Raw genomic sequence first — 139019 nt, 5'->3', positions numbered from 1 at the left:
CACAGGCCTTGCTGACTGTAGGGAGTGGACCTACGCCCAGATGGACGTTCAGCCCTAAGCCCCTGTGCCTCCTCTACTGGAAGAGAAGGGCAAAGAAACCATAAAACTTACGGGACTTTTCCACTCCTAAGACCCCTATTGGCAAGGACTGATATAGGGCAAGGCCAGTGGGAGAAAACTCCATCTTTCTGGACCCCACGTGGGTAACCCCCCATCTTTAAGGGATGAAAACCCTTATAGGACAATGGAGACAGGGGGTGCTTCTCCCCCTCCCCCAGCTGGCCTGGGAGCTGTTTGCTTTCCTGTAATAAAGACCTTGCTTTCTTGCTGCCTGTGTGTTCTCGAAGTTCATTCTTCGGCTCCGAGGACAAGAACCGGGATTCCGGTATCATCTTTCCGGCATCACGGGGAAGGGCTTAGTTCAGACCAGATTAGCTACGCACACCCTTGAGGAGGAATTAGGATTCTCTTTTATCTCTGGATTTTTGTTTTGTTTCATTTTGTTTTGCCTTTTGTCTATTTAGGGCCACACCTGTGGCACGTGGAAGTTCCCAGGCTAGGGGTCAAGTTGGAGCTGCAGCTGCCGTCCTACACCACAGCCACAGCAATGCTGGATCCGAACCGCGTCTGCAAGCCATTCCACAGCTCACGCCAACGCTGGATCTTTAACCCACTGAGCAAGGCCAGGGGTCGAACCCGCATCCTCATGGATACTAGTTGGGTTCGTTAACCACTGAGCCCCGATGGGAACTCCTGAGCTATTATTTTTTGACTGCGTTTCCTTGGTTGCTAAATTCCCTCACGTCCCTTTCAGATCTGCGATCACTCTTTAAGAGCAAAGCACTGCAGCCAAGCTTAGATCACAAAATGGCTAGGGCCAAATATGGCTTCTCTTGTGTCATGAATGCCACACCTGCTTCTCTTTCTCTGGAGACCCCCGCCCCTATCGACTTACACCAATGTCCTTAGAAGAAGAAACCCCGGGAGCTCACGCTCTCTGGGCACGCAAGGCCAAGCCCTGAGAAGACGCAGGGAGCAGGGAGCCATCGACAAGCCAGGAAGAGCGTGGAAAGCAGAAACTGAGTCAGCGCTGCCTTGACCCCCCAACCTCCAGCCTCCAGAAAAATAAACGTCTATCATGTCGCAGCCGAGCTGACCAACGGTCACTAAAAACATTCATTTACCTTTTCTTCAAAGCCCTGGCACTCTTTTCCAACCCCACTGCGTGGTCCTGGCTGTGCCACATTCCACAGGGCCACTCCCTGCCCTGCTTTGGAGCAGTTTTGTTTTATTTGGCTGAGAGGCAGTAGCCGAGTGTTTTAAAATGTGGGTCGTATTATCATGATTCACATATGGGGGAGTCAACCAGTCCGAAGACACTTGTCACCAGAGGCAGATCGTCACGACAGTTGCTAAGAGGTGGGGGCAGGCTGGAAGCAGACAGGGTCAGGGGTCCCTGGAGGAAGAGGACATAAAATAAGCCATTTTGGGTCTAAGCCATGTTGTGACCTAAGCCTGGCCACAAGGCCAGCCTTGAACACGTCTCAGTAATTAACCATCTTAACAGAAGGAGGCAGGAACAAACGAGAGACGTAGGCAAGAGACGTACCAATAGCAGAGGTAACAGATCCGTTGGAAAGACTCCCGGGTGTTTCCACGGAAAGATCAGCCTGCAGGTCCACCACCAGCTCAGCTGAACCTGAAGGGGGTGACACTGGCCGCGCCTGGCTTTCCGACTTCATTTTTCCCCTTTTTCGCTCGCCCGTCAGCATATGGAGTTCCCGGGGCAGGGGTCAGATCAGAGCCACAGCCGCAGTCGTGACCTAAGCTGCAGCAACACCGGATCCTTTAACCCACTGCGCCGGGGCTGGGGACAGAACCTGCATCCTGGCACGTGGATGAGATGGAGACGCCGCCGATCCCGTTGTGCCACAGCAGGAACGCCGACCCTTCTGACGTGGGTCAACTACAGCCTGGATGCGGTCGCCCCCCCCCCATGAATACGCGTGCGCCCTTAGTTTGAAGCTCCCCCCTTTCTGCTGGTGGGAAGGATTCCGAGCTTCTCCTTACCTGCTGCAGTAACACCTCCTTCCTGCTCCTGAGCTTCGGCTTGGTTGTGGCTTTAGGTTCAAACCCACCAAGAGGCTAACCCAGCTCTTCGGGGTGACAATGCCACGCCAGGCAGGGGCCTGTGGGGAAGAAGGGGGTTCGGTCAGGAAGCACAGGGGCGGGGGCGGGGGAAGCTTTGGGGCGATCCTTTCTTGCTGTTTCCACGAGAAAGGGGAGGGCGAGGCAGCTAAGCAGGCTGCATATTGACGAGTCGGAATGACTTTGGCAGGCTCTGGGCAGAGGGGCTGTTCTCTAGCTGTGCCACCCCTGGCCCGGGGCAGTCAGGGCTGAGGGGCTGTGCCTCCCAGAGTGTAAGCCCCACGGAGGTCTGGTTTGGAGCCCGGGCTCTGGATTGGTGAATTCGCAGGGGAGAGGCACCTGTGCCAACACTAAGAATGGGCCCCCGTCCTCCGGAGGCCAGAGCGCTGAGCATGCGGGGAATGCAGTTAATGCAGGACCGTGAGCTCTGGACTCCGAGCCGCACCGCCCAGGCTGGAGTCAGCTCCTCCGCTCTCGCCACCTCCCCTCCCGTGGCAGGTTGGAGCAACACCGGGACTCAGTTATCCCATTGCCTCAAGCAGACAAGGAACCCCCAGGGCCTGTGTCAGGTGGCTTTAAGGAAATGCAGCCGATTGACCCATGAGGAGCTGAGAAGGGGACGGTGTAGGGAGAGTTCCACACTCCCCCAGGGTGTCCCTAGCCCTGCTGGAACAGAAGCTGGTGGAAAATGCTTTCTCTCGTGCCCAGTGGACTCCAGGTGCCATTTTCATAGAATGAAGATTCGGGTTTGAAATCCTTCCATGTTTAAGAAGTTGTTTCATCCTTTCCAGGATGTTTCCAAGTGTCAGAATGTCTTTCTTAAGAAGCAACAGCTGAGGAGTTCCCATCGTGGCTCAGTGGTTAACAAATCCGACTAGGAACCATGAGGTTGCAGGTTTGATCCCTGGCCTTGCTCAGTGGGTTAAGGATCTGTGTTTAAGGTCGCAGACGCGGCTCAGATTCCGAGTTGCTGTGGCTGTGGTGTAGGCCGGTGGCTACAGCTCCAATTGGACCCCTAGCCTGGGAACCTCCATATGCCACCGGAAGTGGCCCTAGAAAAGGCAAAGAGACAAAAATAAATAAATAAATAAAAATAAAAAGAAGCAACAGCTGAACCTGGAACCTGGAACCTGGATTACAGATTTTTTTTTTTTAATTAGGGTAGGTTTTTGTTTGTGTGTTTTGCTTAATCTTGGGAATAGCCAACGTTTTTTGAAACTTTGAAACACTTTGAGGAGTTTCCTGGTAGCCTAGGTTAAGGATCTGACTTTGTCACTGCTACGGTGTGGCTTTGACCCCTGAACTGGGAATCTCCCCATGCCGCAGGTGAGGCAAAAACAAAAAACAAAACCCACATTGGGTCCATGTCTTCAAAACACTAGAAAAGCCCCTGGATTCTGGGCTGTCTGGGTGTAGTTTGACTTTTTAGTCCTCGAACACACTTGTCTGGTTTGAAGCTCACCTTCCATCCTCGGGTCACTGAGCTGGCCACTGAGCTGGCCTCTGGGACAGCCTCTCAGGCTCCACCTGCAACAGCTCCAGGCCGCTGGCACAGTGTTCTCCCAAGTTCACGGACATTTCAGTGTGTCACCGCTCGGGGTGCCCCACCCCCATGGAAATAAACACAGCCCCACCCCCCGTCCTAACCAGCCTTCAGTGGAAGTGTCTCCTGTCTCTCCAAAGTGAGAGTCTACCTCAGGAAAGATTCAGAAGTTCATGGTGTGGCTCAGTGGAAACAAATCCAACTGGTATCCATGAGGTCGCAGGTTCGATCCCTGGCCTCGCTCCGTGGGTTAAGTATCCGGCATTGCCCTGAGCTGGGGTGTAGGTTGCAGATGCAGCTCGGATCCCACGTTGCTGTGGCTTTGGTGTAGGCTGGCAGCCACAGCTCTGATTCAACCCCTAGCCTGGGAACCTCCATATGCCACAGGTGCAGTCCCCCAAAAAAAGCAGGGGAAAAAAAAAAAAAAGAGAGAAAACAAATGATTCAAACTCTGGGTCAAGAGCCAGGAATTTTAGACGCTCAAGGGGCCTCCTGGGGTGAATTATTCACCAAGAAAGACAGAGAGAGATAACAAGGGGCTTTTCTTTCCTACTGTGAATTCTTCTAAGGTGCCTCTGAGCTTTCCTCCCAGGTGACGGGAAGCAAAGTCTGCCCTCCCAAAAGGTTTGGGATTAGCTTTGCAGCAAAGGCTTCTGTTTGTTTGTTTTTCTTTTTAGGGCCCCACCCGAGGCATATGGAGGTTCCCAGGCTAGGGGTCAAACAGGAGCTGTAGCCGCCGGCCTACACCACAGCCACAGCAACATGGGATCCAAGCCGTATCTGCAAACTACACCACAGCTCATGGCAACTCTGGATCCTTAACCCACTGAGTGAGGCCAGGGAGCAAACCTGCATCCTCATGGATACTAGTTGGGTTTGTTAACTGACGAGCCACCATGGGAACTCCTTTCTTTTAAATTGTTTTTGGCCAGTGGCACAAGGAAGTTCCCAGGGCCGGGGATCAAACCCGTGCCACCGCAGCAACGCGAGCTGCTGCAGTGACGGCGCTGCATCCTCAACCTGCTGTGACACAAGGCAATTCCTCTTGTGGTCTCCCATGACTGCATTATTTTCATCACGAGAAGTTACAAGAATTTCCCTACTCTTCTACTGTTTGATAGTCAGTTTGTCCAACTTTTGAGTGCTATAAATATTTCATTGGATTTGTAAAAAAATCTTGGTGTCATTTCCGGTTACTTTCTTAGCAGAGATTCCTTGAAGTGAATGACAGGTGCAAGGGAAGTTTATCCTTAGTTTCCCAGTAAGTATTGCCAAGCGCCACTCTGGGAATGTGTGTATGTGACACTCCAGTCAGCAGCCGATGAGAGTTTTAGCACAGACTTGTCAGGACGAGGTATCTGTATTTTTAAAGAATCCTTGAAAATTGGAAGATAAAAAGCACACAAGACATTTTTAGACAAGGATTTGTGTAACTTCTCCCTAGAGTTTTACAGACGCTTTACATGCGAATGGAAGGGATTGCTCTAATCATAGAAGCTGGAATTTTAGTGTAACCCAGAATTCCAAGAATGGAGTTCCCGTCATGGTGCAGTGGAAATGAATCCCGACTAGGAACCTTGAGGTTGCGGTTTGATCCCTGGCCTGGCTCAGTGGGTTAAGGATCTGGCATTGCCGTGAGGTCACAGATGCAGCTCGGATCCTACGTGGCTATGGCTGTGGTGTAGCCCGGCGGCTACAGCTCCGACTGGTCCCCTAGCCTGGGAACCTCCATATGCTGCCAGTGCAGCCCTAAAAGACAGAAAAAAAAAAAAAAAAAAAAAAAAAAAAAGAATTCCAAGAATGGAGATGTGGCTGAAATAAGGAGGCGTTTCCTTGGCGTTTGTTAGGACTGTAGCCCGGGAGACACAGATTCAAGAACCCCTTGCATTGTGTTCTGCCAGACTGCAGGATGGGGGAGGCTTATAAAGGTCAAAGAAGGCGAGGTTACAAAAACTGTTTGCCAAGAAGTTCCTCAGTGGTTCAGCAGGTTGAGTTGTCACAGCTATGGTTTGGGTCGCTGCTGTGGCACAGGTTCAATCCCTGACCCGAGAAGTGCTGCTGCCACAGGCATGGTGAGAAGATGGAGCAGCAGCAGCAGCAGGTGCTTGCCCAACACGGAGAGCTGGGCTTGGAGAGGATTAGTGTGGAGACGCTGAGGGACTTTGAAACTACAGGTTTGCAGCTGGCAGCTGCGAGTAGATAGATGCTGTTTTGGAAATGGTTTGCAGTGTCCTTGAGTTGATGCAGTTCAGAAAATTCGAGTGACGGAGGAATGCATCTGAGACCACAGCCTCGATGGCTTCCCAGCTCCCCTCTGGGGGCGTGAAGCATGTGAGCTCCATTTAGATTTTTAAATGAGCTTAAACACTTCATCGAGGGGCATATGATTGGATTTCTCGTTGAGCAGCAAAAAACGAATCCGTCTAGTATCCATGAGGATGCGAGTTTGACTCCTGGCCTGGCTCAGTGGGTTGAGGATCTGGCATTGCCCTGAGCTGTGGTGTAGGTCGCAGACAAGGCTTGGATCCAGTATTGCTGTGGCTGTGGTGCAGGCCGGCAGCTGTAGCTTTGATTTGACCCCTAGCCTGGGAACCTCCATATGCCGTGAGTGTGGCCCTAAAAAGACAAAGAAAAAGGAAAAAAAATGGTTAAAATGGTAAATCTGTGTATTGAATATTTTACTGCCATTAAAAAAAAAAAAGTTGAGTAAATTCCCAGCTCTAGGAGCTGACACATCAGATTTATGCAGAACAAATGCAGCGACAAGCCAAGGTGGTAAACACAGGGTTCTTTTAGAAGGAAACACAAGGCTGGAGGTGTGGCCGGAGGTTCTGGATCATTCCAGATGCTGGGGAGGCTTCAGCAGAAGCTGAGGGGGCTGGGCCTGTGGGCTGCCCGTGGACAGGGGCCTGGACACGGCGCCCCGACCCGAGGTCCCCAGTGGCTGGGGTGGCCTGGCGCTCGGACCTGAGCAAAGTGCTGCCTGCTCCTCTTGGGCCACCCTCCCAAGGGGTCTCCTCGGCTGTGAGTCATCCCAGGAAGTGGGGGGAACCACTGTGCTGACCTCTCCCCTCCCCTGTCTCCCCCACCCCTTCCCGGGGAGCTCCCCACTTTCTCAGACCCTCCAGGCCCACCCCCAGCCCCGCTTTCTGCCTCCCTCCTCTGACACGTGTGACTCTCCTGCTGTCCCCTCTGCCGGGGGCTGACACAGGGCCCTGGACAAGAGAGAGCCTCCGGGTGGGGTGTCCTCACCGGCAGGTGGGGTCCTTGATGCGAGACGGAACCACCTGGCAGTGGCCCCCCATGTCTGAGCCCAGGGCTCTCGGATCTGCCCAGGGGGACCCCCGAGCTCAAGCAAGGTTGCACCCCAAGCCTCCCTGTCTCCCCCAAACCCTGAGGCAGATGACTGGTCTCCCCTAAACCCTGAGGTCAGTCACAAAGGTCCCGGACCACGGGTTCCATTCCTCTGAATCGGCCAGAAAAGGCAGAGCTGGAATTCTCCGTACCTGAAAGCAGATGAGGGGCTGCTCATGGCTGGGAGTGGGGAGAGTGTGGCACTGAGAGCTAAATACCCACACCACTGTGGAGTTGTGCCGAAAATGATCTAAAATTCCGTTATTGCATAGATGCGCAATTCTGTGAATATACTAAAAATCATCGGAATGTACACTTCAGGGAGCTCCCGTCGTGGCGCAGTGGTTAACGAATCCGACTAGGAACCATGAGGTTGCGGGTTCGATCCCTGGCCTTGCTCCGCGGGTTAAGGATCCGGCGTTGCCGTGAGCTGTGGTGTAGGTTGCAGACGCGGCTCGGATCCCGCGCTGCTGTGGCTCTGGCGTAGGCCGGTGGCTACAGCTCCGATTCAACTCCTAGCCTGGGAACCTCCATATGCCGTGGGAGCGGCCCTAGAAATGGCAAAAAGACAAAAAAAAAAAAAAGAATGTACACTTCAAATGGGTTAACTTTGTGTCGTGTGAATTATAGTTCAGTAAAGCTATTTCAAAATATTTAAGGCCTTCAAAGCAAAACAAAAAGAAAAAATTGAGTTATCTTAGAGAAAAATCCACTCTTAAGAGGAGAGATGTACTGGGGAGGTGATCCTTTTAAAACTGTGTCTTTCCCTCCCTCCCTCCTTCCCCCCTTACCTCCCTCCCTCCTTCCCTCCTTCCTCCCTCCCTCCTCCTCTAAGTGGAAACGAACCCGATTAGCATCCATGAGGATGTGGGTTCGATCCTCGGCCTCGCTCAGTGGGTTAAGGATCTGGCGTTGCCCCAAGCTGCAGTGTAGGTAGGTCAGACGCGGCTTGGGGCTCGCGTGGCTGTGGCGGTGGCTGTGGCATAGACCGGCAGCTGCAGCTCTGATTCGACCCCTAGCCTGGGAACCTCCACATGCTGTGGGTGCAGCTCTTCTCGGGTTCTCTGCACACAGCCCCTCCCTCTGCACCTGCTCACACACGCATTTACTCGCGGTCCCCAAAGAACCGGGACCTAAACCCATCGCATACTTCAAGAAAGCTTGCTTCCCTTTGAAAAAGAGAACAAGTGAATGGAGCCACTGCCAGGAACCGTGACACCAGTGCCCTTTCCCCCGGGGCAGGGTGGCCACAGGGGCAGCCCTGGCTCATGGGTCCCCTCCCCGGGGCAGTTCGGCCCCGAGCGGATGCCTGCGGCCCTGAGGATGCAAAGCCGCACTCACCTGCTGTCATGTTCCTGCTCAACCCGAAGGTCACCTCCCTCCCTCCCTCCCTCCCCTCCCTCCTCCCTCCCTCCTCCCCTCCTTCCCTCCTTCCCTCCCTCCCTCCCTCCCTCCCTCTTTTCCTCCCTCCCCTCGCTCCCTCCCTCCCTCCTTCCCTCCCTCCCTCCCTCCCTCCCTCCCTCTTTCCCTCCCTCCCCTCGCTCCCTCCCTCCCTCCTTCCCTCCCTCCTCCCCTCCTTGCTTCCCTGTTTCTCTCTTCCTCTCCTTCCCTGAGCCTGCCTGACAGAAGGGGAGGGCAACCCCTCCAACTTGCTGTCTGAGGAGAGGAGAGAAAGAGAGACACAGAGACGCCTCTGCGTGGACACCTAGGGGATTTCTCATACCATTTCCTGGGAGGCAGGTCTACTCGCAAAAAAAAAAAAGAAAAAAAAAAGCCTTCCGTTGCGTTTGTTAGATTGTCTTTACTTCCCTTCCCCTGGATGTGGAAGCTTGGTGCTGTTTTCCTTTTTTTTTTTTTTTTTTTTTTTTTTGTCTTTTTTTGTTATTTCTAGGGCCGCTGCCACAGCACATGGAGGTTCCCAGGCTAGGGGTCGAATCGGAGCTGTAGCCGCCGGCCTACGCCAGAGCCACAGCAACGCAGGATCCGAGCCGCGTCTGCAACCCACACCACAGCTCACGGCAACGCCAGATCCTTAACTCACTGATCAAGGCTAGGGATCGAACTGGAAACCTAATGGTTCCCAGTCAGATTCGTTAACCGCTGTGCCATGATTGGAACTCTGTAACCCTTATTTTTGTGCCTCTTCTTGGTAAGGGGTTTTTTCCCTCTGACCTCATTAGTTTGTCTGTCTCTGACTTCCTGGGGTTGAAATGATATGCCTGGATGTAGAGTTTTTGGTGTTTCCGCTGTTGGGTGATGTCTTAGCTTCCTGAATCTGTGGCTTGGTGTCTGTTGCTGATTTGGGGAAATGATCAGCCGTGGTTGCTTCAGACATTTCTTCTGTTCCTTCTTCTCTCTTGTCTCCTCTGGTATCTCCAATATGCGCACTAAACTTTTTGTCTTGTCCCACAGTTCTTGGCTCTTCTGTTCACATTTTTTCATTCCTTTTTCTCTCTGCATTTGAGATACTGATGTATCTTCAAAGTCACTGGGTCCTTCTCTGATCATTGTCAGTCTTCTGATGCCCGCCCCCCAGTTTGGAGCTTGAGTAACGGAGTATTCTGCCATTCATCTGTCAGCATCACTGTACTGTGTCCTACCACGAAAGGAAACCTTTAAATCTTAGAAAACACTGATGAGAGACCCGTGTCCAAAATATCCAAAGAATTTGTGAAACTCAAAAATAAGGAAACAAATACTCCAATTAAAAATGGGCAGGAGTTCCCATTGTGGCTCAGCAGGTTAAGAACCCAACATAGTGTCTGTGAGACATGGGTTCAATCCCTGGCCTCACTCAGTGGGTTAAGGATCTAGCTTTGCTACAACCGGTGGTGTAGGTCACAGATGTGGCTTGGATCCCGCATTGCTGTGGCTGTGGCGCAGTTCTGCATGGGAAGCTCCACGTCTGCAGAGGGCACAGGACCGAGGGCATAGGACTGAGGGCGCCCTGTCATGATCTCTGGACCTCAGTTAATAACCCTGCTGTGTAGAGTTCCCATCATGGTGCAGCAGAAATGAATCTGACGAGGAACCATGAGGTTGTGGGTTCGATCCCTGGCCTTGCTCGGTGGGTTAAGGATCTGGTGTTGCTCTGGCTGTGCTGTAGGTGAGCAGCAATAGCTTCGATTGGACCCCTAGCCTGGGAACCTCCATATGCCGTGGGTGCGGCCCTAAAAAGACACAAAGACAAAAAAACCAAGAAACAAAAACCAAACAGAATACGCCTGCTATGATGCTGTGTCACTGTGGTGACAGCTGTTTTCCATGATTGCCAAGGGTGACGCACCTGGCGGCGGTGGGTATCCGCAGTTCTCTGCACCATTTTTCCATAAACTTAGAACTAGTCTTAAAAAATAAGATCTAGGAATTAAAACCATACAGGTTTATAAATAAGAATTGCATGTCTTTCTGTGACCCACGGGTAACATTTTGATGTAAATCTAGATTTTTTTTTTTTTTTTGGACTGCAGAGTGCAATGGCTTGAGGTGAGATCTCCGCTCCCAGACCAGGGGCTGAATCCAGGCGGCAGTGCTGACAGGGCCAAATCCTAACCGTCAGACCCCCAGGGAACTCCTTTGATGTCAATCTAGAATTTTAATGTTTTTTTTTTTTTAAAGAGTAAGAGTCAGGACTTCTTGGTGGCCTAGCAGTTAAGAATCTGGCATTGTCACTGCAGCGGCCTGGGTTGCTGCTGTGGCACAGGTTCCATCCCAGACCCTGGAACTTCCACATGTGGCCAAAAAAGAGTAAAACAGTCAGATCTCTAATGCCCTTTTTTTTTTTTCCCCTTTGGCTGTGCCTGTGGCATGAAATAGTTCCCAGGCCAGGGATCAAACCGGAGCCACAGCAGTGACAACACCGGCAACACTGGGTTCTTAACCTGCTGCACCACAAGGGAGCTCCAAACGCACCATTTTCGTTACCATGTGATGGTGGGTATCTTTCCATAGCAGTGGTTATTTTAGGAGTTCCCGTTGTGGCTTAGCTAGTTAAGATCCCAACACAGGGTCTGTGAGGATGTGGGTTCCACCCCCGGCCTTGCTCGGTGGGTTAAGGATCTGGCCTTGTCCTGAGCTGTGGCTTAGGCCTCAGCTACAATTTCAGTTTGACCCCTAGCCTGGGAACTTCCATGTGCCATGGGTGTGGCCCTAAAAATAAATACGTAAATAGGTAAATAAATTTTATGTGGTCATTTTTTGGTGACTGTCTTTTACTTTTTGAACTCCTGTGTTTTACTCTAATAGATGGATATTTAGTTTTTTTCCTCAACAAATCCTGGCTTCAGTTAATGGATATTTAGGTTGTTAATATTTTTTCACTAGAATCTCTTTTAACCTGCATGAATTTAACGCCAAGTGCTCAGACAAAAAAAACAAAAAAACAAAAAAAACACGTGAGGCGTTCCCGTCGTGGTGCAGTGGAAACGAATCCAACCAGTAAACATGAGGACATGGGTTTGATCCCTGGCCTCGCTCAGTGGGTTAAGGATCTGGCGCTGCTGTGGCTGTGGTGTAGGCTGGCAGCTGCAGCTCCGATTCAACCCCCAGCCTGGGAACCTCCATATGCCACACCTGAGGCCTAAAGAGACAAAAAGAAAAAAAGGGAAAGGCCGTGGGTGTGGCCAGGGCGGGGCTCAGGGTCCCCAGGAGAAGGGGGACCCCCCAGCTCCTCTCTCTTCCCTGCTTGTCTTGGGGGAGCAGAGGGAAGCTGAGCGAGTCTCTCACATCCAAAGACAGATTCTGAGCCATGTGGCCTGGAAAGAGACAGGCACCTCCTCTGGGGCTGGACCAGAGCCACAGGGATGGCCTGCAAGGGGTTCCCAGGCCCAACTCGGCGCCTGCACCCTGAAGGCTCTGGGGGGCAAACACCCCTGACGGCCTCTGCGGATCTCCTGCTGCCCAGTCCGAGCGGGGGGAGTTTTGGATTAAAAGGGGCGCATAGTTCTGAGAATCCAGATGCCAACCGCCAAACCGCGTGGTGTAGCTGCGTGCCCAGGACATGCCTGCCTGCTGTGCATGAGGACAACGGCCAAGGGGCAGCATCTGGAGTGCAGACGCCGGGGCGGACTCGCCCGGGGCTGGACACAGGCAGGATGAGGCAACCCGGGGCGGATGGACCGGAAACGTCCAACCCAGAGCACAAAGGAAACAGAACCTTTAAGAACCACACGTGGGAGGTAGTGAGGCTTGTGCGTGCAGCCGGCTTCTGTAATTGTTGGCAATGGCGCTTTGTGTCAGCGCAAGCGCGGTCCTCATTCCCGAATTTACACGTCGACATCAGTTGATCTAATTATAAATGTTTTTCCCCCTGATACTATAGTTGAGGCATAATATTGATCTTTTAAAAATATGTGAGGGGTTCCCATCGTGGCTCAGGGATTCCTGTTGTGGGTCCTGACTGGTATCCATGAGGTTGCAGGTTCGATCCCTGGCCTTATTCAGTAGGTTAAGGGTCCAGCATTGCCGTGAGCTGTGGTGTAGGTCAAAGATGAGGCTCGGATCCTGCCTTGCTGTGGCTGTGGTGTAGGCCGGTGGCTACAGCTCCGATTCCACCCCTGACTTGGGAACCTCCACATGCCTCGGGTGCAGCCCTAAAAAAAAAAAAAAAAAAAAAAAGGACGTGACTGTGAATGTGGCAGGTTCATTTCAGGCCAGAACATCCAGTTTCTGTTATCCTGGGGCCTTGGGTCTGAAAGGAAGACACATTTTATTCCGGGTTAACATCCTCCTCCTGAGACCCGTGGGCTTCTGATGGGATCCTAAGAAGCTCACCTTCTCAGTCCGACTCCATCCCCAAAGCAGTCCTACCTGTCGCCACGCATTTCAGCAAATCCTGGGTCAGAGCGACTGCAGACTGATGGTCAGCCACAGCCCGGGTTCAAAACCAGCCTCAGCACTTAGCCACTGATCCAGCCTTTCTCTGCCTCATTTTTTTTTTAAAGGCTTTATTTATTTATTTATTTATTTTGTCTTTTTGCTATTTCTTGGGCTGCTCCCACAGCATGTGGAGGTTCCCAGGCTAGGGGTCAAATCGGAGCTGTAGCCGCCAGAGCCACAGCAACGTGGGATCCGAGCCGCGTCTGCAACCTACACCGCAGCTCACGGCAACGCTGGATCGTTAACCCGCTGAGCAAGGGCAGGGATCGAACCCGTAACCTCATGGTTCCTAGTTGGATTCGTTAACCACTGCGCCACGATGGGAACGCCTCTGCCTCATTTTGAAACCATGGACAAGCCTCTGCGTCCTTGTGTTCAAAGTCAAAGGCTTTTCCTTCCGCCTCCCAGGCCTCCCCTTAGTCTCAAAAGGCTGCCTCAAGAGTTCATGACTTAGGCAACCTTGACCCAGCTAACAATGAGTTAAAAGAGTCGCCATTCTGTCCCGCCCTGTCCCGCTCCACTGACCCCCTGTAATCGGCTTTTCACAAATGATTTCTCCCTCGCATGACTGCTTTTTTTTTTTTTAACGAATGGTTACTTTCTGGTTGCAGTTATGTTGTACCTGGCGTCCTGGCGTTTTCTTTTCCTTCGAAAAAGAAGGAAACCCTCCCTGACGCCCCTTCCTTTCGTGAGAGAGAAGGCCAAGGTGTGACCACCAGAAACTGAAGCCCCCGACTCCAGCCTTGACGACTTTGAAATGACCCACGGAGGGAGACGAAGGCAGGCCCCCTCTCCTTGCCCACAGCCCTGTTCTTTCAAGCCACACCTCTACGACCCCGTGCTGTCCCTCTCAAGGGAGGACTGTTCTGACGGCCTGAGCCTGCTGTGGCCTCTGGCTCTTCTTTCTGCTTCACCCGAATCTCTGGGGTGCACAGAAGCTGGGGTTCGGCTATGGTTCCCCGACCCGTGAAAACGGCGTCTACAGTTTTGAGGGCTGTGTAACCAACGAGGGCCCGGCAGGTGCCTTCCGAAACCGAGACGTCTTCTCGCTCCGCTCTGGAGGCTGGGAGTCCAAGGTCAAGCTGTGCTCAGGGCTGCTGGTCCCTTCTGAGGCCGCGAGGGACTCTGTCCCCAGGCTCTTCCGTGCTGGCTGTCTTCAGGGTTCTTTGTTTTCTGGAAGCATCGCTCGGTCTCTGCCTTCATTTTTACGTGACGTTCTCCATGTGTGCATTGTCTGCATCCAAACTGCCCCCCGTCTTCTTTTGGCTTTTTAGGGCCTCCCCCGTGGCATGTGGGGGCTCCCAGGCTAGGGGTTGAATCAGAACTGCAGCCACCGGCCTACACTACAGCCACAGCAATGCCAGATCTGAGCCGCATCTGCAACCTACACCACAGCTCACGGCAATGCCGGATCGTTAACCCACTGAGCAAGGCCAGGGAGCGAACCTGCGTCCTCATGGATCCCAGTCGGGCTTGTGATCACTGAGCCACGACAGGAGCTCCTAAACTTCCCTGTTTTATAAGGACATGGTCACAGTGGATTCGGGTCCAGCCTAACGCCCCCCTCTTACCTTCATCACCTGCAAAGGTCCCATCTGTGTACCGGGGGACACCTGTGGCGTCATTTGGGGACGCAGTTCAGCGTGTCACGTGGGGTTAATAACAGGAGGGATGAGAGGGGGGATCCGTGTGCTGGATGCGCCCCCAGGTTAATTTCCTGCGCTCGGTGGGCTCTCAGACGTCATCTCAGGTGCACCTCTTCAAACAGTCTACAGATCCGGGGGGGGGGGAGTGGGGGGGGGGGAGTCTGCTCTCAGCTGGGAGGGGCCCACGGAGCTCGAGGCACACCGCCACGTGGTCTGCATCCCGCCACGTGGTCTGGGATGCAGGACTGGCCGGGGAACAGGTGGGTGTGTTCGGGGACGAATGATGAGCTGTGCGCTGCAACCGGGGTGGCTGAGGCTGCGGTTGGGGGAGGTCTGTGGCTCTGAAGGCCAAGAGGGGGGTCTGTTCAGCACTTCAGAAGAACATGTGGCAGAGCACACCTGAGTCCATCGGTCCTCGTCTCCAGTCCGCAGCCTTCTTCTTGGCAGATTTCAGCCCGCATGCACCCATCATCTAAGATAAAGTCTCGGGCTCGACTGTGTTAAAACCAGCAGCATGGCAGGACTTGCTCCTGCAGAAGGAGGAGCTGTCTCCTCTCACGGACAGGAAGCCAGGTATTGGGGGACGTAGGAGCGTGGACACTGCTGCGTTTTCAGCGTCGTCATGGTCAGCGTGGGCCTCGGGCCAGGATGCTGGCATGGTGGTGGCGTGCGTGGCGCTCCAGGGAAGGCGCCTAGAAAATGGGCCTTGAGAATTCCCACTGGGGCTCAGCTGGTTAAGAACCTGACTAGTAGTCATAAGGACATGGGTTTGATCCCTGGCTTCGCTCAGTTGGTTAAGGATCCAGCATTGCCGTGGCTGTGGTGTAGGCCGGCAGCTGCAGCTCCAATTTGACCCCTAGCCTGGGAACCTCCATATGCTGCGGGTGCGGCCCCCCAAAGACAAAAAAGATAAAAAATTAAAAAAAGACCAATGCACTAATGCTGGGAAGAGCTGCAGCCGTTCTCAGATCCGTTCAGAGGCCCGGAGTGCTGAGAATGGAAGCCCTGCCGAGGCGTCTGACACGCAAGGCTGGACTGAGTCAAGACGCAGGCTGAGCTTCGGGCTCCGTGTGGTCTGGTCCCCGAGAGGGAAAGGTGCCGTCATGACTCCAGGTAGCAGGTGCAGCTGAGTCACTGTCTCACTGGCAGGGCTGGGGGGCTCTCGGTGCACCCCAGGCAGCCAGGCCCATCCTCGGGGGCAGTGCAGAGTCCTCCTTGGGGTGGCTGTTCCCAGAGAAAGGTCATAGGGTGCCCAGGCATGTGAACCCACTGGCCCTGAAGCCCCGCCCGTCATTTCCCATCAAACCTGATCATGAGCAATTATCGGAGGAAGAAACGGAAACTTGCGTCTGAGCCCCGTTGGAGAGCATAACTGGGAAGAGCGTCTCAGAAAGCTCGCAGGACTCTTTCCCCAGCTGGAAATCAAGGCACAGTTGTCTGTCTTTGGAAGGCAAAGGCTGGCATCAAACGACGCATTATCGAGAGTTGACATAATCCAGATCTAAGCAGCGGGGACTGTTATCTTTCAGGAGCCGTCCAGTTGGAGCCGGGAGAACACTGCTCTTTGTGGTGGAACAGGTATTTCTGTCGCTGGGAGGCCTGGTCTGGTCTGGTGGACACACGGTGCTGGGGGCAGGGGAGGCGGGGAGAAGGTCAAAGGGCAGAGGACACTTTTTATGCTCAAATTTTTCTTATCTTGCTGTCACACATGAATTTTATCTCACAAGCCCCCTGGAAAGTAGCCTCAGGCCTGCTCCTCCTCCAGGCTGGGAGCCGAGGTGCCGATTGAAAAGCCCGCCCGTTTCCAGGAAAAGCGAGGGGCAGCCCGCTCTGGCTCTCTTGATGGAAGGGACAGGTGGCCTCCCCTTTGCCAGCCTCTGCGGGGCCCCTGCCGCACTCGGGGCTCCCATCTTCAGCCAGTGAGCCTGGGGGACCCCATGAGCTGCCTGCGGCTGTTACATGTGGCCAGGGGCAGGGGGTGGGATGGAGGCAGGGGTGGGGGTCACAGAGGCCGGGAGCTGGGCCTTCTCCCACTTTCCCGAATCCCCCAGCAGGGTCACCATGGAAGGTTCAGACCAGTGAGCAGAGCTGCTTCCAGCAGGCTCTGGAAAGATACGGAAAATTTTATTTGAGCCAGATTTGAGGATTATAACCTGCAGAAAACTCCCAGGACTGTGCTGCCTCTTAGAATTCGGGGCACAGTTACACAACTTTTTTGAGACATGGGACCAAAAAGCTGTCACTCTTCTGCCTTCACATGTGTTTTATTTATTTATTTATTTTTGTCTTTTATCTTTTAGGGCCGCATCCATGGCATATGGAGGTCCCCAGGTTAGGGGCTGAATCAGAGCTGTAGCTGCCGGCCTACACCACAGCCACAGCAATGCAGGATCTGAGCCATGTCTTTGACCTACACCACAGCTCATGGCGGACACAGGATCCTTAACCCACTAAGCAAGGCCAGGGATCGAACTTGCATCCTCATGGATGCTAGTTGGATTTGTTTCTGCTGAGCCATGGCAGGAACTCCCATTGTTTTTTTTTTTTTTTTTTTTTGCCTTTTCTAGGGCCGCTCCTGCGGCATATGGAGGTTCCCAGGCTAGGGGTCGAATCGGAGCTGAAGCCACCAGCCTACACCACAGCCACAGCCATGTGGGATCCGAGCTGCGTCTGCAACCTACACCACAGCTCACGGCAACTCCGGATCCTTAACTCACGGAGCAAGGCCAGGGATCTAACCTGCAACCTCATGGTTCCTAGTTGGATTTGTTAACCACTGAGCCACGACGGGAACTCTTCCCGATGTGTTTTTAAACAAAGCTTCGGCTTGGCTTCTGTTTCATTTATAGAGAAGTGACATTTGGGCAGGTGTTGGCGGAATAATGCATTTTATTTCAGGTCCCGTTGACCCCTTGTGCCCCGAGGTCACCTGCCATGTGGTGTGCTGCCCCACGTGCTAAGCCTGGACTTGATGGAGGTCCTGGGTGGACCCACGGCTGAGACAGAAGGCAGACAGTAACGGGCGTGTGGGGAGGCAGGACCCTCAGGCAAAGACGCTGTCTGTTTGTCCCTGTGGTGTCTGGCTCACACCTGGCCAGGTGAGCAATGGCCTTGGGCTGTTTCCCCAGAGACCCAGGACTGGGCCAGACCCTGTGCTGGGTTCTTGGGCTGCCCCAGGGCCCAGGTCTCAGAAGACGCCAGCCTGCCTTCTCGGGGGGCTGGGGAGCAGTCCTGACCCTGGTCCAGGGGGAACCCATCTCTTCCCGGAGTAGAAAATAAAGCCCCTCTGTGTACCAGCTTCCTGAGAAAGCTGAACACTCAGGCTGAAGGTTACGACAACCAGATCATCGATCTAAGGCTCAGCCTGGCCAGCAAGGCCGCCCACCCTGAGGGGCCGAGACAAAGGGGAAGGCACGACCCCTGCTAGACTGGCCCCAGGGCGATCGCGGTCCAGCTGGCGGATGGATGCTGGGTCCAGACTGGACACGCCTCCCAAGCGCAGTGTCAGGAGAGAAGGGGAGGAGAGGTTCTAGAACAGGAACCCGACGACCCAGGGAGTGAACGAGTGCGACCTTGGCGACTTCCTAGTTCGAAGAAGCGTGTTTGGGGACGACGGCGGCGGGGAGGCTGACATGGACCTGCGTGAGGGTGTGTAGACCTCCTCTGGTTTGGCGGGACCAGGGTGACGCGGGTACAGCCCGATGTCACTCGGGCAGAGCAGGCTGCGGTGTCCGGGGTCTGGGGGTGTCTGTGGGGCTCTGTGTTCTGCCCTCGTGTAGCTCAGAGACATAAAGGCTGAAAGGGGGCAGAGGCGGGGTCTCTGCAGCCCGGACCCGAGCACGTGGGGCAGCTGGGCTGGCTCGGTCCAGCGGCGGCTGAGGAAGCTCCTGCGCCAGGCGCCCTGGGCAGACACGGCTCTCTGTGCCAGCGCTCCTGTGTCCAGAGCCCTGCACAGGGTCTGGGGTCCACACGGTGGCCATGCAGATGGCGGAGCTGGGATCAGAGCCTGCTCTGGGGGCAACTCCAGCCTTGTGTCCTTGCCCACTGATGAGGACTGGACACGGTGACATCTGCGAGCACGGAGCCTGGCAGAAGGGAGGGCTCCAGGGGCAGGGGCCCCTCTGTAGGGGATTCAGAGGGTGGGACCTCAGAGCCCCTACACTGCCCCTCTGCTACCTCCTGCCTCCCTTGCGGCTGGGGTGGAGCTGTGGGCATGTGGGTGTGGCCTTTCCTCGGCGGGCCCCAGCCTGCGCTGTCCGGAGGGTCTCGTTGCATAGATGCTTCTCAGTCTGTCCTAAGCTTTGATCCATCTCCAGGGACTCTGAAGGGTCGTCTTTGCCTATCAGGTCCCTCCTGGGAGTGGCTTTCCTGAGCTACGCACCTGGCTACTCTCCAGGGCCTCTCTCCTGCTGCTCTTTGAATTCCTTGCAAGTGCACCTGCCCCAGGGCCTTTGTATATGCTGTTCCTCTGCTTGCGGTGCTTTTTCTTTTCTTTTTGTTTTTTAGGGCTGCACTCGAGGCAAATGGAGGTTCCCAGGCTAGGGGCTGAATAGGAGCTACAGCTGCTGGCCTGTCCCACAGCCATAGCAACACAGGACCTGAACCGTGTCTGCATCCTACATGCAGCTCACGGCAACACCGGATCCTTAACCCACTGAGCGAGGCCAGGGATCAAACCTGTGTCCTAATGGATGCTAGTTGGGTTCGTTAACCACTGAGCAATGACAGGAACTCCTTTTTTTTTCCTGCGACGCTTTCTTTTCAATTTCTGTCTCTGTTCAAACGTGACCTTCAGAGTTCCCGTTGTGACACAGTAGAAATGAAACATGGTTTCAGAGTTCCCTTCCTGGCACTGCGGAAACAAATCTGACTAGTAACCATGAGGTTGCGGGTTTGATCTCTGGCCTCGCTCAGTGGGTTAAGGATCTGGCATTGCCATGAGCTGTGGTGTAGGTTGAAGACGCAGCTCGGATCCTATGTTGCTGTGGCTGTGGTGTAGGCCGGCGGCTGTAGCTCCAATTAGACCCCTAGCCGGGGAACCTCCATATGCTGAGGGTGTGGCCCTAAAAACCAAAAAAATAAAAAAATAAAACATAGTTTCAATTTAATTCTCTTTCCAACACTTAACAAAAGTAGCACCTGCTTCGAGGGTGTCTTCCTAGTTCTCTGTGCTCTAAGTTCAGTAGAAAGGACGACACATCCGTCAAGCCTGATACTAATCTTTCCAAACTGGCCGGAGCGTGGTCAGGGTCACGGCCCTTCCCCGCAGCACAGGAGAGGGACTCAGCCAGCGGTGGCTGAAGGAACGCAAGGCCAGTCAAGGATACGCTATCCCTGCAGGAGGGAAAACTGACCATTCTGCAGCCTGTCTTCCAAGGAGCTGGGCTCCTGGCACCTGCATGGCTGTCGTCTGCCACAGGGGCGATGGGACGCCAGGGGGCTGGAAGGACAGACCAGACCCTTGACTGGTGGAAGCACAGGCACTGGCTGACAGCCCCAGGCGCAGAGCTCCAGGCTTGGAAATGGTGAGAAAGCCCCAGAAACCCCTCTGGAAGGCGTGTTTCGTATATGATTTTAGGTTGTGGTGGGAGTGGCATGACCCTGGCCCCACCCCAACATTTGGGAACAACTCGGCTCGCTGGGGCCGTCAGGATCTTGAAGGGTGGGCCAGGCCGAGGCCCCTGTCCCGTGTGCGGTGCAGGGACGGGAAACCAGACGGGGCGGAGGCAGACCGCCGAGTCTGCGGGTCCCCGAAGACACAGGTCCCTTGGGACTCTCCATGCACCTTGGGATGCCCCCTCCCCAACCAGGTGCTCCTGGAGACCCCGGCTGACATCTCGGCTCCAGCTGTAACGGCCACATGACAAGAGCCACGTGGTCCTGCCGCTGGGGGGGTGGGGGATCCCGCAGGGTCAGTGGAGGCGCCTGCCTGGCCCTTCAGGCGGTTTTCCACAGGTCAGGTGACCCTCTGGGATCTAAAACCCAATGTGGGGGTTGTTCCAGGAACACACTCAGGTCAAGGCCAAGAGCCTGGCGGCTGCGCTCTGCTCGCCTGACAGCCAGGCCATGCGGGCCCCGGCGGTTGGCCGCCTACCTCTGCCCTCGGGGGGAGAACCAACGGCGGCAGGCCCTTCCCTGGGGGGAGCTGCGTGTCCCCACTCAGGCTCTCTCGCCGAGGCTGGGCAGCTTCGGGGCGACAGGACGGGCCCAGCAGCCCCTTGCTGGCTCCGGGCAGCAGACGCACAACAGGACAGGGGCCCAAGGAGTTTCCAAAGCCTGCCCTGCACCGGACCCCTTCCAGCCCTGCCCGGTGGCGTCACAGGAGCTCCCAGAGCGGCGTTTTCACGAACACGGAGTCGAGTCTGAGGGCGAAGACCAGTTTTTATTGGACTTGGCTTTGAGGAGCCGTGACAAACCCGGAGACGCGAATACAAACGGAGTGTAAACAAAGTCCTGGCCAGCAGCGAGGAAAGTTCAGAGAAAACACACACACGCGTCAAAAGACGACTCAATTTCATGTCTTTCCAACACTAACAGCTGCTTCCCGCTGGTGTGCTTGTCTTTGTGCTCTGAGCTCAGCAAAAGTTAGAAAGAATAACACGCTGGCAAAGGGTGACACCAAATTGTACAAAATCGGGGCGCCTGTGGGGTCCGGGAGATGACGGTTTTACAAAACGCTACAGGATCGCCAGCATTAATTTAAATGACTTCCTTTTTTGGACGCGCAGGCCCCCTTGGCGACTTTACCTAGGAAAACATTGGGCACCCAACAGAAAACTGGCATGGGTTTTAAATACGCTTTTGTTATGGGACACGCTCTTGTGTGCGGAGTGAGTCTTCCAAAAAATTGTATTTTTTCTTCTGTGGTCAAGATTTAGGCAGTAAAAACAAGCCACAGGAACCCCCCTGAGCTCACCCACAAGACAGAGGAGGTCAGGACGGCTTTAGACAAGGACGCGTGGAACCCAGGACGCCCGGTCCCTCCGGCCCCCAGGGCACAGGCGGGACGTCCCCCTCGGGCACACCTACAGGACGGCCCACCGAGCAGAGGGAGCCCCCGCCCCCAAGTGGAGAACACACGGCCACTTTGCTGTCCCCCGTCTTGCTGAGGCCTTAGCACACGGCCCACCTGGCACGGGACCTGACGTTAAAGCCGAAATAGAAACTGTTGGGAAGACAGTCTGACCAAGGATAATGACACTTAACAGCAGCAGGATGTTGACAAGCTCTGAGTACTCACACCCCGCCTTCCACACCAGCAGGGTGGTCCGGCTGGACCGAGGCAGACGCAGCCCCCACGGCAAAGGTGGACGGCTCTCTCGTCCGTGGGACTTCTCGTGACAATGGCTGTTGTACACTCGATGCTAACGACTTGCTTCTTCGCGGCCTCGTTACGAGCAAACCACGGGGGGCAGGCAGAGGACCAAGCTCACACCTCCTCCTCCTCACGGGGCCCCTCCTGAGCACAGGCTCCAGGGAACCAAGCCAAAGCAGCCCTGCCACCCCTGGCAGGGCTCCCTCTTAGCCCAGTGGAGGCGGGGGCGCTGCACTGGGGCGGGGGGGCACTGATGGGGTTTTGCTGAGAAAGTTGTGCTTCTGCCTGGGGGAGTGGCGTGGGGAGGCCTGAGATGCCCTGAGCCCAGAGCTGAAATGATGTCCTCCCCAAATCCCGCAGCCCCCTTCGGGCTGCCAGGCCAGTGTGCACACTCGAGAGAGAGCCGGGCTCCTGGGGCTTCCCTGAGGTTTGGGAACCTGCATCTCGTCCACTGTTCAGGCTCTGGGGACAGACGCAACTTCCCCGGGCCAGGTCCGTCACCCGGCCCCGCTTCCCCACGCTGCAGTTCTGTTTCCCCAAAGCAAATTGAGCGCCTTCAGTCCCTGACTGTTCTAAGTAACTAAAATCAGAACTTTATATAAAACCCTGCAAGTGCAAGCTTCAATATTTGAAAAAAGGTATCTATGAACAAATAAATACGCATGGACAAGTTTCTGAAAGGCTGCTTCTGTCTGCCTTCCCGCAGGAACCCAGGTTTTCAGACACGGCTGTTGCGCCTCTGAAGACATGAGTTTGGCTCCAAGATGGGAAAGCTGCTTTGGGGCCACCAGCTCACATGTCTGCCATCAAGAGCAGCTGGAGCCCAAGGACCGGGAAGCAGGAGGGGAGGTGCTGGGTGCCTGGGGGGTGGGGCAGGGGCCAGGCCTGGGCAAGACCGAGGAGGGTGGCGGCTCTCGCCCGGGGGACACCCTAGGCCGGCCCGAGGTAGGCAGCAAAGCCAGGGCACGGGAAGGTGAGTGGGGGGCCCGCAGCAGAGGCTCCTGCGCAGGAAGAGCAGGCGTTGCTGCTGTGTCCCAGGTCATCAAACCCCACGAGCAGGGGACGGGGCCCCATAGGCCCTCACAAAGGAGAAGCACTCTCGGCCCCGCAGCCCCAGCAGGGTCACGGAGGTTGCCCACGGCGAGGAGTCCTGGAGACTCAAGTACAAACGACGTTTGCAGCAAAAGCTTCAGCCGGGAGGCCCGCAGTGCGGCCGCGAGGGCGGGAGGAGCAGGCCACGGCTCCTGCCCAGGCCCTCCCGTGCACGATTTATGGGAATTTATAAAACAGTCCAAAGCCCCATCTTTGAAACGTTATAATTTATGGGTTTTGCTGTACAAAAGCGGTCTTTAAAAGGACTCTGCTACTACCCTAGAAGAAGTCCATCGCCGTGGGCCTTCTCTTTGGCGTGGCTGTCAGCGGCTGCCTGGTCCCCAGGGGCGCGCCGGCCGGCGAGCTGGTGGGCGTCTTCAGCACCCCGTGCAGCGGCCTCTGCGCGGGGTTGAAGGCCACGCGGGAGGGGCCCGTGGGACTGACCAAGAGGCTCTTGTCGGTCTTCCTGAACTCTGCCCGGAGGAAGGCGAAGGCCCCACTCAACGGCTGGCGCTTCCGTCCTGCACCCGCCCGCCCCCGGTGCCGTCACGGGGCCTGCAGAGGGACCCGAACTCGGGAGGCGGCGGCGACGCCAGGGCGGCTGCCTCTCTGAGGGAAGGTGAGGGGCGCCAGGCGGGCCAGCGCCAGGGGCGGTCTGGACCTGGGATGAACCCTAGGTTCGAGCAGCTGGAGGAGGAGCCTTCCCGCCTGGAGGGTGTGCTCCCCCCATTCCCCCAGCTCCAAAGACAGAGCTTCTCAGGGAGCTCCCGGCGTGGCGCAGCGGAAACGAACCCGATTAGCATCCATGAGGATGTGGGTTCGATCCTCGGCCTCGCTCAGTGGGTTAAGGATCTGGCATTGCCCTGAGCTGCAGTGTAGGTAGGTCAGACGCGGCTTGGAGCTCGCGTGGCTGTGGCGGTGGCTGTGGCATAGACCGGCAGCTGCAGCTCTGATTCGACCCCTAGCCTGGGAACCTCCACATGCCGCGGGTGCAGCTCTTCTCGGGTTCTCTGCACACAGCCCCTCCCTCTGCACCTGCTCACACACGCATTTACTCGCGGTCCCCAAAGAACCGGGACCTAAACCCATCGCGTACTTCAAGAAAGCTTGCTTCCCTTTGAAAAAGAGAACAAGTGAATGGTGCCACTGCCAGGAACCGTGACACCAGTGCCCTTTCCCCCGGGGCAGGGTGGCCACAGGGGCAGCCCTGGCTCATGGGTCCCCTCCCCGGGGCAGGTCGGGCCCCGAGCGGACGCCAGCGGCCCTGAGGACGCAAAGCCGCACTCACCTGCCGTCATGTTCCTGCTCAACCCGAAGGTCACCTTCTTGGCGCTGGACGGTGTTCTGTTTGGCTGCAGGAGAAAAGTGACAACGAGAGGCGTCAAATGGCGGCTGGGGTGCTGTCTCCGCCTGGCGTGACATCCCGAGAACCCACAGGTGCCGCCAGGACCCAGCTCTGCAGAAGCTGCCACTGGAAAGCAGAGGAAAATAATGATGCCTGAAACTCCCAGGCACAAGAGGAAGCTCGCCGTGGAAAGAGAGCCAGGCGCCGCGTCCTGGAGCCACAGGGGCCCCGTGAGCGGCGCTGGCGGGCGCCCCCCGTGTGCTGGGCCCTGACCTCCACGCGCCATGGACACGCGCGTCCCAACTTTTCATGCACAAGGCCTCCCAACTGATGTGGAGATTCCAACAGTTGATCCGATTGAAGAAACCGTTTCCCATGTGGCGGGTTCCTAGACGGCAGACGCCTCTCGATCATGAAGCACCTCAAATTCCTTAAGATGCCAGGCTTCTGTGCAAATCCCTTCATCCTACCCCATGCCATTTCGCTTCAACGTCATAACGTTTTCTGAGAGGAGCTGGACTTGTATTAAGTCTTGGAATTATTTAATAAATATCCCTAAAATATTGTGAAATAAATATTAACACAGGCAGTGGCCGCTCTGCTGGTTTAAGCAGGCGTGTCCCCTGCAGCGCCAGCGTGGGCACGTCTGCCACTGCGGCTACCCCAGGACCCGTCTCATCAAGGCTGACTAGACGCAGCCCAGGGCACGGCCTGTAGCCACTCATCTCCCAGTGACACTTGGCAGAACTGCCCCCTGGGAAGTGACCGTCCCTCTCACTCCCCTGTGTCCTGGAAGAGCCAGAGATGCAGGCTCTCCCGGGTGCCCCGGCTGCCGGTCATTCCCAAGGATCTGAGGACACAGCGCCCAGTCCTGCTCATGTAGGAAGGTGTCCTCAATGCACCTTAGGTTCCCTGGCTGACCCCTTACTCTGCCCCAGCCACCCAGAGACAACCCCCGGTGCTGCCTGGGCTGAGGCTGTGAGCCTGGAGCCACTCCGGTTCCCTGCACTGGGGCCTGGGTGGGCGGGCAGAGACCTGCAGGGTCGGGCAGAGGACCTGCGAGGGTAGGGGTGGGGGCAGAGGACCTGCAGGGTCTGGAACAGAGGACCTGGGGGGGCGTTGGGGGTGGAGGACACAGTACCTACGGGGGTGGGGGTGGGGGAAGAGGACCTGCGGGGGGGTGCCCGGCGGGGCAGTGGTGCTGCTCTTGGCCTTCCTGAAGAACAGGGGCTTCGGGGAGAAGGCGGCTTCGAACTTCACAAAGTCCTTCTCCGTCCTCAGCTCCTTCCTCAGAGGGCGGAGGATCCCGGCGCCGCCCTGCGCAGGAGGAGGGCGAGACGGGGTCACAGCCACGCACACGGGACGCGAGCAGACACGACGGGGGGCCTGCTTACCAGCTCACCCCAAACCCGCTTCCTGTACCGGGTCTGCAAACACCTCGCCTCCCGAGCAGGCTTCACACTCAACGCCCACCCGCTTTCTGGCACCGGGGCCAAGGGTGTCTGCCCGTCAAAGACCCCTGTCCTCCTCCGAGGTCCGGTTCTGATCACCGCTGCCTTCTGCACAGAGGATGAGTGTGGTGCTGCCAGACCCGGTCGGTCCCTTACAGGCAGAGCCAGCTGCCCACGGCCAGGGTCCCCCATCCCAGGGCCTCAGGTCTGGGAAGCCCAAGGCAGGGGTGTCGCCAGGTGGTGCTGGCAGTGTGGTTCCCGGGGCCCCCACGGCAGGACCCAGGCCCCTCCAATCCTCTCCAGGACGGGCTGCCAGGGCCCCGAGAAGCAAGCCTCGAAGGAGGACACTGCCCTGATGCTTTGTGAAGAAAGGGCACCAATGCCCAGTGAGTGAAGGGCAGAGGCCTGCGTCAGGGGAGGTGACACGGGCAACGCGGCAGCCAGGGAGGGTCTGAGACAAGCAAGACTTTCTACCCGTCGGGGTCCCGCACTGCGGGGCCTGGAACCAGCGTTCAACCAAGTCCACATAAGGCCCCGCACACAAAGGCCTCGGTGTCACAACTGCTGCACAGCGGAGATGCACCTACGGCACTGAGCAGGGTCAGGCTCTGGAAGGGAGCAGGCGGCACACGCTTCCGCCTGCGCAGGCCCCAAGGTCTGTCACAACCAGGCAGCCGCCTGCCGTGAGCAGCAGCCGGGACAGCACGGGCACCGCCAGAGTGGCCGGGCATCGGCCGGACTGCCCGCCACAGTCTCAGGCACAAACGCGTTGAGACGTGTCCCGAGAGAGGGCGTCTCGTTCACAGCCGCCTTTATCTAGAGACCCCCGTGGAAATAAAGTCTCCTCCTTAACAAGTGATGCGATTCTGGGCCTCCTCTTCTGAAGGGGCCCAGGGCTGGCTATGAGTTGGAGAAGAAACGCAAGACAGCCGATGGAGACACACCCGTCTACACCACGGGGAGGCGGTGTCTGTTTTGGCCGTGGCAGTGACTGTCCCAGCTTCAAGTTGGCCCTTCCCTTCCGTAGCCTCTGAGGAGGGACCCGCCCTGGCTCACCCGCGGGCCAAGGAGGCAGGACCCTGAGGCTCCCGCCCCTGAACTCAGCGCCCCCCTGGCCCGGCCTCCTTACCAGAGCCTGGACGAGCTTGAGCCCTCTGTGCGCCGCCAAGGGGGACATCTGGCTCACTTTCTTCCTCTTTTTCAGTACGGCAGCTTTCCGAGCGCACGGGGGGCGGAGGTCAAGGCCGCCGGGCTCCCCCTTCTTTCTCCCCAGTTCCCCACTCTGGGGCACGGCGGCGGGGCAGCCCCCTCCATCTGCTGGCCTGGCTGGAGGGCCCTCCTGCGGGGGCCAGGCCCGCGTGGGCGGGCCACTGCCATTGACCAGAAGGGCCCCGAGTTTCCGCTGCTTCTTCAGGACTGGGGCGCCGCCGGCCAGGGCCACTCCCTGAGTGGGACCGCTGGCGGGGCCACCTGGAGCCGCATCCTCTGGAGGGGACGCTGCTGACTCTGGGCTCTGCACCTGGGCCCTCAGGCTCCTCTTCCTCAGGCGCTTCCTCCTGCTGAGCGAGGGCGCCGCCCCTGCCCCCAGCTCAGCCGCACTCGTCTGCTGGGCCTTTCCTGGACCAGCTTCTGGCTCGCGGCTCCCATTCTGCTCTGGGCACACAGCTTCGCCACCAGGCCCTAGATGTGCAGGCCGGAGGTGGTTCCTCTTCTTCCTCTTCCTCTTCCTCTTGCGCAGCCCGCCTTCGGCCTCCTCCTCCTCGGCAGGGAAGGACTTGGTTCCTAGAAGCAGGCAAACCAATGCACAAGCGCCCCCCTGCTGGCTGGGGGCCCGGGCAACGCCCGGGGCCTGCGCCCCATGCCTTTCTCCTCTGGTCCCCCGCCCTCCCCGCTGCGAGGGCGGCAGGAAACCTCCCCCAGGCCCAGCCGCTGGAACCAAGGCTCCAAAGGGCTGTGTCCACCCGGCATCCCCACGCCCACCCGCCTCCCGAGGGGCCGGTGCCAGCGGCGCTTCTCGTTTCGGGAAAACTGTAGCCCGGGCAGAGGCCTCTTCCAGCCCAGGCCCCGGGGCCAGGCTTCCAAGCAGCAGGGACCCGAGCCGCTGCGCGCCAGCGCCTCACCTTGCTCCCGTCCCACCTCCGCGTCCCCCCGGAGCTTCGAGGCCTTTCTCTTGCGCCTCCCCCGGCTGAGGGCTCGGTCGTCTGGGGCAGCAGGAGCGTCCTCCGCAAAACTGAGGCGAGGGATCCTGCCTGCTGGACGGCAGAGCCGCGGCCACTCAGTGTGCAGGGCCCTCCCCACCCTCCCCCCGACTGAGGGCCGCGTGCCGTCACGGTCCCACGCGGCCTGTGCTCCGCGGGCTTGCGGACAAGGGATCACCCGGCAAATGCAGGGACTCGGGGGTCGTTCCCTCTTTGTAAAGGATCCAACTGGACCCGTCCTGGACCCACAGAACCCTCCTGCTGACCGAGCCCTGCCGGGTATGCCCCCCCACCGCCCCCCCGCCATGGCACTGACAGCTGCATCCAGCCTGGCCCGGACGGGGAGCCGGGCTGGAAAAGGTCCAACACCGAGCTCCCGCCAGGCGTCCGCGCAGCAGCGCCGCAGGCCTTTCCAAGGTAAGAGCTCCGACTTCTTAGGCCTTCGGTCGATGGCTTTCAACCCCATTTTTCAGTATTTGGCATAAATGCCCTCAGTGGGGTCCACGTTCACCAGGAGTTCCTGCTGCGGTGCAGCGGGTTAAGAACCCGACTAGTACTACGAGGACACGGGTTCGATCCCTGGCCTCACTCAGTGCGTTACGGATCTGGCGTGGCTGTGGCGGAAGCCTAGCCTGGGAACTTCCATAAGGCCACATGTGTAGCCCTAAGAAGACAAACACAAAAACCCCCAAAATCACCAGTTACAGTCTTCTGATTTTCCTCACCTTCCGAGAGGTCCCGGAATCTGAAAAGGAAACAACAAAGGTTCCTAAGGAAACCTAGGCGCTTTGCTCTCCACACGCACCTGCGCTAAACCTGCAAAACCGAACGAGGCCTGGAGTGAGCTAACTGCTCTGCTCCTCTTCCAGAGGAGGCGAGGCGAAGGCCGAGAGGACGAAATCGGCCAGCACCATCGGCGCCTCAACGACGCGCTCGTCCTCGGGCTTTTATCAGGGCACAGCCTCCTCTACTTCTTTCTTTTTTTGCCACGTCCATGGCACGGAGACGTTCCCTGGCCACACCACACCACAGCAATGACCACGCCAGATCCTCAGCTGCTGTACCCCACGGGAGCTCCAAGGCCGTCCTTCTCAGGCTGGAGAAGCTGAGCTCTCTCCTCGCGTTCCGTTCCCCTCTCTGCTCACAAGCGCAGACTGGCCTAGCGGGGCTCTGCCCTGCGGACGGCGGCGCATCAGAAGGAAGCGGGGGCGGGGTGTGGGCAGAGGAGCAGAGCGCTCGGAGCAGACAGGCCTGAGTCCAGCTCCTCTCTGGGCGATGGGTCTCCTCCCCTCACCCGCCTGGTAAACGGGGCAATTAACAGAGGCCCCGTGGCAGCGCTCTTCTTAACGTGAAATCATGTCCCCCAAGGGCTCGGGAGCAGGCTGCTCCGAGCCTGGCCAAACTCGGCCTCACTTTACCCTCGGTCACAAGCAGCCTGGGGCTCTCTGGTGAATGGGCCACAGGGTCATTATGGCCGAGACACTGGGGGGTGACACCTAACCTGCCATCTCAACCGTGGGCGGAAGGATGACAGCCAGCCAGTGAGGTCAGGCTGCAATCTCGTCTACAGACGTTGCGTGCTGTGCAGACTCCCTTCTACCTTACGGAAGAGTCAAGAGTCGGTTGAACTGCATTTGCACAAGAGACCTTGAGGGGTGTGGGGGCAGCCGTTTTCAGGGAACCTCTCCATTTGTGTGAACTGCAAGGCTCTGACTAAAAACACTGAAGGAGCAAGAAAAAGCGGGAAGCATGGCGACAGCTCCTCTCCCACCTTCTGGGAGAAACAGAAGGGCTGGACGGGAGCACAGCGGGGAGCAGCTTCACCTTCCCGCTCACTTACTTCCTGATCAGCCTGGAGAGGCGCTTCCTGTTGAAGGGAGGGACGTCCTTGCTGGTGGCGACTTCCCGGAGCCGCTCGGCCACCGCCCGGTAGTCAAACTACAGAGAAGAAGAGCTGCGCGTCGGACTGCAGCTCGGCGCTGCCTGGCTCCGGGCTCGGCCGGAGCGCGGACACCCAGAGCTCGGGCTTCCGGGCGGGACGTCTGCCCAGGCCTGCGCCAGGCCTGCCAAGCAGACACCGGAGCACGATCTTCAAAAACTTCCTCCGATGGAGTTCCCGTCGTGGCACAGGGGCAACGACTCTGACTACGATCCACGGGGTGCAAGTCGGATCCCTGGCCTCGCTCAGTGGATTAAGGGTCGGGTGTTGCTGTGGCTGTGGTGGAGGCTGGTGGCTACAGCTCTGATTTGACCCCTAACCTGGGAACCTCCATGTCCCACGAGTGCAGCCCTAAAAAACAAAACAAAACCAAAACCAAAAAAAACCCCACACACAAAAAAAACCTGTGGGAAAACACACCAGAGAGAATTCGCCTGGATGTGCCTTTGCGGAAAGTGAACTGAGACGTTCAATTTGTACTTGGTAAGGTAGTAGAAAGCCTGGCAAAACGCCGTGAGCTGCCTTCGTTGTACAGAGCAGAACACATCTCAGTAATTGAAGCCCAAACAAAGACTGGTGTCTTCCAAAATTTCCTCATGTTGAAACTTCTTTGTCTCCAAGAGGCTCATTATAAGAAAAGCGACATCAGTGACTGAGGGATTAGAAAGCCCCTTACTCGCTAGGCCCAGGGTTTAATCAGCTCTGACCCCAATTCCCGATTAGCCAGGTGGCCCCATGGCAAATGTACGTTCTGCAGAAGCAACAACCGCTGCCAACCTGGAGAAGCGGCCCGGCGTCCTCCGAGCTCCCGGCGTCGTCCCGTCCGCCGTCCCCGACGCCCTCCTTTCTGGACTGAGGTCCGCCCGGCGCTACCAAAACAGCCACAGACAGAACCCTTCAGACAGACAGCGACGGCTGCTTCCCGAGGAGCCGTCAGGCACTGAGGTCTCTTAGTGAAAAACGACACGGCTTGACAGCGGAGACCCTGACAGCACAGTCATTAGCTCCCGGACACCCCCCGCTTTGCCCTTTAACGGCCCCACAGCCAAGCCCCACGCCGAGCGCCGTGGACACGGGCAGGATGCTCAGGCGGGGCTCAGGCCGCTGGGGGCACAGGGGACTCAGAGCCGCCCCCAGTCCCGGGACGTGCAGGCTGTGCTGAAATCCCTACAGGAGCACAGGACCCTCCCGGGGCCGCCCCGGGAAAGCACGGCCGGCTAATACCGATCTATTTTTAATTGTTTTATCTTTTGGCTGCATGCACAGCATGTACAAGTTCCTGGGCCCGGGACAGAACCCACACCGCAGCAGTGACAATGCTGAGTCCTTAAGCATTAGGCCACCAGGGAGCTCCACAAAAACTTACGACTTTTAACATTTAAAAAAATAATTCAAAGGACACGAAAGATCGTGGAGAAGCAGACACAAACTACCAGTAAAATCTCACAACTTTTCAAAGGAGTCCTGTTCCTGGAATCTGTCAGCTCCTCAGTGGTGGTGTGGGGGGGGTGCTCAGGGCAGAGCCTGGAGGACAGAGCGGCTCCCCCCACATCTGATAAAGGAACTGGCAGGGAATCTTCGAGGCGCCTCACGGGCAGGGGCACATCTCTCATTCAGACAGACACTCGGCGAGGAGAGGTCTGGGGACAGCTCACGATTGGCTCAAGGCCATTCAGTCACCCTGTCACCCACACCCAATCCGAACTGAGACGACTGGATCTGCTCTTGGGAAGCCCCGACTCTACTGACTACCGAAAAAATAGAAATCACCCGTGATGGAGCCACAGACGGCTCTCACCACCACGCGCCCACCTCCTTCCATGTACGTGTGTGTGTGTGTGCGCGCGCGCGTGCGTGCGTGCGCGCAGACGTGTCTTCACACGTGAATGTTTGAAACTCAAGTGCTTTGCGTAGAGTTCTGTGTCCTTCTCCGGCCACGGCTTTACTCTCCAAGGGCTACGCAACATTTCAAGACGCTTTTGCTGGGGTGCAATAGGATCGGCGGCATCTTGGGAGCGCTGGGTGCTGGTTCGAGCCCTAGCCTGGCACAGTGGGTTAAGGACCTGGTGTTGCCTAGGCTGCGGCGTAGCTCACAACTGTGGCTCCAGCTTGATCCCTGGCCTGGGAACTCCGTATGCCACATGGGGGCCCTGTGCCTTTTCCGAATGCTGTGGCACTGAGATGCCGTAAGCCAGAGGGTTCTGATGAGGCTGCCCTTTAAACACAAGCCCCACACGATTCCCGCAGATAGAAAGCAGCGTTAAACATGCCCTCTGCCCACGGTGGGTCCTCCCCGCCCCGAGAAAAAGAACCCCGAAGGAACCTGGAGCTAGAAGAGCCACAGAAACGTGTATGCATTCCTAACATGAGCGTAAATCGGGTCTCCCACTAGGGACCCTCCTACTGACGTTAAGATTTTTGTCTTCTTAAGGCTGCACCTGCAGCACATGGAAGCTCCCAGGCTAGGGGTCGAATCGGAGCTACAGGCGCTGGCCTATGCCACAGCCACACTGGATCCAAGCCGCATCTGTGATCTATGCTGCAGCTTGCAACAATGCTGGGTCCCTAACCCACTGAGCAAGGCCAGGGATTGAACCTGCATCCTCATGAATGCTAGGTGGGTTCTTAACCTGCTGAGCCACAGTGGGACTCCAGGATTTTTACTATTCATTATTTTATTTTTTGCTTCTGCCTTTTCGAGAGCTGCTTCCGCGGCATATGGAGGTTCCCAGGCTAGGGGTCACATCGGAGCTGTAGCCGCCGGCCTACACCACAGCCACAGCAACGCGGGATCTGAGCCGTGTCTGCGACCTACACCACAGCTCACGGCAATGCTGGATCCTTAACCCACTGAGCAAGGCCAGGGATCGAACCCGCAACCTTGTGGTTCCCAGTTGGATTTGTTAACCACTGAGCCACGATGGGAACTCCTTTATTATTCATTATTGACTGCACTCGTGGCTCGTGGAGGTTCCTGGGCCAGGACTCGAACCTGTGCCACAGCAGTGACAAAGCTAGATCCTTAACTGCTAGGCCACCAGGGAACTCTTCCCATTACGATTCTTAAAAACATCAAAAGAAAGCTAAAACAACAAAAACATACCATGGCAAGGAAAATGACAAAACCCCCAAGGGAAGCCCTGACCCTGGGAGCTGCAGAGCTGTGCAGAGGGCCGTGTGACCAGGGCCCTGCTGGGGTGGGGTGCAAAGCGGGGCCAGCTCTGTCAGTGCGATGCCCACCAACACGTTCCAAGCGCCCGGTGGGGGAACCTGCCCTCGGCAGGACCACCCAGGCCCAGTCTCTCACCTGGCGGCTTTTTGCCGGCGGCTCTCCTCCAGGCCATGTCACTCTCCGAGGTCTCCTCCTCAGAGAGGTCGCTGTCACCCTCTCTGGCTTTCTGTACCCCGAGCGTCCCTTCAGGCACGAGAGGAGACTGATCTACAATGACTTCAAAAACGCCCCTGGCTATGGTCTGCACCAGAGCGTGGCTGAGGGCGGAAGCAAGCAGAGAGCAGGTGAGTGACCGGGCGGCCTGGGCTTCGTCGCCTACAGAGAGGGGCGGGGGTGGGATGGGGGGTGGCCGCACTCCAGGCGCAGCCCGGTGGCACCTGCACGTCTGACCTCATTCTGTGATGACCACGGCAGCCGCGAGGCCAGCGAAGCGCGGCCTGACGCTGTGTGAAGGGCTCCGGGGGTGGGAGGGAGAGACCCTGGACCCGCGGGGCAACCACCAGGGGACTCAGGGCCGCACATCTTGCTGTGGGGAGTTCAGGACGGTCTAGGTGTCCTGCACCCTGTGTCACCCCCAACCCTACGGGCTCACCCACAGTGAGGGCCCACCGCCGCGCTCAAAACCAACGCGGGAGCCACTTACTCCTTGGCCCTGGCTGCGACCTTGCAGAATGGATCAATAAACTTGAGGTTCTGATCTGCCAAGAGCTGTGATTTAGAAGTAGGAAAAAAAAGTGAGGCGAAAGCCCCTCGGGCACCTTGGTGCCAAGACCAGAGAAAACCGCCTGCCAGCCAGTAGCCAGCCCCGCACTGCTCAGTCCTTGCACGGCCTCCCCCACGGCCTCCCCCGACCCCGAGGGGAGGGAACCAGGAACCTCTGATGCTCTCAGGCTTGCTTTTAACTAAAACACCCGTCCACTGCAGAACACCCACGAAAGAAGGTCAATGCCGTTCATAAGCCCAAACTCCGAGAGTCCCTCACATCCCAAAAATGTACACTCCCGGAGCTCCCACTGTAGTGCAGTGGAAACTAACCCAATTAGCATCCATGAGGATGCGGGTTTGATCCTGGCCTCGCTCATCGGGTTAAGGATCCCGCGTTGCCGTGGCTGTGCTGCAGGCTGGCAGCTGTAGCTCGGATTTGACCCCTAGCCCGGGAACCTCCATATGTCACGGGTGCGGCCCCCCAAAAGCAAAAGACAAAAACATGAAACAAGTACACTCCCCTGGCGGCCTCTGCGCACACATGCGCCATGCCGTTCGCACAGCTCGACCACTTTCTTTCCCTTTTTTTGGGGGGGTCGTTTTGTCTTTTTAGACACCACAGCTATAGCCACGTGGGATCCGAGCCGTGTCTTCGACTTACACCACAGCTCACAGCAACGCCGGAGCCTTAACCCACTGAGCGGGGCCAGGGATGGAACCCGAAACCTCATGGTTCCTAGTCGGGTTTGTTTCTGCTGCAACACGATGGGAACCCTTCTCCCTTCAGCTTTTTAAAAACTCAGCACGGGAGTTCCCGTCATGGCGGAGTGGTTAACGAATCCGACTAGGAACCATGAGGTTGCGGGTTCGGTCCCTGCCCTTGCTCAGTGGGTTAAGGATCTGGCGTTGCCGTGAGCTGTGGTGTAGGTTGCAGATGCGGCTCGGATCCCACGTTGCTGTGGCTCTGGCGTAGGCTGGTGGCTACAGCTCCGATTGGACCCCTAGCCTGGGAACCTCCATATGCCGCAGGAGCGGCCCAAGAAATAGCTGAAAAGACAAAAAACAAAACAAAACAAAACAAAACCCAAAAAAAAACCCTCAGCACCACAGGCGTCTTCCTCACGTCATGGGATTCTTTCCTGGACCGTGTAGGTCGTTTCAATTCTGCCTGAGGACTGCCGTGTGGCCGGGACACAGCCGTCTTTGCCCACATGGCTGGCACGTGCCGAGGACCCCCGCCCGCGCTGGCAGGGCGTGCTGAGGCCCCGCCCTCGGCCGAAGGGGGTGGCGGCTTCTTACCTCCTTCCCCCCCACCCTGGACAGCTCCTCCAGGTAGATAGCGACGAAGTGGAACTTCACGCCGCTCGGAGCCTGGCTCTCCGGGTGCAGGACCTCCTTCATCAGGACGTCTAGGAAAAGCTGGATTTGGCTGAGAGGACAACACACAGTCCTGTTAACCCCACACGGCAACGTCCTCTTCCGCCCAGAGCAAACGCGCGGTCAGCCTCGCGCCCACCGCCCAGCACCAGGCCAGGCTGGAGAGGCTTCACGAGGAGGGAGCGGGCGCTGGAGCCAGTGTAAAGGCGACGGTCGCGTGTGCCCAGCCCTGGGCCTTCGGATGTCTGGCTCTCCGCACTCAGAGCGGCAGGCATCCGCCAGGCCATCTCAACGAGTCCACCCATCATCGGAAGGCGTGCCAAGCACAGCAGTGCCTCAGACGCATCAAGGCCACCGAATTACCAACCTTTCTTCCCAGCCGCTTCGCTTCAGAACCTCAAAGGACTGCCTCAGGACCAGACGGGTCAGCTAGGGACAGACAGCTCCAGTTACGAGAGGGCAAGTGAGAAATGCCGCTGAGCTTAGCCGCACGCAGAGCCCGGGGACACCGGGAGAGCCGCGACGCCCGGCGTGAAAGGGTCTCCGCGGCGATCGTGCTTCACTTCTAGTTAACTGGGGGTCAGTTAACTACAGGCCCCCACGCATCCCCGGCAGCGGCAGCAGAAAAGGCGACACGGACACCCCTCGGCCCGTGTTCAGGTGCCACCTGCTGCTCCCGTGACGTGCACCACGTGGAGCCTGGAGCCTGCGCCGCGTGGGAACCGTACGGCCCGTCTCCCGCAGGACCGTCCTCCCCGCCCACTCCGCGCCGGGGCCGCTCACCATGCAGAGCTTGTCCAGGCGCCGCCGGTCGATGCCCGTCCACTCCCGGGTCACTGTCTGCCAGAAGGTCTGCAGGAACAGGTGCTCTGCGGAGAACAAGGGCTCTGAGGGCGCGGGGCTCGGGCGCCGTGGTCCCGCGGTGCGAGAGGGCGTCCGAGAGAAACCAGGACTGTGCACACACGCGACTCAACAGCTCTTGGGCCGCCAGAGAACTGGGTCAGCACGGACGCCCAGGGCCCTCTCCTACATGTCAGCCAAGCACGCGCCGCGAGCAGCAGGAAGGCTGGTTCGCTAGCACGCTCTCGGGAGCCGTTTTCCTCCCCACGGCAAAGCCCTGTGGCCGGCAAAAGCCAAGCATTTCCCGAAGCACAGCTCCGGGCCCCTCCCGCCCGCCTACGCCTGACAGTCAAGGCAAAGCCACTGAGCCTGATGAAGGCTTGGTGATCCATGTGGAAACCTGGCTTCTGTTTCATGGTTAGTGTCAGCTGGGAGAGCTCTAACAGATCACTCTCTTTTTCTCAGTTGTGAAATTAGCACTTTTCATCTAAAAAATAATCTTTGTTTGCCTTTTTGCTTTGCTTGTTTTTGCTTTGTTTGTTTTCTTGAAGTGTGAGAAGCTACGGCATAGCCCATGTGCATTCTGCTCCTCAGAGCCAGCTGGGACCCTGTTAAAGTCCAGAGGACCCTTGGGGGTTGAGAGGAGGCCACTGGGCAGTTTTGCTGAGGAGGCTCAGCCAAGGAAATTCTGCTTTCTCTTCCTTTGCTAGTTATCAGGGCCTGGATGTCTCAGAAATACTTCCTGTCTCTCTGCATTTATTTATTTTTTTTTTTAGGGCCGCACCTGCAGCATGTGGAAGTTCCCGGGCTCGGGGCTGAATCAGAGCTGCAGCTGCCGGCCTGCCCCACAGCCACAGCAACACGGGTTCCGAGCCACATCTGCAAACTACACCACAGCTCATGGCAACACCGGATCCTTAACCCACTGAGCGAGGCCAGGGATCAAACCCGCATCCTCACAGACACTTTGTCAGGTCCTGAACCTGCTGAGCCACAGCAGGAGCTCCTCCCTGTGTTTTTCCTGGTTGGTAGAAAGGGGACTACTGGACAGGTCACCCCCAAGGAGGACAACCTGGGACCCAGGTCACTGCCAACACTAGCGTGTTCACACAGCCTCTAAGAGCATTCCATCAGCTCCGAACTTGGAACTCCAGAGGACTTTCTGCAGTCTTGGAGGTGTCGAATGTAGTTTCCACCAGCCAGTGTCCTCGTTCGCCTCCTACAGAGCCCAGAGCTGAGAGCGGGGCAGTCTGCACGCAGGACGGTCCGTCGCCTGCACCTGTACACTTGCAGCCCCGGCTCACGGGAAGCCAGCCCACGGGCAACACCCGAAAAGGTGAAGGAAGGAGAGGGAGCAACCCCGACTAGACGTCTCAGGCAAGATACCCAGGCTGATGAACAAGGAAGTTTTGAAAGTCATGAAAACGTCGGGACTTACGAGCCTCTGAGTTGTTAACAACATGGACGAGCTGGGAAATGGCGCTCGCGAGCTCCTCCTGCAGAGGCGGGGGTGGGAGAGACATCGGGGTCACGCGGCGGAACCGCTGGGAGACGACGGCAGCGCGGCCGGCGCCTCCTGCCGTCCCTGCTGGGGGGGGACCTGTCCCGCCCGCCTTCGTGTCACCTCCACGGAGAAGAGTGAATCTGAACATCTGCGCTGTATCAAACGTCAGACTCCCAGTTTCAATGGACCGTTGCCTTTGAGAACCGTTAGGCTGCATGTTTAAACAGGCATCTCCAGTTATGAGCTCAAGCGCCCTACAGAAGCAGCACAGCAGCTGCCAACGATTCCTAACTTAAACTGTGATTCCCCCGAACCCCCACGTAATGGGAACCCGATGCCAGCGAGGGGGGATCGCCGGCAGTCAGGCACCTGGACGGCCACGCCACCAGTTCCGTGCGTGCAACCAGAACGTCCTCTGCTGGGCTTGCTCGGGACCGGCTGCAGAGACGGGGTGGGGGGAGCAGAGGCTACGGGCCTCCCAGCGCCACGTGACGGGCCTGTCCTGCTGAGGGGCGCAGGCCTGTCTGCTGGGAGAGTGCGGGGTCCGGGCCTGTGACAAAACCTGCCCTGGGCAGTGCAACCAGGGACTCTGCCTGGGAGTCCCCTAAGAACACAACAATCCAGGGACCTGCCTGGACTTGAGGCCTCCTTACTCTTTTTTTTGGCTTTGTAGGCCCGAACCTGCCCTAGGGAGGTTCCCACGCTAGGGGTTGGATAGGAGCTGCACCTGCGACCTACACCACAGCCCATGGCAACGCCGGATCCTTAACCTGCTGAGCCAGGCCAGGGATGGAACCCGCGTCCTCATGGATCCTAGTCTGGTTCATGACCGTTGAGCCGCAACGGAACTCCTTCCTCACCCGTTCACCCGTTCGAAGAGAACCCCCCGACTCGGAAATGAGGGTCCCGTTCCTTTGTTTTCTTCCTCCACTGAAGCTGTCGGTTGTCACTCTGAACCGCACGTAAAAATACTGTGCTCGGCTCTCCTACTCAAAACGTGTTCAGTGGAGCAGAAGCAACCAATCAAACCAGCCATGAGGGGCTCAGGGCAAGTGGCACAGTTGAACACGAAACCCAGACAAGTCAAGCCCACCTGGGCTGTTGTGCAGTCGGGAGCTCCCAGCAGGCGCCTCGGCGCTCACCCTCCACTGCCACGGGGCGCTCTGCCTCCACACACGGCAGAGCCAAGCTCTTCACAGAGCCCGGGCACTTTCCTCGGGAGTGTCGCCAGTGGGGCTCAGTGAGCTTGGGGCACCCGCGCCCTGGGACCATGTCTCCACCGACTCGAAGGCTGAGGCCATCGGGTCTGGGCTGCTGCTCACCGCATAGGCCCTGATCAGCCAGGTGGCTGCCCGGTCCTGGGCACCCAGTTAACTGTGGCAGGGGTGAGCCTGCAGCCTGGGTAGCTCACCGGATCTCAGGCTACAGTCACGCTATTTCGGACCATGAACAGAAACTTTCAAATTAGTCACGTCAAACCTACTGTGGAACCTATGAAACTGGGGCACAGAAGCAGTGAGTCTGATTCTGTGCACTCCTCACTCTTTGCAAAGACAATTCTCCTCATCACTTGCTCCCTTTCTGCAGGGAGGAGAGGAGAGAAAGGCACTCCTCGGGGGGTGGTTTTCGGTTTGTTTCTGTACACTCGGCACAGAGTCAGCACGAAATGGGCAGGCTCTATGGGCCTGTGGGCGACAAAGCTCCTGTAACGTGACAGAGGGCGGTGTGCGTTACCTGCAGAAGGGGTTCATCCTGCACCCACATGCAGTAGAAGAGCCCTTTCCATATTTTGAGAAGTTCTTCTTGACTGAAACCTCCTAGAGGGCAAAACAGCACAAAAACCTGATTTTAGAGCCCACGCATTTGCCTGCAGGGAGAAAATGAATGAATGAGGTGGTCAGTGACGAGCCCCGGTGGCCCTCTGTGCAGAGGCAGCACACACCCGCCACCCCAACATTTTCACTGGTCTCAAGGCTGCAAATCCTACGAAAGATGAAGGATTTGCTCAAGACCCATACAACTGGCCCAGGGACAATGGCAAAGCTTCCGGGTATTTCTGCAAAGACGACCTTTCAAAGGATCCTGGGGTGAGGTCAGACCTGGCTGTACCTCGGTCTCCTCTGCTGGTCACCGTCTCCATTTAAGGGGCCAAGCGCAGTCTTTGGCGGCATTGCCTGGGTCAGCCCTGCTCTCTCTCGTTACCCAAGGCCTCTGCCCTCCCTAAGCCACCTACGACCCAGCCACAGGCTGTGGAGACTTCTGTCTCCCGGGTTGACCCCAGGTGTCAGGGAGCGGGTGCGGAGAAACATAAGGAATCACAAAACCAGGCAAGTGAAACTCTCGGAGTTTCCACGCCTACAGGGAACAAAGAAAACCCTCAAGTCGGAAGCACGTCACAAACGGTTGTTATGAACACATCACCTGAAAGGTCCTGGGAAAGGGAGTTCCCATCGTGGCTCAGCGGAAACGAATCCGACTAGGATCCACGAGGATGCAGGTTTGATCTCTGGCCTTGCTCATCGGATTAAACATCCGGTGTTGCCATGAGTTGTGGTGCAGGTTGCAGATGTGGCTCGGATCCCGCCGCTGCAGCTCCAATTCGACCCCTAGCCTGGAAATCTCCACATGCCGTGGGTGCAGCCCTACAAAGCAAAAAAAGGTACTAGGAAGAATCTTCTGGAACAGCAAAGGATAAGCCAGGTGAATCCAAACAAGTATACATTCGGAACCAACATGATTTCAACATCTCAAAAGAGAAGTAAATGTAAAAGGGCCACACACGGGCCTTTGACAGCCGGAGGCTTACGCGGCGTGTGCCGAGCACACCTCACAGCTCTACGGGGGCAATTTCCAACCTGCCAACCGCCTTTCTCACACCAACAGCCTCAGTGGGATTCTCGGGAAGGCTCTCCCTGCCCTGAGACTACAGCAAACACGCTCCTTTGACTCCACCGACGGGCTCCTGGCCCTCCTGTTACAGAGAAGCCACACCCAGGGTCGCACCGCTGACACCCGCGATATGAGTGAACCGCCCTGGCTCTGGTCATGTGGCAGGACCCCTGTCACAGTCGCCTGTGTCTCCAGCCGATCTGTACGCCTCACGGACCAGTGGGTCTGGGCAGGGCCTTCAACGGCTGCTAAACATTAGAAGACAGAACCCCGAGGAATCAGACACCGCCACCCGGACCCTGTGACCCAGCCTAATGGGCACAGGCGACTCCCATTAGATGTCCTGGACGACACAGCAGAGCACGTGCACCGTCTGCGATGCAGTCTCACAAAACCCGGCTCACGCGTCGGGTCTCACTGGTGGCATCGGCCCACAGGAGGGAGACACAGGGGGCAGAGGAGCTGTCAGACGAGACCATGGGACGTGGCCCACACACCCCGCGCCCGGGGAGCCCACGGGGCAAACGACCCAGTTCCTCCAGCGAACACACTCCAAGGAAAGAGCCCTGGTGAGGGACTGTTAGAGTTTTAGAGACACGCCGACCCAGTGCAACGGGTAGGTCTCATCTGGACTCTGACGTGTCGTAAAAAGCCAACGTGAGGACAGGGCAACTCAACAAACTGGATGTTTCACGTTATGGGAAAATTTTAAAAAGGTGTGCAACGCCGCTGCGGTTATGTTAAGAAGGGTCCCTATTGCTCAAGGACGCGCCCCGAGCAGGAGATGAAACGAGGTGCCGGGGTTCGCGTCCCACAGAGCTGCGGGAGGAGGCCGACACGGCCACCTGGCCAGGGAGTGAATAAATGCTGCCACCAGGCCCTGGGCACACTTTCTACACATCTGAAATATCCCCTGATGGAAAGAAGAACTGTGTGAGATTACCAACATGTCAGCACGGCCTGTCCCTCCTGCCCGCCCACCTCTTTCTTTTAAAACTTGCTCAGAAAGCTCTTCATGTCGAAACTGAAAGAGCATGAACACTGACGAACTCAAGAGCAAAGACGGCTTAAATGACACCAGTTCCTGCATGAGGCCAGCTCCAGGGCCTTCCTGGTTTCTGCCAAGCAGCTGCTCTGTCCCCCTCTAGGACAGGCCTCCGGGATGGGGCAGTGGGCTGGGCTGGGCTCACCCGAGTGGAGAGAGCGGCCAGCTGGCTTGTGCCAAAGCACCAGAGTCCCCTGGCCACAGGGCTGGTGCGAGAACAGATGGTCACCTGCCACAGGCCAGGATCCTCTTGCCCCCCTTAGGGAGACCAGACCCGCCCCCCCCCGGAGACCTGAAGAGATGACCCAGGTGGATGCCCGTGAGAACGGAACCGCTGGGGAAGCAGAGCGGGGTCGTGTGCCTCCATAGGGCTCCCGCGTGAAGCTGTGCTTCCATTTTTCCCTGAAAACCAGCAAGGCTTGGATGCTCTATCAAGTTCCAACCAGTAAGAACACGTTTTTATTGTAAAAAAAAAAAAAAAATCATACACTATGTGAACGTGTACGATGGAAAGTGCCTCCCACGGCCAAGCCCTCGCGGAGGCCCATGCTCCCTGCCTGGTGGGCATCATCCCATGTGGTCCCAAGAGAGCGGGCACAGAAATGCACGTGAGGACGGGGCCAACGGGGACCTGGCCATCGCGCATACCTGTCTGAAGCCTGGGTTGGGGACAGCATGTCAGTCACAAAGGTCCACTGGAAAGTGCTGTGTCCAAGGCCCCTTAGGGCAACCGTACAGGCAACAGGCTGCACACCCTCCCAAGACGGCTGCTGTCTGCAGGCCCCACGAAGAAAAGAGCAGTCGGCTCGACTGGCCGCAAATCAATTGCTTGTTGATTTTTTAAAATTTTTATTCTTTGTCTTTTCTTTTAGGGGCAAAGCAACACCAGATCTGAGCTGTGTCTGCGACCTACACCACAACTCAAGGCAATGCTGGATCCTTAACCCACTGAGCGCGAGGCCACAGATTGACCCCAAGTCCTCATGGATGCTACTCAGATTCGCTTCCGCTGAGCCATGACAGGAACTCCAATTTGTTTCTAAAAATCAAAGCTATCTATGTTGCTAAAAGACAGTAAGACTGCCATTTCGCACTGCCTTTACTGTGCCTAAAACAAAATACAAAAACTTAAGCCTGTTAGTGAGACTCAGAGGTCAGGCCAAGTTACCTCCACACCTGTTTCTACTCTGATGGAGCACAGCTGTGGCACGGATCTTGTTTATTTCGTCCCGTCATCACCGTCAACGAAACCTTATTTAGTTTTGGTTGTGCCCGCGGCACTTGGAGGTTCACTGGCCAGGGCCCGAACCCAACCGCAGCTGTGGCGAGAGCCACAGCAGCGACAACGCTGGATCCTTAACCCGCTGAGCTGCGAGGGAGCTCCTACGACATGCACTTTGCGTTTACCTTCCTCGAGGCCCACTCGGCTCCCCAGACTGCGGATGTGGTGTCTAACAGGAAGCAGCTTGAGGTGTGATGGGCGCTCGCCAGGCAGGACCCTGGGCACCGCTGCATGCCCTGGCCTCCTGCCCCCGCAGCACCTCAGCACTTCAGAGCCAGAGCCTGTTCCCCACAGAGCTTTGAGCACCGGGTCCTGTCCGGCTGCCTCAGCCCTGTGCTTCTGCATCTGGTTCCTGTTCTTGTGCCCTGGCAGCCCTGGGACCTCGGGATGTGCTCCCGCTTCCAGCTAAGGAAGCAGACAGAGGCTTACGGCATTTTGGGGGAAGAACGACACATCAGCAGATAAGCTAAGTGCCACAATGGGGACATATCAGACACTTCAGACTTGTAGAGAAGTGGGGGGAGAGGACAGGGAAGGCATTTCAGAAAAGCGATACTGGACTGACTGCTGTGAGTGGATCAAGTGGGCGGGGGAGCTTTTCAGAGTGAACAGAGGCGAAAGTGGGAGAGTGTGGAGGAATGGTGTACGGTAGCCCAGGACCCAGTGTGAAGCAGCCGCACAGGGGCTGAGGTGGGGGACAGAGGAGGACATGTCACCACCAGCAAGGCCAGAACTTCAGGAAGGTGGTGATACAGTTGTTTCAGGAAGATGCGCCAGGCTGTTTCATGGAGCGTGGGTTTAAGGGGGCACACATGCAGGTGTTAGATCAGTTAGGAGGTAAGCGTGTCAAAGCCTCGATGAGATGGAGGAGCCTTCAGTAAGGGCAGAGAAATTTAGGAGATGCGACCAAAGGACACTAGATGCAGGGCTGGGGGACAAAAAGAGGAAGAGGCGTCCAGGACCATATACCCTGCGTCCAACTGGAGTCTGAGTGGAGGATGGGAACTAGTGCCCAAAATAAAAGAGCAGCAGAAGAAGATGAGCCTCTGTGGGGCATTCTGAAGCCTGAGGACATCCAGGTGGAGGTGCCAGGTGGGAAGGGCATATCTGAGCTGCAAGCAGCAAAGGTCTGGGTTAGAAAGTTCGGTTTAGGAACACACAACATTTATGGAATAAGAGGAAATCAAGTCTGTCAGGAAGACCCTAACAGATTTGAAGTCAGGAAGTCTGGCTTCGTTCCTCTTCCTAGGACTTCCCAGGAGAGTTTATCTTCTTTTTCCCAGAAGCCTTCAAAAGAAGGCTAACTGAGCGATCAGCACAGGGGGAGACATCCATTCTTTAAAACAGACTCAATGTATTAACACTAGCAGCAAATCGGACTTTTCCTCAGTGCAATAAAAAACTTCACCGCACTGTAATCCATGCCTTCAAAGGTTTACACCGGACCGGGTAAATACGATTCCTCAATGGCACCCCGCTGCAGTTAAAACCCAAACTGAAGAGCCCGCTGTGACCTGGCCACTGCCTACTTTCCCAACTCGCGTCCTAACACCCTCCCTCTCTCTCACCGCTCTTCCAGCTCCTCATTCGTGCCCCGGCTCAGATCTGGAGAACATCACCCCGAGAGGCCTCCCTGCAACAGTCTTTGGAGAGGAGCTTCCCCGTTCCTCGGTTTTCATTTCCTTTACTCCACTTACACGAGTTCCGTTTCAGTTATCTATTCCCCCCCCCCCCCGCCAGATTTCCCGGGATAAATTCCTCGGGGGTAGGGATTCGGACTTCTCCGTCCTGGTCAACTGAAGGCGTGACTCAAGGAAGAGCGCACCAGAATCAAACAGGTGAGTGCACTGATCCCACGTGCAAGCTCTGGGAGGGCAGACTGGGACGGTTCTCGGCTTTCCGGCTCACCGGGACCCTCAGCGGACCACCTAACCCCCTCCGCCGCCGCCGCTCAACCGGAGAACCGGTGGAGACCCCGCAGGAAGTGGACACAGAGAAGCACACGGCTGTGCCGCACGCTCTCCCCGCTCCGCCCGCGGCTCCCCGGGCCCGCCCCCCACTCCCGCCAGGACCCCCCCCCCCACCGCGGCTCCCTCCCCTCACCCCCGCTCCCCCACCCCGGCCGCCATGTGCGCGGCGGACCGCAGGGAGCCCACCTGTCTCCCTCTGTGTCTTCACGCTGATGTACTGGCGCAGCTTCTTCACCGCCCGGTCTCGGATGCCCTTCTCGTGGGACGCCAGCCGTTGAGCGAACTGGATCTCGGCCGGCTGCATGGCGGGGGCCATCGCGCCCGTTGGAGCATCCCCGGCCGCAGCCCGCCGCCGCCGAGCGCCCGCCGCCGTGCCGCGACTGCGCAGAAGGCGCCGGCGCGCGGGCTGATGACGTCACAAAGGCGCCGCTCGCCGCTCGCAGAGCGTTCCGCGAGCTGCGGGCCGGGCCCCGGCGGAGCGACGCTCCTCCGGTGCGCGTCGCGCCTCTCCGCCGCCGCCGCTGCCTCTCGGTCGCCAAGGCTCGGGCCGTTGAGGGCGAGGTTAGCCAGCGCTGGGTGTAGGCCGGGAAGAGACGGAGGGCCAGTTTTGCGTGGTCTGGAATCTTGCCCACTTCACAAAATCTCCATCCAACCGACCCGCAGCTGTTCCCGGGAGATACACGGCACCGGGTTTTTACGTTGGCCTCCTCGGGCCGCGGTGGGAACGGGGTTCTGGCGGGAGGTTGCGGGCAGCCCGCTGGAGGGGCGCCCGGAGCCGGGGCGAGGACTGGGTGCGTGTGCTGGTGCGTGCACCCGCGGGCCTGGAGAGCGCGTACTCCGGGCACTCGGACAGTGTCGGCTTGTGTCCGGCTTTGGACAGAAGTCCTAGTTGTGCGATAATCGGTAGCGATAATCGGTACCTTTTTTTTTCTTTGGTGTTTTTGTATTTTTCCAGGGTCGCACCCACGGCATATGGAGGTTCGCCGGCTAGGGGTTTAATGGGAGCTATGGCCGCCGGCCTACACCACAGTCATGGCAACTCGGGGTCGAGCTGCGTCTTGGACCCACACCACAGCTCACGGCCACGCCAGATCCTTAACCCACTGGGCGAGGCCAGGGATCGAACCTGCAACCTCATGGTTCCTAGTCAGATTCGTTAACCACCGAGCCACCACGGGAACTCCCGTAACCGGTACCTTTGAACCCAGAGCCTGCACCATATGTTACGAACTCAGTGGGCATATGGGGGCTAGTGAATGGACCAAACGATGTCTCCCAGTCCATGGGGTCGTCTCAGTTCCTTAACCTGCTGGCCGGACTGAGGCTCCCTTATCTGGGGCAGACACCGCCGCCGCCGCCGGCGGAGCCTGTTGTCAGAAAGCTTCGACCTTCGCGAATGGAGTTTGGAGCTGAGCGCGCGAGAGGGGCCGCCGGCGGCTGCTTCGCGTGAACGCATGGCCCCTTAGTCTAAATAACACCCCTCGCCAAACATCAAGGACCCGAATCGAGTGATTTCACTGGACACTGACACGTGGGTCTCCCTGTTCTTCTTTGCAGTTAACAAGTTACGACCTCGGCCAAAGCCGGACGAGCCCACGCGGGATCTCGCCTCCACACCCCCGGCCCGTGGGGACCGCGATGCAGCGAAAGCTCTACGAGGTCTGAGCCTCGCGGCTCCCCGTACCTGACCCCGGCGTGGACGCGTTCCCGCGCTCGCCGGCGTGAGGGGTCCGCGCGTGCGCGCCCGCGCAGGCGCACGGAGCCGAGACCGCGCCGCCATGGGCGAGGCTGGCGGCGCTGAGGAGCCGCGCCGGGTCAGTGCCGAGGCTCGGGTCGGTGCCGAGGCGCGGGCCTCCGCCCGCGAGTTCGCGCTCTTGCCCTCGGCTCCCCCGCGCTCAGCGGGGTCTGCCTGGGCCTTGCTCGGGGGCTCGGGGAGGCCCCGGACGTCGTCTGCGGGCAGCGTGGCCAGGGCCGGCGGTGGGGGGCGGCGGCTCCGCCTCCGGAAGCGCGGGGGCCGCGGGATGGGCGGGGGCCGTGCCCCGGTGCCCCTGCGCCGCCCCCCCGGGGGGCCCCCCCCCCGCACGGCCCTGAGGCAGGCGGGGCAGGCGGGGCGCGGGTCGGGGCGAATCGGCCGCCCCAGCGGGAGCTCCCCTCCGGCCGCGCCCTGGAGCTGCGTTCAGGGAGATCCCAGCCTCCCGGCCAGTCTCCTGGCGGGTTGCGAGTGCGGGGCCGGGTGGTCAGCCCGGGGCTTGGCGCCCAGGGGGAAGGGCCTTTCCTCCTGGGAAGCTTGGTGCTGGCGCCTAGGAGAGCGCTGCCGGCGTGTTCCTTGGCCTTCGGGAATGGGGCCTCGCTCGCCCTGACAAAGTGGCTCGGAGGTCCCGTCGTGGCGCAGCGGAAACCAAGCCGGCTCATCACCGCGAGGTTGCGGTCGGTCCCTGGCCGCGCTCAGTGGGTTAAGGAGCCGGCGTTGTAGGCCGCAGACGCAGCTCGGGTCCTGCGTGGCTGCGGTGTAGACCGGCAGCTGCAGCTCTGACTGGACCCTCGCCTGGGAACCTCCCTGTGCCGCGGGTGTGGCCCTAAAAAGACACACAAAAATCGGCTGGCGATTCGAGGCCGATTCGAGGCCGGGGCTTAAACTCGGGAGGCGGAATTGCGGGGCCGAGGGCTCCTCCGGGGAAGCTGCGCTTTCCCAGCAGCCGGGAGCCCGAGGCTTTCCGGAAGGACGCGGCCGCTGCCCGGCTGGCTGGGCGTCGGAGGAGCAGCGCGCTGGTGCCAACATGCGCTTGCTCTTTCAGCTCGTGGGGGCGAAGGAAGAGTTTGTCAGGGTGAGGAAGAAGGACCTGGAGCGCCTGACCACCGAGGTGATGCAGATTCGGGACTTCCTGCCCCGGATACTCAACGGGGACGTGCTGGAGAGCTTCCAGAAGCTGAAGATGCTGGAAAAAAGTGAGTCTTCTCCACCTCGAGCCGTCGGTGCCGGGCGGCCGTCTGTCTCCGCAGGTTCGCCTCCTGCGGGTCGCGGCCGCGGTGAGTGAGCCGGGAGCTGCCCTTAGCGTTTTCCCGATGACGCTGGGGAGACAGACACGGACAGAGAAGCCGGCTCGCCTGTGCGCTTGTGCCGAGGAAGGGGCGCCAGCTCTCAGGGCATCTGGCAGCAGCTCTTCTTTCTCCCCTTCCTCGTTGGGCAGGAGGTTTTCGTACTTTTACGACTGAAAAGTTCCAGAAATTAACTCCTTTCTGACGCGATTAGGGATCTTGCTGTGTGGCAGCCCTGCGAGGAGGCAGCCGTGTCTGTGGAAACACTCGTGTCTGGGTTGAGGGCGGGTCCGTTTCTAGCGCTGATTTAAATTTCAAGGACGTGTCCATTCGTCCTGAGGTTTGCACTTAGATGGACACCAGTTGTCAGTCTAGGGCCCTCTGAGTTCTTGAAGTTATTTGGACGTGGATTCCGCCCTTTGCCCTGTCGGGGCTGAGTTCCAGCCGAGTCAGCCCTCGGCAGTCAAGGCTAAGTCAGCGCAGGGCGGTGTTTGCCCTCACGGCCTAGCCGCTGGGGGACGGTGTCTCGGGCCCAGGTCGCATCTTTAGCGCTTGTCCAGACAAGAAGGCGTCTGGACGCCACGTGCGCGTCGTGTCCGGTCAGGTGGGGAGTCCCGTCCCATCAGGGAGGAGGGTGCTCAGGGCCACCACGGCCCCCACCTGCTTAGTGATTCTCTCGCTGGCGTCCTCAGGTGCACGCGCCGCTGCCCGGGGCTGTGCTCTGCGAGACGGGCTCCTGCGGATTCTGTGCCTCTTGCTTCCTCTCTGGCTGCCAGTGGGGCTGCCCCATGGAAGGTATCAGTGGGTGGAAAGGGTCGGGGGTTTCCTCCCGTTCCCTCTGCAGCTGCAAACATCCCCCCCAGCCCCGAGGGGGGTTGCCTCCCCAGTCCCAGCTCTCACTGGGCTCCAGGAACACTGTTCCCCTCGTCTGTCAGCTCCAGGGCAGCTGCTAGAACGTGGGTGCCTTCCCTCCGCTCGTTGGGTCTCGTTGGGTGTCTCAGCCCTGCGCTCTCCCCCGTGGGCAGTCTCTCCCGTAAAGTCCACACCTGGGGTGCTCGTTCCCCTTGGGACCCTGCCGAATGTGCTCTGGTCCTGGTTCCCATGGCTCCGGGTCGCCGGCATTTTCATTTTCTCAGCTCTGATCTCAGGCCCATTCAGCAACCTTCTGAGAGCAGTTAGCTATCCTGTGTACGTTTTTATTTTTGTTTGGTCACACCCATGGCATGTAGAAGTTTCTGGGCCAGGGATGGAGCCCGAGTCACAGCAGCAACCCAAGCCACTGTGGTGCCCATGCTGGGTCCTTACCCTGCTGTGCCACAAGGGCACTTCTGCAGTTATCTTTGGGAAGGGAAAGTGCCGACCAGCAGTGGAGTGTGGCATCCCGCTGGGTAGTCATGTTTTTAATGCAAAGTGATAAAAACGTTTTGGAAAATACATCAGTGTGTCATGAGTTGGTTAGCACAAGTCAGTTTTTGGAGATTAGTCTTCTGCCAGAATCAAACTGAAACAGGGCCCACGAGGAGTTCCCATCGTGGCACAGCGGAAACGAGTCCGACTAGGAACCGTGAGGTGGGTTCGATCTCTGGCCTGTGCAGTGGGTTAAGGATCCTGCGTTGCTGTGGCTGTGGCGTAGGCCGGCGACAACAGCTCCGATTAGACCCCTAGCCTGGGAACTTCCATGTGTCTTGGGTGCGGCCCTAAAAGGATGAAAGACAAAAAATAAAAATAAAAAAATAAAATTAAAAAAGAAAAAGAAACAGGGCCTTGGAGCTAATCCATGGTGACTTGACCCAGGTTAGGCTTCGGCTGGCTTGCCTCCCATTCCTTGGCCTCCCCAGCCGTGTCTTCGCCTCGCTTCCCATTGGTCTCTCAGGACGTTTCTTCTCAGACTGCTTTGCCGATTCACTCTTTGCGGCAGCCTTTCCGCTGGTGGAGGGGAAAGAGGCCCCGGCCCCTTTCTTACTCACGGCGTCTCTGAGTGGTCCGTGCACGTACGCAGCTTCTTTCTCCATCTCTGTGCTGCTGGCTCCTGGTTTTATCTCTAGCCTAATCTCTTCTCCAGGCTCAGGGCCCTGCGTCTAACTCCTCCTTGACATTTTTTTTTTCTTGTCTGCTTCACAGTCATTCCAAATTCTAAATGTTTTTCTTAGCCTGATCAGCCTTCACCCATCAGGAACGACCTGGGTCTGATGAGGTCGGGTTACTGGCTCGTTGCAGTGGGAACACCACACACCGGAGTGACTGGGCAGCTTGCCAGCAAGGGACAGGACAGATTTGCTCTGGATCTGGGGCAGGGCAGAGTTTAGGTGAAGTGCAGATGAAGTTGTGGTTTTTTGTTTTTGCTTTTTTTTCTTTTTAGGGCTGCCCGTGGGGCATATGGAACTTCCCAGGCTGGGGGTCGAATAGAAGCCGTAGCTGCCAGCCTGCACCATAGCCCCGGCAACACTGGATCCGGAATCCGAGCTACATGTGACCTGTGCCACAGCCCACGGCAGTGCCGAAGACCTAACCCACTGAGCGAGACCAGGGATCGAACCCACATCCTCCGGGATGCTAGTCGGGTTCTTAACCCCTGAGCCACAACGGGAACTCCTCAGAGTGTGTTTTGAGGGCCTCTAAGCCCAACGTGTGAACGGGGTCAGCATTGGGTCTCACTGCTGTGGAGTTCTGTTGCTATGAAAACCACAACATTCGGATACACGGTGGAAGGCCGTGTCTGGAAATCCTTCACTGGAAGCTGTGCCCCTGGCTGGATGTCGCCGCGACGTCGGTCCTGCAGGCGAGAGTGCGTATCTCCTCCTCCTCCCTGCTGTGATTCCGAGCACAGTTTGTTGTAGTCTAGGACTTTGCAGACGAGGCCTTCCCTGTACAAGCAGTCAGCAGCCACTGGAGGAAGGGGCATGAGACACTTTACTCTTGCAGTGTGTTCTTGACAGAAACATTGCTTCCTGTTTGCGTGACAGCCAGCTTTATGTGTCTCTTGTCCCAGCCCAGCAAATCACAGGCCAGACCTTCACTTTCTCAGAGCAGGCCCATTTTCTGCCTCACATCTGACTCCTGCTAGCCCTCCCCACCCCACCCCACCCGACACCGGGCTTGCCAGCCTCCCCGGGGCCCTACCAGCCAGCCCGAGACCGAGGGTCCTCCTTGTTGCCTGCCTCACCTCTCACCGTTTGCTCCCCTTCCACCCCCAGTACGTCTTCCAGTAAGTCCTGTACCTTTCCTCCCGTGGATGCAGCCGGAATTCAGCCCGCCTCCATCGCCTGGTTACATCCTTCCCTGCTTGCGTCAGTTTCAGTGCCTTCTCCTTGCTCTTCAGATAAAGACGAACAAACAAGGAAAGCCCCCGTTCAAATCTGCTTTCACCCAGAACCTTCAAGCTGTACTAAGGCCTGAAAGGCTTTGTTTTATTGGACTGGGGCTCGGGCCCAGACTCCCTCCCTACTTGGCTGCCCAGACTAGTTCTGTGTTCCTGGCAGAGGCTGTCATAGCACCTGTGCTTTTTCCTTCAGCCGGAGTGGTTTTAGTCCCGTCTTGGAGGATGTGTTGGTGGGAGGGCAGGGACTGCTGCTAGATTGTCCATGCCTGGCTGAGTATTTTGTTCTGAGGCACCACCCACACTCCTGTTCAAAAATTTGTTTTAAACTGAGAGAATTTTTTTTTTTTTTTTTTTTTTTTTTGCCATACCTGCAGTATGTGGAACGTTCTGGGCCAGGGATTGAATCTGAGCCACAGCAGTGACAACGCTGAACCCTTGGCTACCAGGGAACTCCAAGAATCCTGTGTTTTTTGTTTTTTTCTTTGGCTTTTTAGGGCCATATCTGGGGCTTATGGAGGTTCCCAGGCTAGGGGTCTAATTGGAGCTACAGCTTCTGGCCTACACCACAGCCACAGCAATGCCAGATCCAAGCTGCATCTTCGACCTACACGACGGCTCACCACAGCACCGGATCCTTAACCCACTGAGCGAGGCCATGGATTAAACCCGCAACCTCATGGTCACTAGTCAGATTCGAGACGGGAACTCCCAAGAGTCCTGTTTTTTTTAAAGGAGATGTTTATGTAGTGTGTACGGTTGTCGGATGTGTAAAGTAAGTGAAAGTTAACGTTCTGCATAGTTTAGAACCACAGAGATAAGGAGTTGCAAATGATAACGTTTTTTAAACAGCTCACCTTGCAACATCAGGGTGGTTTTTTTTTCTTTGTCTCTTTAGGGCCACACCTGCGGCACATGGAGGTTCCCAGGCTAGGGGTCCAATCAGAGCTGCAGCCGCCAGCCCACACCACAGCCACAGCAATGCCGGATCCTTGACCCAACGAGTGAGGCCAGGGATCAAACCTGTGTCCTCATGGATACGAGTTAGATCCGTTCAGCACTGAGCCATGGCAGGGACTCCAGGATAGTTTTCTATTTAACTGATTTTGAAGCTTGAAATCAGAGGAGTCAGATGTTTTTGTTTCGTGATTAAATCACAAAGTTAATCACAAATTTATTTAAATTATTAAATTTCTTGCCTTAGTTTAAGGCAGGTGTTCATTTTGGAGAGGTGCCGAAAAAGCAACTCGTTTTAACTACTCTTTGTCTTATAGAAATCACTTTCCAAATGCATTATGTTGCATTTGAGATGTTAAGTGACATAATTTGAAAACAACTTGACGCCTTAGTGGCAGTCTGTCAGGTATTTCTTTAGAGTCTCCGAGGAGTTGGAATTACTTTATTTCTGCAACATTAGCTTTAACCTTTTAACATTTGTTCAAATATATGTGTATTAAAAAGAAACGTATTAAAAATTTTTTGGCTATGCTTGTGGCATTTGGAAGCTCTCAGGCCAGGGTTTGAACCCATGCCACAAGGGAGAATCCTCAACCGCTAGGCCACCAGGGAACTCCTTTTTAAAAGCCATTTAAGTGTTAATACTGTGAACCAGCCTTGTCTTGTTCATTGAGTATCAGCAGAGAATACAAAGTAGTGTACCCATGATGGAATGGAGACATACTTGACTAATTTTTAGCAGTGGAAGGAAGTTATTTTGTGCATTTTTTTTTTTTTTTTCTGGCCACCCCATGGCATTTGGAGTTCCCAGGGTAGGGATCAGGCGCCACAGATGTGGCAGCACTGGATCCTTAACTCACTGTGCTGGGCTGTGGATGGATCCTGCATCCCAGGGCTGCAGACACACGGCTGATCCTGGCGCGCCACCGTGGGAACACGTGTGTAACTAATGTCTACAGCAGCACCTCGCCTCCGTGAGCACGGGCCAGTAGAACGTTCTGGGATGGTGGAGGTGTTGTATAATCCACGCTGTCCTCTAGCCATGTGTCACCCACTGGCCCAGCACCATTTACAGAAAAGGGGATTGTCCCTCCTGGGCCACAGTGTCTTTCTGTTACAGTGGTCATTTCGGTGTGGGTGTTGTTCTCAATTCTTTAATAGTGTCATTATTTATTTTAAAATTATTTTTTGAGGTGTTCCCGTCGTGGCGAAGTGGTTAACGAATCCGACGAGGAACCATGAGGTTGCGGGTTCGATCCCTGGCCTTGCTCAGTGGGTGAATGATCCGGCGTTGCCGTGAGCTGTGGTGTAGGTTGCAGACGCGGCTCGGATCCCGCGTTGCTGTGGCTGTGGCATAGGCCGGTGGCTACAGCTCCGATTCGACCCCTAGCCTGGGAACCTCCATATGCCACGGGAACGGCCCTAGAAAAGGCAAAAAGACCCCCCCCCAAATTTTTTGATATTAGTATTTATTAATTTCTGTATTGATTTTCTTCTTGGTTGGTTTTATTCTAGCTCCCGATGAAACTTTTGTTGCCTGTTTTCTGGAACGTGCTGATCGCAGTTCTTTTAAAGTCTGAGTCTGGATCCCTAGATCCGTTGATGTGGTTGTACTGTCTCTTCTTCCTCGCGGAGGTCCTGGTAATTTTCCGTTGATGAGTGGATGTTAAAGTGACACCTGAAGAAGCCCTGGATGCTGGTGTTTTGCCCTGGTTTCTCTCCGTCTGTTAGAGTCAGGGTGGATCGCCCTAGTCCAGCCACGGACTGAGCCGGTTCATGGCTGGTTTCGGCCCTCGTTCGAGCTGGCCTGTTTCCAGTTCGTTCTCCCTCGTGGGGTTTCAGTCCTTCGGGGGGCGGGGGGGGCGGCCTGGGGACCAAGCAGAGCTTGGTTGTTGGCCAGAGCCCCTCTGTCGCGGCTGGCCCTGACCTTCAGTCCCGCCCCTCCAGCACGGTGGGACCGAGGGTGGCTCTGCTTGGCCTCCCGGCCTCGCGCCGCTCGCCGCCTGTCTGCCTGCACGGCCTCTCTGAGCTTCCACCTTGCCGCGGGCCTGCCGGGAGAGGTGCCGTGGCATCGGCTCCGTTTTTGGTGCGTCTGTCTTCTCCAGGACCGTGGGCTGCCCTGGTCCCGGTGGCCTCCTGGTGCTCGATTCCCCAGCGTGGTGAGATGCCTGCCTTGCCGTCTCTGCCTGTGCGGCTTTGGAATGTGCACATGCCTTGGGCGAGGCGGCGGGGAGTCGGGCTCGCTGGGTGCAGAGCAGCCCTCTCTGTGGCGCGGTGACGCCCGAGAGCCTGGAGACACCTTCTTCATGGCTTGTCTCGGGTCTGCTCTTCTCGTTCTTCTTGGGGGGAAGGCTGATGGCTGCATCGCCTGCTGGCTGGAAACGGAAGTTCTTCATGGCCACTGTTAGGGTTTTAAGTACTTGAAGATACACGTGATAGCCCACAGCAAAGACAGGCTGTGGAGATGCTCCAGGCTGAAGGAGGCCTAAAGATAAATGCGATGCCTGACCCCAGACTGGATGCTGTACCCGAAGGAAGGTGCCATAAGGGCTGCCATGCTTTTAGGTCATTTGACGGAATTCTCATGTCTCCGGCGGATTAGATAAAGGTAGTAATGTGTCTGAAGCTGACATATTAACATATTAGATGCCGGGTGTCTGGGACATCTCTATTCTTGGAAAACATTCACTGAAGTATTTAGAAGAAAAGCCCCGCAGTCTATGTAACTTAGCCCAAACCGGCTAAAAACACACATCGTGTGTGCGCATGTGTGTGGTATGGGTGACGAGCAGATGTGGTGAAATGTTAACAGCAGGTCGGGCTGGGTAAAGGTATGTGGGTATTCTTTGTGTTATTTCTACTTATGCAACATTTTCTAAACATTTAAATTGTTTTCAAATAAAACATTTACAAAACTTACTGTTGGGACTTCCCTGGTGGTCTAGTGGTCAGGGTTCGGCCCTTTCACTCCTGTGGCCCGGGTTTAATCCCTCGTCTGGGAACTGAGATCCCTCGTCAGTCCACTGCACGCCGCAGCCAAAAACCAAACAGCTGAACCCCCCCCCCCCCGCCCCAGCCAGTGAAACACCGTAAAGTGGAAATATGAGTTAAAGGTTTTCAGAACCATAAGCAGCCCTGAGGCACTTGGGTTCTTAGCTGTGGGGTTGAAAAGACCTGTACTACAGGATTTCTAAAGTGGGGTGTTTCAAAGCTAATTTCTCAAGAGTTCAATGTCTTTTTTATTTTTTTGTTTTGTTTTTTTTTTTGGTCTTTTGTCTTTTTAAGGCCGCACCTGTGGCATATGGAGGTTCCCAGGCTAGGGGTTCAATTGGAGCTGTTGCCACCGGCCTCCACCACAGGCACAGCTATGCCAGATCCAAGCCATGTCTGTGGCCTATACCACAGCTCACAACAACGGTGGAACCCACTGAGTGAGGCCAGGGATCGAACCCACAACCTCATGGTTCCTAGTTGGATTCGTTTCCGCTGCTCCACAACGGGAACTCCCAAGAGTTTCATATCATTGAGAAGGGAGGGGGACCTCTGTTTCTGCTCAAAGAGGCATCATTCTGGCCCATAGAAACATGAACCGAGGGCAGTTCCCTTGTGGCGCATACAGTGAGTTGGGACCCGGTGGTGTCACTGTAGCGGCTTGGGGTGCTGCTGTGGTGTGGGGCTTGCACATGCCATGGGTAAGAAGAAAGAAACGTGAACTAGAGGGAGACTCGTTAAAGATGGCTTCATCATTGAAGTTCCCATGCAGCACAGTGGGAGTGAATCTGAGTAGCATCCGTGAGGACACAGGTTCGATCCCTGGCCTTGTTCCATGGGTTAAGGATCCAGTGTTACCATGAGCTGTGGAGTAGGTCGCAGACACGGCTTGGATCCCGTGTTGCTGTGGCTGCGGTGTAGGCTGGAAGCTACAGCTCTGATTTGACCCCTAGCCTGGGAACTTCATATGCTGAGGGTGCGGCCCTAAACAAACGAGATAATATCCAAGTGTATTTCCTGTATTTCCTGGCGGGCAGGAAACAGGAAAGGTAAACAATATGTCTTGATGAGACTGGAATTCCGGCCCCAGTGCAGTGGGATGGGTGCGTCTCTCCAGCGCACAGGCTCCCTCCCCAGCCTAGCCGCTCCTGTCTGGGAACTCCATATGCTGCCAGGTGGCCAAAAAAAAAAAAAAAAAAAAAGATGACAAGATGGGCAGGGCTTGGGGAACCAGCAGAGGGAAGTGAAGGCCCATGACCTGTGGAAGGGTGGGTGCTGGGCAGGACTGTGGCCTCCCCTGGAGGGCGGGGGTCCCTGCTGCTGGACCGGGCAGGGGCGATGCCGTGGGGAAGTGGGTGTTCCAGCCTGGCGCCTGTCCTGTCTCCTGTGGGCATGTCACTGCTCAGATCCAGCAGGAAGCCCTGAGCAAAGGTGCTCGGCTGCGGTGGACGCTGCTGTCAGCCTTTGGGGCAGAGCAGCGGGCGGAGTGGGTCTGAAGTGACGGTCCTGAGTGCGGCGGCTGGGAAGGGAGCGAACAGACTGACGGGGGTCCCGGGGCAAGGCGGGGGCGGGGGTGAGACCTGCGGGACTTGCAGGGGTCACTCCCGCCCCCCCAGTTAGTAGCATGGTGTTTTATGCGCTCCGTGAAAACCGAGCTTCCCTGACTCTTTGGTTTGGAAAATACTTCATCGGAGTTCAGTTGAGGTCAGCAAGCCAGATGGTGGTTTTCTGCAGCAGAATTCGGTTGGTACATCAGGTGTTGGCTGGAGGCGCAGCCCTCGTCGAGCTCTGCTGGGTGGAGTGGGGCTGTGGGAGGGGTGCGATGGGTCCTTTCCGGGGCAGTCCCAGGCAGGCTGAGGGGCTCCAGTGTGGGCATGTGACAAGGCAGCTTCCTGTTGGTCCCACGCTTTCCTCTGCCGAGAGTGCTCCCGTGGCCTTTTTGTTCGAGGAAGAAGCAGACTTTTGGCAGTGCAGGAAGACGTGCTCTCTGCATATTCTGGTTCCAGCTCTCCGCCACGCCACCCGTCTGGGTTTGTTTTAAAAATTTGACAGCTGGAGTTCCCGTCGTGGCGCAGTGGTTAACGAATCCGACTAGGAACCATGAGGTTGCGGGTTCGATCCCTGCCCTTGCTCAGTGGGTTAACGATCCGGCGTTGCCGTGAGCTGTGGTGTAGGTTGCAGACGCGGCTTGGATCCCGCGTTGCTGTGACTCTGGCGTAGGCCGGCGGCTACAGCTCCGATTCAACCCCTAGCCTGGGAACCTCCATATGCCGCGGGAGCGGCCCAAGAAATAGCAACAACAACAACAACAAAAAGACAAAAAGGACAATAAAAATTTGACAGCTAATTAAAGTGTCGTTTGGCTGGAAGTGCATTTAAACCCCGAGGTTTTTTGTTTTTTTAAATGAATCTGGAATGTTCTCATCTTTTCACTGTTTGAATTTATGTTTTTGGACAGGCCGATGAAGTTAGGATGGGGTCTTTAGGGCCGCCCCAGCCCAGGATGACTGGGATCCTTTCTGCAAGGAGGCTTTTGGGTGCAGAGCAGGTGCGCGGGGGGAAGGCCGTGCGGAGAGGCGGGCCGGGGCCAGAGGCAGCGTCGGGTCCAGATCACCCACCCGCCAGAAGGTGGACGGGGCGGGAGGACTCTTCCCCCACAGGTTTCAGAGGGAACACAGCCCTGCCGACACCTCGATATCGAACTGTAGCCTCCAGATGGGTGAGAGAGGACACTTCTGTTCTAAGCCACCTGGTTTGTGGTACCTTGTCAGGGCCAATCTAGGAAACTAGTACCCCCTCCGGATCTCAGCTCAGAGTAAAGACGGACTCCATCAGGAGCTGATTCCAAATTCTTTTCAAAACTTGTTGGTAATAAGTTAAAAGTGGATGCCTGTTAAAAAAGTGCTTGTTTTGGGTTTGAGACTCTTTATGAGCTTTTTTGTTTTTTAAAAATTTATAAAATTAATTTTTTATTTTAATTAAAAAAAAATTTTTTTTTTTTTTTTGGTCTTTTTGCCTTTTCTAGGGCCACTTCCTATGGCATATGGAGGTTCCCAGGCTAGGGGTCCAATTGGAGCTGTAGCCACCGGCCTACACCACAGCCACAGCAACTCGGGATCCGAGCCGCCTCTGCAACCTACACCACAGCTCACGGCAACGCCAGATCCTTAACCCACGGAGCAAGGCCAGGGATCAAACCCGCAACCTCATGGTTCCTAGTCGGATTGGTTAACCACTGCACCACAACGGGAACTCCTATTTTAATTTTTTATATTTTACTCGAGTACAGTTGACTTACAGTGTGTTATTGAGCTATTTTGATGAAAACATTTTCATGTTAACATGAAATATCTGATAATTTATTGTGTTATAGTAATAATGTATTATAAACGTGCCAGATAATGAAGCTTAGGAGAAATTCTTTTTTTTTTCTTTTCTTTTTTTTTTAGGGCTGCACCCATGACATATGGAAGTTCCCCGGCTAGTGGTTGAGTTGGAGCTACAGCGGCCGGCCTACACCACAGCCACAGCAACACAGGATCCAAGCCATGTCTGTGAGCTACACCCTCGCTCACGGCAATGCTGGATCCTTAACCCACTGAGTGAGGCCAGGGATTGAACCTGCGTCCTCATGCATCCTAGTTGGGTTCGTTACTGCTGAGCCACGCTGGGAACTCCAAATGTAGGAGAAATTGATCCCCTTTTTATAGTTGAAATTTCTTGGGCTGGGTTAGCTCCACTTTTCACTTATGGCTCCTCGTGTCCTGCCTGTGTATGGTTCTCTGTACCCTTCCTGTGAGGAAACTGATGGTCATGCTCATGTTTTAAAAACTATCAAAAAAGGGTCGTAGGGCGTTGCCCTCGTGTTTGGTGGGTTGGGGGCCTGGTATTGTGGCTCACAGTCACCCTATCTGTCTTGGGCGTGGGTTTCGGAAGGTGTCCGGGTGTTGGAACGGCCTGTGGTTTAGACTGCTCCCATGACCCGTGTGCTGTCTGGGCCGCCCTTTTATTCAGTTAACAGTGAACAGACTGCTCCTTCGTTTCGAATGCTGAGCTTCGCAGCTGAAACGCAGTCTGGGCTGGGTGGCAGCCCCTTCTCTGTTGTGATACTGAGGCTGGGTCAGACAACATCTTCACCATTGGTAATGGGTCGCTCACTGTCTGTGTTATTTCTGCTCCCGATGTTTAAAAAAAATTGCGGAAGCAGTGTGTTGTCATTGTGGAGGAATGAGACGTCATCAGAATAGACGTGTTTTTTCCTCCAAGGATTAGCAGAAGGAATACGTCAAGAAGAGACATTTATTTGCCTGACAAAATTGATACAGTGCCTCCCAGGTGCCCTGTACTGTGGTGGGCAGTGGGGATGCATTGGAGCACCTGTTTGAGCGGGTTTGCTGGGGGCCTCGTGGGGACGACACGGGAGGGAGTTTGGTCTGGAGGCGGCGGCCGTGCTCCCGTCTGGCCACAAGGCGGGGGCCTCGCGCAGCAAAAGGCGCCCGCCTCCGCCTCCGGGACAGGCCACCTGACGCTGCCTTAAAATTCCCTGGGCGCAGCGGGAAGGTTTAAACCTGTCCCTTTGTTATGTTCCTGTGAGGTCCTAGGCGGCTCTTTGGCAGGAGAGGTTATGAAATTACGTAACGAAAAAGTCTTTGGTCGTAACTAATTCCTACATATTTTTACACGTAAGGCTTGTAGAAATGTAATTTCCTGTTTTTTTTTTTTTTTTGTCTTTTTGCTATTTCTTTGGGCCGCTCTCACGGCATATGGAGGTTCCCAGGCTAGGGGTCGAATCGGAGCTGTAGCCACTGGCCTATGCCAGAGCCACAGCAACGCGGGATCCGAGCCGCGTCTGCAACCTACACCACAGCTCACGGCAACGCCGGATCATTAACCCACTGAGCAAGGGCAGGGACCGAACCCGCAACCTCATGGTTCCTAGTCGGATTCGTTAACCACTGCGCCACGACGGGAACTCCTGTAATTTCCTGTCTTTACCATGTGTGAGTAGTATCCAGTTTAAGAAGAAGAAGAGATTAAAAGTTAACCAAAGAAAAAATTTTATACCACCGAAGATTTTGTCTTAGTTTTTTTTTTTTGTTTCTTTTTGCCTGTGACCATATGCGGTTCATATTTCATTTGTAATTAGATATGTTTTTGTTTCATGTTGTCACCATAGGCAGATCAGTAGTTTTCAAAGCGTAGTAGTTGATGGATAGAGTTGATTTCTTGGGTGGCTAGGAGGAGTGGGACAATATAAAGAATCCCAGTGCCAGTCAGGTTGTGGCATAGGACAACCAAAGGGCAGAAAAGAACACTGGCGTGAGGGGGACGGCCCTGTGCTTCTCCTCCCCAGTTACAGAGAAACCACGGCCTGCGTGAGTTACTGGGCCAGGGATTGGACCTGCACCGGTGCAGTAACCAGAGCCCAAGCAGCGACAATGCGAGAGCTTTGGGTGTCTGAACTGTTCTTGGCATTAATCCCTTGTCCCCCCAGGCTCTTGTTTGGCCTTTCCCAGACCCCTCGGTCACAGAGCCACCTTCTTTCTGCTCTGGGGTCTGCTGGAGGGTGTCTGAGCCTCTTCTCTAGGGTGGAGCCATGCTGCGTTTTCCAGGCATCTCAGGGCAGGCGGCCTTCTGCCGTCCTCTGTTTTTCAGCTCTTGGCATTCCTCGGGCTGGGTTCTCTGGTTTGCCGTTGCTGGTTGTGTGTTGATTTTGTTTTGTTAGTGATGAGAGACTGCGGTTGCCCGGAAGCAGTTCTCCACGTCGGTTCCCAGGCTGGCTATCCCAGCCTCCCCCGGGAACTGGTGCAGGTTCCCAGGCCTGCTGCAGGAGTCCTGAGGCGGAAACTGCGGGCGGGGCCAGCGGGCTGTGCTTGAACCAGCCTTCGGGGGTTCTCTTGTGCCGTTTGAGGGTCACTGTCCCCAGGCATCGCTACTTTAATGAAGTTATTAAACCAGTAGCTCTGAGCACACGCCCCCCTTGGATCGTGGTATGTGCAAGCACTGAAACGGACGATATCTTAGTCCTTGAAATCAAGGTACCTAAAACTAAATTATCTGTTTCTTTGCTTTTTGAACGTCAGTATTTCTGTAGCGTGATGCCTTTTATTTAAAGTTGATAATAATTCTGATTTCAGATTGATTAACGTGGATGTCTCAGGGACTTTTGTTGCCGTTTGAACCTTCATCTGGAAGAATGCGTGGAGAGGAAGCAGCCCAGGGCTCCCGCCTTCCCTGGGGCCTCTGCTTGCTGCTAGCAAGGGCGCTTTCATTGCTCCATTGACTACTCCCCAGCTGTTCCCATTGAGTCCGTCTGCCAGTTGGTGAGACAGGCTTTGTGAATCAGCCCCGGCTGGCACCGTCTCCTCGCTGAGCTGTTCCGCCGTTTGTGGAGCAGATACGCAAGTCTGTGGCATGAGACAGTCGGGCTGCTCAGCTCTGCCTTCTGCTCTTTAAATAACACACTTTCTTAAAACCTTGCGTACAAGTCTGGCAGTAAGATGAGGTCTTAAAAACACGAAACCGAAAACAACAAAAAGCTATTGGCTAAACCCTGACAAAAACTTAAAAAGCAGGACTTTTAGAATATTGGTTACTCGAGGGCTGATTATGTGAATAATCCTGCCCAAGAAATTAGGTTTTCCTCAGAGAAGATGAAGCAAAATGGTGCTTAGGAGAGATGAGTGATTTGAAATAGTATTTCTGTGTCTCTTACAGACCTGGAAAGGAAAGAGCAAGAATTGGAGCAACTGCGCATGGATTGTGAGCACTTCAAAGCCCGCCTGGAGTCTGTGCAAGCGGACAGCGTGCGAGAGAAGAAGGTGCGATGCCCACAGGCAGCGGCGTGCAGGCCAGGGCCAGGCCTGGGTCAGTCGGGTGGTGCTGGCCACGGCCTGGCCCTTAAGCCTCAGGACATTGAGTTTTTAACTGTGTTTATTCTGAATGGGTTGGAAAATAGCTGATCATTTGGGTTTTACAACCATGTAATGCGGAGATTATTTACTTGGTATCTTTTTTCTCCTTGATGGCTGGACCCATGGTATATGGAAGTTCCTGGACCAGGGACTGAATCCAGGCTGTGTCTGCAACCTATGCCGGATCCTTTAACCTGAAACACCGGGCCGGAGATCCAACCTGTGCCTCCTCAGAGACCTAGGCTGCTGTAGTTGTGTTTTTAACTCACTGTGCCACAGCAGGAACTCATATTTGGTGTCTTTTTTTTTTTTTGTCTTTTTGTCTTTCTAGGGCCGCACCCGCGGCATATGGAGGTTCCCAGGCTAGGGGTCTAATTGGAGCTCCAACTGCTGGCCTACACCACAGCCACAGCAGCACCAGATCCTAGCCGCATCTGTGACCTACACCACACCTCACGGCAATGCCGGATCCTTAACCCACTGAGCAAGGCCAGGGATCGAACCTGCAACCTCATGGTTCCTAGTCGGATTCGTTTCCTCTGTGCCACAGTGGGAACTCCTTGGTGTGTTTTAATAATGGCTTACTGTTATTTTTTATGTTTGAAAGACCGTTTTTCACAATATTATTATTATTATTTTTTAGGACTGCACCTGCAGCATATGGAGGTTCCCAGGCTAGGGGTCTAATTGGAGCTACAGCTGCCAGCCTATGCCACAGCCACGGCAATGCAGGATCCTTAACCTACTGAGCGAGGCCAGGGATAGAACCCACAACCTCAAAGTTCCTCGTCGGATTCATTTCCGATGTGCCGTGACACTGTGAACACCGTATGATAAGAATCTTGAAAAAAATCATGTATATGATGATTTACGATAGATAAAGATAGATATATGAAGTAGAAACATTTGTAATTAACAGATCATTTGCTGATATTTTAGAAATAACCAATTTTATTTCATTCTGATATTCGGTTCTTAAAAGTTACACATTTATTTGTATGGAATACATTATTTCCTCTTCTCTTCTATAAAGCTGGAACTATTCTGCCACTTCTGCTGAGATTTGGAGCTTGAGTGTGTTTTTATTTTGGAATAGTAAAATAGGAATAGTACCAGTGACGGCAGCTGGGAGGTGCTGTTTCCCAGGTGGGCAGCAGCTGTCCATGCAGGTGGGTCAGCAGGTGTTGTTAACCTGCAGGCCGTCCGGTGCTGGTCCAAGGTCCCACCCTCTGCCCGTGAGCCCAGCTCTGTTTTGTGCCGCCTTCTCTCTCGAAGGAGCTCTGAATGTCTGTGGCCGTAGTGGAGGTTTTCCAGAACTGGTGGACTTTGTGTAGACTTTAATATCGAGCAGGTAGAACAGATGAGAGGATGAGTTTTAGTCTCAAAATTGAGGTAGGCTGGAGTTCCTTTTGTGGCACAGCAGAAACGAATCCGACTAGTAATGTAATGTAAAAAAGCCAATAAATAAATGAACAAAAAAGGAATAATTCAGTATGCAACCTTCTGATACTGGCTTCTTCATTAGATCCATCCAGGTAGTTGCGTGCATTACCAGTTGGTTGCTTTTTATTGCTGCGGAGTGGTGCACGGTATGGAAACACTGCGGCGTAACAACTACGCTCCCGTTGAAGCACATTCGGTTGTTGCCGTTTTTTCTTGCTATCTTGAATAAAGGCGTTATGAACCTCTGCGTATGGGTTTTTGTGTGAATGTGTGTTTTCATTTCACTGGGATAAATGCCCAAGCGTGCAGTTATTGGGTTGTGTGGTAAGTGATTGGTTTTGTAAGAAATTACCAAATTGTTTCCCGAGTGGCTGTACCAAGTTACATTCTCACCAGCAAAGAATGAGTGAGTCACTTCCTCCCCCTCCTGATTAGCATTTGGTGTTATCGCTGTTTTATTTCAGCTGTTCTGATAGATGTGTCGTGGTTTTAATTTGTTTTCCCTGTTGGCTAATGATGTTGAAACCTGTTCATGTGCTTATTTGCTGTCTATGTATTTTCTCCTGTGAAATAATCTGTTTGTGTCTTTTGCCTATTTTCTTTCTTTTTTTTTTTTTTTTTTAAGGGCTGTACTCACGGTGTATGGAAGTTCCCAGGCAAGGGGTCAAATTGGAGCTGCAGCTTCTGGCCTACGCTACAACCATAGCAATTTGGCATCCAAGCTGCTTCGGCGACCTACGCCACAGCTCGTGGCAACACTGGGTCCTTAACCCCTGAGTGAGGCCAGGGATGGAACCTGCGTCCTCATGGTTACTAATTGGGTTCTTAACTCACTGAGCTGCGAAGGGAACTTGAGTTTGCTTTTTTAAATGTTGATCTTCTATCTTGTGATTTGGCTGCACTCACTTAGGGGTTCTAGGAGCTTTTTGTAAATTCCTTGAGGTTTTTTATCATGCACAGTCGTGTCGTTTGCAAACAGAGAGAGGTCTACAGAACTGTGTTATGTAAGAGCGGTGGGAGCAGACATTCTTGCCTTTTTCTTGATCTTGGGGGTAATCATTCAGTCTCAAGCAATTCAGTATGATTTTTTTTTAAAGAAATAGACTTTGTTTTTATTTATTTATTTATTTATTTTTTAAGAACAAGGCTTTTATTTTATTTTTATTTTTTTGCTATTTCTTGGGCCGCTCCTGCAGCATATGGAGGTTCCCAGGCTAGGGGTCTAATCAGAGCCATAGCCACCGGCCTACGCCAGAGCCACAGCAACGCAGGACCCGAGCCGCGTCTGCAACCTACACCACAGCTCACGGCAACGCCGAATCGTTAACCCACTGAGCAAGGCCAGGGATCGAACCCACAACCTCATGGTTCCTAGTCGGATTCGTCAACCACTGCGCCACGACGGGAACTCCTAGACTTTGTTTTTAAAAGAAGCTTTAGGTTTATAGCAAAATTGAGTGAAAAGTACAAAAATTTCTCACATACTCTCTTATTTGTGGATACTCTTTTTAAAAAAATCAATTTCTGGAGTTCCCGTCGTGGTGCGCAGTGGTTAACGAATCTGACTAGGAACCATGACATTGCAGGTTCAATCCCTGCCCTTGCTCAGTGGGTTGGGGATCTGGTGTTGCCCTGAGCTGTGGTGTAGGTCACAGACGTGGCTCAGATCCCGAGTTGCTGTGGCTGTGGTGTAGGCCGGTGGCTGCAGCTCCGATTGGACCCCAGACTGGGAAGCTCCATATGCCTTGGGAGCTGCTCAAGAAAAGGCAAAAAGACAAAAGACAAAAAAAAAAAAAAAAAAAAAAAAAATTCAATTTCTCTTTTATTCCTAGTTTGCTGAGAATTTTTATCATGAGTGAGTGCTGGATTTTTGTTCCATTTTTAGAACATTTCCATCTATTTTATTTTAGTTAGTCCTTGTCCTTTTGCCCTACCCCAAGCAACTGCTCATCTGCTTTCTGTCTGGATATTTTGCCTTTTTTGGATATTTTGTAGAATTGGAATCATACACTAGTAGCCTTTTGTGTCTGGTGTAATGTTTTGGAAGTTCATTCATGTAAGCCTACATCAATTATTTGTTCCTTTTTCATTGCTGTATAATATTCCATTGGACGGCCATATGGACGTGTATGTGTATATATATACCACATTTTCTTTATCCACTCACAAGGTGATGGGAATTTAGCTTATTTCTAGTTTTTGACTTATGAACAATGCTACTATAAACATTTACGTGCAGGTCTTTGCATGTACTTATTTTAAGATTTTTTTCTTGGGGAGATACATAGGAATGAAACTGCTGGGTTGTGTGGTGAGCGTCTGGTTACCTTTCTGAGAAACTGGCAAACGTTTACCAGACCGTGCATTCTACATTCCACCCAGCAGTGTTTGAAGGTCCTACTTGTTTCCATATTTTTTTTTTTAAAGTGATTTTTATTTTTTCCATCATAGCTGGTCTTTTTTCCACATTCTCGTGAGCATTTGTTAGTGTTGGTCTTTTAGGCTATAACCACTTTAGTGGGCGTAGTGGAATCTCGTGAATTTGCATTTTCCTCACGACTGATTTTGTTGAACATCTTTTCTTGTGCTTATTATCCATTTATATGTTTTCTTTGGTTAAATGTTTATTTAAATCTTATTGGAATTCCCAGGAGGCACAGTGGGTTAAGGATCCGGTATTGTTACTGCTGTAGCTTGGGTCACCGCTGTGATGTGGGTTAAGTCCCTGGCCCCAGAACTTCTGCCTGCCGCAAGGTTCAGCCGAAAAGATAAAAAAAAAAAAAATCTTTTACCTATTTTTCTTTGGATAGTTTGTCTTTTTGAGTTGTAAACATTCTTTATATATTCTTCACACACATCCCCCCCCCCCTTTTTTTGTCTTTTTATGGCCGCACCCATGGCATATGGAGGTTCCCAGGCTAGGGGTTGAATTAGAGCTGTAACTGTTGCTCCCCAGCCACAGCAATGTAAAATCTGAGCTGCATCTGTGACCTACACACAGCTCGTGGCAACGCTGGATCCGTAACCCACTGATGAAGGCCAGGGATCGAACCTGCGTCCTCACGGACGCTAGTCACATTTGTTTCTGCTGAGCCATGAGGGGGAACTCCTACACATCCCTTTTTAGATATAGAAATATTATCTTTTAGTACATGGCTTGTCTTTCCACTTTCTTACCGAATCTTTTGAAAATAAAAATTTTAAATTTTGGTAAAGTTAAATTCATAATTTTTAATGGATTATGATTTTGTTTTGATATTTAATAAATATTTGCTTAACCAAGGTCACAGAGCTTTTCTTCTCACAGTTTTTTTTTTTCGTCTTTTTAGGTCCGTACCCACAGCATTTGGAGGTTCCCAGGCTAGGGATCTAATCAGAGGTGTAGCCGCCAGCCTACACCACAGCCACAGCAATGTGGGATCTGAGACACATCTGTGACCTACACCACAGCCTGTGGCAATTTGGATCCTTAACCCACTGAGTGAGGTCAGGGATCGAACCCACAACCTCATGGTTCCTAGTCGGATTTGTTAACCACTGAGCCACGATGGGAACTCCTCACAATTTTATATTTAGGTCTGTGATTCATTTTGAGTTTTTTTCTGCATATGGATGTCCAGTTGTTTATTGTTGAAAAGATTATTTTTTCCATTGAATTGCCTTGGCAGCTTTTTTTTTTCTTTTTTGGCTGCCTTGTGGCATATGGAGTTCCCAGGCCAGGGGTCAGATCTGAGCCATGGTTGTGACCTGCCGTGCAGCTGTGGCAGCGCTGGATTCTTAACCCAAAAACGTCATCCCGGTGCTCAAGAGATGCTGCCAGTCTCACTGCGCCACAGGGGGAACTCCTTGCCTTTTTTTTTTTTTTTTCTTAGGGCCGCACCCGCAGCATATGGAAGTACCCAGGCTGGGTGTTAAATCAGAGATAAAGCCACTGGTCTGCACCACAGCCATAGCAACGCCAGATCTGAGCTGTGTCTGCGACCTATTCTACAGCTCTCAGCAACACCGTATCCTTAACCCACTGAGCAAGGCTAGGGATCCAACCCGCCTCCTCACGGAGACGAGCAGGGTTCATTTCTGCTGAGCCACAGTGGGAGCGCCACTTGGCCGCTTGTGAAAAATCGATTGTCACGAATGTCAGCGTTTCGCTGCGCCACTGTCTCACGGTTTGATTTCTGTAGCGTTAGTCTAAATTCATGGGGTTTGTTTTTTAAATCAGGTGGTATTCATCCTCTGCTCTTTTTTCAAACGTTCTTTTTGTGTTCCCATTTTGCACAAAATACGAATTTTAGAGTCGATCATCACTGTGTGCAGAAGAGCCTGCTGGAGTTTCGGTAGAAGTTGTGTTGAGTCTCTAGGTTGATTTGAGAATTACCGCCTTACCTGTGTGGAACCTTCTACTCCTTAAGCGTGATAGAGCTTTCCGTTTATCTGGATCTTTTCTTTTTCTCCATAATGCTTTATAGTTTTTACTGTACAGGGCTCAAACTAAGTTTGTTAAATTTATCCCTAGGTTTTTTGTTTGCTTTTGCTTTTTAGGGCTGCCCTTGTGGCATATGGGGGTTCCCAGGCTAGGGGTCGAATTGGAGCTACAGCTGCCGGCCTGCACCACAGGCACGGCAATGCAGGATCTGAGCTGCATCTGCGACCTGTGCCACAGCTCATGGCAGCACTGGGTCCTTAACCCACTGAGCGAGGCCAGGGATCGAACCTGCAGCCTTGTGGTTCCTAGTCGGATTCGTTTCCACTGTGCCACAGTAGGAACTCCCGAAGTATTTTCTTATTTTCGATGTTATTGCGAATGGAATTCGTAGCTTTGCGCGCCTCTTGGTTTTACTGTACTCTGTGCAGCAGCCCCGTGTTGGGGCTTGTCTGCTTGCCGCCACCAGATGTGACCGTAGAAGACAGTTCTTGTTGACCTTGTGGAGGAAGCAGCAGAGTCAGACTGTTGGGGATGCAGCCTGCTTCCCTGCGAGCAGAGCCAGCGTCCCGGAGGGAGGGCGGGGTGCGGAGTCTGCGTATGTCACCCTGGCATGAGTGGCTGAAGAGGGAATCTAAGAGCCCAGACTACTGTTGTGATGAAGCCAGGCATTAAAAACTCAGAGTTAATACATTCCAGAAAAGAGCTTTGTTAGCAGGTGTCCCTGGCTCAGGGACCATGGTTCCCCTCAAATAAATTGGACCACATGTATGAGTGTGTGTGAAGCTCTGCGAACCAAATGCATCGCCCCCAGGCAGCTGTGAAGCAGGGCCCTTGGCCAGCAGGGTTGGTCTGTGGGCTGCTGCTCCCTAGTCCCCCTCAGGCGGAAGCCCCTCTGCCTCAACTGTCCTGTACTCACCTCTGTGAGAGGAGAACTGAAACCGTCACCTTGTGGGCTCTTGGGCTGCTGGGTTTTTCTACTTGGGTGCTTTCCATGCTCTGAGGAAGGAAACGTGCTCATGTTTTAAGGGAACAGCGGGTAACGGGATAGTGACCCTGGGGGGGGGGGTCGGGGTGGGCAGGCCCCACATCACCCAGGCCCCACCCGAAGGCGAGCCTTTGGGAGTGCTGGTGGGGCCGGAGGCCGCATGCTGGGGACGGTGTGTTTGTGAAGAACCCTGGCTGAGACTTGCCAGCTCTGTTCCTTCGGAAGCCGCCGGTGGGCAGGAGACGTCTTGCCTGGCCTCCGACCTGTGGCTGTAATGGGCTGAGCCTGCCGGGGTCTCCTTCCGTCTCACTCCTGGCCTGCCCCCGCTCCCGCCTGTCCCGCCTGGTCTGGGCTGCCTCGTGTGGCGTTTCTAAAAGTGGAGGGAGCTCCCTGGTGGTGGCAGGCGCCGTTATCAGAGACCTTGCCGTGCGTGTGCACTGCTGCGTTAGGTTGGCGCTTTCTGCAGCTGCCCGGGTTGGTGCTCTCCTGGGTCTCGCCACTTGGGACCTGAAAGACCTCGTTTTCCAACTTACTTTAAGGAAGATGAAGTCAGGTCTTTGGGGGGTTTAGGAATGCTGATGTGTTGGTGCGTTCTCTTCTGTTGGTGTTATGTTTGCCTCTGAAGTTTAAAAAGATACGGCTTATGCCTTCCTAAGGGCTGGTTTTCATTCGCCAACTATTTACTATATTCTCTGTGCATTTCTTTTCTTTGAAAATGTCTTTGAAAGGAGACATGGTAGAGATATTTTGAGGTGGAAGGCTATTCATTTCTCTGATTTTACTTCGGTTTGATTTCAGGAGAAGCTGGCTCTTCGACAGCAGTTGAATGAAGCAAAGCAGCAGCTCCTGCAGCAGGCAGAGTATTGCACAGAAATGGGGGCAGCAGCCTGTACCATTTTGTGGGGCGTCTCCAGCAGCGAGGAAGTGGTCAAAGCCATCCTGGGAGGCGTAAGCACGAGCCGGGGCATCTGGGTGCTGTGTGACCAGGACGGTGTGCCCACCGAGGCGCCTGCAGACCAAACCCATTTCTTTTGTCCGCCACAGGGTTTTGGAACACAGCCCTGTCGGGCCCATTGCCACCTGCCGCCCCAGGGGACGCGTAGCATGAACGAGATCCCTCCCCTCCCGGGATCTGTGTGGTGTTGTGGGGGTGGGCCCGTCTCCTTGTTAACGCCTGGCATTTATGTGCCTAACGAGGTTGAAAGTGCTTGTACATATGTTACTCCATGGGTAACAGGGCGTATGACACATGTACGTTAACAGCATGTGCACACACACGCATCAGGAACTGAACAGGGGAAGAGAGATTAGAAATGAACTTTTTTTTTGGTCTTTTGTCTTTTCAGGGCCGCACCTGCGGCGTATGGAGGCTCCCAGGCTAGGGGTCTAATCGGAGCTGCAGCTTTGGCCTACACCACAGCAACGCAGGATCCGAGCAGCGTCTGCAACCTACACCACAGCTCACGGCAACGCCGGCTCCTTGATCCACTGAGCGAGGCCAGGGATCGAACCCGAAACCTCATGGTTCCTAGTCGGATTCGTTAACCACTGAGCCACGACAGGAACTCCTCGAAATGAACTTTGATTAAGGTGAACAGTTAGCAGTGGCAGGGAGGAAGGCCCTTGGCATAAACTGAGTGAAGCCTGCAGTCTGTTCTAGGGACAGTGCCTGAGTCACCTGACCCGGGGCAGGGAGGTGGGCAGACAAGGCCTGGCGGCGAGGGCGGGATGGGATTGTGGAAGAGCTTTCCTGCCTGGCCGATGACTTTGTCCTGGCCGTAGGACTGGAGTCCTTCAGGGGCTTCGAGTGAGTGAGAGGACGAGGGGAGAATTTGGGATGAACCTGACAGTGAGTGCGGATAGAGGGGTGGGGTTGTAGGGTGGGACTGGCCGGGAGAACTAGTCAGAAGTTCGTCCAGCGGCTCAGGCCGCACCTGCGGTGTGGGGGATGGAAGTGGCGGAGCTGTGGGATTGAGGCAGGAGTGGCGGCACGGTGGCCCCGCAGTGGAGGGGACAGGAGGAGCCCACGGGGGACTGCGCTTTGACGCTGGGGGCGTCACGTGGTCCTGAGTGGCAACATGTCGGGTGGAGGCCAGTAACACGTCACTCATCACTTGCAGAAATAAAAATGATGGAGAAACTAAATGTGTTTCAGAGCTTATTGAGCTTTATTGAGGTATAATTTACATGCCATAAAATGCATTCCTTTGTACATTAGTGGTTTTTAGCTAAGTTCTAGAGTTGTGTAATCACTCCACTCTCCTGGCTTAGACTGTTTATTTCACCCCGTGATGCTCCCTTGTGCCACTCGTAATAAAATATACTGGTTTTCACGCTGTTTCTCAGAGCCCTTCCCTGGCCCCCCAAGGAAGCACTTTCAAGGAGCTGCAAACTTGGAAATGCTTTTTGCTGAGTAATGAAGGTTTAAACTGCCAGATGAGCCTGTTCACTGTCTTTTGTGTTGAAGTTTCACTTAAGATTTTATTTGAAAAACAGTCTTGCCAGAGGCTTGAGAACCTCTGATTTCATGCCTAGAACAAAGAACTTATTTTTCTGGTCTATTTCTAGTATATTTGGGTGAATTCACCCAATACTTCTGTCACTGTAAATTTGAAGTCTTTCCCATATATATAAATATGTATATGAAAATATATATATATACTGGCCACCCCGTGGCATGTGCGAGTTCCTGGGCCAGGGATTGAACCCGAGCCACAGCAGTGACAACGCCAAGGTCCTTAACCTGCCCTGCAAGGGAACTCCTCTTGTATATATGCCATGTATATTTTTATTTTATTCTGTTCATCTCAGGGTAGTTTTACTACATGCCCCGAGCTCCTTTTTGCTGATCTTTTCAATGGAAACTTTTAACGAAGGAATAGATTTTAAAATATTGCTTCTGGGAGTTCTGTCATGGCTCAGCAGAAACGTATCTGAGTAGCATCCATGAGGACATGGGTTCGCTCTCTGGCCTCGCTCAGTGGGTTAAGGATCCAGCGTTGCCATGAGCTATGGAGTAGGTCGCAGACGTGGCTCAGATCCTGTGTGGCTGTGGCTGTGGTGTAGGCCAGCGGCTACAGCTCTAATTCAACCCCCAGCCTGGGAACTTCATATGCCGCAGGTGTGGCCCTAAAAAGACAAAATACAAAAATAAAGCGAAATAAAACATGGCTTCTGTAATTAAAACCAAGGTCTGTCCTCTGGCGTTTTGAAAATGACCTGGTGTCTGTGAAAGGCTGTGAGACTTTCGTTTCTGAACTTTCAGGATAAAGCTGTGAAGTTTTTCAGCATCACTGGTCAGACAATGGAGAGTTTTGTGAAGTCACTGGATGGGGATGCCAAGGAGCTGGACTCGGATGAAAATCAGTTTGTTTTCGCTTTGGCCGGAATCGTCACGAGTGAGTGATTCTCTACACACGGAGCGACTTTCGGATGGGTGTCCCGGAGCAGCGATCGGAGGCGGGGTGTCAGGAACCTTTTCCACTAGGCTTCTGCCCTGGCGGGTCCGACTCGGTGGATGTGGGGTCGGGACCAGGTGTGTGAGCCGTGGACCGTCAGCCCAGATGCTTCTGAGGCGGGTCGGTCGGTAAGAACAGCTCGTTTTAGGAAACACAGGATGAGTTTGCAGGTCCTGTTCTCCACGAATCGTGGAATTTCTCCCAGAGATGACATAGTTAGAATTCTATGGCCAAAGTGCTGTAGAGACAAAGGCGCATGACTAAATGATTATGCTGAGATCTTCGTATAGCAGGAGGCGGTGTGGTCTAGTGCGTTTTAAGACTCTTCTTTCTCTTTTTTTTTCTTTTTACAGCCGCACCTACGGCATAAGGAAGTTCCCAGGCTAGAGGTCGAATCAGAGCTGCGGCCACCAGCCTACGCCACAGCCACAGCAACTTGGGGTCTGAGCCGCCCCCGGGACTTGTGCTGCAGCTTGTGACAATGCCAGATCCTTAACCCCTGAGCAAGGCCAGGCATCAAACGCATCCTCACGGGCACTAGCCGGGTGCTCAACTAGTCGCTGAGCCACAACGGGAGCTCCAAGACTCTTCTTTTGAAGTCAGTGAAATTGTTAAATGTGCTGCTGTGACTGTTAGTTTCCACCTTTTTGCCCGTTTCTCTCCGCTGTATCTTCCGCCACTCTCAGGATGACTCTGCCGTTGGAGAGAGAGGAAGCTTTCCTTTTCTTCACGGCGTCATCCTTCCGCTGAAATCCTGCAGGAGTAGACCTCGTGTGGACAGTCTCTGCAGCATCCCTTAGAAGCTGGTGCTCTTCTTCCGGGCCAGGGGTTGAGATGCAGATGGTGTTGGGAGGGTCCTGGTGCAGCCCCCACTTTCATCTGCTGTGGGACAGCCTTCTGTGCTTTCATCGTAGCGCTTTTAGTTGGTGGAGGCTTGCATTGCTCTGCCTTTTAGAATTGCCTGAAAGTGTGTTTTTAGCGGGAAGTATTTGCATATTTGGTAATTAGATGTTCTGTTATTTGCGAGTGACCTCAAAGGTCTCTGACGTGTGTGACTTTTCATTCTGCTGAGCTCTGAGTTTGAGCTGCTTGACTTGCCAGCTGGTGGGTGGTGGGGGGGCGGTGGGGGGCCGTGGGGGGACAGTGGGGAAGGCTGGCCTGCTGCCCAGCAGACGAGCTCAGCTTGGCTTCGTTTTCCCTGCCTGGAGCGGTTCCCAGGGAACCCTTGCGAGGAGGAAGGCGTGCGCTCCTGCGCCGCTGCAGTTCACAGGACGCATCCGTGTGGTGGTGGTTCAGCCGAGTGCCGCTCTCCAGAGCCCCAGGGCACCTCAGATACCAGGCTCCGCTCCCCGGGGCGGGTCGTTCAGCGGGCACCGTGGGTGGCTCTCGGGCGATCTGCCCCCTCAACAAGCCTCCTGTTACGTCCGCGTACAGTGAGCTCACCCCTTACAGCTTTCCCCTCAGCTCTGTGTGGCTCCGCACATTTGGACACAGGCGTGCGGGCCTGGGTGGGGACGCGCCGTTCCGACGTGGGGCGGTCCTGTTACCTCCCGCCTCTCCCCACTGCCCCCCATTTGTAGTCAGCCCCTCTGCCCACCAGCAGCGCCATCTCGCTGCCAGCTATACTTTTTTTGAATTGCAGTTTTCATTGTTTGGCCGTGCCTGAAACATGTGGAAGTTCCTGGGCCTGGATAGACCCTGTGCCACAGTCGTGACAACCTCTAGGCCACCAGGGAGTGCTGATTTGTGGTGCCTTTTGGCCGAGCTTTTCCTGCCAGCCCTCGAGGTGTCCGGCCTCCGCCCCGGGTGAGCAGGCAGCTGCCCGCCCCACCTGCCTCTTCCTGCCTCGCGTGTCCGGTGATCCTCAGCCTCCACTCTGATGCCTTTGGGACACGCTGTGGGTTTTCACATCACCCTCTGCCCCTTTAAGGAGTGGAGGTGCAGCTCTTTCCAGTTGACTGCGCCCCGAGCGCCATCTGGATGCCAAGGATTTGTTTCCGCGTCGGAGTGGTTCAGGCTCCTCCCCATCGTGGTCCCTGTCCCCACAGGGTGACACCGTGTAAAAGCCGTGGGGTGAGGCCCAGCGAGTCCACTTCCCAGCGTGGAACCTCTGGGCCTCACCCTCCTCGGTGGCGGGGAGGGGTGGGGGTGATGCTGCTCTCACCACGCGGCACGCCGTCGCGAGTGTCCTGAGCTGGGCAGGCCGCGGCGCGTTGCCCAGCAGGCGCTCTTTGCTCCAGGGCGGGCCCCGTGGTCACTAACTTGTATAAGTGGACAAACACAGAGCTTAGAAGAAGGTGGGACATTGGTACCGCAGCCCCTCTCAAGTTTAACTTGCTTAGCTTGCAGGTGGAACACTTACCTTTTCTAACCCCTTTTTCTGCTTTTTGACTATTTGGAAGTTGTAATTGTACTCTTTGCCTCTTAATTCTGGGTTGTTGATTTAAACAGTATCAGGTGATGAGGGCAGAATCAAAATTACTTTCTGGCAGTGGAATCATGTATGGTGGGACTGGATCCAGCTCACTGACACGGACGTGGTAGTGCCACAGAGCTGCCAGCCGACGTGCCCTAGTGGCCATGACCATGGCCCGTGGAGCCTCAGGTCTCCTGCTCCCTCTTCCCCTCGTCCACACTCGCGCCCGGACCCGGGGGCGGCGCGGCAGCTGGGAATGAGGCCCAGGGTCCATTCTGCCCCCACCCCTGCGCGGCCCTGTGTTCTGGAGTCCGTGAGAAGAGGGGCCTAGACACGCGAGGATGCCTGAGTCTGCGCCAGCCCCGGCCCGCGTGGGCCTGTGTGTGGGAGGAGGTGCCGGATCTGCACGGCCAGGTCTGGAGGGACGGGTCAGGGGACGGGTGTTGGGCCGCTCTCCTCTCGGGCGCCGGGGCCAGGGCCGCTGCGCACCCTTGAGGCCGCGTTCTCAGTCTCCAGCCCGGGGTCTCGAGGAGAGCAGCGGGCCGTGGGGAGCTCCACGTCCTGCCCTTTGAGGGCCGCGGGACTGTCCCGCTGCACCGCTGCGCGTCCTGGTGGCTCCTCTCCCCTGCGTCTTCAGAACGGTCTGTCTTTTTCCGTGCGGGGCGGCGGCGTTGTTGGCAGGGGTGGTTCTTTGAGCTCCTGGAGGCCCACCACGGAGTGGGGAGCTCACTCTGCTGTCGGCCTCCTCGTAGGGGAGGTTGGCTGGTCGAGAGCCGACTTGCAGTGTGAGCGCCTCCCTGAACTTCCTCCTCTTTCTGCCCGAGTCCCTTATGGGAGCAGCTGTCAGGCCAGTGGCTGACCAGGGGCGCCTGGGACTCGGGGGCAGACGGGGAACACACGAGCCGAGGCCCGTGAGAGGGAAGACAGCCCGCGCGGCTTCAGAGCCAGCCTGCCGTCGCCCTCCCCTTTGGGGGACCCCACAGAGCAGGGCCAAGGTCGGCTTCGGAAGGGGCGCCTCCTGAGCCGTGGAGGCAGCCAGGAGGCCCTCTGTGGTCAGGCAGGTGTCACAAGGTGCTGGCTCTGATGATGATGTACTGTTGCGTGAGAAGCAGAAAGTAGGGCTGCTCCTCGATTACCTGGCTGGGGAGAAAGGGCTGAGCTTTTGCCCTTGGCAGTTGGGACTTCAGGCGCCTGCTGCCCCCGGGCTTCAAGGAGGTCCTGGTTCAGACGGAAAACCCTTCCTGGGGTCTAGCCTGGAGGCAGGAAGCCCCCCTGGGGGGGGGGTCCGGTGACAAGCTCTGGGAGGCACAGGACTTTGATGTGCATGTGTCATTGGGTCAGGGTCCCTGGAGCCATGCTTTTCAGCCTCCTTGTGGGGCGTGTTCTCTGCCCTGGAGGAGTTTGGAGGCCTCCCTAGACTCGCCCTTTAGAGTCTCCAGATGCAGCTGGATGTCTCCTGGGGGTGAAACTGCCCTCCTTGGCCACTTTGAGAACCACTGCCCTGAGCCCGGCCTTAACCTTTCAGCCACTAGACAGAAAGCTCTGTGACAGTCTGCGATATTAGAGGCCACTGCGGGGGAGATTTTGAGGTCCTGAGGGCTCTGGGGCACGGTTCGGATGTGTTTGATTTAGTCAAGTCACACAGAGGTCTTGCTAATTCAGGAAAATTTGGTATCTGTTATCTACAGTTTGCAGTTAATCACGGAAATTCCCATCATTGTGGTTTGTCTTGGATAATTTGGGAGCTTTGTAGTCATTCTTGGCCGACGCCGTCCTTCTCTTGGCCTAGATAAAGGCTGGAATGGGAGGGTTTCCTCAGAAGCTCAGGTGCCTTGTTCGGGGGCTCAGTGAGGAGAGGGCGCACAGGGAGCCTTGGAGGTTCTCAGGTTGCTGGCAGTAGGAGGAGGTTACACTCGTGTTGGTCAGAAGACCCACCAAGAGCTGCATTGTGCCTTAGGGTCTGCAAGTAAGACTGCAAGGTCACCTTCAGTGAACTCCTGGGGATGTAACTCTCGGGGTTAAAGGTTGGTTCTTCTAGGTGAAGGCAAGTCAGTTGGCCAGTTTTATCGAATGGGGCACGAAGGAGGCCTGAGCATTATTTAGCCTGTGGCTGTGAAGAAGTGGCTTCAGGTGGTTCAAAGAAAGGCTGGTGTTTGGGGCTGGCACTGTAGCCGGGTGGGGTGTCGTTACTTTGTTACTCGTTTGCAGATCTTGGACGAATCCATATGCTCAGCCATTGTGGTTTCTTAAAACAGGTAGCATTAAGTGATTGCAGGGACTGGCACCAGGGATTAACTAGTCCTTCTTCATTTTTTAAAATTATTTTATTTTATGTATGTATGTATGTATTTGTTTGTTTTTTGCTTTTTAGGGCCACACCCATGGCACATGGAAGTTCCCAGGCTAGTGGTCTAATCTAAGGTACGGCTGCTGGCCTACACCACAGCCACAGGCACAGCAACGCCAGATCTGAGCCACGTCTGCTACCTCCACCACAGCTCATGGCAACGCCAGATCCTTAACCCACTGAGCAAGGCCAGGGATTGAACCCATAACCTCATGGTTCCTAGTCAGATTCGCTTCCGCTGCGCCACGCCAGGAATGCCTAACTAGTCCTCTTTCTGCTAAGCTGGTCCTGGGGCCTATGGCCTCCCATGCTTCAGCTCGGTGAGCATTGAGCAAGTTTAGGTAAAGCTTTAGCAGGACCATCCGCGGCCTTTTGGCGTCTGCGCCAGCTGCTTGACTCGGTCCGCAGACTCTTTTCCCTGTGGGGATGCTGGGGCTAAGTCAGTTCTGTGGTTATTTCTTGAATCATACGCAGCGTGGGCAGATCAAGGCTATCGTTTGTGTGAAGGAGAATTTCCCCGGACTTCTAAAAATGATCCTTCGGTCGGGCCTTTTTCTTCGCCCCCCATACCCTTTGCAGGGCTCTGTCCCCGACAGGGCGGGCGGGTCATGTGATAGTGGCCTCCAGTCCCAGTGACATGTGGGAGGAGTTTTTCACATGAGAGAAAATATGGATCAGGTTCAAATCCATTGAAAAAAGGTTAGAGTTGTGTCAGGGAAGCGTCCTGTCTTCAGGAAACTTGTAGATGTCATGAAATTATATACCAAGTCAAACCCAGCACCAATTTATGAGGCCAAAATTGCCAGAAAGATCAGCAGAAATGGGAAGAAACCCCTCAGGTTTAAGAGACTTTAATATCCCTCTTGATTCCTCTCAGCCAGACCAACACGGGTAAACGGGCCTCCCCAGGACCTGGTAGCGAGGGGACAGTGTGTTCTGCCTTCAGGTTACAGCTAATCGGAGGCAGAAGGATAAGCGGCGGCACTCCTCCGCCGTCCTTTTTCTTTGGGCCACCCCTGAGCACGCACAGGTTCCCGGGCTGGGGACAGAACTGTGCCAGCAGTGACCCCAGCCACACACCACGTCCTTAACCACGAGGCCACCGGGCTACTCCTCTTTCGGAAAATCCTCCGCTCAAACTGAAGCGACCGCCGCCCTTCCCGAGCTGGAAGAGGGCGTCTGCGGGGACCCCGGGGGCTGCCGCGAGCTCCTCTTCCTGACGGGCTCACGGCGGCGGGGAGGAGCTGTGCTCCGTTTGTCAGAGCCGCTCAGGCCCGGCCCTGGCCCGCACACGGGATGTTGGGCAGCCCCCGAGGTGCCCCTGCAGGCCTTTGGGCGGGTGCGGAGCCGCCTCAGCCGCAGGGAGCCCGGGCGATGACGCGTGAGGTCTCCGTGCTGGTGCCGCAGGCCTCGGGCCTGAGGATTCGGGGTACTTGCCGACCCCCCACAGGGTGTGCCGTTTCGGAACAGGCTTTTCGGAATCCGTGTTTCTGCTCCCTTTTGACCTCGTGATCTCAGTTTCGTGCGGTGGGTCAACGTCAGCAGGAGGGCACGCCCGGGGCTGAGAGGGAGTTTTAGTGTCCTCAGTCCCAGGCTTGGACCTCGGCTGCCCGCGGCTCTTCAATCCGGTAGCCTGGAGGCTGGGGTCCGCTTCTGTGCTGCGGTCAGGCTGCAGACATGCTCAGAGCCAGTGCCCTGTCCACCGCCGCCGAGGCCTTCTGTCGCCAGGGCCTCCCTCCCTGTCCCAGTGACTGCCCTGGTGGTCAGCTGCCCTCTCTGGGCTGTCAGCTTTGTGGATAACACCATTTTTTAATGCCTCGTCGACTGTTTTGTGTTTACTTGGGTCTGCTGGGAGAACAGCAGCCTGTCTGTCTGTCTGGGACAGATTTTGTAGGTGCTGAGGTAACCGTGATGCTGACGCCTCCTCCCCTTTCTCTGTTGCAGATGTTGCTGCCATAGCTTGTGGCCGTGAGTTCCTGGTCACCTCCAGTCGGGTGCTCCTGGACACCATACTGCAGCTTCTGGGGGACCTGAAGCCAGGACAGTGTACCCGCCTCAAAGTGTACGTGTGCGACATTGACAGGCTCGTGGTTTGTTTCGTTTTTTTGTTTCTTTGTCTTTTTAGGGCGGCATCCACGGCGTTCCCAGGCTAGGGGCTGAATCGGAGCTGTAGCCGCCGGCCTCCACCACAGCCACAGCAGTGCCGGATCCGAGCCGTGTCTGCGACCTACACAGCCGCTCATGGCCACGCCGGATCCTTCACCCACAGAGCAGGGCCAGGGATCGGACCTGTGTCCTCATGGGTGCTAGTCGGATTCGTTTCTGCTGAGCCACGCTGGGAGCTCCCTAAATCTGGTGGAAAATGTTGATGTTTTGTTTCAGCAGGCAGGGAGCCTGGCTGGGTTCAGGTTGCGAGGTCTGACCAGCCTTCTCTGTTCATGGCTTCCGTGTCGGCTCCCCTGTCAAAAGCCTTTTTCAGTGCTCCTGGGTCTGCCCCTCGTGGACGCTCTCGGGTGCCTGGGTGATGGTCACTGCCTCCGTTCTCAGGGTCTTGGCTGTGCTGTTTATGATCATTGCACACGCACACGCTTGGGGCGAGGCCAGGACGCCCCCGTGTGGGGTCACTTGCCTGAGCTCTGACTCCACGACGTCCTGGTCCTTGTGAGTCCCCAGGGCTCCCTCCTCAGTCCTCCTCGGGAAGGTTGGCTGGGCTTTTATGTAGCCTGAGGTGTCACACGCCTCTGCAGCTGTGCCCAGGTCCCGGGCGAGCTACAGTTTGGGGGGTCCCCGTTCCTCCGGTGGCGAGGAAGGTCCCGGGGGCTCCCACCCCAGCAGCCTGAGCAGAGCTTCTCCTGCTGCCCGCCCTGGGGCACGGTGCTGCTCGGGGTGCGTGCTGAGTGGGAAGCTCACTGCTGGTTTGGTGCTTCTTAGAGCTCTGGTCTTAGTCCCACTCCGCCTGCTGCTGTTCCCGTTTCAGGGCCCTGACCTGGCTGCTCCTGGATCCTGTTCCCAACTCACAGCCGTGTTGAGCGGAAGCAGGCGGCTGGGCTGTTCGCCCCCCCTCGCCTCCGGAACCGAGCTCCGCAGTCTGTTTTCAGCTTCTTTAACTGGCATAGCTGCGCGTGAGCGCTGCCTAGAAGACAACGAAACGCGCAACTTAGCCCGTTTGGTGTGTTGTCCACCAGTGGCCTATGGATCCACTTCAGTCCTTTTGAAAAGTGGGAGGTGGGAGAATTGCTGGCAGAGGCATTGGCTTGCTGTCGCCAGTCCTCCGCCTGCCCCCCGCCCCCGCCCGGGTCCTCCCTCCCCGTTCTCCTTGGCTGCATCCTGCTGCGCCCAGCGTGTGTCCACTTTCTCCCAGCTGCAGCCGCTGGGGCCAGGCCCTCTCTTGACCACACGCATACTTCCTTCTTTTCGGCCTCTCTCTGCTCGGACTGTCGCTTGCCTCTTTCTTGGGGTTCAGCCCCTGGCCACGTCCGTGATCGGAGGCTGCTCGTTTTCAGGAGCGCAGGTGCCTCAGACCCAGAGATGGGGATTTTAATTTTTGTTTATGTGGGTATGCATTTTTTGGCCACACTGTGGCCTGCGGAAGGTCCCGGGTTGGGGCGGTGCCCCAGCAGGTGGCTTCCTTTCCCGCTGCCCCGCCCAGGAGGACCGGGGAGGACCTGGAGGCGGCCTGCGAGTCCTCCTCTGGCCACTCATCATTTATACCCTCCCTCCCTTTCTTCTCCCGTGTGTCAGAGGAACGTGGGGCCTTTGGGGGTGTTTGGAGTGTAAGCCGTCCTCCCACCTCTGGTTTGGACTCGCTGAGCTTTTGATTAGCTGCCCCCTGGGATTTTGCTCCATCCGTTGTCCTCTCTTGCTTCAGCGTCTCCGAGTTCTCCCCCAACCCCCACTGGCTCCTTCTGAGCCTCTTTTCTCCCAGTCGTGCTGTGACAGCCTTCAGCGCCCTGGGGTCCCTGTGGACCGTTTGGCAGCGCTGCCGGAAGGGGCGGCTTTGGATTTATCACGACATGACGCGTTTTCCCAGAATGAAGGGCTGGCTTGGGATGCCCTGTTCCTTTTGCCTCCCTTGACGTCCCTGTGGGCCCTGGGTGTCAGTGGCCTTATAACCGACTCGATTCTGCTGAGGGGCGCCAGGGCCATCTCTGGTGGCAAGTGGGACGTTGTGGCGACTTGCCCTCTGTGACTGTTTTCAGGGTTACGTCTTCTCGGGCCCTTTAATTTCTTGCTAGCCCCAGTTGGTCTGCCTGTTTTTTCAAGACCTTTTTAATTTGGTTTATGTTGACTTTTCTCAGTTAAGCTTTGAATGGAAAGATCATCAGGCCGCAGCCCCTCCTCCTCGTGTGTCAGGCTGCGCGCGTCCGGATGGAGAGCTGGGCGGACACTTCACTCTGGTGCTTGAGGCAGCCTGCCTGCAGCCCTGACCTGAATTTATCTAGACTCTCAAGGGAAGTGAACTCGAACTTGACATTAGAGACCCTTTTTTAACTTTGCAAATGTAGAAGCTTCCAACGTCTGGTGGCCAGACACACCAGCCAGCCCTCGGGGCCTCTCAGGGTGCTTTGCGCCGCCAGCGGGATGACTGGGTTGCTGTTGGCTGTGTGTTTTTACGCCTTGGCACCCGTACCTCCAAGGAGGGGACCATCTAGCCATAGCAGGACTGTGTTCTCTGTTGATAATTTTTGCATTCACATCAGCCTCTCAGGTGTCTGCTGTGTGACAGGACTCTGGGCACCCAGGCCAGCCCTGGACCAGGCTCCATCTGCCAAGGCCGGGGGAGTCAGTGCTGCCAGCTGAGGAGGAGCCCCTGGCAGCGGATTTCGTCCTCTCCTTCTCCGCGTGCTTCTGCGTACTCAGCCAGCCCTTGGCCTGAGACGTGCCCAGGGCTGCCCCGTCCTCTGCAGCATCTGTCCTTGTCCTTCACCTCCGGCCATGGGTCATTAGGTCTTGCCCACACAGTGTCCCGCACAGGCAGGGCGTGTGCCGTTTCTGGGATGGCACCCTGCCCCTGGGGTTGCAAAGCACCGCCAGCCCCCGTGCTAGCACCGGGCCTGCTCTGTGGGCCCCTAGGGACTCCTGGTTGCGTCTTGTTTTGCCTCGCTGCCGTCCCTGGCACTGGTCCTGCCATGCTCCTTGACACTCAGTAGGAGCTGGACAAACAAAATTTTGGTTTCGCGTTAGAGATCTGGGCTTCAGGAATGAGGATTTTACTTCCAGTCTCTTCAATCCTCCCCATTTCTTTTGTACTTAATTCCTCATTAGCGTTTCCTCATTGCCCATCATCTGTCATTACGATTCTGCCAGTCTCTGTTGACACGGGCCACAAGAGGCCTTTTGACACCTTGTTCTAGATGCTTCTTAGGGTCAGTATGGACCACACCTGGGGGAGGTCCCAGCTGGAGCGAGGGGCCTGCTGGCAGGGCAGGCTAGGAGACAGGGGCAGGGAGGGCGGCTCCCCGAGGCCCCATAGACCCAGCTTCCAAAGAGCAGGAGACTTGTCTGCGCAGGTAGGGCTCTCGCAGAGCACGGTTCTGGAAGCGTTTCTGTAAAGTGTCGTAAAACAATGGCAGTGCTGTTGAGCTAAGCTCAGGGCACTGAGCCTGGAGCGCGGCTCCTGACCGCGCATGTCCAGTGTGCTCCGGGGTGCTTCCGTGTCTGTCTGCCCTTCCCTGCAAACCTCCAGAGGCCCAGCTCGCCTTCAGCTCTGCCGTCCCAAGGCCTGGTGCGCAGAGGCGCTTGGCGCAGGCTGTTGAGTGAGCTGTGAGTGCAGAGATTCACTTCCTGGTCGGTGGGAGTCAGACGCAGTGTCACCTGGGTGGCCTGACATCTGTTCACATGGGGGGGGGGCTTAATGCCACTTGAGAAGACTCTCCAAACTTGATCAGCTTTCTAAATTGTTTCCACCTAAAACTTTAGTAATCCTAGGTAGTAGGAAAGTCACCTTTAAAGACATTCTAACAAAATTTCTAGGATATTGGTTAACAGTTACATATTTTGAAGAGGAAAGTACAATTTGGAGACAAACCTTAGGTAATAGTCAAATTCTTTAATTTGGAGTTGGCAGCATTTTCAGATATTAACAAAGGTCAGCCAAGCTTCTAAAATGCTGATCTCCAACATTTGAGGTCTGAAACCAATGTATAGTATTTTCCAGGCAATAGAGCTTTCAGCCGCAAAATGTTTAACATCTGCTGAATGGGTCTAGTAACTTGGTAGCCAGTGTTGAACATAACCTCAGTTCTTTCTTTTTTGTGGGGAGGGCGTTGCTGTGCTCACGGCATGCAGAAGTTCCCAGGCCCGGGATCGAACCTGTGCCGCAGCAGTGAGAATGCTAGTGTTCACCCACCGAGCCGCAAGGGAACTCCATCCTCGGTTCTTGTGAAAGGCATTTTCCAAATGAGGGTTTCGACCGCTCTAGTTTGATCATTTTTTGTACATTAAAAAAAACCTTTCTAAGAAAAAGGCAAATAATCGAATGCGCGTTTGCATGAGAGGTGGTGGGCAGCTGCCAGAAGATGCGCCGTGAGCTGTGTCGGCGTGAGCGGCCCTTGGCCTCGGCTGCGCTGCAGACGGCGACCATTTCGTTCCGTCTCAGTGAGGGGCCGAGTCTGACAGCTCTGAGCTTCCCAGGGGACATGAGGCCAGTAAGGCCTTCTCCTGTCTGCTCGGAGGTGGGAGGGAGACACGGCAGCGGGGCTGAACCCACTGAACAGCACGGGCACCTGCCTGGGCCAGGCCGTCCACTTCTGCGTGCTTAGTCCAGAGAAAGTTCTCCCCTAAGTCCCGAGACGTGTGTGTGCGGGACCGTGGGGGCCGCGGGCTGTGACGGCCCACGCACGGGGAGGGTGCCTGAACCTGCCGCTGGAGAGCAGGTGGCAGGTCGCCCTCCGTGCCTTGGGACCCGGCAGTGAGAGTCGTTGGAGCTGTGCGTTCAGCTCCCTCCTCCGTGGGGGAGGACGCAGGCCGCGGCCACCGGCGGTGTGGATGGGGAGCCGCCCCGGTCAGCTCGGGCCCCGAGGGCCTGTGGCCTGGCCTGCCTGCCTCTGCAGCGAGGATGGCCTTCCCACCTTGGGCCCTGGAGCGCAGGTAGGGCTCCCGGAGACGGGCCTGGCCTCGAGGCGGCCCCTCCTGGCCAGGGCCGGCGTGTGCTGCTCCGACACCTTGTGTGGACGGCGGGGAGTCGAAGGCGTTTGATGAGGATTGCATGTGGTGTGGGGCTTGGGGTTCTGACTTGACCGGGGAGGGGCCGCGTGTCTAAAACAAGCGTGGTTAGAGGTTTATTCCTCTTAAAAACTGTGTGGGCCTCTCACTGCCAGTTCCTCTCCGTCATCTGATCCGAAATGTCTGTGTTGCTCTGCCAGCTGCTTGGCCCTCGCGTCACGTGCGCAGAGTCTCTTCTAAGAATTTTATTGCTCCTTGTTCCACAGAATTGCCTGATGGATGGTGCTAATTTGGCTCCTTCAGATGTTAGTTTTGGATGACTGGTGTGTGGGCTTTGTTTTACTGCTGGTTTGTTTTGAAGTCCTGGCTGTGCTCATTCTTTGTAGCTTCTAGGTTACACGTTCCAGTTTCTTCCACCGTGAAGGACAAGTTGCGTCACCTTTGCTCCTGGTGACTCAGCCGCGGACGTCAGGCAGTCGAGAGCTCTCTGACTGCTCACCAGGGGGCCTGTCCGCTTCCGGCGAAGCCTGGTGTGTCTGGTCAAGAGAGGGCCTTTTCATCCAAGGAGAGTTACTGCTTTTGTGGTGTTTCAAGTTGGCTGATACCTAGGTTGGCCTCGCGTTCGGTTCTTCTGTTGTCAGTGTCAGATGTAGCTCAAACTCTCAAGCCTGCCGAGTCTGGGAAGTGGCTCTCTGGAGCCCATTAATCCATTTTTTACGTGTGTTCTGCTTAGGTTCATGGTGGGAAGCAGAATTTGCCTACTTCTTTTGGTCATTGGAATAAAAACTGGCTCCCAGTCCTACCTCCCAGTCCTGCTGTGGTTTGGAAAGTGATGTTTGCTTTTAATGTGAAAAAACCTGAAGGGGACTCGAAGGGGCAGCCTCTCTCTTTTGCAATTGGAAACTCGATACAGTGTTTACAAAATACTTTCCTCAGAGGAGAAATCTCGGAATGGAAAACATTTGCATAAGAAACAGAAGGTGGTTCTGGGTTTGTTATTTCCTAAGACCTGGTGTGTGTGACCTTGGAGAAGTCTCTGTCCTCTGTGTGCAGCATAGCCTGGCGATAGCCTGGGGTCAGGGGGCACTGTGGGCCTGGCAGTTACTTTTGCTCTGTTTTAGCTTGTTAAGTAAGGATGGCGGATTGTGACCAACTATGAAATTTTAGATATTTGTCAACTTGTAAATGTTTTCGCCACCTTAAAGTTAAATGACAGTCAATGAAGAATTTCAGCTAGATGTATTTTCTGGAGTTTGCCCCACATATTTCAGTTATAAGCAGATGTTAGCCTTGCCGTTTAAGCCATGGAGAAGCCTGGCTCGGCCTCGTGCTATGCTGTAGAGCAGGAGTAGGCAGACTTCCCCTGCGAGGGCTGGGTGGAGGTGTTTCTGGCTCTGTGGGCCATGCCGCGTCTGCTGCAGTGGCTCGGCCCTGCTGCTCTAGCCTGGAAGCCGAGAAGGAAGTACGTAGACTTTTTTGTAGCGGGTAGTTGATAGCCAGCGTTTCCTCGATTTCTGTTGTACTGCAAAGTGGCCCAGTCCCACACGGTTCCCTGTGCCGGGCCGTGGGAAATGCCAGCTCTCTGCGTTGTGCTCTCAAGGGGGGACATTCCTCTTCTTGCAATCCTGGGTTGGAGATCACAGAAAATGCTGTTAATGTGCTGAATTTCCTCATGAATGTGACATTTGAACATCCCCTAATGACTCCTTAAATGAGTTACTGGTGCATGGCCTTTGGATATGGGTAGAAATTGTCAGGAAAACTTGAAAACATTTGCAATTTTGGCTCCTTTTGTGGCCCGTGGTGAGGCTGAGGGCCGTAACTTGAGAACCTGGTGTCACTGCTGCCAGCGGTGCTGGTCTGGTCCTGTCCTCTGGTCGGGATGTGATGTTGCCTTGACTTTGAAATGCCCTTGGCGCTGGGAGGGGAGAAGCCTGGCTCCGCGGGCGCCCTGCTGGGCTTGCTCCCCCTCCCCATCGGAAACAGTGCTGGCACTGGTCACTCTGCAGGTCCAGGTGCTGTGCCAGCCTGTGTGTCTGCAGAGACAGATAAGCCGCGGAGCTTCATCCTGTCAAACCAAGCATGGAGGGGAAGCCAGCTCCTTTAACGGAACACTAACAAGCATTTTCCCTGGCAGGCCTGTGCTCTGATTTCCTTCCTCCTTTGTTAATGGACTGAATCACTGTTACCGATTTTCTTCTTGCCGCAGGCTCTCGTATGTCCTGCAGGGTACTATTGCTGATCCCACCTTGATTTAAAATGTTGGGACTTCCTGGTCCCCTAGCCAGTGAAGGATCTGGTGTCGTCACTGCCAGTGAAGGATCTGGCGTCACTGCTGTGGCTCAGGTCACTGCTGTGGCTTGGGTTTGGTCCCTGGCCCAGGAGTTTCTGCATGCTATGGGCCAGGCCCCAAAAAATTGTTTTTCTCTACGGCTTGTTATGGAATTTTTGCAGTAGTTTTGATTTGAGAAAGTTGCATCACAGTATATGTTAAAAGCCTTGGCTGCTAAGCTTTTCGGCGCCCCCGAAATGGGCAGCCACACCCAGTGCCCACCTCCTCACCTCGACCGCCCTGCTGGGTACACGCCTGACCGTGCAGCGCTCAGTTGGACCCTGAGCAGGGATGCTGGGCGCGCTGGACGCTGAGGCCCTTCCTCAGGGGAGCCGTCCTGCCGCTGGCCGGCTTAGCCGCCGCCCATCCCCGCTCCCCGCCGTGCTGCTTGTTTCTTCTCACTCGCCCCGGGGCTCCTTCGTGTCCGGCTGCACCCAGGGGCCAGTTCTGGGGTCTCCGAGCTCCCCTGGCGCCGGCCCCTGCCTCCTTGGGCTCCTCCTCCCTGGTTCTGCTCTGCTGGCTGCCGTTTCTCGCGCTCCCTTTTCTGTTCAGGGTCACTCCTTTCTTTCCCAGGGGTCCGTTACTCTGGAGTTTCACGGCTTATTATAGTTTTCGTTTTTGTACGTTCTGCAAGGTTATCTTTTGAGCCGCCTCGTTGTTTATAACACTCAGGAGCTCTCTGATTCTGCATTTCATTTCCATCTGAATCATGGGTGCCTCTTGAACATAGGTAGCCGTTTTCTATTCTGTACTTGATATTGTAGTATCTGATACTTTTTAAATTTTGGCTCTGTCAAGGGTTCCTCGTGCTGTTACTTGTAAGTCTTATTTTTCGTGTGTTCCGTGGTTTTGTTGTGAACTCACAGTTGTTGGTCACTGTGTGTGGGGATTCTCTGAAGACCCAGGTCAGCGTCCTTTCCTTTGAGAGAACGTTTACGTGGCCAGGCAGCCGGGGCAGCTCCGGTCCCAGATCTGCTTTCTGCTTCAGCGGCTCGTGGGTTTTCAGGCCACGTAAGTGTGGATTCATGCCAAGCTTGACCGCTCAGGGCCTGTGCTCCGAATCTCTGTCTTGTGTGGGTCAGTCCCTCTGCACTGACAGGACGCTGTGTACCTGTGGAATCTGTCATCTTTAGGGGTCACCTTTTTTTTTTTTTTTTTTTTCTACATGTGGCATGTAGAAGTTCTGGGGCCAGGGATTAAACCTGCACCACAGCAGTGACCTGAGCCAAAACAGTGACAACACTGGGTCCTTAACCCACTGGGCCACCAGGAAACTCCTGGGGCTCATCCTTCTGATTTTGTGCTCTAAGTTCCTGAGCAAAGGTATTTCCTCTTCATTTCTGGCAGGCTCATCCATTTCTTCAAGGGTTTGCAAAATATTTGTGTAGCCTCTTCCGTTGCTTTGCCGTATGAAGTTTTTGGGGTCTCTGTATTCTGCAGGGTTTCAGAAGGCAGTCCAGTAGATTTCCAGTTGTCCTCTGCCTCTGTCTTACCAGTTGTGGTCCGTCCCTAAGACCACTTGCAAAGGCTCGTTTCACTCCGGGTGGATGGGGTGTTGGGCTGGGGGGCTGGGTTGCGGTGCTCCCCACCCCTCGTGCTGTAAATGAGACCAGCTCACAGGGCCTGGCTGGCCACCCCAGCATCACGGGGAACATTCACCGAGTGAAAGGGCAGGATGACGTTTTAAACGGTGCGTTGAACGTTTAGAGTGTCGTGGGCTTAGGCGTTGAGGCTTCCCTGCACATAAACGCAGGGGCGGCGAGAAAGGGAAGGCTCGGCACCTCTGGCTTCGCGGTGTCCTGTGCCCGGTTTGCGGCCCTGTCTCCGGAGTCCGTGCGCCTGTCCGGGGCGGGGCTCCGTGGTCCTCTTGCCGGCGTTTGCCGTTGGCACCTGGCCTCGCAGAGACAGGTGCTGTGTCGCCACGCTCTGCTCGGGAGCGGGGCGGATTCCGGGGGGGGGGGGAAGGGAGGGCCGCGTCTCAAGGCCCCTTTCCTCCGCGTTTCAGGTTAATGCTGATGGCCCTGTACAACGTGAGCATCAACCTGAACGGCCTGAAGTACATCAGCGAGAGCCCAGGCTTCATCCCGCTGCTGTGGTGGCTTTTGAGCGGTGAGGCAGGCTTTTCCTCTTGGGCTCCCGTGGGCCGGGGCGGGGGCGGTCTCAGACGTGGGGCCTGATTATCCCTGGGTGTTCCCATTTCTTTAAAAAAAGAAGATTGCAAACCACTGAAAACTCACCGGTATGCTGTTTTTAGTTCTGTTCTTAAAGTATTGCTTTCCTTTGGTTGTGAGTCTGTGACACACGCGGAATCATCCGGGAAGACCTCCAGCCAGTGCGGTGCCCTCCCTCCTCTGGGAGCAGCGCAGGGCCTCGCGTGCCGTCCGAGGCTCAGGACGCGGGTCCAGGGAAGCCCCGTCGGTGAGCAGCGTGGGGAAGAGAGCGGGAGGCGGCTGCTCTGAGGTCGCACACAAGCTGTGCGGCCGTGCGTTTTCTTTGGGTAAAACCCATCTTTACTCTTTCTCCTCCTCTTCTCTCTTGCCTCCAATTTCACCTAAATTTTTTCCCCAGTCTCATCAGCATTTTTACTGCTTGGTCTTTGGTGGGAACGTTATTTCATTCAGGTTTGCAACAAAATCAACTTGCCTTGTTTTTTCGTCATTCAGCTCCATCTCTGTCTTTGCGCTTCAGTTCCATTGGGTGGTAAATGCTTATTTTTTGGTAGCAGGCTTGTTGAGCTCTAATAAACTGCATACACTTAAGGCAGACAACGGATAAGTTCTGACGTAAGTAGACACCTGCACGCAGTGGAGACAGTGGGCCTGCCTGTCCCTCCCAGACGGCCCCTGGGCCCCTAGGGTCCCTCCCTCCCGTCCCTGTGTCCCCTCTTCCCAGAGACCCCGCACCTCCTTCCTGGGCTGTAGGGTAGTGTTCACTCTCTGCGGGTGTCTGAGCGATCCCGCGCTGCGGATTCTCTCTTGCCCGGCTTCTTTCACTTGCAGTCCTTCCGTGTGGTGTGTCCTTTTTTTTTTTTTGCCTTTTTTCTTCTAGAGCCGCTTCCTTTGGCATATGGCGGTTCCCAGGCTAGGGGTTGACTTGGAGCTGTAGCCACCGGCCTATGCCATGAGCCACAGCAACGTGGGATCCGAGCCACGTCTGCAACCTCCACCACAGCTCACGGCAGCACCGGATCCTTAATCCACTGAGCAAGGGCAGGGATGGAACCCGCAACCTCATGGTTCCTAGTCGGATTCATTAACCACGGCGCCACGACGGGAACTCCCTCGTGTGGTGTGTCTTAGTAGTCGATTGCTTTTGTTGCTAAAGAGGACTCTTTCATGTGGATATGCTGCAGTTGCTTTCTTTTTCAGCGCTCGATGGCCGTTTGGGCTGTCTCCAGGTTCTGGCTGTTACAAAGCTGCTGTGAACATTCTTCGATGTTTTTGCAGGGGCTTTTACTTTCTTTTCTCCGGGCAAATACCCGGGAGTGGAACGTCTGGCTCATACAGTAGGTGTGTGTTAGTTTTTATGAAGCGACCACGCTGCTTACAAAGTGGCTGTGCTGTTCTGCACGCCCCCTGCCCCCGCAGTGAGTTCTCGCCAGTGCTCCGTGGTCGTCATTCGTAATTTCAGATACTCCGGGAGGGTCTTAATTTGCATTTCATGTGCTGACGGGTGATGCTGAGCCTCTTTTCCTGGTTTATCTACCCATCCATATATCCTCCAAGGTTAGCTGTCTTCGCATCTCTTCTGCCCTTTAAAACTGGACCGTCGCGGCGGAGCGTGGAGGCTCGTGGTGTGTGTTCTGCACACGGATCCTTTGTCAGATGTGTAGCTGGCAGATTTCGCTCGGTCTGCTGCTTGTCTTTTCACTCTCTTAAGGGCATCTTTAGAGAAGAGAAGTGCTTTGAGGAAGGTTAATTTGTTCTGTTTATTCTATGAATCACGCTTTTCATATGGCAGTTGTTGCCTAACGCAAAGTCACAGATTTCTAAAATGTGGTTTCTGCTGTTAGTGTTATAGTTTTTTGCCTTTTACATTCAAGTCTGTGGTCCGTTTTGAGTTAGTACTTTTATGTGGTGAGCGGTAAGACTCAAAGTTGGGTTTTTCACCTACGGCTGCCCGGGTGACCTCATGCCGTTAGTCTGACAGACGCTCCTTTCTCCGCCATGTGGCCTTTGCACTCGCTGACAGCCAGGTGGCGATGTAGGGGGGTGCAGTTTTGGACCCCATTCCTCTGGTCCGTGGATCCATTTTTATGTCATTATGCCAGCATCACACCTTACGGTGAGTCTTGAAGTCAGGTAGTGTGACGCTTCCAACTGTGTTCTTATTTTTCTTTTAACTTTTTTTTTTTTTTTTTGCTTTTTAGGGCCTCACCCATGGCATATGGCGGATCTGAGCCGCAGCTGGGCCTACACCACAGCTCACGGCAATGCCAGATCCTTAACCCACTGCGTGGGGCCAGGGATGGAACCTGCATCCTCATGGATACTAGTGGGGTTCGTTACTGCTGAGCCACGATGGGAACTTCATTGCTCTTACTTTTCAAAGTTGTTTTGACTCTTTCTAAGTTGTTGGCATTTCTATATGAATTTGAGGATTAGCTCGTCACTTTATACCAAAAAACCCCCAAAATTCCGTGGGAATTTTGATTAGGAGTGTGTTGAATCGACAGTTGCACTGGGGAGAATTGACATTCTAGCAATCAATGAGAACAGTGTATGTCTGTCCATTTATTTAGATAGATGCTGTGGGAAAGGCAGAGGAGCTAACCCCTCGTTTCTGGCGGTCTTTTCAAGGCTGCTTATGCAGTAACCCGCCACAAAGGTGGTAGGGAGGCCGTCTCTGCAGGACTAAGGGGGGAAGAGCTGTGGCAGGCTTACTCCCGTCATGAAAGCTTTGGGTTCCCTGAGCTTGGGGCTCCTATTCTGAAGTGCAGCCCTGGTGTGTGGCCTGTGCCTGGCCCTGCAGAATTGGGCGTCACGGGCCTGCCGCAGTGCTGACCCTCACAGCTCTTGCTGTGCAGGAATGCACAGGGGTCTTGTCTCTCCTGTCTGCCCCCACGAGGCTCTAGGGTAGGACCCCAGACCTTCTGAAGTTGTGGGCCGAGGGGCTGTGTCTGTAGTGCATCCACCAGGCTTGGCTTCTTGACCAGACAACCTTTTTCTCTTGAGAATGTGAACCAAGGGCCCCACACAGTCAGAGGTGGGTCTTGGACTTGAGCTGGCTCTGCAGGCTGGCTGTCACGGGCCCCGGGTGGGCAGGCAGTACGGTTGGAGGGTCGGTGAGAGGGAGACTTGGTAAGAACCCCCAGCTTTCTCTGGCTGCCAGTCACCGCTTGAAGTGCTTTGCACACATTCACGTTGTTTCTCTAAGTAGCCTTGTAAGGCAACATCAAATTTATGTTTTGCATGTGAGTCAGTCAAGTGCCTCCTCCAGGTCACACAGCTCCTGGGCAGTGGGCTCCAGGTCCCATCTCTGCAGGAAGTGCCTCTGAGATGGGCCTTCGTTCCAGGGGGGGGGCTACTGGCCTTCTTTGTCTCAGGGTCTGGCGAGGCTTGGCCTCTGAGATAGAGGTCCCGGGACCATGCGTTTGCAGCCAGTGCTCCTCCAGCACCTCCTGCCGGTTGTTTGCCTTCTCCCGAAGAGGAGGCCTTAGGCCGAATGTCCTCTAGGGCCTTTCTGGCTCTGCTGCTCCAGAAACTGTCCAGGGCCAAGTGCAAGTCCTCATGAGTTTGGTGTTTTGTGCGCAGCTCTTGAGGTTGCAGGTGACCCAGGAGTGCGCGTTGCTGATGCCCACCAGGGGTGGCGCTCTTTAAGCGGGATGGATCGTGCCTGCTTCGACTCTGGATGCTGTGCTTCGGGGGGTCGGTTGAAGTTGCCTCAGTGACACTGATGCCCCTGGGGCGTCAGGCTGTCTTGTTCGTGAAGACGGTCACTGGCTCTTTTGACGCAGTGAGCACAGCCCAAAGCCTAATGGAGCTTTGGAAAGGCCGTCCTACTTGATATTTTTGGAGTTCTGTGTTACCACAGTCAGGTAAAAACAAGGTCTCTCCAGCCCAGGGTGTTTGACTCCTGACTTAGGTGTGGAGTTAGTGTAGCTTAAGATTGAAATTTGGTGTGTATTTTGGTGATAGCCTCACTGTCAGCTTGGTCCCGTCTCCCCGTCTCCCATAGCAAAGCACGGGAAGGTAGACATTTTACACCTTTATCAAGGCAAAAGTACACTTTCAGAGAAGGGAGAGGAGTCAGGGGCTTGCAGGTTCCCAGAGGGCCCGGCTCCCTTGCAGTGCTCTCCGTGACCCACAGTGCGGCCAGAGTGAGGACCCAGGGCGATCCTCGGGTTGGTCGTGGGCAGGAGGCCTCGTCTGCATGGGGACAGGTGACCCAGGGGCGGGTGAGGCCTGGGCCAGGGTCCATTCCCAGCAGGGAGTGAGCAGCCCAGGCGGGTCAAGGTGGGGGAAGGAGCTTTGCAAGGAGACACGGCCTGAGGCTTTGGGGGTTCGTCTCCTTGAAGGGGACTTGGAAGCTGTAGCATTAGAAAGATGAGTATGTATTTCACTGTAGGATAGCAAAATAGAAGCTGCTTGTTCTCTGAAAAATAGTATGTGCTTCTTGGTGCCTGGTGGTGGTGTGATTGTGTTCATCAGTCTAAACCTCACGACTGCTTAGGACTAAAAGAGAATTTTCAGACTGGCTTATTCTGCTTTATGAGGATATACTAGAAAATAAGAACCTCTTCTAATTTTTAAAAAAGCTAGGGAAAAAGGTTTTGTTGGGTCCTACGCTTATCAGTTTTCCTGTTAGCAAATGTGATATGTTTAATTTAATTAATTTATTGCTTTTTAGGGCCGCACCTGCGGCATAGGGAGGTTCCCAGGCTAGGGATCCAGTTGGAGCCTCAGCTGTGCCTACACCACAGCCACAGCAATGCGGGATTTGAGCCTTGTCTGTGACCTACAGCGCAGCTCACGGCAGCGCCGGATCCTTAACCCCCTGAGCGAGGCCAGGGAGCGAGCCCGCAAGCTCATGGATCCTAGTCGGATTCGCTTCTGCTGTGCCGTGATGGGGACTCTGAAATTTGATGGGTTTTAAAGAACAGGCGCTTTGCTTCCTTAGCCCCGTCTACTCGGGCACTTCCTAGAATCCCTGTCCTGGTTCACGGAATGGGATGTGCCTCACGGGCCTTAACGTGTCCGGAAATGCAGTTGCACCGGGACCAACCCCTCCCGTAGCAGGTGTTAAATTGGAGTTTGTCCCCTTGTTGTTTTTAATCTCAGTCTTTCTGCCACGCCGAAAGCTCATGTCCTTTTCATCCCTTTGGCCTGAAGGGGGCAGGCTGCGTTCACGTGTCCGGCCTTCTTCGACCGGAGCAGCTGCTGTCAGGCGCCCTCGGGCTGGATCCTTGCACTTCCTCTGGCCTCGCTGGGCTTGCCCGTCCTTCCCCGTAGGCGGCTCAGTGCTGCTCTTTCCCAGGCTTCTGCACATTCCTCACGTTCCTGTAAAGCTGCAGAGCTGGCGTCACAGCCCAGCAAACAGCCCTTGAGAACAGAGTGTTTTGAGACGCCGGCCGGGTGTTAGGTAACCGTTAGGCAAAGGGGGATGAGATCGCACGCGTCCCTCGTCCCTCGTTCGTGCCTGTCTCCTACCCTCTTGCTCCGTGTCGCTGCGGCACCGGGACGTCTGCCTCTGGCTGCCACGCGCTTGGTTTGTGTGAGCGCCGGGAAACACGGGCTGCCCTGCGCGGGTGTCCCTCAGCCCAGACCGCTCTCCCCAGCCCCCCGCAGGGTCCGACCCGCCATCAGCCGCGGCTCCAGGGGTTTTTACGTGTGATTAGCATTGCCGGCTTGTAGATGCCTCGCAGTGTTGTGTTCGTTTCCGGGGTGCAGCAGAGGGAATCAGCCCTGCGTTTCTGGGTACGTCCATCCTGTGACGGCCTGTGTCTTCCCCACACAGGCCGTCACAGACCACGGGCTCGAGCCCCGAGCTACGCGGTGGGGCCCCGTGACGATGCATGTGGTGTGTGTTGTGCACACTTGCGAACCCCAGCCTCCCCGTCCCCCCTGCCCCGAATGTCTCCCCTTTGGTGACCACAAATTTGGTTTCAGGATCTTTGCGTGGAATATCTGTTCTGTGAACAAGTTCTCTTGTTTCACTTTTTAGATTCCATGCGTTGGTGATCTCGTGTGGTCTTTGTCTCACTTCCTTCACTTGGTATAAGAACCCCTAGGCCCATCCACGTCGCTGCCGGTGGCTTTATTTCATTCTTTTTGTGGCCGAGTCATAGTCCATTGTCTGTATGGACCACATCTTGATCCCCTCTTCTGTGGATGGACATTGAGGTTGCTTCCATGTCTTGGCTGTTGTAAATAATGCTGCAGTGAACATAAGGGTCCATGTATCTTTTTGTTTTTTGTTTTTTAAAATCTTTTTTAGGGCTGCATCCACAGCATATGGAAGTTCCCAGGCTAGGGGTCTAATCGGAGCTGTAGCTGCCGGCCTACGCCACAGGCACGGCAATGCCAGATCCAGGCTGCGTCTTGGACCTACACCACAGCTCAAGGCAACACTGGGTCCTTAACCCACTGAGCAAAGCCAGGGATTGAACTTGCGTCTTCATGGATACTTGTCGGGTTTATTGACTGCTGACCTATGATGGGAACGCCTCTTCTGCTCATTTTAAATTTGTTCTGTTTTGTTTTATTTTGTTTTGTTTTTTTACCGCATGGACTCAAACTCAGTATGTTCAGACTAAATTCATAGGCTCCCCCCACTGAACTCGAACCACGGCCTTCGCAGTCCTGGCTGACGGCAGCTCTGTCTTTGCAGCCTCTCAGGCCTGTGAGGACGTTGGAGGGGTCCTGTCTCCTTTCTCTCTGACACCCACCTGCAGTCTGTGAGGAGATGCTGATGGCTGTGCTTTCAGAATACACCGTCACCTGACCCTAATGCGCCTCTGCCCCTGGGTTGGAGCCGCCGCCCTCTTGTGCTTAAGGCACCTGCGGGTCCGGGTCCGTCTCTGGTAGGCGCCCCCCCCCTCCACCGCGGGCCGTGCAGCGGGAGGCACCGACGGGCTGGACCTCCTCGCCGAACAGTCAGAAGTAGTCACTGCACCCAGAGCACAGACGCCCGGTGAAAGAGGGGCGCCAGAGAGGTTCCCGGAGCCCTGCGGGGGCCGTTGGTCAAGGTGACGTCCGTGTCCATGTGCTCACGGCCGTGGGGCAGGAAACAAAGCCCGGGTCCCGCCCTGAACGCGCCACCGATCGGGGCTTCCCAGGGGTGTCTACCAGCGTTCGAAGGGTACCTTCAGGTGCCCTGCCAGCCCTTGGCGACTGCAGGAAATGAACCCAGTGGGGACTCTCTTCTGAGAACCAGGCTGAGGTGGACCAGCAGTGCCCGCTGAGGACTGAGCGCCGTAGACGGGCTTTCTTGCAGCTGCGAAACCGGGTTCCAACCACCCAGGTGGTCCCCATTTCGAGCCCAGTGCACATCCTTCTGTAGGATTCTTGACGTCAACCAAGTCCCTAAAGACTTCTTAAGGTTCCAAGAATCAGAGCTCACATCTTAAACGTCGCAGAAAGCGCGGGAAATGTCATTAGTGAAATCACAAGTGACACAGACCTGAAGAAGATTTCAGATGTCGGAATTATCAGATGCGTATAAAATGAGGCTGCTGAATGTGTTTAAGGAGTGAAACGGGATTTACCACGGGAGGGAGAGTAAGGGATCTTAGGAGTGACGGGCAGATACGAGGAAGGGTCAAACAGTGTCTCTGTAAATGAACAGTGTACTGACTGCAGTTGTAGACGAGCAGCCGATTACACACAGCGGAGAGACAGTGGGACGGGTGCAGACAGGCCTGGAGAAATTCTCCAGGGTGAAGCACGGAGAGGCAGAGGGGAAACGGGAGCAGGAGACGGAGACAGAGCGCTGAGCAGGGGGTTCTGCGGAGCGGGCAGAGGCAAGGGGCCAGGCGGGGCCAGCTGGCTTGCACCCAGCCTGTGCGGCCCACCTGCCTGAGAGCAGGGTAAACGGAAGGGGGTCTGCCCAAGGGCACCCTGTGAGGAAACCCAGCCTGGAGAAGAGAGGCGCTCTTGGGGGCAGGTGGGCGGAAAAGGCGGGTGCCTTCAGAGCACCAGCCCTTGGCCTGGCGGGGGCCCCTTCGCAGCAACACCGCGCATCCTGGTGCCCAGAGAGAGCCCTGTGAACCCAGATTTGCCTGCCCCCAACAGATATCTTTCAGAATTAGGGTGAAAAAAGGCATTTTAGACAATCCAGAACTGGGAGTCTGTCCTCCACACACCTTCCCAGTAGGAGAGTCTAAAGGGGACACTGCCGGAGGCGTTTGGTCCCGGATGGCAAGTAGGAAAGGCAAATAAGAACGGCGAGGTTGGGGAGCAGCCAATGAATCGATGAATCTGAATGAACACACAGAAAACGGGGCGTTCCTGTCGCCCTGGCGCAGCAGAAACAAAGCTGACCAGGAACCGTGAGGTTGTCGGTTCAATCCCCGGCCTTACTCAGTGGGTTGGGGGTCTGGCATTGCCATGAGCTGTGGTGTAGGTCACAAGACACGGCTCAGATCCTGCGTTGCTGTGGCTGTGGTGTAGGCCAGCAGCTGTAGCTCCAGTTTGACCCCTAGCCTGGGAACCTCCACATGCTGCTAGTGCGGCCCTAAAAAGCAAAAAATAAGTTAAATTAAAAAAAATTGGAGTTCCCATTGTGGTGCAGTGGAAATGAATCCGACTAGGAACTATGAGGTTGCAGGTTCGACCCCTGGCCTCACTCAGTGGGTTAAGGATCCGGCGTTGCCACGAGCTGTGCTGTAGGTTGCAGAAGTGGCTTGGATCTGGCGTTTCTGTGATGTAGGCCAGCAGCTGCAGCTCCGATTAGACCCCTAGCCTGGGAACTTCCATATGCCACATGAGCGGCCCTTAAAAAAAAAAGAAAAGAAAAGCCAAGACACGCAGGAAGAGTGCCAAGCGCAGGGTAATGGTGCCCGCACGCCCGACCGCACGGAGGGGGAGGGGGAGGCGGAGGCAGGCAGGGCTCAGCACTGCGAGGCCCAGTCCTGCTCACAACAGAGCACGACCCATGGTGCTTCAGACTCGGTGGTTCGTGTGCAGGCTGCGGTTTCCAGGGTGCCGTGCGGTGGGAGAAACAGGACACATGCCGATAACATTAACACTGGACACAATGGGATGTGAACACTAATTCGAAAGACGGCAAGAAAGAAAGAAACCGAAAAAGAAAAGAGGGGAGCAGTCAATCCAAGTACATGCTCAGTAACAGCTGTAAATACACCAGATGCCCCGTTCAAAGGCAGTCATGTCAGGCCGCATTTGCAGCAGCCATCCAGGGGTATGTCGTATCAGAGACTCACTTAAGACTGAGAATGTGTAGAGGTTGAGAACGAAAGGAAAACGGACAAGGCCGGTTCTCATCTCCAGATGCTGTATCTCTAGGATAGAACCGTTCGGAGCTTAGGTCAGCACTTGCTGTGGCGTAGTCTCAAAGTGCAACAGCCGTACAGAGTCTAAGGAGGAATTTGCAAACCCCCATGACCAGGTCCATCGTAACCCACTTTTGCTCAGGACTTGATAACTGAAAAGGAGCAGACACTTGGTCGGGTGTGAATGAAGAACGCAATTACCCGGCCCGCGCCGTTGGGTGCGCACAAGGCTCCGCCCGTATCCTTGTTTCTGGCACACGCGGGAAATTACAAAAATGAACATTTTCTGGGTTTGGAAGCAAGGCTCAAAATTCAAATGAGCAGAATCATAGGAAATATCTTCTTTGACCCCAGTACAGTGAATCCGGAAATTAGGAACGAAAAGAGAATTAGTGAAACACTACGTGTCGCAATTAAGTAACCACCGAGTAATAGAAGAAATCGTAACAGAAACCAGATATTGTAAACTGTGTAATAAAAATATATCAAAAATGGTGAAATGCATCTAAATCCGTATTTAGCAGAAAGTTTAAAGAAGAAAGCAGAAAACTGTTGAGCTAAAGCATCGCAAAAAAACTTAATTGAAACAACTCAAAAGTCCAAGGAGGGAAATAAAGCAAAACTGAAGTTCATGGATTTTACTGGGCAGGTTCCACAGCAGATTTGAGCTGGTAGGAAGAATCAGCAGACTTAGAGGTAGCTAAATAGAGATGCTCTGGCCTAAAGAACAGAGACAGAAAAGAATGAAGAAACATGACCAAAGCCCAGAGGCCTCTGGGACATGGCCACGCACACCGACTTAGGTACTGCACGTATCTGGAGGACGTCCGAGAGAGAGAGAGAGGCCAGGAAACGTATTTGGCAGAATGATACCTGGAAACATCCTAACTGATGAAAGGCAATCCATACATCCACGAAGTTACGTGAACTTCAAGCAGGATAAGCGTTACTGAGTTCAGGATGGACGGCTTGTTGCTCAGAAGCCAGGGATTGGAGAGGCCAGGGTCAGTCAAAAGGAAGGTGCTGTAATCAAAAAGCCAGCGATCTGGGGGGAAGGGGCGCTCACGTCTAGAGACCAGCTCCAGAGAGTCTGCTCAGAGGGCTAGTTTTCAAAGGGGAAAATTGGGGGGGAAGAGACCCCGCACGTAACGCCAGTCCGGGGACGCTGGCAGATGCCACCTTGCTGTGTAGGTGGGGCTGGTGTTTTGGAGATGCTCTGTGGAAACTCTTGTTTAAAAGACTTCTAGGAGTGCCTGTTGCATACTAGTACACCTGACTAGTATCCATTAGGATGCAGGTTTGATCCCTGGCCTTGCTCCGTGGGTCGGAGATTGGCATTGCTGTAAGCTGCAGGGCGCAGATGCAACTTGGATCCTGTGCTGCTGTGGCTGTGGTGTAGGCCGGCAGCTGTGGCTCTGATTCAACCCCTAGTTTGGGAACCTCTGTATGCTGCAGGTATGGCCCTAAAAAGCAATCAATCAAAGGCTTTTAGGAAGAATGAAATATCATATCCCACCTCTGGGTATATATTCAAAAAGAATGGGAGTTCCCCTTGTGGCTCAGCAGTAACGAACCAACTAGTATCTATGAGGATGCGGGTTCGATCCCTGGCCCTGCCCAGTGGGTTAAGGATCTGGTTCTGCCGTGAGCTGTGGTGTAGGTCAAAGACGCGGCTTGGATCTGGCATTGCTACGGCCGTGGTGTAGACTGGCAGCTGCAGCTCCAATTTGACCCCTCGCCTGGGAACCTCCCTATGCTGTGGGTGCGGCCATGAAAAGACAACAACAAACTCTGGAACGTTACTGACTTGAAACTTGGCCTTCAGAACGTCTGATAGGGCAGTGAAGCCAGCCTTTCCACAGGAGGTTGTGGAGCCTGTTCTCTCTGATTAATCAAACTGTACATAACAATTTTAATACAGGCTAAATACTTGGTTTGTAGCTGTTGGTAGCATTGAAGTGGTCAGTGACTTCTTCATGTCTTCAAGGATATCAGGAAACTTTTGGCTTATACATGTTAAACCCAGCAAGCTGAGAACAACTGAAAGTGGACTTGGTCTGATCAAGGTATAATTAACTCATAGTCATAGTTTAGAAAAGGGAGCTAGTTGGACAGGCTTAGTTTTGGGTAACAGTTAAAAAAAAAAAGAAGAATCCAAACGGAGCTATCCAAGAGGTCACTGGAGATGCTGAAGCTTGGCGTCCATATTTCATGGCCAGAGCCACGGGGTGGGGAGCAGCTCTTAGAGAAGGAACCCCGAGGAGGACTGGCAGCTGGGGCCTGGGGCGCAGCTCATCCGGGCGCGGGGCAGGGAGGCTGGAGCCAGGAGAGGCAGGCGAGGACCCACGACGGACCTAACCCCTCTCTGGCGGAGGGTTCCTCGTTTGTGGCTCTGGGCGAGTCCTGTAAATTAGGTGATAATCAGGCTTGTCATCTGCAAAGTAGAATGACCGATTCTGTTTCTGCATACCTCAGAGGGAGGCCGTGAGCACGGAGTGCAACAGTAAATGGAAATGCTTCCTAAGTTAAAAGGAGAGAGTCGTTATTGAGAAGAGGGAGGTCTGGTATTCGTGTGAGATATAATCGAAGGTCAGGAGAACGGCTGCGATAACAGAGTAACAGGCTGTGGCAGCCGCGTCACTGGTGATCTTTGGGAGGGTGTTTCTAGAGCGAGAACCAAGGACGAGGGGCTGCAGGGGAGGGCGGGGCTCGTGGCTGAAAGGAGCGTCCTGTGCGCTGGTGTTAAGGCATCACGTTCACGTTTTCACTTTCAAACAGAAAGGAAATAATTAAAACAAGAATCACTCCATCTTACTCCCAAACACACTGGGCCCCTGACGTGTGTCCTGGGTAGGGAGTTACTTTCTCGTGTAGCTCATCTTTACACGGCGGCTTCTTTTGGTTACTGCCTGTGGCACTCGCTTCGTGTTTGGGAGTTTGTCTTAATAGTTCGTTAATGTTAGAATGATTTTTATCATCCTTCTTACCGTGTGAGCTCTGCATTCTTCCTTAAGACAGGACGTCCGTAAGTATTTTTCATTAACTCACTGATGAAGGCTCTGCTGTTTAGGATTGTTGTTTTTGTAAGATTCTTAAACGTCAGCTGATGAAGTTTCCCCTGTGATTTGTAAGCCCTTCAGCTGTGAACACATTCTGCTGTTAATGTTCGTTTTCACTGGCTTTTCCAATAAAAAGCCGTTGTATTGGACTTAAAGCCTTTAGAATGTGGAAATTGGGAGGTTTAGTATTTATCGCATATTTGCTAGGTTCTATTTTGTGGACACGATTTTATTTTGTGTTAAAATTGCGGATAAAACCTTTCATGCCCCAGAGTCCCGTGGTTCCAGGAGAGCTCCTAGCTGCAGCCTGAAGGTACACGACCTGAGCATCTTCTCGTCTTACCTGCGCTCCCCTCGAAGTGAGAGGGTCCCGCCAGGCCACAGAGGCTCTGTCCGCAGCTGGAGGCCACCGTGACTTCAAGCCGGGAGCAGCTCAGGAGGCAGGAAGGTGCCTCTTAGAGTTTGCGCTTTTGCCGCCACGCGTGAGGGGCAGGACTCTTCCGTCCCCTCTTACGCTGGGCTGGGCCGGAGCCCTGGAGCGTCCTGCCCCTGTGTGACAGGACGTGAGGTCGTGCCCCACGCAGCCAAGGCCCTCGGCCCAGAGCCTGCAGACGCCCGGCTCGGGAGCCACGCAGCCTGCCTTCCGTCGTGTGCCAGGCTGTGTCCGGGGGTGGGGGCCCCAGCACCGTGTGTCTTCCCCCGCAGCCTGCCGCTCGAGCTTTCCCTCTCCCGTTCCTGGACCGTGTGACACGACACGGAGCTCCTGGAGGCCAGCAGGGGCCTTGTGGAAAACAGAGAAAACCCACACGCACCCGCGCCCCGAGAGTCAGGCCTGGGTCCCCATCCACAGCGGTTGTGATTTAATCGCTTGGGCGTGGGAGCCACCCCTTCTAGGTGACTCTGATGGGTAACACAGGTGGCGGCGGTCACGGCCACCCTGTCACTGACTCAAGGCTCCTCCACTCGGTGCCTGGCCACACTCATCCCTCTGCCCACGCTCACGGTCCGGGAGGGGACGCGCTGGCGGAGGCAGGGCCGTCCGGGCTCCCGGGTGGTGGGAGCGGCTCTTCCCTCGCTGGACCTGAACCAGGCGGTGCAGAGCCGGCGTGCTGGCTGCACCTCCCCGGGAGCGGGTGTGCCCGCCAACTGCGATGCCGAGCCTCAGGCCCGGCCACCGCCTGCCGGCCGCGCTTTTCCCGGCAGGTGGGATGAGAGACCCTCGGGGGTCCTCTGTTCTCCGCAGGCCCCGCGTCGGGGGAAGCGCTCCTCGCGTGTGGCTGCCCTCCTTGACAGCAGCGTTTCCTTCCCTTTGGGCCTGAAGGGGTTTCCCGGGGAAGATGCAGCGTGAGGGCCCTTTGCACGTGGTGCCGGCCGGTCCGTGGGAGCTCGGCCGGCGGAGGGAGGCCAGCACACCGCGGGTCCTGCAGCAGCTGGATGTCAGCCCTCCCCGTCCCGCGGCTGCGGAGAGCCGGGGCTGGCTGGGTCCTGACAGTGGAAGAGCTGGTTCTCGCGGCGGGGTGCGGCTCCTCCGTGGAAGTGCGCAGGCTGCGAAAGAGGGGCCCTGCTGTCAGCGTGGAGGGACCCATCTGCAGCGCTCGGAGGCCGAGGCGCTCCAGGCTCCGGACCAGGCTCTTCTCAGGTGCCGCCGACGCCGTCACCAGGCGGGATACAAACCCTAGAGGTGCAGACATGCTGAGTCCGAGGCTCAGGTCGGAGAGGAGATATGAACAGCCTGTTTGAAAGGCGCAGTGGGAACCTAGCTAGACGTGAGGAAGGGGCCGGGAGCCCCCTGTAGGTCTTGCCCCTGGGGCGCCCCATGCACATGCGGGATCCCAGCGCCCCTGTCTCAGACGCTGCGTGAGCAGGAGTGGAGGGGGCCTCTCTTCCCGGCAGTCCCGGGGCTGCCGAGGGGCCAGGACGGCGTCTGCCTGCCAGCAGGGCGAGTCCCGGTCTGCCCAGCAGGCTGCCGCTCTGCTCCAGAAAGCCTTGCAACTAGGACCTTGGGGTGGGGGGTGTGCATGCATGTGCATGTGCGCCCATTGGGGAGGGTTCATTTATAGCTTTTATCAGAATTTGAAAAGAGTTTTTTAACTTAAAAAATAAAGGTATTAGGAGCTGTTGCTCCCAAGGTTAACACCGCGGTTCGGGGCTGAGTTGGGAGGTTTGTCGATTGGCATCAGTGCTGAGGGGAGTCGGAGCTTGGAAGGGCGTGCTGAGGTGGCTGGTGTTTTCCAGGCCCTGCGTCCTCCCCTTTAGGGCCCAGGATGCCCGGGGGGATGGAGGCCGCCTCAGGTCAGCTCACTCGCAGCATCTGGGGATGCAGAGCAGGGGGCTAGCGAAGCACTGGACCTTAGGGTGCTCTTCGCAAGCCCAAGGACCCGTCAGAGCAGCCCTGAAACTGCGGGCATGAGAGCAGAGGGCAGGACGTGCAGATGAGCGGGGAAGCCGGGGTGGCCTGCCCCTCGGCGCTCGGCTCAGTACCGGCCACGTCCTTCACGGTCCTTGGCCTCCTGCTCCCTCTGGGCCCCGCGAGTGCAGAGATGCTGAGTCCTGTTCCCTGCCTGATACTCAGCTGCCACCAGCAGCGTGAGGCGGATCAGATTTCTTATAAACAGCATAGAGTTGGACCTTGACTTTTTAAAATTAATAATCTCTGCCTTTTAATCGCAGGATTTTGGTCATTTCTATTTCGTGTAATTATTAATTTGTATGGGTTTAAAGGTCATCTCACTGTTTGTTTTCTGCTTGTCCCGTCTGTTCTTTGTTCTTGTTCCCGTTTCTTTTTTTGGGTTAATTTAGCAGTAGTGTCTGATTCCATTTTATGTCCGTTATTGGCTTATTAGCTATTTTTCTCTCTTTTTTTGGTTTTCCTTTAGCGGTTACACCAGGGTATGAGAGATGTATTTAACTTAGCATAGGCCACTTTCAGAACGTAGCATCCCACGCGTGTACAGGCTGTAAGCTTCCAGCGGTATTCCTTCCCTTTCCATCCGTACGCACTTGTTATACATGTGTTGAAAACCTCAAAATTCATTTTCATTACTTTTGCTTTCAACATTCCCTTTAAAGAGACGGCAGGCGTTCCCATTGTGGCTCTGTGTCCACGAGGACGGGTCCGGCGTGGCTGGGGCTGGGGGGCAGGCGGGCAGCTGCAGCTCCCATTTGATGCCTGGCCCGGGAACCTCCATATGTCGCTGGTGCGGCCCTGACACAAGGGCAAGGAAACAACTTGGACGCCTGGCGGGGCTGAAGACCCATGTCCACGCGCTCGCGTGCACGCAGGCACCTTCTCTTAGATGCCGGTTTCCTCCTGGTGGCATCCTCCTCCTCCCTGACACGCTAACATTCTTGGGGCGCAGCTCTGCTGTGGCGGGGCGCTCCGTGTCTGTGCTCTCACAGGGGCCCCTTCTCCACCGTTCTGGACACGCGGCCCCCCCTCGAGGTGCTCCCCTTCCTTCGGCCCCGCCTGCCTCTGCCCCTGTTGCTTCTGAGAGTCGCTCTGAATCACTGGCCAGGCCCTGGAGTCTCATGTGCCCCATGTGTCTTGCTGTGGTTGTATCTCCCCGATCTGGCAGTGCGCGGGTTGCCTCACGTTTGAGTACTGGGGTCATTAGTGCCTCAGCGTTTGCGCCCCCCTCTGGTCCTTCGAGGAGCCTGGCGCATCGTGATCCTACCCCTCGGGCCATGGGCGCTTGTCTTCCCTTTGGATGTGTTTTCCTCTCTTGTGAGGCCAGCGTTCAACGAAGGCAGTGACAGCATGAGGAAATGTGGTGGCTTCGTGTTTCCCTTGGGCTCGTGGCCATCCCCGGCCCCAGAGCTTGGAGGAGCAGCCTGTCTGTGCCCACACGCCTGCCAGCCCTGCTCCCCACGCTGCGTCAGCGCGGCCCCCCAAAGCCCGTGCCAGCACGGCTTTCCAGAAAAGCAGCCCGGAAGGGAACCCTTGGAAAGCTCTTTCAGGTCAGATGCCAGAGTCCTGCCGCCCTGGGTGCGGCGACATCCTCGTGGCTGAAGAGGCCCAGCAGCCGGCCCCGCTCTCCCGCGCGGGTCACACGCCTCGGCCACGCTCTCCCGCGCTCTGCTTCGCTGCCAGGACCCGGGCTCCGAGTCCAGGAACCTCACCTGCCAGGCCGGTCAGCTAGAGAGACCATGCTTGGGGTCGGCATCTCGGCCCTCTGACCCCAGACTCTCTGCCTGAGCACGTGCACTTTCTCTTGGCCACGCGGGTGTTACGAAGTAAACCGACATTTGCTTTGAGATGACAGTCGTGTGCGGCCTCCCTTCCGTAGACCACAGATGCCATTCCCAGAAGTCTGTTCTCCAGCGGCCTCTCTGTTATGGTGGGTGGCGTCCGCCTGTTGTACTGCATGTTGACGTGAGGTGAAGGGGACTGATCCGGCTGTGAGTCAGGCTCTGCGGCTGTGTCAGAGCTGACCCTTCTGCCACGCAAGTGTATTTTAGAAAAGGAGCTAAGTAACGCTCTTTCCACTTCCCTGTGTGTGTGTGACCTCTTGCCCGCAGTGTGGTGTTGGAAAAGTCGAGAAGTGGTTTGGGGAGGACGGAGGTGAAGCATCGGTGCCCGAGTGTGGTTCAGACACGGATGAGCTGCCGGGAGGGGCTGGGATGCTCCAGTTCGTGCAGGCTGCGGTTTGTGCAGGCTGAAGCTAGAGCGTCTCTGTGGGTTTGGGAGAAGGAAACTTTAGAAATGTGAAGGGGCCTCCTGGGTGAAGAGTCTCCAGTCCCTCTCACGGGCACCTAGTGACTGGATCCATTGTGTCCCCAGGCGCCCACCCCCCAGGCTCCGTCGGGGTGAATAGTACAGACTCATGTTTGTACTTCCTCATCTGTTGTTTGTTAATGGCCCAGAACTATCTTGTTTAAAAAAATCTAACTAGGTAAGAAAGTAGAGGAGTTCCTTTCGTGGCTCAGCGGTTAACGAAACCAACTAGCATCCGTGAGGACGCGGGATCAATTCCTGGCCTCGCTCAGTGGGTTAAGGATCTGGCATTGCCGTGAGCTGTGGTGTAGGTCACAGATGCTGCTTGGATCTCACGTTGCCGTGGCTGTGGCTGTTGCTGTGGCTGGCGGCTGGGGAACCTCCATATGCTGCCAACGCAGCCCTAAAAGACAAAAAAAGAAAGAAAGTAGAAACTAGAGGTTTTCTTTCTCTTTGGTCTTCCACAGAGTGCACTGCTGGGCTGACATCCCTCTGCAGACCCTGCTGCTGAGCTGGGGCTTTACCTGCCCCAGGTGGCTGGTGCCAGGTGCAGGGTGGGCTGCGGCTTGGAGCCCTGGGCATCTCCTGTCTTACAGGTATTCCTTGAGCCCCGAGCTGCACCTTAGGAACAGGGGGTTCACGGTGCACAAGTCGGCGTTCTGCCCTCGGAGCTCGTGGTCGGATGGAGGGACACGACGGCAGGCGGAATGGTGGCGATCCTGCTGGGGCGTGTTTTCCGGACGGGCGTTCTGATCCCTGGAAGTGCCTGTCTTTCACCCTGTGGCTTTTGCGGGCTGTTTTCCGAGGTGGTTGTCCCCAGGGTAAATAGGACCAACGTCAGGGGTGTCCTGGCTGCGTTCTCTCCCCTCTCACCAACCCCCACCCGGCCTTCGACTCCGTAGCCGGTAGGATTGGCTACTGTGTTACTTCATTCTGGTTTGGTTTTCTTTTCTTTCTTTCTTTGTCTTTTTAGGGCTGCACTGGCAGCATATGGAGGTTCCCAGGCTAGGGGTCCAGTTGGAGCTGTAGCTGCCGGCTTACACCACAGCCACAGCAACGCCAGATACACGTTGTGTCTGCGACCTACGCCACAGCTCATGGCAACCCCAGATTCTTAACCCACCGAGCGAGGCCAGGGATCAAACCCGCAACCTCATGGTTCCTCGTCGGATTTGTTTGCATTGAGCCACAACGGGACCTCCAGAAGCTGTTAGTTTGTTCTTTCATTGTTCTTTCTTCCTTCTGATGTTCCGGGATTCTCTCTGTTGAGAGGATTTCCTTTAGCTGTTGTCCCTTGCTTCTTCCTTTAGATTTACAGCAAAGCCGCGGATACTGTACAGAGAGTGGCCCTCACTCAGCGTTGCCCACTGACGGCGGCGCAGTGACGGGAATGAACATGGTACAGCATCGTTACCTCGGCTCCAGCCCTGATTAGAGTTCTTGCCAGTTTTCCCTCTACTCTCTGTTTTCCTTCATAATGGTTTTTATTTTTTCCATCATAGCTGGTTTACAGCGTTCTGTCAGTTTTCTGCTGTGCAGCAAAGTGGCCCAGTCACGCATACATATAGACATTCTTTCTCTCACATTATCAGGCTCCACCATAAGTGACTAGACATAGTTCCCAGTGCTGCACAGCGGGCTCTCATTGCTTCCCATTCCAAAGGCAATCGTTTGCATCTATTAACCCCAAATTCCCAGTCCATCCCACTCCCTCCCCCTCCCCTTTGGCAACCACAAGTCTGTTCTCCAAGTCCACGATTTTCTTTTCTGTGGAAAGGTTCATTTGTGCCTTGTATTAGATTCCAGATATGAGTGATATCATACGGTGTTTGTCTTTCCCTTTCTGACTTACTTCACTCAGGATGAGAGTCTCTAGGTCCGTCCATGTTGCTGCAAATGGCATTAGTTCGTTCTTTTTTACGGCCGAGTAGTGTTTCATTGTGTATATACACCACATCTTCCTCATCGAGTTATCTCTTGATGGGCATTTGGGTTGTTTCCATTGTCTTGGCTGTTGTGAATAGTGCTGCACTGAACATACAGGTGCACAGATCTTTTTCAAGGGCAGTCTTGTCCGGATAGCTGCCCAAGAGTGGGATTGCTGGGTCATACGGTGGTTCTATGTATAGATTTCTAAGGTACCTCCATACTGCTTTCCACAGTGGTTGTACCGACTTACATTCCCACTAACAGTGCAGAAGGGTTCCCTTTTCTCCACACCTGTTCCATCATTTGTTATTGGTCGTTTTGATTTGCATTTCTCTAATAATCAGCGATGTTGAGCATTTTTTCATGTGCTTATTGGCCGTCTGTATACCATCTTTGGAGAAACATCTATTCAGGTCTTTTGCCCATTTTTCCATTGGGTTGTTGGCTTTTTTGCTGTTTAGTTGTGTAAGTTGTTTGTATATTTTAGAGATTGAGCCCTTGTCCGTTGCATCGTTTGAAACTATTTTCTCCCATTCTGTAAGGTGTCTTTTCGTTTTTTTTTTTTATGGTTTCCTTTGCTGTGCAAAAGCTTATAAGTTTGACTAGGTCCCATTGGTTTATTTTTTATTTACTTATTTATTTATTTTTTGGCTTTTTGCCATTTCTTGGGCTGCTCCTGCAGCATATGGAGGTTCCCAGGCTAGGGGTCTAATCGGAGCTGGAGCCACCAGCCTACGCCAGAGCCACAGCAACGCGGGATCCGAGCCGCGTCTGCAACCTACACCACAGCTCACGGCAACGCCGGATCCTCAACCCACTAAGCAAGGGCAGGGATCGAACCCACAAACTCATGGTTCCTAGTCGGATTCGTTAACCACTGCGCCACGACGGGAACTCCCCCATTGGTTTATTTTTGCTTTTATTTCTGTTGCTTTGGGAGACTGACCTGAGAAAACATTTGTAAGGTTGATATCAGAGAATGTTTTGCCTATGTTTTCCTCTAGGAGTTTAATGGTGTCTTGTCTTACATTTAAGTCTTTCAGCCATTTTGAGTTTATTTTTGTGCATGGTGTGAGGGTGTGTTCTAGTTTCATTGATTTACATGCAGCTGTCCAGGTTTTCCAGCAACACTTGCTGAGAAGACTAATCTCCGTTTTCTAAAAACATTTTGTTGAAGAGTTCCTGCTGTGGCTCAGCAGGTTAAGAATCTGACTAGTGTCCACGAGGATGTGGGTTTGAGCCCTCTCCTTGCTCAGTGGGTTAAGGATCTGGCGTTGCTGCAACCTGCAGCGTAGGTCACAGATGCAGCTCAGATCTGGCATTGCTGTGGCTGTGGTGTAGCCTATCGGCCGCGTCTCCCACTCAACTCCTAGCCTGGGAACTTCCATATGCCGCGGGTGCACCCCTAAAAAGACAAAAGACAAAAACCAGTTTTCTTGAGCTGTAACTCACATACCATGAGATTCAACCACTTATGGTGTATGATTCAGCACTTTGTGGTGCGTTCACAGAGCTGTGCAGACATCACCACCGTCTAACTTTAGACTGTCGCCATCACTGCCGATAGCAACCCTGTGCCCATCACAGTCTGTGCCCGTCTCCTTTCCACTCTGCCCCTGGCAGCTGCCACCCTGCTCTCAGTCTCTGTGTTTACCTGTTCTGGCCAGTGCAGAAGTGGGATTTGTGTAACGTGGGGCCTTCTGTGGCAACTTCCGTTCCTTAGCGCGTCTTCCGGGGTCATCAGCGCTGCAGCATTTCGCTGTACCTCACCCCTTGTCTGGGCCAGGTGACAGCCAGCCGCTTGGGTAGCCTCGCCACGCTTTCTCTTCATCCATCACTCGATGGGCATCCTCCCGCTGTTGGGCTGCGGTATGAGTGGTCAAACTAACACTCGTTAGGCGGAGCACAGGTGGCCAGGCGTGAGCTGCGGTTCAGCAACGGACCACAGAGGGCCTGACGCCGAGAAGTTCTTACTCACGGGTCCTGGGAGGGGACAGGGCACCACGAGGGGCCACACGGCAGGTCGGGGCCCAGTGCAGACCGGGAGGCGGGGCCTGGGCCCTTCATGAGGGTCTTTGTGGGGGTCGCTGGCTGGATTGCTCAGTTCAGACCACAGAGGGTTTGGGTGAGCCCCACGGGGTCTCCCCGAGGGGCCCATAAAGGGGGAGGCGCTGGAAGGCGGGGGGACTGCTGATGGCAAGGGACTGACAAGGGCTGACACTCGGGACTCTGCAGGCTGCCGTCCAGGGTGGGTGCCGCGCGAGGGCCAGTGTCGGGTGGAGGTCCCTGTGGGCCGCGGGGCCCTGTGGCGGTAGCAGAGTGGCTGAGCTGCACTCTGGCCGGGCCCCCAGGGAAGGAGCTTCCCTTCCAAGGGCAGCTGCCAGCACGTGGGGCCGGGCTGTCCGCCCCGAGCGGGTGGCGGCAGGTGTGGACAGAGAAGTGCAGAGAAGTGAGCTGCGCTCTGGAAGGCTGGTTCTGAATGATGCGAGTGCTTGTGTGGTCTAGCCAGTCTTTGAGTAGGTCTGCTGGAGACTCTGTCTCTGAATTTTCCTTCATCTCAGAATGTCCTGAATTCCCCTTCATTTTCTGAAGGACTCGGGGTTGACACTTTTTCCTTTCCACATGTGGAAGAGGCTGTGTTGCTTCCCTCTGGCCCCAGGTCTCTGCTGAGCAGTCGAGTCTCCTTGACTTGCTTTCCTCCCATTGGTGTGTCTTGGCCGAGATCTCTTGAGGTCTCTCCCGGTTGCTCTGGGCTCAGCTTCCTCTGTCTGTAGGTTTGTGTCTTTTGCCAACTTGGGTAAAATCTCAGCTGTTACTTCTTAGAGTGTTTTCCAGCCCTGCCGCCTGTCCCACTCTTTCCCGAACTGCAATGACATGGACATTAGATGCTTTTTATGGCCTCACGGACAGAGGCCCTGCTCCTCGTCTTTCTGCTCTGCTTCCTCCGTCGCTCGACTGAGCCTTTCTGTCGCCCTTCCTTCTAGCTCACCGAGTCTCTCCTCTTCCTTCTGCTTTATCTCCCGCCGGGTTTTGAACGGCAGGCACTGTCTTGTTCAGCTCTGACGTCTCCATTTTGTGAAGAAATGTAAGGTGGCACTTCAAAGCCCTCGTCACCCACACCCGCTCTCTCGAAGTCACTGGTGGACATGCCTCCGCCGCCTCCAAGCCCCAGACTGAGCCTCCTACCAGAATGTTCCCGGTCTCAAGTAATGAGGCGCCCATGATGGTTGCAAGATGAGTTGTGTTGCTGTCACCCAGAACGTGCTTAGCTGTGCCCCCCAGAGACACGGTCTGTGTTCTTCTGCTTGTGCAGTGTGGGCGTCTAAGCTGTTTTCCTTTCCCTCGGTCCACGTTCCCTTTAGACGCTGTCACTGAGCTGACAGCGTCACTACATCAGGTCTGGCTGCTCGCCGCTCAAAAATCAATACTTGAGACAGAGACCTGACAGGGAGAAGGGCTGTTTTTAATCCGATTGCCAGCAGTGTGGGGAGAGGGTGGACCCGGAGCCCTCAAAACCGTCTCTGAAGACTGCTCGGCCATGAACGTTTTCAAAGGGAAAAAGGAAGTCGTCTCAGTTAGTCACAGAGACGGGGTCAGAGGCGTCCCCGCCCCCCACCGCGTGCAGGCTTGTGGACTTGGTGTGATCTTTAGAGGGGGTCCTGGTCGCATAGTTTGTCCGTGAGATGACTGCAGGAGCTGGGAGGAGAGAGCTGCTAAGTGTTCTTCATTTTACTCTGGTCATCCTCGGAAGGAACACGTAGGCCAGGCCAGTATCGCGTGACCCAAAGATTGGCGAGGTGCTCGGGGCACAGCCGAGCAGAGCCTGAGGGGCCCTGGTTGGGGGTTAGTGGGGGTTGGTGCCCTGGTTGGGGACGGGGCCTCCCGCAGAGCGCTCGGGCTCTCCAGGAGCTTTCCTTACGGCCATGTCATCGTGAAGGCATGTCTGTGGCGGCGCCCTTGGCAGCCTTTGTCTCATTTGTCGCTTCCAGTGGCTGGTTTTCTTTTACGCTTCTTTGATGGCCGCACAGCTATCTTTTCAGCGGCCTAGTTATTTTGTTTGCTCTGAAATGCATTACATCAGCCTTGGCCACATGCAACAGTCTTTTCATTTGTTCAGCAAATATTTATTGTATCAGGGACACAGTGATGAGCAAGGCTGACAAGGCCCTTGACTCCCGGAGCTTTCCGTCCAGCGAGGAGGAGAGAAGGTCATGTCGCAGAATAAACGCTGTTCAGAGACTTAAAATTGGGCGGTGGGTGCGAGGCTGAGCAGGTAGTATCTTTACATTGGGCGGTGGGGGAAGCTTCTCTGAGGAGATAATATCTAAGCTGAAATTTGATTCATTTTTGGGATCTCCACCTCTCTGTTTATATTTCTTTTCTGTTGCATTTTTTTCCATTAGAGCCTATTGTGGGCTGAATTGTTGAAAATTCATAGGTTGAAGCCCTAATCACCACCCCTCCTCCTGCTATCTCAGAATGTGGCGGTATTTGGAAATAGGGCTTTAAAGAGGCAATCAAGTTAAAATGAGGCCTTCCGCTTGGATCCTAGTGCAGTTTGACAGGAGTCCTTCTGTGGAGAAGAGACTGGGACCGAGAGGTTCAGGAGGCGTGGGGGCCGTGAGAAGGACACCTGCCTGACAAGGAGGGAGGCGGCAGGGGCCTCTTCCTGCTGGTGCTGTGATCGCGAACTTTCCGTCTCCTGACAGTGAGAGAATGTCTACTGTTACTACTTGGTGGTGTTTTGTTACGGAGGCGCAAACTGACTAAGATAGAGCCCTTAGGGTATTACTCATAGTTACTTCACATATCCCGTCTGCTAATTCCCAACTCTCTGTCCTAGAGAGTCTGGCTCTGATGCTTCGGTTGTCTTTTCAAACTGTGTACTGTCTTTTCTTTTAGCATGCCTTGTCATTTTTGGTTGAAAGCTGGATGCTGTTTGTTGGGTAATAGGAACTGAGATGAATAAGGCTTCAGCTGAGGTTTTACATTAATCTGCTAGGGCTTAGGCGCTGTTTCATGGAGGCTCCACGTTAGTTTCCTTCTCTCTGCTGGCTCACTTCCTCTTCATAGGAGCATCTATTATTTGATATTGGGCCTCTTTCTTTTCTTCTATTTTCCATCTCTTTGGTTTATTTTTAAATTTTTTATTAAATGTTATATGGTGAAGATAAACAAGCTTGAATAAATGGAAATATAAATTCTTGTTTGCCTGAGAAGAATCTATATTGTAAAGCTGATATTTTGCCTCAACATGCCAAATAAAAATACCAACAGGGTAAGTCCTCGCCACAGCACTCGGAGAAGAAAAAGAAATAAAAGTTACCCGATTAGGAAGTTCCCGTCATGGCTCAGCGGAAACGAATCTGACTAGGAACCATGAGGTTGCGAGTTCGATCCCTGGCCTTGCTCAGTGGGTTAAGGATCCGGCGTTGCCGTGAGCTGTGGTGTAAATTACAGACGAGGCTCAGATCCCGAGTTGCTGTGGCTCTGGTGTAGGCCACCAGCTATAGATCTGATTCAACCCCTAGCCTGGGAACCTCCATATACCGCGGGAAGCAGCCCTAGAAAAGGCAAAAAGACAAAAAAAAAAAAAAAAAAAAAAAAGGATCCTGCATTGCCATGGCTGTGGTGTAGGCCGGCAGCCGCAGCTCTGATTGGCCCCCTAGCCTAGGAACCTCCATATGCCACGGGCACGGCCCTAAAAAGACAAAAAGACACACACACACACAAAAGGTACCCAATCAGGAAAGGAAGAAGTTAAAGCTGTCGCTGTTTGCAGATGGCATGATATGAAGGATAGAAGACAGGATAGAAAATCCTAAAGACACCACCAGAACACTGCTGAAGCTCATCAGTGAGGTTGGTAAAGTTGCAGAACACAAAACTAATGTACAGAAATTGTTGTATTTCTGTACAGGGAACTATCAGAAAGTGAAATTGAGGAAGAATCCCATTTACAGTCCTATCAAAAAAGAATAAAATACCTAGGACTAAATCTAACTAGGAGATTAAAAGACCTGCTCACTGAAAACTGTAAGACATTGATGAAAGACACTGAAGACGCCCCTGATGGGAATGATATACCGTGTTCGTGGATTGGAAGAGTTAATATTGTTAAAATGACCGTGCTACCCACGGCAGTCTACACATGCAGTGCAACCCCCATCACAACGGTGATGTCATTTACAGAATTAGAACAAATACATTTTGAATGGAAACACAAAAGACCCTGAATAGCCAACACCATCCTGAGAAAGAACGGAGCTGGAAGAATCATATTCCCTGACTTCAGACTATACTACAGAGCTACAATAACCAAAACAGTATGGCACTGCCACAAGACAGGCACATTAATGGAACAGAATAGAGAGCCCAGAAATAAACCCACACACTTATGGTCAGCTTTTCTGTGACAAAGGAGGAATGAGTGTACACTAGGGACAAGAGAGCCCCTTCAGTAAGTGATGCTGGGAAAACTGGATGGACTGTAAAAGAGTGAAATTAGAATATTTTCTTACACCATATACAAAAATGAACTTAAACTGGATGAAACACCCAAATTTAAGACTGGAAACCATAAAACTCCTAGAAGAAGATGAGGCAGAACTCTCTTTGACGTAAATAGTAGCAATATGTGTGTTGTGTGTGTGTGTGTATCCTGTCTCCTGTGGCAAAGGAACAAAAGCAAAAAAATCTGAATGGTACCTAATTAAACTTAAAAGATTTTTCTCAGGAAAGGAAGCATCAGCAAAAAGAAAAAAACAGTCTGTTGAATGGGAGAAAATATTTGCAAGTGATATTACCTATAAGGGATTAATATCCAAAACATACAAACAGCTCGTACAACTCAATATCAAAAACAAACAACCCAATTAAAAAAAGATGGGCACAAGACCTGAATAGACCTTTTTCCAAAGAAGACATTCAGATGGGCAGTAGGCACATGAAAAGATGCTCAGCATTGCTAATCATCAGTTAAAAGCAAACCCACAGTGAGCTGTCACCTCACATCTGTCCCAATGGCTATTACCAAAAAGACCACAAGTAACAGATGGTGGCAAAGATGTGGAGAAACGGGAACTCTTATGCGCTTGGTGGGAAAGGAAAGTGACGCAGCCACAGCGGAGCGCCTCAGAAACAGAATAGAACCACCACCTGTGACCCAGCGGTTTCACTCCTGGGTATGTGTCTAAGGAAAACAAAACCACTAATTCAAACACGTATGTGCACCTCAGTGTTCCTAACATCAGTATTTACAATGGCCAAGCCGTGGAAGCCCCCGGAGTGGGCGTCCACCGATGGATGTGGTGCCTCATACGTACGGGGACAGGACGCGGCCTAAAGAGGAACGAAGTGTTGCCATTTGCGACAGCATGGATGGAGCTGGAGGGTATTATGCTTCGTGCAGTCAAGTCGGACGGAGAAAGACACGTACTCGTGATCAGTAACACGTGGAACCTAAAAAAGTGAAACCAGTGGTACAATGAAATAGAAACAGACTCACAGATAGAAGGAAAAACTAGCAGTTATCAGTGGGGAGAGGGAAGAGGGTAGGGGTGAGATACGGGGGGAGGGCTTAAGAGGTGCAAACTACTGAGTATGAAATAAATAAGTTACAAGGATAGACTGTACATCCTGGTGATACAGCCCGTATTTTGTAACAACTTTACATGGAAAACAATCTATAAAATTTGAACCATTATGTTGTACACCTGAAACTAACATAATATTGTGAATCAACTGTGTACCTCAACACCAAAAAAGAACCAACACTGGGGAAATACCAGGAGGAATTTTTTCTCTAAAAGACATTTGCTTGTTTTATTTTTTATTGCTTTATAACATCATGCAAGTTTCCCGGGTACAAATTCATACGTGGATTTCTGCGTACACTACCGTGTGCCCACAACCAGAAGTTTAGTTTCCTTCTGTCACCACACAGGTGACCCTCTTCTCCCATTTGGCGCCTCCTCCACTAACCACTCCTCTGTTCTCGGCATCTTTGTGTTTGTTTTTGTTTCGTTGGGAGTTGTTCATTTAAAAAGTTCCATATAAGAGAAATCACACAGTATTTGTCTTTGACTTATTTCACTTAGTGTAATACTTGCACGGTCCATCTGTGTTGTCTTAAATGGCAAAATTTCATCTTTTTTATGACTGTTAGTCTGTTGCGTGTATATTCCACATCTTCTTGATCCATTCGTCCGGTGACGGGTGCTTGGGTTGTTTCCCCGTCGTGGCTGCTGTAAATACTGCCGTGATGAGGATAGGAGTGCAGATACCATTTCAAAGTGGTGTTTTCCTATTCCTTTTCTTTTCTTTCTTTCTTTTTCTTTTTTTTTTTTTTTTTTTTGGTCTTTTGTCTTTTTAGGGCCACACCCATGGCATATGGAGGTTACAGGCCGGGATCAAATTGGAGCTGTAGCTGCCGGCCTACACCACAGCCACAGCAACGCTGGATCCGAGCTGAATCTTCAATCTACACCGCAGCTCATGGCAACGCCGGATCCTTAACCCACCAAGTAAGGCCAGGGATCAAACCTGCATCCTCATGGATCCTAGTCAGGTTCGTTAACCACTGGGCCGCGACGGGAACTCCGTGTTTTCCTGTTCTTTGGCTAGATACCCAGAAGTGGGAATAGCTGGAATATGTGGCAGTTCTGTTCTTAATTTTCTGAGGAACCTTCGTGCTGTTTGCACGGTGGCTGCACCAGTTTACATCTCCACCAACCGAGCCTGAAGACTCCTGTTCTCCAGGTCCTCACCAGCACGCACTTCTTGCCTTGTTGATAACAGCCGTTGTAATAAGGCTTGAGTCGATAGCTCGTTGTGGTTTTGATTTGCATTTCCCTCATGGTCATGCTGAACATCTTTTCACGTGCCTACTGGTCATTTGTATGTCTTCTTGGGAAGAAGGTCGCATCAGCTCCTCTGCCCACTTTTTAATCAAGTCTGTGTGTGTGTGTGTGTGTGTGTGTGTGTGTGTGTGTGTGTGATTGAGTTATATGAGGTATATATTTTGGAGATGATTGGATATGTACTTTGCAAATATCTTGAGTTATATGAGGTATATATATTTGGAGACTTATTGGATATATGCTTTGCAAATATCTTCTCCCACTTGGTTGGTTGTCCTTTCTTTTCCTTGCTGTGCAGAAGTTTTTAGTTTGATGTAGTCCCATTTTTTTGTTGTTGTTGTTTTGGCTGCTTCCAAGCATGCAGAAGTTCCTGGGCCAGGGACTGAACCTGTGCCACAGCTGTAACCAGAGCCACAGCAGTGATAATGCCATGAGGGAACTCCAGTCCCATTTGTTTATTTTTGCTTTTATTTTTTTGCCTGAGGAGACATAATCAAAAAGATATTGCTAAGACGGATGTCAAAGAACATACTGCCTTTTTTTTTTTCTAGGAGTTTTATGGTTTCCATTCTTCGATTAGAATCTTTAATTCATTTCGAATTGATTTTTTATGTGTTGTGTGAGACAGGGGTCTAGTTTCATTCTTTTGCAGATAGCTGCTCAATTTATTTATTTATTTATTTATTTTTTTTTATGGTCATATATGTGGCATATGGAAGTTTCCAAGCTAGGGGTCCAATCAGAGCAGCAGCTGCCAGCCTACACCACAGCCACAGCAATGCCAGATCCACCACATCTGCAACTTACACCACAGGTCATGGCAATGCTGGATCCTTAACCCACTGAGCAAGGCCAGGGATCAAACCTGCAGCCTCATGGTTCCTAGTTGGATTCGTTTCTGCAGTGCCATGACAGGAACTCCTTTCGTGGTATGTTCTTTGCTCCTTTGTCATAAATTAATTTTCTGTATTATGTGTGGGTTTATTTCTGGGCTCTCAGTTATGTTCCATTGATTTATGCGTCTGATTTTCTGCCAAAGCCATACTGTTTTGATTACTGTAGCTTTGTAATATAATTTGAAACCAGAGAATGTGATACTTCCATCTTTTTCTCAGGATTGCTTTAGTTATTCAGGATCTTTTGTGGTTCCATGTAAATTTTAGGATTGTTTGTCCTATTTATGTGAAAAATGCCATTGGGATTTTGGTAGGAGTTGTATCAAATCAGTCCATTGCTTTAGGTAATATGGGCGTTTGTACAGTGTGTACCATTCCAATCTCCGAGCATAGTTTATCTTCCCATTTCTGTGTGTCACCTTCAGTTTCCTTCATCAGAGTCTTACAGCTTTCAGTGTATAGGTCTTTCACCTCCTGGGTTAAATTTATTTCTAGGCGTTTTATTCTTTGTGATGCAGTTCTAAATGGGATTGTTTTCTTAGTTTCTTTTTCTGATAGTATGTTGTTAGTGTAAAGAAACAACAGTTTTATGTCAATTTTGTACTTTTTTTATTTCTAATCGTTCTTTTTTGTGGAATCTTTAGGATTTTCTATATAGAAAATCATGTGTCTGCAAAATGCGTCAGGTTCACTTCTTCCTTTCCAATTTGGATGGCTTTTCTTTTCGTTTCTTACCTAATTGCTCTGGCTAGGACTTCCAGTACTGTGTTGAAGAGGAATGGTGAGAGTGGGCATTCTTGTCTTATGCCTGATCTGGGGTAGCTTGCAGTTTTTCCCTGTTGAGTATGACGTTAGCTGTGAGTTTATCATATATGACCTTTATTTTGCTGAGTTACGTTCCTTCTCTGCCCAGTTTATTGAGAGCTTTTACCATAAACGGATGTTGAATCTTGTCAGGTGCTCTGTCTGGATCCACTGAGATGATCATATGATTTTTATTTTTCATTTTATTAACGGTATGTATCACATGGATGGATTTGTAGATGTAGACGTTGGCTGTTCTCGCATCCCTGGAATAATCCCACTTGATCATGGCATATGACCCTTTTCTTGCATTTGGTTTGCTAATTTATTGAGGATTTTTGCATCTGTGTTTATCAGAGAATGTTATTGGCTTGTGGTTTTCTCTGACTTTGTTATTAGGGTAATGCCAGCATCATACAGTGAGTTAGTAAGGATGCTTCCTTCCTCCTCAGTTTTGGGGAAGAGTTTGCATAGATAAAAAGATAACAAAAGATCTGCTTGTTAGTGCCACTTGTGAGAGATTTCCTCTGTTCTCTTTTCCATATGCCTGTTGAAGTCTTCATCTGTACTCTCATGCATTTAATTTCCAACTGGCTTTTTTGGAATTAAAAAAAAATAGCATCCCATTCTTGCTTAATTGATGATCGGGCTTTTTAAGGAAATCTCCTTGGGGAAAAGATTAATGAAGTTAAAAAAAGTTTTCTTCTCATTGCACATTCTCTCTTTTGCCCTCCTTTTGTTTTTGTTGAAAATGACGGTTATCTTTTTCTCAGGGCTCTGGAAATGCATGGTTGTCTGCTTGTAATTGAGGGTGGGATTCACAGTGCTGATTGGAAGCCCTGCGCGTGGGGGCGGGGGGGCATGCGAGTGTTGCTGTCCTGGGAGCTGGCTCAGCCAGTAGCTGGGAACCCACAAGTCAGTATCTTTAGGTGTTTCTTCTTGAGTTGCTCACATTGCCCAGAGAAGGCTCAGCCCATCTCCAGTCTGTAGTATAAAGGTCTGGAAACGGAGTAGGGGAAGAAGGAGCATTTTAGAATTTGTGGGTATGTTTCAACTTAATCCAGTGTGTTTTCCAGACAGAACCCCCGTCTTCAATTGTGCCTGATGCCCCCTGTTCCAGAGGTTCTTTAAAAATCCACTCCCAGTCCTCTAGGAAAGGAGTTATTACTTAGAGGCAGAGGGTAAGAAGGGGGTCCAGGGATTTAATGGCTTCCTCTTTCCAAAAGTCGCATTTATTGAGTTGCAGTTCACACGGAGTGAAATTCACTTTTTAGTAGAGTGTTCTGCACCTTTTGACAAATGCACACACCCTGTAACCACCATCAAAAGGCATTCGACAGTTCCATCACCTCAAGATGCTCTCTGGGATCCACTGTCAGTCAGCCCCTGGAAACCTTGGAACTCCTGGTTCCCAGGCCCTGGCAACCTCTAATCTGTTCTGTGTTCCCGTGGTTTTACCAGTTCCAGAATTGTATATATAAAGAGAATCACAAAGTATTTAGATTTTTAAGTCTGGCTTTCTTCCTTAACGTTAGTCATTTGAGATTCGTCATGTTTTGGGTGTATCAGTTACTGATTTCTTTTGTTGTTCTTCTCCTGTCTGGAGGAGTCATGGTCTTTTTATTCATTCATCTATTGAAGAAAATTTGGGTTATTTCTAGGTTTTGGCAACTATGAGCAAAGACACTGTCAATAAAATATTTGAAAAAATACTTAACCAAAGAAGTTCCTTGTTTCTGCATATATGTTCAGTTTTCCAGCACCATTTGTTGAAAAGGCCATTCTTTCTGGGTTGAATTGCAGTTACACTTTTGTTGTGATTTAACAGAACTGTGATCTGTTTCTGGACTCCATAATTCTGTTTCACTTACATCTATTCCCTTCACCAATACTACACTGTAAATTTTTCTTCCTTTCTTTTTTTTTTTTTTTTTTTTTAGGGCCACACCCACAGCATATGGAGGTTCCCAGGCTAGAGGTTGAATCAGAGCTGCAGCTGCCGGCCTGCACCACAGCCACAGCAATGCGGGATCCGAGCCGTGTCTGTGACTTACACCACAGCTCATGGCATCGCTGGATGCTTAACCCACTGAGTGAGGTAAGAGATCAAACCAGCATCCTCATGGATACGAGTCGGATTCATTAACCACTGAGCCATGACGAGAACTTGTAAATATCTATTCTTCACGAAATACTGTTCTTTTTACGTCTTACTGGATCCACCTTGCTAGTGGTTTGCCTGGGATTTTATATCTGTGCTCACCAAGGATACTTTTTTTTTAAATTTTTTTATTTGAGGAGTGTGCACATATTCCATAATTATTTTTAATTACAACAATAATAAAAACTCCATTAATGAAGCAAATCTTGTTAGAAGCTAATTAAGAAAACTTGGTAGAATTCAAGTTGGAAACAGTTTGAATTGACAATTCTGAGTGCATAGTGATAAGAAACTATCTATCATACAGTAATTAAAGAACATTTTAAATCTTACCCTTCAGCTGTATCTTCATAGCTCTTTTATAATTGTAGGTAACTAGCTAGTTAACTAATTCCAAAGCAAATATATTCATCACTGTATACAATTTTCTTTTCATGTTCAATAATATCTAGTGATTGGTTTGCATGGTTTAGGAAGAATGCCTGTTTTTTTTTTTTTTGTCTTTTTGTCTTTGTTGTTGTTGTTGTTGTTGTTGTTGTTGTTGTTGTTGTTGTTGCTATTTCTTGGGCCCCTCCCCCGGCATATGGAGGTTCCCAGGCCAGGGGTCCAATCGGAGCTGTAGCCACTGGCCTACACCAGAGCCACAGCAACGCGGGATCCGAGCCGCGTCTGCAACCTACACCACAGCTCACGGCAACGCCGGATCGTTAACCCACTGAGCAAGGGCAGGGACCGAACCCGCAACCTCATGGTTCCTAGTCGGATTCGTTAACCACTGCGCCACGACGGGAACTCCAAGAATGCCTGTTCTTAAAAATTTTTTTTTTCAAAATAAAATACATATATTTAAACACAATTACATTCACACAGATTATTATATCATGGATCTTAAGAAACATATTAAGTGACTCCCTTTGGATAAGTGGAATGGAAAATATGCTGAGACAAATAGGAAACTTATTCTATACTTTATCCCATTTTGTATGGCTTTCATCTTTACTATTTAGTATTATCTATTACATTTCAATTTTTCTTTAAAAATTAGCATTATATTAAAATTGTGTGTATTATGCAACTAAAATTTATAAAGAAGAAAGTCTTATATACCATTAAATATTTTATATAGAATAATAAAAAGAATAACTTAACTGTAAGAATAACAAAAATAATACACCCTCTGAAAATAAGTAAAATATAAAATGCATAAGTTGGTTAAAAAACAGTGTAACTATATAAATATGTCCTCACAATTTGTTACATTATATTGATTCTTCAATAAAGGCATTATACCATTCTAGGTGATGTGATAAACAAGACATTATAGACTTTACATTGTACCATGGAGAGAAATGGTTATTAATAATGCAATTGTAGAACTATATTATTAATTGTACAGTTGCATTATTTAATTATAATTATCATAAATTCTTCGATGTAGAGGAAATCAGAATCAGATCTAAGGAGACTCCAGCATTCCAAGAATGATGTCAAATGACCCCCTTCATGGTGGATTATGCACTTATTTACTATGAGATATGTTTCTTCTTCAGAGATTCCTTGTTTGTGTATCAATTGTAGGTTTTTGGTTTGCAGTCATTCTGAAGTTTTGATATGAGTCTATATGTATACGAGATTGTTTTAAGTTGTTGTTCTCTTAATTGCAAGTTCATCTGCAGTGTTCTGCATTTGTACCCACCTCTTCTCATCATTTCTGATTTTGGTGGTATAATCATGCATGGATGATTTTGTATCTTTACTGTATATATACCTTTACTGGTGAGCCTTGTCATTTGTGGAATTTTTGTTTCCTGTTGCTGGTGTTTTCTTTTCTGCCTAGAGAAGTTCCTTTAGTATTTGTTGTAAGGCTGGTTTAGTGTTGCTGAATTCTCTCAACTTTTGCTTATCTGTGAAGGTTTTGATTTCTCCTTCAAATCTAAATGAGAGCCTTGCTGGGTAGAGTAATCTTGGTTGGAGGTTTTTTCCTTTCATCACGTTAAGTATATCATGCCACTCCCTTCTGGCCTGCAAGGTTTCTGCTGAAAAATCTGCCGATAACCTTATTGGGGTTCCCTTGTATGTTACTTGTTTCTTTTCCCTAGCTGCTTTCAAGATTTTCTCTTTGTCTTTAGTTTTGGTCAGTTTGATTAATATGTGTCTTGGTGTGTTCCTCCTTGGGTTTATTTTATATGGTACTTGTTGTGCTTCCTGGATTTGAGTGAGTGGTTCCTTTCCCATGTGAGGGAAGTTTTCGGCTATTATCTCTTGGAATATTTTTTCTGTCCCCTTCTCTCTCTCTCTTCTCCTTCTGGCACCCCTATAATACGGATGTTGGTGCATTTAACGTTGTCCCAGAGTTCTCTGAGACTCTCTTCATTTGTTTTCAATCTTTTTTCTCTTTTCTGTTCTGCATCCGTAATTTCCACTAATCTGTCCTCTACCTCGCTTATTCGTTCTCTGCCTCCTGTATTCTGCTGTTAGCTGCTTCTAGTGAATTTTTTATTTCAGTTATTGTATTTTGCATCTCTTCTTCTTTTTTTTTTAAATGATTGCCAACAATGGATTATTTATTTATTTATTTATTTTATTTGTCTTTTTGCTATTTCTTGGGCCGCTCCTGTGGCATATGGAGGTTCCCAGGCTAGGGGTCTAATCGGAGCTGTAGCCACTGGCCTACGCCAGAGCCACAGCAACGCTGGATCCGAGCCACGTCTGCAACCTACACCACAGCTCACGGCAACGCCGGATCCTTAACCCACTGAGCAAGGGCAGGGACCGAACCCGCGACCTCATGGTTCCTAGTCGGATTCGTTAACCACTGCTCCACCACGGGAACTCTTGCATCTCTTCTTGTTTAAGTTTTATATCTTGTATCTCTTTGCTCGGTGTTTCCTGTAAATTATCCATCTTTGCCTCCAGTTTATTCCCAATGTCTTGCATCATCTTCAGCATCAACAGTCTAAAGTCTTTTTCCTGGAGGATAAGAATCTCCTCATCGCTTAGCTGATTTTCTGGGTTTTTCCTTTTTCCCTCATCTGAGTTATAGTTCTCTGTCTTTTCATTTTTATAGGTTTTTGGTGTGGTGACCTTTTTACAGATAAAAGAGTTGTAGCCTCTCTTACTTCTGAAGTCTGTCCCCCTTGTGGCTGAAGTCAGTATGGGGGGCTTGCTGTAGGCTTCCTGATGGGAGGGGCTGATGCCTGCCCCCTGGTAGGTGGAGCCGATTCTAATCCCTCTGGTGGGTGGGGCTTAGTCTCTGGATGGGATTAGAGGCAGCTGTGTGCCTGGGGGGTCTTTAGGCAGCCTGTTTACTGAGGGGTGGGGCTGTGATCCCACCTGGGTTGTTGTTTGCCCTGGGGCTTCTCAGCCCTGACTGACTGATGGGTGGGGCCAGATTTTCCCAAAATGGCCCCCTCCAGGGAAAGGCCGCTGCTGAGTATTCCCAAGAGTTTTGCCTTCAATGTCCCTCCCTCACAACAAGCCACGTTCACCCCTGTTTTCCCAGATGTCCTCCAAGAACCGCAGTCAGGTTTGACCCAGATTCCCTTGGAGACTTTGCTTTGCCCTGGGACCCAGTGCACGTGAACGTCTGTCTGCGCCTTTTAAGATCAGGGTTTCTGTTTCCCCCAATCCCGTGGACCTCCTGCGCACAAGCCCCACTGGCCTTCAATGCCAGATGCTCCGGGGCTCTTTCTCCCAGTGCCAGGTCCCTGCACGTGAGGGTTTGATGTGGGGCTCAGACCTCCCACTCCTGGAGGTGAGTCTGTGTGAACCAGTTAGTTTCCAGTCCGTGGGGCTTCCCACCCGGGAGGTATGGGGTTGCTCATATCACGAAATGCCCCTCCTACCTCCTGATGTGGCCTCCTCCTTCTCTTCTGGAGTCGGGTGTCTTTTTAAGGTTTCCGGTCCATTTGGGTGGGGACTGCTCAGCTTTTAGTTGTGAATTTGGTTGTTGTTGGAGGGAGTTGAGCTCCAGCCCTTCTGTCCCGCCACCTTCATCCCCCTCTGGGCCCTCACCAGGGTCCTGACCTTTGCCTGTAGTCTCTGCCCACTGCCGGTCTTGAACTCCGAAAGTTGACTTAGTTCTTCCTTTTCTATGTTTTGAAGACTTATGTAGAATTACTGTTACTTCTTCTTTAAATATTTGATGGAGTTTGCCAGTGGAGCCCTTTGAGTGTAGATTTTTTTTTAAATAGTTGGAACATTTTAAACTACAAACTCAGTTTCTCTAATAGATACAGGATTGTTTAGGTGATCTTTCTTTTTTTTTTTTTTTTTTAGGAATCTTAGTATTTTACGTTTTCCAAGGAATTTGTCCATTCCACCCACGTTGTAAAATTAACGGGCACAGATTTGTTCATAGTATTTCCTTATTAGTTCTTTAGTGTCTGTGGGCTCTGTGGTGATGTCTCCTCTTTGATTTCCACATGTATAATTTGTGTCTGTCTTTTCTTCCACCCTCCGTTCCTTGTTTAGCTTGGCTAGAGTTTTATCAATTTTATATGTTTTTAAAAACAGGTCTGGCTTTTGGGTTTATTGGGTTTTTTGTCCTTGTTTATATTGATTTCTGCTCTTTATTATTATTGCTTTCCTTTGAAATGTTTTGGGTTGATTTTTTATTTTTTTTAAGGTGAAAGCTAAGGCAACTAATTTGAGACCTTTATTCTTTTCCAATATGAGCATTCAGGGCTATAAGTTCCCCTAATAAGCAGATTTAACTGCATCTGCACATTATTGTAATGTTTTCATTTCATTCACAGCATTTTCTAGCTTTCCTTGTGCCTTCCTTCTTAATCCACAGATTGTTTACAAGTGTATCATTTTCCTTCTGAATACTTGGAGATTTTTTTCACATCTTTTCCTGTTACTTATTTTGTATTTCTGTTTTTTTCTGTGATTGTGAATTTCTCTTATTTCTGACCTTATTCCTTGTGATCATAGAATACTTTGAATTCTCTCAAATGTGTATTTGGTCAAATTGGTTGATAGTGTTGTTTAGGGATTCTATGTATTTTTACTGATTTTCTTTCTTCTTTTTTAAAAATCAGTAATGAAAATAGGAGTATTAAAGTTTCCAAGTCCAATTGTGAATTCATTTGCAGTTGGATTTCTACCAGATTTTGCTTTTTTCCCGGGAAGTTCTGTTGTTCGGTACAATCACAGTTGCGACTGTTATGTCTTTGGTGCGTGGGCCTCGTTATAATTACGTGGTGCGTGCTCCTCCGTATCCACTGTAATGTTCTTCTGTTCTGAAGTCCTTGTCTGGACTCTCTTTTTTCTGGCCACGCCTGTGGCATGTGGAGGTTCTGGGCCAGGGATTGAAGTGACAGTGTTGGATCCTTAATCTGCTGTGCCACCTGGAAACTCCTGCAGTGTTTCCGTGACATATTTTTTTATGTTCTTTCACTTTTCATCTGTCTTTATATTTATCTGGGGTGTTTTATAGACAACGTATAATTGGGTCTTGATGTGTTTTGAGTTCTCTGTCTTTTAATCATATGTCTATAGAGTTTTCATCTAATGTGTATGGGAAAAATATAGAAATATTTCTAGTTTCTTTTTTCCTGTTTTTTGTCTGCTACTGGATTGAGTTTTTAATATTCTATTTTATCTGCACTGTTAGCTTATCATTTACAGTTTAAAAACTTTGTGTTTCACTTAGGGTTTACAAGACAGTGTTTAACTACAATTAATTATTAGTGTTATTAATTATTAGCAGTTAATTAAAGATTTCTAATTAAAACATTAAAATCTTTATAAACAATTTATAATGCTTCAAGTACACTCTAAGAACCCCTAAAACAATGTCTTCCCGTCTGTTTAATCTTATTTATTTCAGATTCCCTTTCTAATGGTTTCTGCGTCTGCCCAGGATATCTCTGAGTCGGGCTCGGTGGGTTACTTTATTCCTTCAGTAGGCTTGTCGTTTCCTGGCATTGTCCTTGTCATTTCGGATTGGCTTTTGGGTGCTGTGTGTAGGGCAGTGGAGCAGAGTCAGCAAACTTCCTGTAAAGAGCCAGGTAGTAAAAGCACTTGGAGGGTCACAGTGGCTTCTAGTGCCGGTTATTCTTCTGTTTTGTTCTCTTTTCTTTTCTTTTAAAATATCCCTTTAAGGAGTTCCCGTCGTGGCTCAGTGGTTAACGAATCCAACTAGGAGCCATGAGGTTGCGGCTTTGACCCCTGGCCTTGTTCAGTGGGTTAAGGATCCAGCGGTGCCGCGAGCTGTGGTGTAGGTCGCAGACAGGTTCGGATCCCGTGTTGCTGTGGCTCTGGCGGAGGCCGGCAGCTGTGGCTCCGATTGGATGGACCCCTAGCCTTGGAACCTCCATATGCCGCGAGAGCGGCCCAAGAAATGGCAAAAAAAGACAAAAAAAAAAAAATATATATATATCCCTTTAAAATATGAGAATCCCGCTTCGCTCACAGCTTGTGCAGAAACCCGCCGGGCTGCATGTGGCCTTGGGGCCGCCGTGCGCCAGGCGTGCAGGGGAGGCTGCGGCGCGCACCTCCTGATCTGCTGGCCACGGCCTGGGTGGCCTGTGGTTTGGGTTTTATCGTCGCTGCGTTCCCTTCTGTGCGCTGCTGGTTTCACATCATCCCCTGCCTTGTGCGGGGTGAGGATGGAGCTGTCCGAGCCCTTTCTCAGCTGCGGGCCCTCCCCTTGCGGCTGTGCCCCTCCCCTTGCGGCTGTGCCCCTCCCCTTGCGGCTGTGCCCCTCCCCTTGCGGCTGTGCCCCTCCCCTTGCGGCTGTGCCCCTCCCCTTGCGGCTGTGCCCCTCCCCTTGCGGCTGTGCCCCTCCCCTTGCGGCTGTGCCCCTCCCCTTGCGGCTGTGCCCCTCTTTTGTCCCCTCCGCCCTCGCCCCTCCCGGCCCTCCCGCCCCCGCCACAGGCTGCTGGGTGGCTCAGGCTGGGACGGAGGGAGGGAGGGCTCTGCCCTTTGGGGCGCATCCATCCATCCATCTGGCGGGGCCCTCGGTGGCCCCGCCCTCCTCCCCGCGCCTTCCGCTCTGCCCCCTGTCTTTGGCAGTTTTTGTGCCAGAGAAAGTCTCCTTCACTCCCCCAAATAGGAGGCCCTCAGGTAGAGCCGGGATTTTTCTGCTTCTCCATCTGCACTCTGCCCTGGGCCGGGAGGGGCTCGGGGCCGTTCCCTCTGCGGCTTTGGTCCCTCTCTTTCCGTCCACTCACCTCTTCAAAGGTTCTTAAGGCATCGTGCTAAGAAAGAGGTGTTGGTTTTGAGCCAGGACGGTACCTGATCCAGGAGTGACCTACAGCCTATTGAGGCCCCAGCAGAGGGCCTGGTGGGGACGAGTGGACCGGCCCTGGTCAAGGGCTAGAGCCTGCGTCCGGGTCTCTGGGTACAGCTGCCCTTAGTGGTTGCACAGCGGCCACGGGGCTCCCGGGCGCTGCAGCTCTGGGGCATTCACGCGGGAAAGGGACGCAGCCCTGAGTGATGCAGCCTGTGACTTAGTGGGACTCGGTGGCCCTGGAGAGAGGCCGTTCCTGTTGTGGGCAGGGATTTGCTGCGCTGGAGGGAAGAAGAAGTAACACCTTTGAAATGGCCAGAAGTGGACAGAGTTACCACGGACACCTGGAACGGCCTCAGGTTTTCAGTTGAGCGTTTTACAGTTCCCTGGCTGTGAGGAGTAATATTTGAAGATGGGGTGTGACTGAGTTTTGTCACGTTCCTCTGACGAGCTAGGCTTTCACATCAAGAAGTGACACTGTCGTGGGTTGGTGCACGCTTTCCTCAACAGTCACCTCTGTCGTTCAGAATGGCCAGGAGCCCTTGCCCCAGCCCCTGCAGGGCTTGTTCTAAGCACACGTGTCCCCTCTCTTCCCCTAGATCCGGATGCAGAGGTGTGTCTTCATGTTCTGAGACTCGTCCAGTCTGTGGTTCTGGAGCCAGAAGTCTTCTCCAAGTCGGCCTCGGAGCTGCGCAGCTCGCTGCCCCTGCAGCGTATCCTGGCCATGTCCAAGAGCCGCAACCCCCGCCTGCAGAGCGTGGCCCACGAGCTCCTGGAGGACCTCCGTGCTCTGGAGCGCGACGCCTAGGGCGCTCGGGGGCCCGTCTTCTCCCAGGCCCCCGCTCTGTGTTCGGAACCACCAGCCAGTGCCGTGTGTCCCAGATGGCACGGTGGGGGTGACTAGAGGTGGGTGCGGATGGATACGTGTCTGTGCAGCTTCCTGCTGGAGGGGGCTTGGTCACTTTGCCCCAGGGGAGCCTGAGAAGGGGTCCCGTCTGCGAAGGCCCAGGTCAGCCCCCCCCCCAAGGAGGCCTGCCCAGCTCGCCTTCTGCTGCTCAGGGACCTCAGACGGCCGCTCCTCCTTCAACGCCACCCACCCTCCTGGTCAGCAGGTTCCTGAGATACCTTTTCTTGGAAAGCAATTCATTCTTTCTCTAATAACCATAATTAATCTCCCCCAATCCAAGTTGACTTTTAAACCTTTGGCAAACCTGCTATTTCAATGACTGGACATTTGAATTCTATGTTTTGGTGCTTCTTTTTTGAATAAAGAATGTCAGAAGGGCCACAGGTGTGCCACAGCTGTTGTTTTCTGGAATGTGAACCTCGTGTGGGGAGTCATTGTTTACACGGTGTACGCCTCTTGGCGTTATTCTGGGCCCTTTGGCTGTGGACTCAGAAGTCCAGGTTTTCATGAAACAGCCTCACGGATCAGAGCCTGGGCGGTTGCTTGAGGGTCTCTCAATGGCACACACAGGCGGGCACCACGCGCTCCCTCCCCATGTGTCCCCTCCTCTGCAGCAAGGCCCCGGCAGAAGCCGCCCACGTCTCACGGGCACGGCAGCACCGCCTGCTCCTCTCTGGGACCTGCGGGCTCTCGGGCTCGGGCGTCCCATCAGAGCAAAAGCAAATGCAGGCCTCGCTTTCTGAGGTGCCACCTACTTTGGTGCACTGCCCCTGCTCTGCGCGCTGGTTAGAATAACTTCATTTTTCTTGTAAGTAGATTTTTATGGACAACATGCAGTTTGTGCCTGAAGCTGAGTGGAGGGCCTTACGGGGAGGGCATAGTTGCTGGAGTCTCACGAGCTGACCTGCTGTGGGATCTGGCTCATCCTGACCAGAGAAAGGTCATAAAAGGCCATTCACAGAGGCAGCGATGGGTCCATCTGTGGGTCCTGATTGTTGGTAAATAAATTGAGGACAGCGTGTTTTGTGCTTTTCCTCGCATGGCATCATCTTTCTGGATATTTGTTTGATAAGGTAATGGGAGATAAGCTAGCATGATTAGTCTGTGCTGCTTCTAGAAATGCAGTCTTTTTCCTGCCAAAGACGGGATCAGTGGCATATAGAGAAAAATGAAACAGGGCCAAACCCACGGATGTGTGTAGTTGAGCTAATTAGTAGGTGGATGTGATGAAGAAGGATAAGCTTTTTCCTCCCAGTTTGAAAGTGCTAAGGATAGCCAGAGTGTTTATGAAAGTACCTTCAAGAAGAAACATGTCAGATACATATTTTGAAAGCATTTCACAGAAAAATACTGAAGCCCAGTTTTTAGGCATGACTGGCCTTTCTACTGTCTTTGCTCTTCTTCTGAAGGTCAAGGAAAAAACATGGGTTCTTCAATTTCTTACATCAAAAGATGTAAAGAACACTCAGTTCTTAAAATTAATTAATTAATGCCACTGTTCAAGGCATGTGGAAGTTCCCAGGCCACGGATTGAACCCACGCCACAGCAGTGACAACGCCAGATCCTTAACCTGCTAGGCCACCAGAGAACTCTGAAGACCCAGTTTAAAAAGTGTGCATAGGAGTTCCCGTGTGGCTCAGCGGGTTAAGGGTCTGGTGTTGTTACCACACTGCATGAGTTTGATGCCTGGCCAGGAAACTTGCGCATGCCGTGGGTGCGGCCCCCCCCCCAGAAAGTATGCATAAAAGCAGGTATGTGGCAGTGTCAGAGTTCTCTTGTATTTGTTCTTTTTCTTTTTAGGGTTGCATCCACGGCATATGGAGGTTCCCAGGCTAGGGGTCCCATCAGAGCTACAACCACAGCCAAGGCAACACCAGATCCGAGCTGCATCTGCAACCTCACCACAGCTTGTGGCAATGCCGGCTCCTTAACCCTCTGAGCGAGGACAGGGGTCGAACCCGCATCCTCATGGATTCTAGCTGGTTTTGTTACCACTGAGCCACGACGGGAACTCCTCTTGTAATTTTAAAATCAGAAGTGAAGTAAACGGTATGCCTGTCGACCTTTAAAGATTCTTTTTCTATGTAGTGAGTTAAGAAGCTTTTTCTCCGTGATGCAGTCCATTTGCATGTAAAGGCGTGACAGCGGCCCGCCCAGCAGCCGGACCTCACCCCCAATCCTGGGTGGCTGTCTGGTTGTCGGCGTGGCCTCTCCTTAGCCGTCGCATCTGCTTGCTGTGAGGTCCGGCCGGAGCGGCTCCTCGGCGCGGTGCAGCTGGGTGTCTGCTCCCGGGAAGCGTGCGGGTGAGCCCGGCTTTGGGAGAGTGCTCTTCACCCCAGAGGCGTATGTAGCCACGCCTTTCACGTCTTCCCCAGGGTGTTTTGCATTAGAGGACCAGGCGTGGCATCCAAGTCGGGGACCCGAAGAAAAGCAGCGAGGCCTGAAGTCAGGCCCTGGGCAAGCAAGGCCTTTACTAGAAGCTGTAAGTGTGCCCGTTATGCTGCTTCTGCCCGACTTGCCTGTGGCTGTAGAGTCGCGGCATTAATATGAATCGAAAGGTGATAAATACTCTAACTTACTGATTTTCCAAGAAGCCCGAAAGCTGAAGTTTGCTCTGTGTTCTTCCACGAGGTGGATGCATAGACTGCTTCAGAGGCTGCTTCAGAAGGGGATCCCGATACACTGTGGGACTAGTGTGGACTGCTTCCGAAGGGCCTCTCTCACCAGCCTGGGGCTCAGGCGTAGACCCTGGTATCGTATGGGACTCAGCACAGGGCACAGCATCCTGCCGGGAGATGCGGCCTCTGGAGGTGGAGCAAAAGGACAATAAAGGGCTTTGGATACTTTTCAAGTCCAGGTGGGGAGGGGAGGGTTCATCTTTAAATTGCACCTGTCTCTCTGCTCCAAGGATGTACACGCTTAAATCTGTGTCTGGACGTACCGTGAGTCCTGATGTGCTAGTGTGGGTTACTCAGGGAAGACTGCTCCTGTCCTTTTTTGTTGTTTCTGGTTGTAATCCTGCAAGTTTTTTGAATTTTAGAACTTACCACAGACGTGTAAATGGCGAACATAAAACTTAGCATTTAAACTGTTTTTACGTGCAGAATTCAGGGACATTAACTCAGTGACGTTCACGTTGTGTAAGCAGCACCCCTGCCTATTGCCAGACCAAACAGAAACTCCTTTTCCAACTGCCCTCCCAGGCCTGACCTCCTGTCTGCTTCTGTCTCTGTGGACTTGACTTCTCGAGCACTCCACACGAGTGGAATCAAGCACTTGGCTTCCCGGGTCTGGCGCAGTCCACCTAGCATGCGGCTGTCAGGGCTCAGCCACGTTGTAGCCTGTGTCAGGAGCGCACTCCTTTCCATGGTATGCAGTATTCCGTTGTATCTTTGTGACACAGCTCGTTTATCCGTTTGTCTGTTGATGGACACGTGTTTCGACCTCTGGCTGTTGTGAATGATGGAGTGGATGTTGGTGTGCAAGTCTCTGAATGAGTCCCTGCTTCCAGCCTTTGGGACGCGACCTCACGGGAAATAGTGGGACCTTTCAGTTTAGGGTTTCTCTGTATATAAAATCATGTGTCTGCAAATAGTAATCACTTTTGTATTTTTCCTTTCCAATTTGGATGCCTTTTATTTCTTTTTCCACCTGATTGCTCTGGCTAGGACTTTCTTTACTATGTTGGACAAGAGTGGCGAGGGTGGACCCATTTGTCTTGTTCTGATATTAAGGGAAGAGGTTTTAATTTTTCATGGTCAAGTATGGTGTTAGCTCTGGGCTTGTCGTTCATGGCCTTTAAAATGTGGAGGTTTATGTTCCGTTCATACCTCCTTTTTTGGGCATTTTTATGATGAGCGAATGTTGGATTTTGTCAGGTGTTTCTTCTGCATCTACGAGATGATCACGTGACTGTTACTCTTGCGTTTGTTACCGTGGTGTGCGTCACACTGGTGTGTGCGTGTTGAACTACCCTTGGCGTCTTGGAATAAATTCCCTTGATCAACATGTTGAATTTTGCTTGCTAATATTTTGTTGAGGATTTTAGTATCTGGGTCCAGGGATATTGCCCTGTAATTTTCTTTCCTTTTTTCTTTTTTTTTCTTTTTGTGGTATCCTTGTTTGTTTGTTTGTTTTGTTTGTTTGTTTGTTTTTTGCTATTTCTTGGGCCGCTCCCACAGCATATGGAGGTTCCCAGGCTAGGGGTCTAATTGGAGCTGTAGCCACTGGCCTACGCCAGAGCCACAGCAACACGGGATCCGAGCCGCGTCTGCGACCTACACCACAGCTCACGGCAACGCCGGATCGTTCACCCACTGAGCAAGGGCAGGAACCGAACCCGCAACCTCATGGTTCCTAGTCGGATTCGTTAACCACTGCGCCACGACGGGAACTCCCTTGTTTGGTTTTGATATCAGGTACTACTGGCCCTGTAAAATGAGCTCGGGAGCATTCCCTCCTCTCTGGGTTGTTGGAAGAGTTTGGAAAGAGTAGGTATCAAATCTTCTTTGAATATTTGGTAGAATTCACCAGTGAAGCCATCTGGTTCTGGACTTTGGTTTGTTTGGAGTTTTTTGAATATCATGCAATAAATTTACTAGTAATCAGACTATTCAGATTTTCTATTTCATCATGATTCTGTCCTGGAAAATTGTATGTTTCTAGAACTTTATCCATTTCTCCTAATTTGGGCTAATTCTGATGTCTAATTTGTTGTTATATAATTGTTCCTAGTCGTCTTAAGATCCTTCGTATTTCTTGGGTGTCCGTTGTAATGTCTCCTCTTTCATTTCTGAATTTATCGATTTGAGCCCTCTCTTATTTTCTTAGAGAACTTATCTAAATGTTTTGTCAGTTTCATTTTTTTCAAAGAACCAGCTCTTGATTTCATTGATCTTTTCTATTGTCTGTTTTAGCCTCTTTTTCATTTATTTTTGCTCTGATATTTATTATTTCCTTCCTTCTGTTAACTTTGGGTTTTGTTTGTTGTTCTTTTTCTGGTTCCTCTAAGTGTAGTTACATTGTTTGAGATTTTTCTTGTGTCTTAAGGTAGGACTGTATCACTAGGAACTTTTTCTTAGAACTGCTTTTAGTGTATTCCAGAGATTTTGGTATGTTGAATTTCTGTTTTCATTTGTCTCAAGGTACTTTTTGGTTTTTCCTTTGATTTATTTGCTGAGTCATTGGTTGTTTAGGAGAATGGTTTTGTTTTGTTTTGTTTTGTTTTGTTGCTTTTTAGGGCTGCACCTGTGGCACATGGAAGTTCCCAGACTAGGGGTTCCCAGACTATTGGAGCTATAGCCACTGGCCCACGCCACAGCCACAGCAACATGGAATCGAGCTGCATCTGCGACTACAACACAGCTCATGGCAATGCCATATCCTTAACCCAGTGAGCGAGGCCAGGGATCGAACCCACAACCTCATGGTTCCTCATCGGATTCGTTCCACTGCACCACAGTGGGAGAATGTTGTTTAACCAGCACATATTTGTAATTTTTCCAGCTGTCTTCCTGTAGTTGATTCTGACTTCCTACCAGTGCGTCAGGAAAGATGCTGCGTGTGTCTGTGTGTCTTCAGTCTTCTCATATAGGCACAAAGGCTTGTTTTGTGGCCTGGCCTGTGGTCTGTCCTGATGAGTGATGCATTTGCACTTGAGAAGAATGTGTATTTTGCTGCTTTGGGCTGGGATGTTCTATATATCTCTGTTGAGTACATCTGGTCTAATGTATCATTTAAGGCCAGTGTTTCTTTATTGATTGCCTGCCCGGATAATCTATCCATGATGTAATTGGAGTGTCAGAGTCCCTTACTGTTACCATATTGCTGTCAATTTCTCCCTTTGAATATGTTAAGTGCCTATTTTGGGTGCATAAAAGTTCACAAGTGTAATATCTTCTTGCAGGATTTACCCCTTCCCTTATAATTTTGTAATGCTCATTTTGTCTTTTATTAGTCCTTGTTTTAAAGTCTGTTTTATGGGAGTTCCCATCGTGGCTCAGTGGGAAAAAAATCTGACTAGCATCCATAAGGATTCAGGTTCAATCACTGGCCTTGCTCAGTGGGTTAAGGATCCAGTGTTGCCATGAGCTGTGGTATAGGTTGCAGATGTGGCTTGGATCCAGTGTTGCTGTGGCATCGGCCGGCAGCTGTAGCTCCAATTAGACCCCTAGCCTGGGAACCTCCATATGCCACAGGTGTGGCCCTAAAAAGATCAAAAAAAAAAAAAAAAAAAAAAGAGAGTATTTTGTCTGATAAAGTGCAGCTACCCCGGCTTTCTTTTGGTTTCCATGTGCATGAAACATCTTTTTCCATCCCTTTACTTTCAGTCCTTTCACATCTGAGGTGAGTCTCTTGCAGGCAGGAAATAGACGAGTCTGTTTTTTTTAATCCATTCAGTCACTCCGTGTCTTATAATTGGAGCATTTGATCTGTTTATATGTGCTCACTGCCGTTGTGTTGTTTGTTTCCTGCTGTTTTGCAGTTCCTCTGTGTTCCTTTCTTCTCTTGCTTCCTTCCCAAGTGTCATGCCTAGATGGTTCTCACTGTCTTCAGCGTGTGGCTTTGGCCTTGTGGTTACCGTGAGCTCACGTGTAATGCTGACACACGTGACAGTCCATGTTAAGCTGATAGCAGTTACGTTGGGACACATTCTGAAACTGCGTTTTCACTCCCCTGCCCAGGTTTTTGGTGTCATGTTTCGTGTATTTTAATTTTGCGTGTCCCTTAATTATTGTTGTTGTGGTTTTTCATACTTTGGTCTTTCACCCTTCTTACTGGCTCCGTAAGTGATTAACCTCCTTTCTTTATTATGTGCTCAACCTTCAACCAGCAAGATGTTTCCTTTTATGTGTGTGTGTGTTACGAACTGGTGCCCTTTCTTTTCAGCTTAAAGAAGTCCCCTTAACGTTTCTTGGAGGGTAGGTTAGTGGGGATAAACTCTTTTGGCTTTTGCTTGTCTGGAAAACTCTCTCTGCAGTTCTGAGTGATAACCTTGCTGGGAGAGTGTTCCTGGTTGGACGCTTTTTCCTCTTGGGGCTTTGAATTGAGCATGCCACTCCTTTCTGGCCTGTAAAATTTCTGTGTCACAGCAGGAAGCCCTGATCCTGGCTGGGGGAGGGGCCGCATTTGTGCCCTGGGTGCCTCCCCCCCTGCCCTGGGGACTAAGGAACGGCCCCCAGGAAATTTTACTTGGATTTTTTTGCGTTTTTCTTTCTTTCTTTCTTTTTTTTTTTTTTGCTTTTTAGGGCCACACTCATGGCATATGGAGGTTCCCAGGCTAGGGGTCCAATAGGAGCTGCAGCTGCTGGCCTACGCCACAGCCACAGCCAACATGGGATCTGAGCTGCATCTGCAACCTACCCCACAGCTCATAGCAATGCCAGATCCTTAACCCAGTGAGCTAAGGCCAGGGATGGAACCTGCATCTTCATGGATACTAGTTGAGTTCATTTGCACTGAGCCACCAATGGGAGCTCCTGAGCCCATATTTTTGTTGTTGTTGTCTTTTTGCCTTTTCTAGGGCCGCTCCTGTGGCATATGGAGGTTCCCAGGCTAGGGGTCTAATCGGAGCTGTGGCTGCCGGCCTCCACCACAGCCACAGCAGCCCAGGATCCCAGCCGTGTCTGTGACCCACACCACAGCTCATGGCAATGCTGGATCCTTCACCCACTGAGCAAAGGCAGGGATTGAACTCTCAACCTCATGGTTCCTAGTCGGATTTGTTAACCACTGTGCCACGACGGGAACTCCCTGAGCCCATATTTTTCACCAAAGTAATAAAAGCTGTTTATGACGTCCTTAAATTCACGGGGCGCTCGTGTGTCATGCCCTGGGAACTTGAGAAACCCGGCCCCTCTGCAGTAGGACCGTCGGCCACACCATGAAGCGGGAGGAAGCTGCAGCTGTGAGAAGGTGCCGAGAAGGCGCTGATGACCCAGACTGGCTTGGTGTCTGTCACCTGATGCCTCACAGCCGTGACACACCCACTGTGACGAGCGCGTGTGCACGCGTGTGTCTGCCTGCCTGGGTGGGCTTTGTCCTGCTGCCTCCAGAGCCAGGAGGGGGGCTTGGCTCCGGTCCAGCCAAGTTCCCCTGTTTTCCTGGTCTCCACGCCCATGAAATCCTGGCAGGAATTGGGCCACAACTAAGAAGCGCCAAGTCTCCCCGGAGGGGTTCTCTCCCGAGTGGAGGGCAGCGAGGCCAGAGTGAGCGTCCAGAGGCGGCCGCGTCCTTGCCCGCTGTCTTCCAGCCGCCGCAGCCCGTTCTCCAGCCAGTGGCAGGGGTGGGGCCTGGCCTGGGCAGGCCTGGGGCTCCCTCTGTCACCTGTCTGGTCTGAGCAGGCCTGTCACAAAGGGCCTGTCCTTTTCTACCTGATGTCGTCAAGCGTTTCCTGGGCGGAGCTGGGGAAAACGGGCCTGGGGGTCAGGGTGGACAGCTGTCCTCCGGTGCCTCCCTGTGTGTCCGTGGTGGGCAGACCTGGGTTTGCTTGCTGGCGGCAGGGCCGTGGCTGCCGGCCTCCTGGGACACGGAGGACGCTCACCCCCCACGTTTCGGGGGCCGCCTCGATCCGTTCAGCTCCTTCTGGACCAAGCGTACAGGGCTCAGACGCTGGGCAGGAGGCTGTGCCAGGGGGCAGGGCCCGGAGCCCTGCAGGACAGACCTGGACGCCCTGCTCATCCGAGGTCAGCTGTGCACATGTCCCCTTAACCAGCAACCGAGGGACCAGATGCTGGGCGGAGGCCACCTGAGGCGGACGCCCCAGGCTGCTGGTCCTGCTCCCCAGGGTCCTGCCGCCCAAAGCCTCCTTCATCTTGTTCCCTCCGGTGCTGGGAAAATCCTGCTCCTGCAAGTTGCCCGAGCAAAGCCCTGTCTTCGGGTCAGGGAGCGGGAGCAGCCGCGAAGTCAGCAGCCGGGTCCCGGCCGGAGGTGCGGGCGTGGGGACAGGGCCCCGGCTCCGAGGCCCCGGTGCCTGCGGACCAGCTCCCGGGCCAGACCAGACCGGACGCGGCCTTAGAGCCGCTGACGTCACCGGCCCAGAGGCTCGGCGCAAAGAACAAAACTGCCTGTTCCCGCCGGGCGCTGTCGTTTAGTAGGAAACGCCGGGGGCTCTGGCAGGTGAGAGGCCTTCCTGTTTGTCCTGCAATTATTCGTCACGGCGACTGCGGGCCAGGACGTTAATCCCCAGCGCCAGCCGGCGGCCCTGGGTTTGCACAGCCCAGGACGGCTCTCCTGTCCCCGAAACTCGCCACCCCTGCCCTACTCGGCACACGCTGCCCCTTCCAAGTCCTGGAACAGCGCGGCCTGGGCGGGCGGCCTTTGGCCCCGCGGGGGGAGGGAGCGGGGGGAGGGGACGGGACTGTGTCACAGCAGGAAGCTCTGATCCGGGCGGGTGGGGGGTGGCTCGCCCTGGGTGCCCCCCCCCGGCCCCCCCCCCCCGCCCCAGGGACTAAGGAACGGGCCCCCAAGAAAGCCAACAGACAAGGGCAGCTGAGTTCTCATCTTCCGGGAGGGGATCTGAACAGACCCTGTCCCTTCCCTCCCGGCCGAGCCCAGAGCTCGGATCTGCCGGGTTTCATTCTTAGAAAGTCAGAGTCACGGAAAGGGGCGGGGCCGCGTGGCAAAGCCGATCTGATGGGTTGGGGTCCGAATCCACTTTCGCTTCTGCCTTTGGAACATGCCCGTGTTTTTGCCCTAGTTTTCCTTTTCCTGAGGGCATTTAGTTTGGGCTCCCGTTAAAATCTGTGCATTTCTTTCGCACACCGCAAGCACGTGAGAGCTGAGAGGTGGGGCTCCGGCCAGAGACCCGGCTGGTCCTACAGGCTGTGCACCTCGGAACCAAGTGATGCTGCCAGGGCGAGTCTGTCCTGAGGCAGTGTCCCCGAGGAGGCTGGATGGGGCAGCTGGACAGCACAGCCCGACCAGCTGGGTGGCCCCCACACCCCTGACCACACTGCTGGCCCTCGGCCTGTGCCTGGAGGTGTGGGCTTGTCTGAGATTCACCGGCCTCACAAGTCTGTCCCTCCGGCATCTCTGCCGTCCCCTCCTGTGTCTTCCAGAGGCTACCAAATAGGAGAAAGTTTGCCGGGGCTTTTGTAGTTTCCAGCCTGGCACCCCAAGGGGTTGTCTCCACGGGGCCCCGGAAGCTCTGTCTCTCGTGGGGTGACGGTCTGAGCCCTGGACCCCTGGCTCATCTTCCTGCCAGCCACGCTGTCTGCGGGTGTAACCATGTGGTCCTCTGCCCTCTCCCTGGGCCCCTGGGTGGGGCCTCGGGGCCGACTGGGCCTCTTGCAGGGCAGGGCACTGGCAGCCTGCAAGGACGCATCTAGGAGCAGGCAGTCCTCCGTGAACCTGCAGCTGCTGGCACCTCTGTCTTGGATGTCCAGCTTCCCGAACTGCGAGGAGTAAGAGCCTGTGTGAGGGCTGGCCACGTGGCGGTCTGTGACAGTGGCTCGAGCTAAG

At 53.5% G+C, this 139019-nt stretch overlaps 2 protein-coding genes, 2 long non-coding RNA genes and 1 pseudogene across 20 annotated transcripts in view; 2 read left to right on the top strand and 3 right to left on the bottom strand.

Annotated features, from left to right (window-relative positions):
• LOC146397920 (uncharacterized) overlaps positions 1–3169 on the bottom strand; it is a 3773-nt gene extending 604 nt beyond the window's left edge. Inside the window, exons 1-3 of the long non-coding RNA XR_014825251.1 lie at positions 2071–3169; positions 1610–1828; positions 1–1456 (exon numbers count right to left, since the gene is read on the bottom strand). The exon at positions 1–1456 is cut by the window's left edge and continues 604 nt beyond it. This is a non-coding gene — a long non-coding RNA (uncharacterized LOC146397920). The remainder of the gene's footprint in view (positions 1457–1609; positions 1829–2070) is intronic.
• Positions 3170–18104: 14935 nt separating this feature from the next.
• On the top strand, positions 18105–22563 carry LOC146397919 (uncharacterized). The gene is made up of 2 exons (XR_014825250.1): positions 18105–18216; positions 19909–22563. It is a non-coding gene; the product is annotated as an uncharacterized LOC146397919 (long non-coding RNA).
• Positions 20932–45128, bottom strand: RRP1B (ribosomal RNA processing 1B). 12 transcript variants are annotated; one of them, XM_021071059.2, is made up of 16 exons: positions 44939–45128; positions 39301–39383; positions 37501–37558; positions 36006–36091; positions 35590–35651; positions 35145–35274; positions 33784–33848; positions 33216–33397; positions 30686–30777; positions 29810–29907; positions 28668–28714; positions 27892–28023; positions 26901–27553; positions 25491–25637; positions 24264–24327; positions 20932–23530 (listed from the first exon to the last, which is right to left on the bottom strand). In XM_021071059.2, the coding sequence occupies exons 1-16, from the start codon at positions 45066–45068 to the stop codon at positions 23250–23252; spliced, it is 2310 nt and encodes a 769-aa protein (XP_020926718.1). In that variant the 5' UTR covers positions 45069–45128; the 3' UTR covers positions 20932–23249. The 12 variants fall into 12 exon arrangements, with proteins under 12 accessions (XP_020926718.1, XP_020926723.1, XP_020926719.1 ...); XM_021071064.2 differs by having other exon boundaries at positions 20932–23448; XM_021071060.2 differs by having other exon boundaries at positions 27892–28020.
• LOC146397918 (small nucleolar RNA SNORA70) lies at positions 42204–42320 on the bottom strand (annotated as a pseudogene).
• A 41-nt stretch (positions 45129–45169) lies between the features above and the next one.
• On the top strand, positions 45170–128936 carry HSF2BP (heat shock transcription factor 2 binding protein). 6 transcript variants are annotated; one of them, XR_014825249.1, is made up of 10 exons: positions 45170–45313; positions 46310–46566; positions 47548–47698; positions 61770–61873; positions 69616–69765; positions 72083–72215; positions 78983–79100; positions 88540–88643; positions 88789–88952; positions 128250–128936. XR_014825249.1 is itself a non-coding variant. In XM_005657160.4 (10 exons), exons 2-10 carry the CDS (start codon positions 46531–46533, stop codon positions 128548–128550), a joined length of 1224 nt encoding a protein of 407 aa, XP_005657217.3. In that variant the 5' UTR covers positions 45170–45313; positions 46310–46530; the 3' UTR covers positions 128551–128936. The 6 variants fall into 6 exon arrangements, 5 of the variants coding, with proteins under 5 accessions (XP_005657217.3, XP_084848389.1, XP_020926732.1 ...); XM_005657160.4 differs by having other exon boundaries at positions 88826–88952; XM_084992263.1 differs by lacking the exon at positions 88789–88952 and having other exon boundaries at positions 46310–46411.
• The last annotated feature ends 10083 nt before the right edge of the window (positions 128937–139019 follow it).

This window comes from Sus scrofa, chromosome 13 (genome assembly GCF_054392235.1).
Source record: "Sus scrofa isolate SSC_HxYL_T2T_F1_AM1 chromosome 13, Sscrofa_HxYL_maternal_Yorkshire_Landrace_v2.0, whole genome shotgun sequence".
Lineage (NCBI taxonomy): Eukaryota > Metazoa > Chordata > Mammalia > Artiodactyla > Suidae > Sus > Sus scrofa.
The sequence above is the reverse complement of the archived record's forward strand: the minus strand, read 5'-3'. Positions and strand labels throughout refer to the sequence as shown.

Bases quoted from the DNA above. Each gene is read 5' to 3' on its own strand.
- RRP1B (XM_021071059.2), bottom strand. From the start codon at position 45,068: ATGGCCCCCGCCATGCAGCCGGCCGAGATCCAGTTCGCTCAACGGCTG. The intron at 39,384-44,938 runs GTGGGCTCCCTG...TTTGCCCTCTAG, and splicing joins GAAGACACAGAGGGAGACAG to GAGGTTTCAGTCAAGAAGAA. The intron at 33,398-33,783 runs GTAAGTGGCTCC...TTCCGCCCTCAG, and splicing joins GTCGCAGCCAGGGCCAAGGA to CCACGCTCTGGTGCAGACCA.
- HSF2BP (XM_005657160.4), top strand. From the start codon at position 46,531: ATGGGCGAGGCTGGCGGCGCTGAGGAGCCGCGCCGG. The intron at 69,766-72,082 runs GTAAGCACGAGC...CTGAACTTTCAG, and splicing joins TCAAAGCCATCCTGGGAGGC to GATAAAGCTGTGAAGTTTTT. The intron at 72,216-78,982 runs GTGAGTGATTCT...TCTCTGTTGCAG, and splicing joins TTTGGCCGGAATCGTCACGA to ATGTTGCTGCCATAGCTTGT.